Here is a 121896-nt window from a genome sequence, read left to right on the forward strand (position 1 = left end):
AAATTCACGAGGAGTTGCTCAACTACAGAAGTGCAGTGTCAGTAAGCTGGCTACTGTAAAGGAAACAAAGTAACAAGTGTTGGCAAGAAGCCGAGGAAGCTGGGACTCTTGTGCGTTGTTCCACTGATTCCCAGATGCTCCACTGATTCCCAGATGCTCCCACCACAGCAGCTCCTCAGTTGGTCTGGGGGAGCTGTCTCTGCTGTGTAGCTGACAGAAATGACAGTCGATGTTGGTACAGTGTGATCCTTGCTGTAAATAGCTAAAACGTGGAAACAGCTTTAGTGAGAAATGTTGGTTTCTTTAAAAAACCCAGTTATGTTATGTGATTATGTTTTTGTTTTAATCCTGGGTGCAGGATATGGGGCTGCTTCAGATTGTCTGCAGCAGCTGACTATGATTTGTCTCATGCTCTGGCAGGGGCGTGATTCTGCCAGCTGCGGATAGTTTACGTTTGGAATTCTGGGGACTCTTGAGAGGGTATAAAACATGCCAGAGTTCCAAGAGGTAGGGGAGGCTACTGCTCTCCCTGCTGCTGGTGGTTTCTATTGCTGTGGTTTGTCAAGTGGTTGTGAGCAAAGAGACAGGAAGAAATAGGATATTTTCATGAAGAAGATCAACACTGGCCCAAGGAATTCGACACTCTTGGTCAGCAGGAAATAGTCTAAAGAGATGGATACCTCTTTCTCCTCTAAACACCTCTTTCTCTCCTACCTAGTGTTAGGGGGTTGAATGGAATTGGGGTGGAGAAGGGTGGTAGGGAAAAGAATGGTTACAGGAAATGCCGCAAGCAACTACTGTTGAACGAACAGACAAAATGAACTGGCTACTCAGCCTTAAGAAGGAAATAGATTCTGCCACAGGCTAAAGCACACACAAACCTTGGCGCCATATACAATATTGTGCTATGGGAAATATAAGTCACAAAAAGTAGCTGCTCTGTGAGTCTCAATATTTGAGGCGCTTTACTGTTGTCCAAAGCTGAAAGTAAAGCGGTTGTTTCTGGGACTGGAGGAAGGAAAGGTGCGGAGTTTCCTACCGTGCAATAGGCACAGCACAGAGACAGAAAGATCTCTGGAGGTGGATGGTGGCGATGGTTGCCTATGATGAGTGTGCTAAGTAGCACTGGAGGATGCATACCAAATGTCTAACTAATGTGGTAACTTTCATTTTGTGTAATTTGCCACAATAAGACTAAAACGGAGAGGGGAGAGGAGATCTAGTTTGGCATTGGAATAAGCCACATCTGTGGATGGTACCCACTTGATGTATGCACCAGGCTGGTGCCGGAGGATACAGAATTTTGACGATAGCATGTCCATTTGGGGGGAGGAATGATACAATGGTCCTGTCTCTTGCCTTATACAACAATTAAACCCAGGTGGCATCTAATTCTAACTTTGAAAGGCAAAACAATGGGGTCTTTTAGAAAATAATGTAGACTATGTTTATGACCCAAGGCTAGGAAAATACATTTTAAGCAGGATGCAATAAACATTCCCCAATGGAAAACCCAAACTGAAAAGTTGAATGGTGTTTGAATGATGAGTCTCTTGTTTTTCAAAGACAGTGAAGGAGCATAAAAGTGAGGCCACAGAGTGGGGAAGGTGTCTGCCACCCACGTAACTGGCAGAGAACTGGCCTCTCCACTAAGCAAAACCACGACAAACTTTAAAAAAAAAATGCCAGGGGTTGGGAAGAAAATGGGCTAGTGACTTGAAAACAGCCCTTCCTAGTTTTTAGGGGCAGATCCTGAGAGGTGGGAAGTACAAAAGATTTCTTTTTTCCCCCTAAAATGTTTCTTAGGAATCAAGACTTTTGAACAAATGCAGGAGGAAGCATCTTTGACTGGGAAAGGAGTTGGACCCAGTGCAGACCTGGGCCAACTGGTGGGAAGCTCAGGTGTGAAGCCCACTGCCCTGTACTGACAGATGGGTGGGCCTGGAGCCCTCCCACCAAGTCAGAGCTGAGCCACCAGGAGGTGACCCTGAGTAAAATGTTCTATATGGGTCTAGAGAGATGGCTGGGCAGCTACGGAGGACTGGGGTTCAGCTCCCAGCACCTGTATCCGGTAGTCTACAATGCTATGTAACTCCAGTTTCAGGGGACCTGGTGCCCTCTTGTGGTCTCTGTGGACACTGCGCTCATGTGTACATATCCTCCCTACACATGTACACATAATTAAAAGTGAAACTCTTTGAAGTGGTTCTGTGTGGTGAAGGCAGCTTCCAAAGAGCCGTTTGCTGTCTGTAGCTGACCCCATGCTCCACCGCAGATGGGCAGCAGGTTCTTCCTTGATCTGGTCTTCTTTTCATGTCTACCACACTTCATAAAACCCAGCATCTTCATGGCCAATGAATCCCTGAAAAGCTATTGAGGCTCATTTTCTATTAAGGAAAGGAAAAGGGAAACACAGCAAAATACCACTGTGAACTCACCAGAATGGCTAAAATTGAAGAGGCTAATTGGATGCCAGGGCTTAGGGGGTGGGGGCTGTAACAACTGGAGATTGCTTGCTCCCCTGGAAGAAGCTAAACCCGCAAATCCCATTGTAGACAGACAGCCACAGCCGCTAAGTTGTAGTTGCACAGAGACAGTGACCTTGAAGTTGCATGTCTACATCTTTACCCAATAGAAATGTGTGCATGAAGGTCCCATAGACACAGGCAAGGATGCTTGCAGAAGTGCTTTGAGTGACAGCCCCAAACTAGAAGCAGGCTAAATGGTTATTGATCACAATAGATGATTAACCATATCGTTCTGTGTATAAAGGTTGCAGGAAGCAGCCTCCAAGGCAGTCCCCAGTACCTTCCTCCTCCTGGAACTCATTGAGTGTTCCCCTCCCATAGACAAGGTCTAGGCTCTGCGGTGAGTAATAGTGGTGGTCTGCAATAATGCTGTGACACTTTAAAGTCTGGGTTGGTTCTAGGTGACACCACAGCTCCCATCTTGGGAGCATGCTCTCTCACATGTGACACTGTCCCTTGGTTCATTGGCATTCAGGAATCCATCATGGCAGTCCTATGTGAAGACCCACTTGAGGAAGCCAAGTCTCCTCTGAGCAGCCATGGGAGCTAGTTCTGAAGAGGCTCCTCCAGCCCCAGCTAAATCCTGGAGATCACAGCCCAGGGCATAGCTTGGTGGCCACAGAGGGACTGCAGCCATGGCCTGGCTAAGCCACTCTTCATTCCTGACTGGAACAGATGTGACAAAATAAATGCTGATCCTGGCAGCTCTCCGTGGGTGATGCGTTCTGTAGTAACAGATTGCCATGCAGTGGGGTCTATAAGATGGCAGGTATGGATGACATGCAGTTACAGTGGCCCGCAGGAGTAAGTGTTACCAACACAACACCGAGCAAGAGAAGCGGTGTACCTGTATCTATCACTCCACTATCTGAAGTTTAAACACATGGGATGTGTGGTGAGATGGCAAATCAAGATAAGACCTGGGAATGATTGCCCCCGAGTCAGGCAGGTGGTGGCACAGTAGGGACAGTGGGGATTAGGAGGGACACAAGGGTGCTGGCCTCTTTTTTTTTTATTTTTAATATTTTTTATTATGTATTTTCCTCAATTACATTTCCAATGCTATCCCAAAAGTCCCCCATACCCTCCCCCCCCACTTCCCTACCCACCCATTCCCATTTTTTTTTTTGCCCTGGCGTTCCCCTGTACTGGAGCATATAAAGTTTGCAAGTCCAATGGGCCTCTCTTTCCAGTGATGGCCGACTAGGCCATCTTTCGATACATATGCAGCTAGAGTCAAGAGCTCTGGGGTACTGGTTAGTTCATATTGTTGTTCCACCTATAGGGTTGCAGATCCCTTTAGCTCCTTGGTTACTTTCTCTAGCTCCTCCATTGGGGGCCCTGTGATCCATCTAACAGCTGTCTGTGAGCATCTACTTCTGTGTTTGCCAGGCCCCGGCGTAGTCTCACAAGAGACAGCTATATCTGGGTCCTTTCAGCAAAATCTTGCTAGTGTATGCAATGGTGTCAGCGTTTGGAAGCTGATTATGGGGTGGATCCCTGGATATGGCAGTCTCTAGATGGTCCATCCTTTCGTCACAGCTCCAAACGTTGTCCCTGTAACTCCTTCCATGGGTGTTTTGTAACCAATTCTAAGAAGGGTGCTGGCCTCTTGAAGGTGTAATGGTTTCTGATTCCACTGGTGGAATTGCCAGAGTATTTTGGAGAAATCTCATTGTGCTATATGTTCCTCTTAAACCCATTCCCTATGATGCTCTCTCTCTCTCTCTCTCTCTCTCTCTCTCTCTCTCTCTCTCTCTCCCTCTGTCACACACACACACACACACACACACACACACACACACACACACACACACGAGACAAAACTTATTGGCTATAAACAGCTGTGCAGATGAGTTTCATTTAAAAACAAAATCACTTAATTCATTAAAAAGCCGAAACACTGGCATAGTTCTGGAGAAGAGAAGTGGGACCAAGGTGTGCTTTCTTCTTCTTTCCCTTCTCTTTTTCTTTTTTAAGAGAAGCAGCAGTATGTTCTCCAGAGGAAGAAGTCATCCAGTGACAAGACCATCGGAGGTCAGATTGATGGACGGATCTGGAACTGTCTGAAGAGGTGGATCTGGACTGAGCCAGACACCTGCAGACCTTAAGTTAGGGTTACTCAGCAGCGGAACCAATGGTGGGTACATCTAAATGTGTCTATTCAAATATGCACACATAATAGAATGTGTGTGTGTGCATACAAGGGTGTTTTACACATGTATGAGTTCATGTGTCTGTTGCATTACTTCTCACAGTGACCTGAACAGGATGCCTGTTTGTCCCCATGGGGCAACAGAAGACCAAAGAAATTATTCCATCTAAGTCTGGCTTTGCGAACCACTGAGTTTTTTTTTTGGGGGGGGGGGCACTTAGAGGAACATGCATGAAGGGTGACATACAGAAGCGAGGGCGACTTGGATGGTTGCATTTCCCTAAAAGCCCACCTGGTACAGGTGAGGACGAATGAAAGTTGTGTCCTTGGAGGATCCTGCACGACTTGTAGGCAGCTGTCTCCCCAAGAGCCCCCCACTATCTACTGCTTATGTAGCCTCAGTCCTGTGAGCCCCATACATTCCTTGAGTGTCCTAAACGTCCCCCCTCTCTCTAGGGGCGGAGGAATGTTTCAATTCACACAACAACCCCTCTCTTCCCCCCTCATATACGTCCGCGGGCAGAGGCTGGTTTAAAGCCTAGGCTCACAGCACTCCACATGTTCACCATGGCACATGTAAACTGCTTCAAGTCCAAGGCCTGCCTGGGTTACAGTGTGAGGCCATTTCTGAAAATAAAAACGGCAGGAATAGTGACACATGCCTTTGATCCCAGCACTTGGGCAGATCTCTGAGTTCAAAGCCAGACAGGGCTACACAGAGAAACCCTGTCTCAAAAACCCCCCAAAAGATCACAGATCCTATCATATACAACACACATGAAATACAGCTAGTCTGGAATATCCTTGATAGCCTGGCAGTCTGGAGCCCCAGGAAGGTGACTCTTCAGTCTGGAGTCAAAAGGCGTCTAAAGGCAGGATCCCGTCCTCAGGAAAGAATGAGCCGCCGCTTCCTTAAGGCGTTCACCTGATTGGATGAGGCCAGGAAGGTGGGTAATCTGCTTGACTTGATCTAGTGGTTTAAACATCATTGCCCTTAAAAACCAAAAAGAAAAAACAAACAAACAAAAAAAAAACCCAAAAAACCAAAAACAAACGAAAAGCCCCACCTCATAGCAACATCTCAGAAGCATTTGGGTAAAATCCAGACACCTAATCATAGCAAAATTGACGAAGAAAATCAGTCCCGTGAATACAGTGCTGGCTGCCTCCGCCCTTTAACAGCCTGGGGCACAGGAGGAGCTGAGGCAACTCTGGCTTCGCACTCAGGACACCTCCTACTGGAGGGCTGCTTGGTCTAGAGAATATCCCCAGGATTTATGGAAGGGCTGTGAGGCTGAAGCTGCTGACATCAACTGAGAGCGCAGGTTTCCGTCCTTTTGTTTTGAGTCAGCAAGCCGAGCTGGGAAGTGCTGCGCTCGGGGGCATGAGGAAGACATTCTCGGTGTACAGTCTTTTACTTGCACCTTAATTTTTTTTTTCACTTGATGTATATTTTTTTGCCTGTGAGATAGTGAGCCACGTGGTGTAGTGCCCACAGAGGCCAGAAGAGGGCGCTCTGGCCCGGCTCCACCTGGAATTGGAGTTACAGACAGTTGTGAGCTGCCTGTCGGGGCTGGGAACGGAACCGGATCCTCTGCAAGAGCAGTGAGTGCTCTTAACTGCTGAGCTGTCTCTCCCGTCCTGTTTGCACCTTTCTAACAAGCTCTATATTTGAGATGTCAATGACAGAAACCTCATGTGAGCTGAATATGCTTTACCACTGGCTACCTCCCCACCACTTAAGCCTATTTGAAGAGACAGAACCATCCTGTTCAGCCCAGGGGGTCATGTGGTGGGGTCTGAAGACACTAACCAGGCTGCCTTGACCTCACTAGAGCAGACTTCATTTGGCAAAGATGTCCTTACACAAGGTTGTAATCTCTCCTGGGACATCCAGCCAGAGGCTTCATTTGCAGCTGGAACTGAGGACAGGGCAGATGCCGTGAGCAACTTGCGGTGGTAGTCACTGTAAAGTGACACTGAAAGTGATGCTTTCAGATCAGTGGCCACTGAGGAAGCACTGCTCCCTGGGGACCCCCCGCCCCCTCCCTTGCTGGATTTTGGGATCAGGAACGCGTACATGCTTGACTAGCTATGGCCGCCAGGGGGCGCGAGGTAGCTGAGGAGGGTTGCTGGATGCTCAGGGTACCGGGGCCCATGCCCTGAGTCCCACAGTGCAGTCTTCTATTTCCGGGACTCCTCCCAGCTACGTTCCTGCGGCAGCCCCTCTCGAGTTCAAGGTGGCTTGACCCATCTAGTTTTACAGGGCTGGTTCTGACTATCTCCCACCCTAGAGCCCAGCTGCTTCTTCAAGGCTCTCTGGGAGCTGATGACAGTCGCTGTTCCTTCTCTTTTCAGCTTAAGTAGATAGTGCCAACCTTGGCCTCCTAAGGAGGGAGTGGACAGCTACCTTCATGGCTTCTGAAGAGCAAGGGCCTTGGGGCCCTGGAGAAGGACCAAAGGTCACCTGGCCATGCTGCAAATTCTATCCTTACAGGCATCCCATCACACCTATCTACAGCTCTGTCTAGAACTTACTTTGGGGCGCAGATTAAGGTTTTATAAAAGGATACTCAATTAAATGTGAATTTCAGATAAACAACAAATTAATTTTTGTCATGTATGTTCCATGAAGTATCTGAGACATATAATAATACAAAAAGAAATTCCTTATTTTTCTGATAAGCAAATTCAACTTTGAATCCACTGTTTTTTGTTGTTGTTTTGTTTGTTTGTTTTTGGTTTTTTTCTGGACAGGAATGAGTTTCTGTGGAGGCAGGCAGGGAAGGGTTGGGGCTGAGGCAAAGTAGGCATGAAGGCTTGTAAGTTTTCTTAAAAGCCTTCTCTGTTACAGGAAGCTGTGGTACAGCTCCGCCTGTGGCATTGGCTTCTCTCACATCGCCAACTCTTTCACTGATTAAAGGAAGAGAAAAGAAACGAACAATTTTAAGTATTTCAATCAGCAAAAATTGTGGCTCTTGATGCCTATGGGCTGTTTCCTTCTTGGGGACCTTAATAATTTGTATAATAACTTTTTAATTGTGCAAATCTGTGTTTTGCTATTTCAGGGCATTTGCTTCTGCACTTGGGCTGTGAGCCACACAGGAACTGTCCCATTGGGCAGGAATATGACTGTCCTCATTTCACCTCTACCAACCCTGAGCTAAGAGCCTTCTGGGAACTTCACATCTGGACACTGAGTTCACACCCAGTGAGTGGCGCACAGAACTCTGTGTCCATTACATGGCATTTGGGACAGATGCAGCCCAGTGTAATGGGGCAGATCTCTTCAAGGATCCCAGTAACACTGGTCGCCCTGTGTGTAGCTCCTCTCTCACCCCTCTGTAGGGTGAGATGAGACTGAGATGAGACTGGCTCCACCGTAGATGCTTGCTTCCGTGGTCACGACCTCCATGCAGGTTCGTTTCATGTCAACTTTATATAGGAAACGCTGGAATTCAGGGAGAGGAAACCTCAGGCGAGAAAGTAGACCTACCAGATTGGCCTGTGGGGAAGGCTGCGGCTCCTTTTTGTGTTTTTCTTTTGATAAATGATTGATGGGGGAGGGCCCCGCCCACTGTGGGTGGTACCACCCTTGGGCTGGTGGTCCTGGGTTCTATAAGAAAGCAAGTTGAGCAAGCCACAGGGAGCAAGCCAGTAAGCAGCATCCTGCCTCCAGGTTCCTGCCCTGATTTCCCTCAGAGATGGTCTGTGAGGTAGACCTATAAGCTGAAATAAACCCCTTCCTCCTCAAGTTGTTTGGAGTCATGGTGTTTCCCCCTGAACCTGGGCCTTGGCAGTCCGGAAGCTAGGTGTGCTAGTATGCGAGGCTGCTATAACAGGGTCTCTCAAATGATGTGTCCTTAAACAGCAGAGATTTAGAGTCCTGGAAGCTGTGTATCCCAAGGTAAAGCAGTGGGAAGCCTGGCTCTGTCTAGGGAAGATCTATGTCAGGTGACCCTCCTTGGACAGCCATCTTCTGCCTCTTCATGTCATCGGTGTGTGTGCCTGTCCCTGTGTCCAAATTTCTTTCTTTCACGGGATGCCTGTCCCATGGGACTAGGGCCCATACCCAAGACATCATTTCAACTCACCGAGGTCTCCATACAATACATTCTGAGATTTTAGGGACTAGGATCCTAACACAGCTTGTTTGAGGCTGTACACAAGTCAGTCCATAGCACCAAGGGAACCCTCGTGTGTGACCAGCTATTCAGTGGTGCAGAGATGACTCTGGAGTCCCCTCTGTGCCATAGTAGACAGCCCTGGGTGTCAGGAGGCTTGGTCAGGAAATGCTCACAACTGTAGCAGCACTGGCACTATAGAGAAGTAGTGCAGAGAGAATATCTTGTGTATTGTGTGGATGCATCAGTTGTCAATTAAAAAACCTATGGCCTAGGTAAAGAGATCTGCAACCCTGTAGGTGCAACAACATTATGATCTAACCAGTACCCCGGAGCTCTTGACTCTAGCTGCATATGTATCAAAAGATGGCCTAGTCGGCCATCCCTGGAAAGAGAGGCCCATTGGACACGCAAACTTTATATGCCCCAGTACAGGGGAACGCCAGGGCCAAAAAAGTGGGAATGGGTGGGTAGGGAAGTGTGGGGGGGGGAGGGTATGGGGGACTTTTGGGATAGCATTGGAAATGTAATTGAGGAAAATACGTAATAATAATAATAATAAAAACCTATGGCCTATAGGAGAGGTTAGAATAGAAGGTGGGATATCCAGGAGGCAGAAAGGATTCTGGGATAGAGTGAGGCACAGGAGGCTTTGGCCCTGGGGAACCCTACGGTGGATCAGATGCATGGAACCTTGAGCAAAGGTAACCTGCCACATGGCAGAACTTTGATTAAATGGGATATTAATTTATGAGCTAGCCAGAGAACAAGCCAAAACTTATGACCACAGTGTTTGTAAATATGCTTGAGTCTCAGAGTCATTATTCCAGGAGCAGGGGCTGGGAGGAAAAGCAAGGACATACAGACAACACACAGCCACAAAGTAGCATCACTACTGGGTGCCTCTGACGGTTCATTTTTGTTGCCAACTTGACTACCCGTAAAATCAACCAAAACCCAAGCTGATGGCATGCCTGTATATAAGGGTCCATTTTTCACTGAAGAATGATACCCTGGACTCAAATAGTATGCAAAAGCAAAGAGTGTTTTATCCTGCAGAAGTTCAGCATGCTGGGGTCTACCATCTACCAAGATGGAGGTGCCCAAGTCAGCTTGCAGGCCTGATTTAAAGCAAATTAGGGGAATTCTGGGAGGAGGTAGCTGTTTTCTTAATCTGTTGGGCTCTATCTCTAGGGACATTCCAGAACCACTGCTGGGACAATGGGGGGCTGAAAACTGTTGCTGGGGAAGTCTGGAAACTGTTGCTGACCCATTGCACTTGCCTCTGGCCAGGTGGTGGGGCAGCTTCTAATGGCAGGGCAGTTTCTGATTGGCTGCTTGAGGCCTGGAGTTTTTTTATAACTGACTTGCCTGGTTCTTGGAGACAGATGTAGGCCTAATCTCCTGAACTGTCTGTCCATTTGAAGCCTGTCATGGAGACTGCCTGTCTCATGTAGGGAATTTTCTTGATCAGATTATTTGAGACAGGGAAAAGGAAGCTTTTGGTTTTTGTCTGCTTGCTCTTGAAAGAACTTAGTGGGGAAACCCCCACTCAATTTCCATTCGGCGTGCACCCAAGAATCATGAACAGACGACCATCTTGATGTAAAAGCATGACGTAGTTTAATGATGGAGCTCTGGGCCAACACGTATCTCCCACAGGAGACAGTGGTTTCGACCCGAAGGCTTGGAAGCTAGGGGTTTTTATAGAAAAGGGGTGGGGCTCGGGGAGGAATTGGCACGGTTTCACATGATTGGTCCATTTAAACATCAACAGACTGTCAGAAGGGCGGGAGATAGGGAGGCACCAGGCCAATCAGGACATGTAACAACGGGCCTGCCCGGGCATGTCCTGGCCTGTTCAGCTATGTTCTCAGCCCCAGGTTTCAAAGCTCACAAACAACTCTTTGGGCTATTTGACATAAATTACATGCATCACAGGTCTTAAGTTTTATTTCCTTTCACTCTCATTTCAAGTTCATCTGTACTGTGCAGAGACATTCCTTTACTTTATAAAGCTAACTTCTTTGGGATTCCAGCACAGACAGAAGATCAGCAGCTTTCCAGGTATCCTTTAAGACATTAGCGCCACACTGGGACTTTTAAAAGTTGGAATGCTTTATATTGTCAAGGTAATAGTAACATGAAATCTTGGGGACAAGAAGTAAAGGTTATGGTTTAATAGGAACATGCCTGTGAGTCAGGTTGACAAGGGGTCAATTGTTCTAGTTAGTTGGTCAACTTGACACAAGCTAGAGTTATCTGGGAAGAGAAACCTCGGTTGAGAAAATGGCTCTCTCAGATTGCCTGTAGGGTCAATGACTGATGTGGGTGGGCCTGGCCAACATGGGGTGGTGCCACCTCAAACCCATGAATCTGTGGGGATCATTCTTATTCAAATTTCCAAAGTGCATGAATTGGATCTGTAGCCAGAAGGTATTCTCCTTATTTCCTTCTTTCTCTCTCATCCTATGGTTCTCCTCCAACCCTAAGTGCAGAAACTCCAAGCCCTGCCTATGTCTCTTCTGCCCAGATATTGGCTGTTGGCATCTTTATTTAACCATAGTTCTAAATTAAGGAGCAAGGTCACACTGTACATGTGGATTCTCTCATCCCTGAGAGCAACCAGGCTTCTGGGGCCAGCATTTAGTGTTACGATACATAGCAAACAGACCAAACCTCAACAGGGAAGACGACCTGGAGCAGAACTTTCTCCTCAGACTGCCCAACACATGGCACCCTGGAGTGCAGCGGTGGAGCAAGGAACTGGGTCAGCGAAGACAATCAAGGGCCCATCATTTGGCCGGTAAATGACCAGTAAGTAAATGTTGATAATAATTTGGGTCTCTAAGCTGCCCTCCCCATGCTGTACCTCTTCCTCAGACAATGAGCTCTAATGCAGTTGTATGTTTGCTCAGTGGAAAGCCCAGGACTTGGAAGAATCCACTTGCTTACTCAAATTCCTCTTGCAGTCTCCGGATGACTTGAATATTCTAAATCAGTACCGGACTGGTGCAGAGAAGTGAGAAAATTCTCTTTTCCCTTGCTTCACACAGACTGACTGAGGAATCCTACCAGCCATTCCACAGTCCCTGAGAACCACCACATTTCCAGCAGTTGTGACAGCCAGGCTGGGGAACTGCTAGTGCCCCACCTCTACCCCCACCCCTACACAGGCAAGCCCTAAGGATGCAACTTCTCTGCATTAGGACAGACATTTCTTTGACCCCAGGTTTTATTTCTGAGAGCCTCCAAGTCACCATGTTGGTATGGAGTTCTTAGTATACAGTATACAGTTACTGGTGGAGGCATGACATTGGGCATGTGGACAAATGAGACAACACTGACTGCAGTGAAGGAGAGCCGTTCTGTGGTTGCAATCTGGGGCTCCATAAGGAGATGTTTGGTGGGGTGGGGGTGGGGGACACTGAACCAAATCCTTCAAGATAGAGGATTAACAAAAGCAGGCACCTTGATGCAGCTGGGAGCCACAGGAGTGGCAGGGGATTGAATCTCCACAGCCACACCTCTCATTCAGCCAGAGGCTTCAGGAGACAATCTCCACAAACTAAGTTCTCATCAGCTTCCTCCACTGTGAGCATGTTGGGTTTTGTTGTCGTTTGATTTGGGATTTTCAGACAGTGTTGCTCTGTGTAGCCCTTGCTGTCCTGGAACTCAACTTTGTAGACCAGGCTGGTCTTAAACTCAGAGATCTGGCTGCCTCTGCCTCCAGGGTGCTGGGATTAAAGGTGTGATCCACCTTGACCAACACATTGGTTTTTGTTTTGTTTTGGCCTTCCTTTTTTTTTTTTTTTAATTTTTATTGATTCGTTGTAAATTTCATGTCATGCATCCCAGTCCCGCTCATCTTCCTGTCCCTTTGTATCTGCCCCCCTCCCTTGCAACTGTCCCCAAAATTAAAACAAGCTGGACAGTGGTGGCACACACCGTTAATCCCAGCACTTGGGAAGCAGAGGCAGATAGATTTCTGAGTTCAAGGCCAGCCTGGTCTACAGAGTTCCAGGACAGCCAGGACTGTACAGAGAAACCTTGTCTTAAAAACCAAAACCAACCAAACAATCAAAATCTCATCGTGGAATCTGTAGTATGCCCCACAGTGCACTCTTTTGTCTACACATCTTCCTTGCAAATGTGCATTGCCATGAGTCATTGGTCTGGCTCAAGGCCTCTGGCTTCTGCTATGCTTTCAATACTGGAATCTCACTGGGACTCCTTAGCTATTCTGTTGTTTCCCTGTGTCATGGAGACCCTGCAGTTTTGGATCTGTAGGAACAGCCCTTTTCACACGCTCCAGCAGTGCATAGATGAGGTAGATGTTGGGGTGAGCCCTGGATCTGAGCCTGGGTGATAGCTAAGTTGGTCAGCCCACCAGCTCTCCTGAAGCCACACACCAGAGTGAGCTTTCCAGCACTGGCCCTGGCTACTCATTCAATGCTGCAGCCAGCAAGGGGCAGAGCCAGCTCTCCCATGTTCACACCCTCTGGGCGGCTCACCCTTACCCCGGCAAAAGGGCCAAATCTACTGCACTACTCAGTCGAAATGCAGGGCCTTCGGGTCATAACCCCCCTTCACACTTCAGGAGCCTTTCTTGTATGTTTTCATTTTAATCAAGACACATGATTTTGGCATTCTTGCAACCATTTCCCTACCTGCTCTCCTCCTTGGCAGTCACCACTTCTGTCTATGAGAGATGCAGGTCAGCTGCGGGTGTACCCAGCTCAGGTGATTGTGGTTATAGCTGTGACTCCCACCCCGGGAGCCTGGAGCTTGGCTTGCTCCCCTCATGCTGGCTCGCTTTCCCTGCCCTACCGCCGAGGAAGGTCCCACAGTAGTCTGAGCTAGACTCTGCTACTCCCTAGCTATCCTTCATTTAATCCAAGTCCATCAAAGATGCCAAAGTGAGTTCTCGTCTCCATTTGAACATGAAAGCCAACCACATAAAACATTCTATAATTTTCTCTCAAGGTTGAGGTATTCGTTACTTTTCTACGGCTGTGCAACTTATAGAAGGGAGGTTTTATTCTATGTTTACAGTTTCTGGGGGTTAAAGTCCATAACGGTGGAGTGCAGGTGTGGCCACAGACAGAGATAATAGGGAACTGAGGGGCTGGGGGGTGGGGCTACAATGGGGCACTCACATCTCTAGCCACAAACAGGAAGCAGAGAGAACTGGGCATGGGGGTACCTGTTTGAGACCTCAGACAACTGATTTTGGCATTTAGTCATCGTGCCCCAATCTTCTGATCCCCTTTGTTTCCACTTCCTCAGCGGCAGGTGGGAGAGTTCAAGCCAATCCGCACAAGCTGGTGGCAAGCATTGGTTGCGGGAGGAGGCGTGGCTTAATCCCAGCCAATGAGATGATGGGGGTGTGGCTTAGGCTAGCTGCTGCCTTGCTCCTCTACAAAAGCTACTCCTAGGGGGTTTTTCTAGGAGTTTTATGTGCACATTCCTTTAGCTGCTTGGGAATGAGGAAGCAGCTGGCAGCCATGTTGTGGACATGAGGGTAGATAGGCACAGGATGATTCAGACCAGATATCTGGTAAGAACAATGAATTGTTGAGCAGCCTTAGCTGAAACTCTGAGATCCCACTTCCTTCCTTCCTTCCTTCCTTCCTTCCTTCCTTCCTTCCTTCCTTCCTTCCTTCCTTCCTTCCTTCCTTCCTCCTCCCCCTCCCTCCTTCTCTTTCTTCCTCCCTCTGTTCCTTTCCGTCCTCCTTTCTTCCTTCCATTCTTTTCTTCCTTCCTCCCCTCTCATCCCTCCTCCTCTCCTTCCCTCCTCTTCCCCTCTTCTTCCCAAGACCTGGTCTCTAGGTTCAGCTTCTACTGCATGTCAGCTCACTTAAGACACTTAAGTTGTTTGCCTGTAAGAGGAATTTATCAACCATTTGGCATTTATTCTCCAAACAGCTGCTTTTTATTAAAGAATATAAAAATTGCCAGATTAAATCAATCAAGTTCAGATTTAAGATGTTCCAAAGGTAAGCATGCTTGCTCACCTTTGGTATCGAAGGGGCCCATTCTTGAAGATCGCTCCTTAAATAAATAGGAATGGAATGTCAGCTCCTGTCAGTGACTTTATTGGCTTTCTGGTCCTCTTGCCTCTGTTTTCTGAGTGCTAGATTGTAAGCGAGCACCGCTGTGTCCAGTTTTATATGAGGCTGGAGATGAAGCCCGGGGTCTCATGCACGCTAGGCAAGCATTGTACCAACGGAGTGTACCCCGGCCTCTAAGCACTATTGTGTTTGAGACAGGGTCTCATGCACTGCAGACAGTCTTTGAACTACTTGTTAGAAGATGACCTTGTACTCCTGCTTCATCTACCTCCATCCCCCAAGTGCTGGGTTCATAGGCGTTTGCCATCACACCAGGAACCAAAAGACCATCTTCCATTTTCTAAATTAAATAAAATAAAAATAAATAAATAATGTCTTTGGTGTTGTTACAGGCCCCCAGGCTTTAACACAACTGACTCCATGATGGAAGGACCGTTCAGGCTGTAAAACTCAGGTCATAGACAGTACAACCAACCAAAATGAAAACAAGACCTGATCCATCAAAGTCCATAGTTGTGGGAAAGTCTGAATGTACTCACCTGGCTTTTTGGCTTCTGTAGTTCCACTTCTAGCTAACTGTTCTTGTTAACTGAAGAATGTCAACCCAGGACATGATTTTTGTGCTTAAAAGCTCACCCCGAGAAAGGCTCAGAGCTACACTGGGATCCCAAACACCCAGTGTAGTTGCTGACTAGCTAATAGAAAAGACTTTCTATTGACTTAAACCTCTGTCTGAGCAGTCTTCTCTGGTGGATACCCCACAATAGTGTGTCCTGCTCTCTTTTCTTTACTAATCTCTCCCCAACACCACACAAACACACACACACATACTCACATACACATACTCATATATACCGCATACTCCCACACCCCCATACCACACTACACACACACCACACTCACACATACATACATCATACTCATACACAGAGACATACACTGTCAGCCCACATCTGACCTGCCATAGGGCACGGCCACTGGGGAGGCAGAACAAGGGGAGTTTGACTGCACTTACCCCACACCATGGCTGCCTGGAGCTGGTGCTAGGCTGTAGAAAAGTGCTGAGATGTGGGAAACCCAAAGCTGATTTGGGGCCCCTGGCCTGCGACAAGACCTGGGCCACAGGGTTCTGCTCTTGGACATCCAGTCACCGCTGGGAGTCTCAGAAGAGTGGAGAATGGAGTTGGGGTATGTGGGGGGGGGAGCGTGGCTGAGGGCTGCATCTAGCCCAGATCGGGTGTGTGTTTGGGGAGAGGCAGAGAGAGGGGAGCTCTCATTTGTCCCATTGGGTGATTGTCCTTAGCTTGATGGCCACAGGCTTGGTGGAGGTTATGGCTGGGAGTGCAGGAAGGCTATTAGGGGAGGTTAGGCTGTGGCTCTGTAGGCGAAGGCCTTCATGGCTCCCCACAGCTAGACAGTCCATGGTTCTAAACAGTTTACTGTCATGGCAGAAAATGGACGCGTAACCAATGGACACGTAACCATACCCCACTTCTCAGGGTGGACCTGAGATTAAATGCCTTTTGCAGGGAGGAATATCTGGGAAGGAAAGCTTATTGGCTAAGCCCTCCGGGCCTCTAGGTACCTCATTAGCATGGAGAACTCTATTTTGAGTCCACGTTACCATAGGACACTGTTGTTTAATGTGAGAAGCATGGCAGCTGTTCCAAGTCAGGAGTCTGTCAGGGAGCTGGGAGTCGCCTAAGCATCAGGTTTGTGCTCACCAAGTGTCCGGGTCTTGACCTGCTCTACGTTACCAAACTTCCTGGCATGGTTTTACATCCCACAGTACCCCTCAAAAACAAAATCTCAAACTTTTGATAGGATCAGAGCCCACAGCAGCTGTCGGCAGCTACTGACTGCACACCTGCCTCCTTTATTTCAAGTCCCTTTGGGCAGCATAGACAGACATTAGGCTGACTCCCCACTTCAGCCATTGTCTCAGCAATCTAAAGTGTTTCTTACACTGAACGTGTGCAAAGGGGAACCCTAGGTAACTGTCAAAAATGCTTAGAGATCACCTGTAGAAATCATGTGTGTGTGTGTGTGTGTGTGTGTATAATGCATAAGATATATATATATATATCCTGCAACTCAAAGCAGTAGGACTTGCAAGGTCATAGCATTTTACAGATAAGGAGGTCTTTCAATTTCTACAAGAATAGTTTATATTTTCTGAAGGCAGATAGAGTCCAGAGAGGAGGGAGCCTCAATTGAGAAAATGTCTTGTAGGCAAGCCTGTAGGACTAATTTTTTTTAATTAGTGATAAATGTGGGATGCTATGGTGGTGCTGTACCTGGGCTGGTGGCCCTGTGTTCTGCCCTCACTGCTTTTGATGATGGAACTGTTAGCAAAATGAACTCTTTTCTCCCCCAAGTTGCTTTCGGTTATGGAGTATTATCATGGCAGTAGTAACCCTGACTAAGCCAGCAGATATCTAAATAAGTGATTTTGAGGGCTGAGGAGGACCCATGTCTGAAAGCCTGACCCTTGCCAAGGTTCACTCAGGCAGACCTCTTGGTGGTGTTCACTCATTCAGCAATAGTGACTTTTTGTTGTTGTTTTTCGAGACAGGGTTTCTCTGTGTAGTCCTGGCTGTCCTGGAACTCACTCTGTAGACCAGGCTGTCCTCGAACTCAGAAATCTGTCTGCCTCTGCCTCCGGAGTGCTGGGATTAAAGGTGTGTGCCACCACGCCTGGCTAATAATGACTTTTTGATTTCCACCTACACACCAGGGGCCGAATTACATGCTGGGGAACAGCTGTGTCTTAGCTAGGTTTGTTGTTGGTTTGTTGTTTTGTTTTGTTTTGCTGTGAAGAGACACCGAGACCCTAGCAACTCTCATAAAGGCAAACATTTAATTGGGGCTGGCTTACAGTTTAGAGGCTCAGTCCATTATCATCATGGTGAGAAGCATGGCAGCATGCAGGCAGACATGATGCTGGAGAAAGAGCTAAGAGTTCTATATCAGGATTTGAAGGCAGCAGGAAGAGAGAGTGACACTGGGCCTGGCTTGAATTTCTGGAATGTCAAATCCCAGAGACATACTTCCTCCAAAAAAGCCACACCTTCAATAATGCCACTCTTGTGAGTCTATGGGGGCCACACCTTCAATAATGCCACTCTTGTGAGTCTATGGGGGCCACACCTTCAATAATGCCACTCTTGTGAGTCTATGGGGGCCACACCTTCAATAATGCCACTCTTGTGAGTCTATGGGGGACATTTTCATCCAAACTAGCATAAGCTTAGAGTAGGACCTGTCCTTTAACACTTTGGAATTTATAGACTCATGACCAAAGTACAGTCCCGAAGTTGGTGTCCCTTACTTTATAACCCTTTACAAGCCAGATTGTGCCTCAAAAGGAGAGAGTCTGGGCTGTGAGTCCACCCAACTGTCAAACTTCAAGGTCAATGTTTCTGCTAAAATGATCCCTAATATCAGTCTGGTCTCAAGCTCAGAGCCACAGAGAGGAGGCCTGTCTGAAGGGGCCATATTTTGGGTCCAGCAGCATCTGAATGAACAATCCTTTCCTTAGATGGGACTTGTTTTCTCTTCACTTGATCATCAACTTTCTTTAGTACTTAACACCGGGTTTACCATCTTAGAATGATAATTCTCTCTGTATATTGCCTGTGCTGTGCCCCAGTCCTTCCAGGCCTCCAGGGTCTGCCTAAAGGGAATCCCAGAGCAGACAGCAACAGAATAGTCATCCGGTTAGCTTAGGCTGTTGTCCTATGTGCTCCACCTGGCAGAAAAAAAAATTGTTTTTATTTTAAGAGTGATTTATGAGTTCTTGGGGGGGGGTGTGGTGGTGCAAACCTTTAATGCAAACACTTGGGAGGAAGAGGCAGACAGAGCTCTAGGAGTTCCAAGCCATCCTGGTCTAAATCAATCGTTCCAGGCCAGCCAGGGATCCACAGTGAGACCCTGTCTCAGACAAAGCAAAACAAGATTTATGAGAAGTGTAAGTGCATTTCCTAACGTGACAAGCAACGATCCGGTTTCTGAAAATGGATGAGTCCACTCATGTCCCTGTTAGCACAAAACAAGTGGGGCAGCTTTGCAGAAAATACAAAAGAATAAAAGCATGAAAATTACTCACAATTTTACCACCAATAAATCATCACTACTAACATTTCTTCCACATTTTATAAATCATTCTTTTTTTTTCAAAATAAAATTCAATTCTGTATCTTACTTTCTCACGTGCAATTTTCTCAGCAAATGTGTATTATGAATCTCTTTACCTATTGTTCTACGCTCTATGACATACATTTTTAAAAAATAGGATAATATCTTTTATTTATTCTTTGGCCTGCAAACAGTGAATCTTGAGCACCGGGATTCCTCCTCCTAACTCTCCCAGAACCCCTCACACCATTCCCAGGGATTTCTCCAACGTGTGGCCACACTCTTTTATATCTTCTTTGTTTCTGTTAATAGCCCACTGGGCCCACCGCCTGCTGCCTGTTGGGACGCTGGCTGACCTTGTGCAGGTAACCATACTGGCAGCGCCTGTATGCCAGCATGTCACAGCACTCTTTGACCGGTGTCTCTTAGCTTTCTTTCAGCCCCTCTTCTGGAGCTGGTCATTGTTACTTTGTGGGTTCTTTTTTTCCCTACCCCAGTTTCACACCCTTACACTAGATAGGAGAAAAACAAGGGGAGAGGGGAGAGAGGAATTAGGAAAATCCTTGAATCTAATTTCTTTTGTATTTTCTTTGACAAGGCTACTGACAAAACACAACTAAACTCCCTAAAGGAACACTTTCACTCCCTGCCCCCATCCCCCACTGCCTCTCTGGGGCCCTAGCATTTGTAAACCCTCTGAAAAGTTTCCGGAATTCCAAACATAACACAATCGCAGGAATCAATCTGCATCCGGCCCAAGCATGCTTCTGCTAGAGCATGAGGCAAATCATGTCAGCTGCGTGGGCCGTTCAAAGCAGCCCCACATCCCTGCACCCTCCTCACCCTCTCCTTCTTCTTTATAAGTTCTTTAAATCTTCCTCCATGGGCATTGTGGTGCACACCTTTAATCTCAACACCTAGGAGGCAGAAGCAGGTAGCTTTCTGAGTTCAAGGTCAGCCTGGGTTACATAGGAAGATCCTGTCTGAAAAAGACAAAACAAAACTTCCTCGAGCTGTCAGATGGATATCTCCATTCATTAGGTCTTATTCTATGGGGAAGAACATGCTTTTCCTTTTGCAGTACTGGGCATCAGTCTCCAGGCCTGGCACGGACTCAGTGCATATGCTACCACCGAGCTACATCTCCTGCCTGAAAGAGAACGTTTTGCCTCTTGTTAATCACAACCACAGCCACAGTAAGCCACAAGTCCTTCAACCGAAAGCGCTGATCTACCAAGCCTGGTGGAGAGAGCAATTGATTTTTTAGGGTTGTAGAACGTTAGACCCATATGGGCTCACAAAGGCAGCATAGTGCCCAGTCTCATCTCCAGTGTAAAGCAAGGCAGTGATCTGACCAAGGTCACTAGGTTCCTAAAGGGCTGGAAGGACAGGCAGTGCCAGGAAGCTGTGTGATAGACCAATTAACTACTGTGTCAGAAGCAAATGCCTGGGCAAACTTCTGAGCCCTTGGGCAATTTGCCTAACATCCTCAAGGCTCATTTTTTCTGGTCTGTGGAGTGGGACCAATACCTATTGTCTAAGATTTCTGAGTGTTTTAGTTAGGGTGTTATGCTGTGAACAGACACCATGACCAAGGCAACTCTTATAAAGGACAACATTTAATTGGGACTGGCTTACAGGTTCAGAGGTTGAGTCCATTATCATCAAGGGAACATGGCAGTGTCCAGGCAGCAGGGTACTGGAGGAGCTGAGAGCTCCACCTCTTGTTCCAAAGGCATTTGATCAATAGATGGCAGTGAGGGAGCTGCTCTGCTACATATGAAACCCTGACCCAGAAGCATGACCTCTACGAATGGTTTAGTGCCAGGTTCCCACATGAACCTGCATTCAGCATGACGGGTGAGAGGACGGCCCCCTTTGCAGCAGCACCCTGTTTCTCAGGACGAATGGCTCTCCACACTGGACCCTGGTTCTGACACCCAGTGGGGAGACCCACCAGGTGGGGATGGACGGGAACCCGTCTATCCATGACCAACCGAGGCTCCTTCAGCTTTGCGGTATTGTTCCACCTGGGTGGGATTCTGACTTAGAGGCGTTCAGTCATAATCCCACAGATGGTAGCTTCCCCCCATTGGCTCCTCAGCCAAGCATACACACCAAATGCCCACGCCCACAGTGACATACTTCCTCCAACAAGGCCACACCTCCAAACAGTGCCACTCCCTGGGCCAAGTGTATTCAAACCACCACACTGGGGTTGGACTCTATGGAGAAATGGTCCTTCAGTAAGTGTCACATATGTCCTCAGAACTGCTGTGTGTGTAGGCCATAATGTAGACGCCTTGCCTGCAGCACAATCCTCTCAGCCTGAAGCTTGTGTCGGGAAACCCCATCTCTCCAGGCAAAGGTTGCTCTTGATATGGGTTAGTAGCCTCATGGCTACTAACAGAATGAAAGGGGTGAACCCCCCCCAGGGGAACCCTGCTCCCTTCATTACCTTTTGCCACTCACCAACCAAGTGGCATTTGTTTGGAATGTGCTGTCTGTGCTCTGAGAGAGGAATGTGACCACAGTTCAGAAAAGAGCAAGGTGGGCGGGGCCTGGAGAGATGGCTCAGTGGTTAAGGGTATATGCACTGCTCTTCCAAAGGTCTAGAGCTCAATTCCCAGCAACCATTGGCCCCTTACAACTGTTTGATGCTGTCTTCTGGTATGCAGATGTACATGCAGACAAAGTACCCATACATATAAATAAACAAATCTTTTTTGAAAAACAGCAAGGTGGAACACCCTAAGCAGTGTGTGTGTGTGTGTCTGTGTGTGTATGTATGTATGTGTGTGTGTGTATGTATGTGTGTGTGTCTGTGTGTGTGTGTCTGTGTGTGTTGGCACATATGTGTGCCCATATGTGTGAAGACCAGAGCAGAGGTTGGTTCCAGATATCTTCTTTGATCCCTCTACTTTATTTACAAGGGCAGAGTCTCAACGATAAGCCTGGAACTCTCTGACTCACCTAATCCAGTGAGCCAGTTTGTGCTAGGATCCTGTCTCTGCTTCTTGGTCATGACGGGATTGTGGACAGACCACACCACACCTGCCTGGCATTTTTGTGAGGGTTTGGGATCTGAACTCTGATACTTATGCAGCGTGCACACATTTTATCTGCAGAGCTATCTTCCCAGCCCAGCCTGAGCATTTTGGTGGTCATCCAGAGATACACAAGGTTAGAGCTATGATGGAAGAGGAGGAGGAGGAGGAGGAGGAGGAGGAAGAGGAGGAGGACACTTTGCCTTTTAAAAATCCTTTGGCTGATACTTTCCATCCCACAGATTTTTTTTTTAAATCTTACATGCTTAACTTAATTTTTTTTGGAATAAAAAAAACATTCAATATTTTTGTAAAATATTGGTAACTTAAGGCCTGTGGTGATGGCGAAGAAGAAAGGAATTTGAGTAACATTCTTACGTGCACATACCATTAATCTCAGTAATATATATTTAAATATTTCAGGTTGGCTTTAGTTAATTTTAAGGTCATGTGTGATTGCCAAGTTGACCCATTGAGTGTCGAAGCAACAACCCAGGCACACCTGGCTCAAGGACAAGCCACACAGACACAGTCTGCATGAAGATGGAGCATGCAGATCAGAGTGAGAGCCCCTCAGGATCTTCCTGGGAAAGAAAAACCAAAGGCCGTTGGAGTAAGAGTCTACCAAAGCCTTTTCTCTTTATAGGGTTTGATTCCTTAAGAAATGTTGATTTTATTTGTTGAAAGAGCCATATTCAATTGAACACTAGTTACCCAAGTTCATCTAAAATGCCCTTCAGTGGAACACTGTGTGAGACTATATGACCTTAGCTGTGGCTGGAACTTGGCGCAGACCACATTTAAACCATCCATCAGGCCCTAGTGCCCTCCTTCTCCCCCAGGGCCTTCCTCTATAGCTGAAGTTGCCCTGAGACTCCCCACATAGCCCAGGCTGGCCCATTTCTTTCTGCCTCAGGCTCCTGAATGATGATATCACAGTTTGTCGCCCACACCTGGCTGGCTTCTAATTTCTTTTCTCCTTCTCATCTTCTTCCTTAGGCTTCTTTCTTCTTTAAATGAACTAAATTATATGGAAGTACAGACACACCCCCTCCAAAACAAAACTTCCAAGACTGTATTTTCCTGAATGAACATCAAAACTCAACAGGTAAATAAAGGATGTGCGTTCCTTCTTTTCCTTGTCTTCATTTTTACTTTCCCCCTTAAGTTTTATAACATATTTATTTCCAAAGGAAAAAACCCTCAATAGTTTAAATACGAGTCCAAAAGGGTTGCTGTAGGTCAGTGGCGAACCATGATGCTGTCTTCAGCGGCTCACCACCTCCCCTGAGGCCTTTTCCCACAAGGAGAGAGCTCTGTCTCTTTCCATCTACGTTCCTTAACAGCGTGAGTCTGCACTTTGTTGTGAACATGTTACTTTTCCATGTCTATATCATGAATTTCAGTCCAAAGCCAGTCCCATAACCCTAATAATTTCTACTTGGGCCAAACTGTCTGTATCTTTCATAAAATAGAAATTTATTGAGAGCTTCTATGGGCCAATCTTGTTTTGCTAATCAGCCTTTTTGATTCCCTTGGATGTCAAATGGGACACATACTACACTGTTGGTACAAATTTTTGACTCTTATGGCACTTGGTAGGAATGGAGACTGCCATCCAAGCTGGGCCAGACCCCGGCCAGCCTGGGAACCACCTTGGGGCAGAGGAGTCAGGGGTGTGGCAGGCAGCAGACATAGGCAGAAAGGACACATGCCACCCAGGGAATTCCTTCTTTCTTAGTAAGGATAATGCTTTGACTTCAAAAAACATCAATTCCCTGAATCTATTTAATTTGAGGGGACAGATTTACTTCACACTACACATACATTCAAATTGTAGGTCCTTTTTAATTTTTCATACTCAGTAAATGGCTGAGCTGTGACCCAGACCTTCCAAATTAGTTTAGTTAATGGTCAGTCCTGGCTACAAGCATGCTGCCTGTCCCTAAAAGCAAACCCGGTAGACAGCCTGTATTTGTAAACCAGGTATCTTATAAGAGACACTTGAGACACATCCCATTTCCCCAGATGAGTCAAGTCAGCAGCAGGAAACCTCGACTCACTTTATAAAAAGAAGGGAGGAGAAGAGGCGCCTTCTCTGGTGTAAACTGGTTTAGTGGACAGGCAGTGGGTATGGAGGAGAGACAGCAGCCCTTCCCCAGTCAGGTCCCAAGAGTGTTTGGGCATGGAGAAACACTTCCAGATGTGCACACACAGATGTGGATTAAACGTAGGATAGGCAGCTTTAGAGCTAACAGGTACAGTCACAGTGTGTCATCAGTATAGGTACACACCTCTGACAACACACAGGCTTTCTGTTGGTATAGCATTGTTCTTTCTTTCTTCTTTTTTTTTCCCCCCCAAAGCCAAACATTAGCCTTGTCAGATCGTAACAGTCTTATAAGCCTGGTGTGGCCCTCACTGCTGCAAGACTGGGACAAAGAGATGATGTTACAGTCTGGTTTCTATGGCAACGGAGGAGGGGGTAATGAAAACTGAAATGCAGGAAACACCCATTCTGACTATTGTGACATAATTCAGTTTCTTACAAGGAAGTAACTATCTAAGAAGCAGAAGTATCATTACCTGGCAGCTGCTGTTCACAAAAAGCTGGGCTGTGTCTGTACAGAGGAAAGAAACACCACACACACACACACACACACACACACACACACACACACACACACACACAGAGTCCTCGCTTTCTGCATGTAAAATGTGTGTGTGTTCTTTAGAAGCCAGCGGTTGGCTGGTTTTCCGGACATGATGTGGTTGAAGCTGTCATCGTAATGGAAATTCACTGCTGTAGCTATGGTAAATCGAGTGTTCTGCCTGTACTGAATGCATTAGTCTAATGAGATGTTTGCAGCGGCGGCGAGCAGGGCTGCTGGCGACTAGCTGTGAGGCAGGCGTAGCACACGGGTGGAAGATAGCTTGTGCCATACTCGCAGTGTGTGTGCAGGAAGTCACCTGTCTTCTAAGCCACCACTCCAGACCTCAGCAAGCAACACCCTGGTCAGGGCTCTGTGACCAAGCTGTAGGTAAGGGAGACGCATGCTGGTGGGTGTGCTGTGGTACATTGTATGGCTCCTTCTCTTTGGGCTGGCAGCACAACAGGTTACCTGCTTTAGTTTATTTGGGAGGGTTTGCATGCCTGCCTCTCTGGCAATGCACGAGTGTCTGGTGCTAAAACTACTGAGCCCGGTGGGTAAACTTCAGATCCTAACATGCAAAATACAATGTTTGATTTTTTTTAACTATATCTCAAAGGGAGATGGAAGGTAAAAACACAGTTTATAACCATTTTTGACATGTATACACTTAACCTCTCTTTAAGTCTGCATGTAAATATGTGCAAATTTTTTTTATTTTTTTAAACATGAATGTGGTTTTTTCCTAATAATAATTTTGTCTTATTTTGTTTTATTAATTTAAAAATTGTAGTATGGATTAGGTTACAAATATTTACCTAAAATTGATTATTAAAATTAGCCGTGATATAAGCACTCATCAAAGTATTTGTTTTCAAGTTGAATTTTATTTACTTATGTTGAATGCTGCAGATGGGATATTTCATGTGTTTTTGTTGGTTGCTGATGTACCAGTCATAGATAAGGATAGTATTAATTGCTTGCAAGTTCCTGCTGTTCGTTTTTTTTTAGGAGGAAATAACTAACAGGTTAGTAGGGAATGTTTGGAGTTTTCCCAAGTTCAAAGACAAAGTCACCTCCTTCCCTCACACAGTCCTATGTGACCCCAACTAGCTTCCACTCATTCTGCCTGCAGCCCCGGGTGTCGTCTACAGGTTGCTCTGCGGATGGACAGGACCAGTGGGTAGGGCTGCTGAGTTAGCAGTTTTCACTCATCATTGAGGCGCTTGAGTCTAGTTATTTTCGACAATAAGCCAGAGGTGGCTTGCTGTGTTGTCTTTCTAGGGTCATGCCATTTCTCAAGAGGGCTAGGACCATCAGCAGCTCTCTGAGAAATGGGGCTTTGTAGCTGGGATGCTTGAAAAGTGACCCAGATGTGGTTGTTGTGTGTGCCATGTTTTTAATTCCTTTCTCAATTAAGGAACATTTTTTTTGGACCGGTAAGAGACATAGATGTCTTTCCCTCCTCAAGACTTTGTTCTCATTAAGAACAAAACAAAACGGAATATCTGGAGAACTTGTAGAAGTACGGAGATGGCTGTAGAGGAGAAGGTGCCTGATTTAGACAGTATTTTATGGAACATTTTGTGTGTGTGTTGCTTGGTAGAAGTGACTCAGTCGATCTGAGTAACAGCTACTGGGTGGTAATTACCTAGAAAACTAGCACTTCGTAGCATCAAAATGCAGCTAAAATGTAAACATTGATGCCCCGTGCAGAGAAGCTGCTTGGTGGCTTTACAGTCTACCTTTAAAATATAGCTGTCAACTACTTTTAAAACATGAATGTGTTTCTCTCTTAACATTGTGTGTGTGTGTGTGTGTGTGTGTGTGTAGAAACCTTCTCCAAATCTGCCTGTCTGACTTGTGTCATAAGAGGAAACACAGATCCAACAAAATCCCAAATCTTAGTTGTTTTACCACATTTAAATGTCTTACCCTTGTCACCAAAATTACTTTCGTTTCCTTAAAAGCTATATATGAGCAATAACGAGACAGGAAGAACGAGCGGGCAAGCTGGGCTTTCATCTGCACAGTTCTTCTGCGGCTGCTGTTCTCTGCTAGACCAACACTAGTTTCACTTTCGGCTTCTGGTTGTGGGGCTGAAGGTTGGAGGTCATAGGCGATCTAGGAAACAAGCCAAACTCAAATGTTGTCACCTCAGCTCCTCCGCTTTGATCTTGCCAACTGAAAAAAAAAAAAAACCCAAGGACTTTTAATATATTCAATACTGCTTGTGTGTGATAAAAATTTGAACAATACCCTGAAGGACAAAGACAGAAGTTTTAATTTTTTTTTTGACTAAATGGTTGGAAATCATGACCAGATTGCCTTAAACCTTTCATAACATAGTAGTTTTTATTTGTTTCTTTTTAATCTTAATGTTATATCTCAAATGCTTAACTGCAATAAGTTTAAGGAAATATAACAAGGACTGCTCACTGAAGAATAGCTTTTCTGTTGGAAAGCGGGGTGTGGAACACAAAATTCAGAGTGTTTCTTAGGTCTTACCTGCAGTTTTTCTGGAGCCAAGGGCATACCACACACACACACACACACACACACACACGTACACACCCCTTGTGCCGCACACTTTAGAACAAGCAGCTATCTCTGAAAGTTTCAGCCCCTCATGACCTCTGGGTAGCTGGGCTCGGTGCTCCTTAGAGATCAGGATTGTAGCTTCCTCCTGTTTCATATTCTTAGATTTGATTTGAGAATGGATTTGGGATTTTGGGATGAAGACAGATCCCTTCCCCACCAGGGAAGTGTAAAATCGTTTTCCTGTTTCAGGAGTGGTGTTTATGAGAACAGGTGCCTGAGAGCATAGACTTCCTTCTATTGATGGGCAAATTCAGTGTTTCTGAGAAAACTTAAAAAAAAAAAGTTAGTTTGGATATTTTATGTCTTAATCCCAAAGTCTCCCAAGAGACTTTGAGATTTACACGTTTCTCCTTTTAAAACGTTTTTGTGGCTTTCAGAGACAGGTGAGGAGAGTCGGGGGATCCAAATGGTCCCTAGGATGAGGAAAAATCAGGTGGTTTGGTACAAATATAAAGTTACAGAAGCCGCCAGGGTGTCTAGTAAATTACTCTAAATTTTAATTAATGAGACACAAAAGCCATACTACAAGCTTTAAAAATTACCCTTTTATCAATAAGGTGATAATTAACTTTCTCTAGAATTAGCGATTCTCCGAGCCCCGGGCAGTATGCCGCCTGCTAAGTTCGTTGGCATGCTGCCAATTTTTAACAATTGGTCTCTTGGCAAAGCTAGTGATTTTTAATTCAAATATCTATTGTGGCATTTTCAGTTGTGGCTCAAAGACCATTAAGATCACTCAAATCCTGGCGAAATCTCTGAGACCCAGAGTAGCTCGGAATATTTGGGTCGCATTAGAATTAGTTACTTTCTCTTTCTTCGTTTTCCTCCTTTCCCTTCGTTTCTTCCTTTCCCTCGGCAAACCCCAGTCTTCTGGCTGGACGCCATGGTGATGAATTATGGTTTGCGAGCCTATGCACAGCCCCCGGGCTTCATTCATGTTGAGCTTATCTCGGTTTCAGTTCTGGAGAGGTGGTGTGTTCCCCTACATTCCTGCAAGCTTGCGGGTAGACCAGCAGATGCAAAGACTTAGGTGGAGACTTGGGGAGGGGGTGGGAGGTGGGCAGGGGGACGCAGGTCGGAAACCTTTTTCGGTTGCGCCCAGGGTGTTGCAATTTGGCTGATTTACCCATAGTGATGCCTACTGGGTGTAGGAGTCAGCCCTCCACATCTCAGGGGAGCCCCCAGCAATACCGCACGCACCCACGCACGCATGCGCACGCATACGCACACTTTTATTTTGGTCAGGCTGGGATGCTAGTGTGTAGGTTTAGACAGTCAGTTCCCACGGAGACAAAAGTACCTTCAGGCAGGTGAACCTTTTGGAATAGATCAGCTCCCTGCATCCACGGGGAGCTCTTCAGCCACAGCTAAGGAGACAGCACTTTTCACGTTGTGGGGTGGTTACAGCTTGGGTTAATCTGAGAAGAAAGGCATTTATCACCCAGGGGCAGTCCTGAGTTTGTACTAAACTAAAAAAAGGTCATTCCACAGAGTCCTGGTGTCACCCTGAAGCCAGGGGAGGCAGGGCTCTCTGTTGTGCCTCTTCTTCTCCCTGGCTGCTGCAGTGTCACAGGAATCTGGTGCTGCAAACCTACGGCTACCTCTCAACTCCGCAGTTCCTCGGCCGCCATCTTTCAGAAAGTTTCCCTTATGAAGTACGTGAGTGAGGGTAATGTTTTGGCCGCTACATTTATAGATGAGGTAACTGGACTCTGTTGCGCTGTTGTGAGTTTTGGGAATCTGTGCATTCCTACTGCCAGAGGCAGAGAGAACGAGGACCAGCCTCGCTTTCTGCAGAAGTCACAACAGGGAGGCATGCAGCTGGCTATAAGTGAGAACACCAACATGCCAGGACAAGAGGCCTCAGTGTGCTCTGAGAGGTGGCAGTGCTGGCTGCCCCGACCCCTGACGGTGACTCAGCTTTTGAGAACTGAATATTTGGTGACAAAGCCTTTTCCCTTTCTCTCTCCCCGTGTTGATTGTTTTATGGTAGAGATCTCATTGGTTCAAAACAGATGGACATGGCTTGAAAGTCGTAAAGAAATTTTGTGAAGGCACTGATACAAGTGAGGCAGAGCAAATAATTATCCAAATAGGGTCCAAGGGAAGGGAAGAGAGGGGCACTATGGGTAAGTGACAAAGGGTGCTGGGAAAGATCCCCAGGGAAGGGGTCTAGAAAATGTTCGGCTGGAGAGAAATGGCCTATGGCTCTCAGCCGACAGAGTATAGATAGGAGGGAGGCTTCTCATTCTCCTTCCTCTTTTACTTACGTGCCATCCCAGGACATGGTGTCTATAATGAGAAAACCAGGACTAAACACACGATGTGCGTTTCCCTACTATCCAGAGCCACGCCCTTGGTCCATCCCCCAGCCACGTGTGTTCTCTGAGAGGCTGTATCTGATGCTCTGCCATGGCACTGCCCCTAAGCCAGCCTGGGGGTGGCCTCAGGATTTGAATCCTGTTTTGCCTGGCAGCCAATGCCTCTGTGGGCAAGACAAGGAAGAAATAGAGAAGAGATGCATGGTGGAAGTCAGCGGCAGGGATTCATGCTTTTGATTTTTGGAAATGAGATTAGAAGTTTGTGCAACGGAAGTATCCCTTCGGACCTAACTATCTTTGGGTTACTACCATATTGGATGTGAGACTTGTTCTTTGTGTGTTTAGGTATGTGCAAGTGCATACATGCATGTGTGTGTTTGTGTTTCAGGTGTCTTTCTCAATAGCTGTCTTGCTGTGTGAGACAGGGTCTCTCATGAACCTGGGTCTTGCTGATTGTCCAGACTGGCTGGCCAGTGGCTCCCAGAAGTCTCTCGGCTCTGCTTCCCCAGTGCTGGAATTCAGGGCTTATGTCACCATACCTGGCTTACTATGTGTGTGCAGGGTATCCAAACTTGGTTCTCAGGCTTGCTCAGTCAGTTCATCGACTTGGCTTTCCTGGAAAGAGGCTGCCTTCTTAACCCAACTGCTCTTTGGACTCCTCTCTTCCTGGTTGGGAACTTGTGTGTGTTGGTTTAATAGAAGCAAATGAAGATAAATTCTCTTGAGAAAGGAGAGTGAGGAATTAAGTTGGGCTGTGATGCGTAGAGAGCATGGCTGCTGGTGACAGTGACAGTGCACATGGAAGGCCCTTCCCTTCCTTGCCTTCCATCTGAGGTGGAAGTCATTTGCCACAAGTCCAGTAAAGGGTAAAACAACTGGACATGCTGTGAGAGCCAAGTGAGTAAAAGGTACATTCAGGAAGGTCTGCTTCAAGTGTGTGTGTGTGTGTGTGTGTGTGTACCTGTGCATGTGTATGTGCACCTGTGCATGAGTGTATGTGTGAATGTGTATGCATGTGTGTGAATATGTGTGCATGTATATATATGTGTGCTCACATGTATGTGAGTATGTGTATACCTGTGTGTGAGTGTGTGTATACCTGTGTGTATGTATGTGAGTGCATGTATGTGCATGTGAGAGTGTTTGTGGATGAGTAAGTATGTGTGGTATATATTGTATTATATGCCCTGCATGTTATGGTTAGTGTGGGTGTTGCCAAGTGTGCACGAAGGTACACATACTCTTATGTGTGTGTGAGTGTGTGTGCATGTGTGTATGTGCATGTAAGAGTGTTTGTGGGTAAATGTGTATACCTGTGTGTATGTTTGTGTGTGTATATATTGCGGCCTCTCTCAGTACTGCTGAGCCCTGTGGGCCTCGACCCTCTTCACTGTTGTTACTTCCTCCCTAAACATCTGACTGAGAGCACTTGCTGCTCTTGCTGAGGACTTGGGTTTGCTTCTCAGTGACCACATGGGCGTTCACATCTGCGCATCATTCCAGTTCCACCTGATCTGGTGCCCTCCTCCGGCCTCCTCAGAAGCCAGGCATGCCTATGATCTACGTAGACATACAGTCAGGCAAAACACTAAACATAGAAAAGAAAACATTTTAACTCTTTAAAAAAAATAAAAATCTCAGTTGATTCAAATGGTGATGTCTGCCAGCATCCAAGAACAGCTCAGGGGAGCCTGAGAAGCCCACAGAGGCTTTTTAGGGGAGGGCTGCAGAGAAGATGAGAAGGAACCTGCAGAGCCCGCAGTATCCCTGGAATAACATTTAAAAGGCAGCTCTTATGGGATACTTTCTAAAAGTGGTTTCATGGAACTGGAAAAAAAAAAGAGGGAAGGAGAGTGTGGGACCGCACTGTGCAGGGGACGTCAATGGTCAAGCCCAGGGAGCCAACAGGGCAGCAACAGGACATCCAAATTGAGTCTCAACTCTATTTGTGGTACTTCAGAAACCTTTACCCAACGCTTCTACCCTGCAGAATGTCACATAGCCTTAGTTAGATTACAGGTTCAACTTCCTTTCTCCTGATAAGAACCTGTTTAGCTACCACCTGAGACTCCTGAAAAGCTTCCCCATGCTAATGAGGCATTTCTGCACCGTAAGCCTTCAGCCAATGAATGACCTCTGCCCATCCTGGGTGTTCCTATCCCCAGTCCCCCCAATTATATAAGTCTTGAATCACCCCAAGTAAAGTTGATCTGCCTCCCTGCAGCTGGTCCTGGTGTGTCTTCTTCACAGGGTTTCCCAACCCCCATCATGGTTAACAATCACAGAGGGTGGGGATAACCGTAGTGAGAGATAACACCATGTGGGTGCCTGGAACTGAACCTGGATCTTCTGCAAGAGCAAAATGTGCTGCTGACTGCTGAGCCATCTCTCCAGGCCACCTTCTTTTCTTTTAAAGGCACCAGTTCTATTGGTTTAGGGCCCCACCCTTACGACCTCATTAACCCTTACTTGATTCTGTAAGAGAGCCCCCTCCAAATATGGTCCCGCTGCCAGTTAGGGCTTCAGCACAGGAAAGGAACACACATCAGCCGTGGCAGTGCTTACCTGAGTCTGGCTTGTTTTTATCCACATCCCTGTGAATGCCATGGTAATCGTGCCTCCTAGTGGCCTCTCCACTGAGCAGATGCCTACATTTCCTGGACATTTAAGCTTGTCTTGTTCCTGCTGTACTTGCTCCAGACATGCATGGGGTCCACAGAAGTTCCAGCTCTCCCCTGCAGCAGAAAAGGTGGCCTTCAAGTCCCCAAATCTCACTCCAGAGCTCACACTTGCCAAGTTAGGTTCAATGTCCTATCTGTTAGTGGAACAGGAGATCCCTTCCCAGAGGTCAGGATCCATCCTAAGATGCTTCAAATGCCAATTGGAGGGGAGTCTTGATGGTAAGAGGTCCAGGTAAGTGGAAATTATGAGTCACACTTTCAGACCAGGTTTTCTCCTCTTTATTTCTGTTCTGCTGGCTAGCCTCCCAGTGAGATTGCCTGAGTCTGAGATCCCTTGAATTCAACATCTCTATGTGGCATCACTGCTGGTGCCAGGGTCAGAACTGAAGTCCTGCATTCCCGAATCCTATGCCAAAACAGCTGTCAATGGGGGCCAGTTAATTTGAGGACATCTTAATTTGATGGTGAACAAGGTGGTGTCACTTGTGTAGCAGGCAATGTACGGAGAGCTATAGGAAGAAGACTGAGTGTAAGTAACCTTGGTTTTGGGTTCTTACTGATGGTGACAACCCCCAAGCCCCTGCCTGAGCCTCCAGGACAGTCAAGTGCCAGGCAGATGTCTGCCTCTGACCTGAGGAGAAACCCTGGCTAGCCACCCCTTCCACACCTTCCCTGGGAGCATTAGAGAGAGGCCACTATATTTTCTGGATGCATCAGTAGATCTGCAGACATGGGGAGGGAGGGGTCATTGGAAGCAGTTATGAGCCCGAAGACCCCTTGACTGGCCCCTCCCTGAGCTGGAGTATCAACTGTGCTAAAGGACATTCTTGCTTGCTTGTTGCACGGAAAACCTAACCTTAAAGCCATTCCAATCCCCTTGCTCCCACACCTCTTCCTCCTCTGCTCTGTCCTCATGAAAACTATCATGGCCTCCCTCCTCAACTACCTGAGATAACAGTTGTGAATTCCCAACTTTCCTCACCCCTTGACTTCAAGTCTGAAAACAAGACCTTACGGATGCTACTTGTAAGAGAGTTTCCTGCTTCCTCTGACCCCACCTGTTCCCCATTGCCCTTGCGCAGGCTCTATGGCACCCTCAGGAGACCACAGCTTGGCACCTTTACATCTGATACCTTCTTTAGCCAGTTTTGCACACTGCACTGATGATACCATCATAAGACACAAGATCTGGTTATCTTAGTCTGTTGGCGTATGGTAACAAAAGACCTTAAATTAGATAACATAGATAACAAGAGGTTTGTTTCTCACAGATCTGGAGTTGGGCAATCTAAGGTTAGAGTGGGAGTGATGTCAGTGGAGGACAACCTTGTATTTCCAAGATGGTGTCATGTCTTGTCCTTCAGACAAGACACAACATCATCGTGTAAGAAGGGAGAGAAGAGGCAGGGAGTGAGTGGTTCTTAAATCTTGAGTCTTTTTATGGGGTGGCTAATTCCATTCATGGGAAGAGAGCCTTCGTGGCTTAATTACTCCCCAAGGGCCACACATTTCAATATGGTGGCAATGGAGGTCTAATTTCAACATGAATTTTGTAAATCATACTGTCTTGGTCACTCAACATGTTTCCCCTCCACATTTATGTGTGTGTGTGTGTTTGGGTATGTATATGGAATGGTTGTGTGTGTGTGTTTAGGTATGTATATGGAATGGTTGTGTGTGTGTGTGTGTGTGTGTGTGTGTGTGTAAGTCCGAGGACAGCCTTCTGGAGTCAGTTTGCTCTTCTCTTCATGTGGGTCTCAGGAATTGAATTCAGGTCATCAGGTTTAGCGCAAGCTTCTCTACTCGCTAAGCCATGTCACCGGCCAACTCACCTGCTCACAGCCCCAGATCCCATTACTTACACTTGGTTGCCAAATACTCTTCTGTGTCTTCAACTATGTCATCACAGTATCTAAGTCTACTGCTTATAATTACCTAATTATAGATGATGCTTGGGTACATGCATGTGTAGTGATGGGGTGCTGTCTACCACTGTGTTAATGCAGTCACTCATTGTGGATATTATAAAGCACATGGGACAGAACAAATGAAGAAGAGCTGCTGAGCCTTTGCCCACCCTCCTCCCCCTCCTCCCCATCCCTCCTCCTCCACCCTACCTTCCTTCCCCCCTCCCCACCCTCCCTCTTCCTCCTTCCCACAAGACTGTCACCTTCCACGTTGTCTTTCTGTGCCCTGACATTCTCTTGTGTCACACCTTCATGCGATGACATTCTGTGTAAGACACAGACAGACAGACGGATGGACAGACAGGAGGAGGATGGGGAGTAATGGAGACTTAATTCCGACTATCATGCACTAATTAAGCTAAAGCAGTTTGGGATGTGATGGGTGAATAACGTTGGTGCTTATTTCCGCCTTGGACTGTAACTAGTTCTCAGAAGTGCTGTAAGTGGTTGAATTCTAGTAAACAGAAAATAGCGCTGCTCTCTGAATTCAAGCAGGAGCAAGAACCTAGACATTTTACAGTAGCAGGAATGGAGGATAGCCGTAGCTGGAGGGAGCCTGTCCCCATCTCGGGCAGCATTGCCAAGGCCTGTGCCCAGGAGAGCTGCGAGCCCAGACTGCACACCAAGTTTGGGAGCCACAAAGACACGGCCAAGCATCTCTCCTTGCCCAGCCCGCGGGGAGAGTGCTTAACTTGCTTTTTAGATAGTCTCGCCAGTGTCTGAATTGGGCTAATAAATATGACAACAAGAACGAAATGGGACAGGAAAGGCTGAGGCAGCGTTTCGCTAATCTGTGCGGAGTATTAGCCAAGGCATCATGAGCCCTCAGCAATGAAATGGCGCTTCGGCTTCAGGCATTTTAATTAGAAGCCCTGGGAATATCCAAGCTGTGGTCCTGAAGGAAGGCCTAGGCCTTGTAAGTGGACCCAAGGCAAGCCTTCATCCAGACCCTGTGCAGCAGTTAAGGAGTCTTGCTAGGGGTAGGGTTTGGTTTGGGGAGGAGAGCCAAGAGTGTCTGAGAGGAGGGGGTGGGGCTCCGTGGGCTTGTGTCCAACAGCAATTAGCCGTCCAGCTGTCAGCACCCCGGCCCTTGTTTTAACAAATGGTAGCAAAGATTGACAGAAAAGCTTCAATCCGTGATGGACACGAGGGCATTTTTAAAAAGGTTCTTTTCTTTCTTTCTTTCATCTTTTACCCTGTGATTTAAATACCACAGAAAGGATAAAGACATCATGAACGAAAGCGGCTAGCATACCTAGTCCCTGAAATTTATGGGTATTATGCAGAGAACACTTAGGCACATTTCACCAAAGAATTCCCCAGCTCTCAGAGTCCTCCTCCTCGTCTTCAGCGACTTCAGCACAGGAGGATCTGAGCCCATGGCAAGGGGGACAGCACCTCTGTCCCACAGGCTCAAGGGGAGGGCCCTGAGCTCTGCCACCTACAGACACAACTTGCACAAAGAGCCAAGAACCAAGGGAAACAGATGGCAGCCTCCTAGAGTCGTGGGGTCGTCACCAGCATTGGGTCTCCTAGCTTGGAGCTGGGACACAGTGCTTGACATGGTGGGATTAAAGGAGGGTGAAAGGTCTGTGCCAAGCCGCGATGAGAGTTTGGTACTCAAAGCCAACACTTCTGTGACAGCTCAGGGACACAAGTGCTAACACTGGACACTGAGTCCTGAAAGGCTCAATAGCAGTGGGCCCACCTGCTGTGAACAGGGTAAGCTACTCATAGACTCGCTTACTCTGGACATTTAGAGAACAGATGTCTACTAGATCAAGAGCTACAAAGTGCTGCCTTCTGCCAGTCATATGGTATCTCATGGGCATGCTCAGACCCACAGCTAGTACCCTGTTTCTGTAGGTTGGGGTTTAACTATCTCATGTGTGAGATTTTCCCAATGATGGTACACTCTGAGGACAGCTTCTTCCTTCCCTCCTATTGTACATAAAGTCCTAGGGTAGGCTGTTGGTGTTGTTTTTTAAAGATATATCATATCATATCATATCATATATCATATCATCATCATATCATATATCATATCATCTATATCTATCTGTATATATGGTATGTATGTATGTATGTGTGTGCCTGTATAAGTTTATGTGCATCATGCGTGTGTAGTGCCCAAGGAGGCCAAAATAAAGCATCAGATCTACTAGGGCTGGAGTTAGAGGTGGTTGTGAGCCACTATGTGGGTTCTGGGAACTGAATCTAAGTGTGAGCACCCTTAACCACTGAACCATCTTTCTAGCCCCAGCTATTGGTGTCTGGACAGCCCAGGATGGGAATTATAGCCCTGCCAATGTCCAGGTAGACACGTCGCCTCTCTTTGTGTCTCTGAGTCTTGGCATTGTCATGATTAGAGGAGAGATGATAACACCCAGATTAGCCAGTAGTCATACTGTGGCACATGAAGTGGGAAGTTTGGGGTGCATTGGCTGAGCCCGTGCTCAGTATTTCTTAGAGGCTGAGTTCCCTGTTTGTCCTGAATTGAAAAGAGAATCTATAACATCAGAGAGAGAGAGAGAGAGAGAGAGAGAGAAAGAAGAAGAAGAAGAAGAAGAAGAAGAAGAAGAAGAAGAAGAAGAAGAAGAAGAAGAAGAAGAAGAAGACAACGAAAAAGAAAGAGAAAGAGAAGGAGAAAAAGAAATAGAAAAAGAAAAAGAAAAAAAACACAGGGAAGACTGTAGGTTCAGGGCACACTCTGGTATCACTTCCATGATAGGCCCTGTTTTATTTAATGAGAAAAAATGGGGCATATCCTTAGGCAGTCCTCAGATGCTTACATTCAAACACAGTTGGAGAACTCATAGCCAGTCTGCTCTGTGTCACCTTGGTCCTTGGGTTCTCTGATTCCTCTCGTCCCAGTTTCCCTCCAGAGAGAAGTCAGACTTCAATGCTGTTGTCCCTATGGTCACTGGGAAGACACTGCTTCAGGGCCAAGCTGGTTTCTCATCAGCTCAGGTTGCCAGGGTTGCAGCTGCCCTGTGCTCCTCAATCCGAGGGCCTATAAAACAGTTCATCACATACGTGAAACTTGACATCACCCTCTGCTGAGCTGAGTTGGAAAACTTAGAGCTTAGGATACAGTTGATAGTGCAGCTTTGGCTGGGTGTGAGCACAGCCCGTTTTCAGATGTACGTAATGCCTTTCATCTAACAGGAACATTAGGGCCCACACGATCCACCAGGATTCGAGTTCCAGAGAGCTGCACTGAGCGATCCTGAGGTGCTCCTCTGCTTCTGTCAGAAGGGCAACAGCATGCTTTCGTCATCTTCATCTTTCTCAGAGTTCATGAGGACAAGCATGCGACCCTTATACCACGCACTTCATGGTCTTGCTAGTTGTCACCCTACAGATTATCATTACCAAATGGTCACTACTGCCTCTGGCCCAGTTCCCGCTCTCGGTCTATTCCCGTGGTTGTTCTTCTCAGGGACATGCTACAGCGTGGAAAAGGGAGAGACCTCAGGGTGCAGGACAAGTGCCCAGGTTATCATTTACAGTGTTGTGGGTCCTGGGAAACTCACACAGGGCTAAGTCTCTCCTGAGGGTGTTACAAAAACCCAACGAGGTGATCAATGCCTGTGCCAGGACCTGGCATGAGGCAAGCCCATTCAACAGGCTGTTGACTTTCTCTTCTGCACGCTGCTTAGTGTTGGGACTCTGTCTTTGAGACTCAGATGGTGGGAGACAAGGGCTGGTTGTTGTTTGTTTTTTGTTTGTTTGTTTTGTTTTTTAAATACTCGATTTAGTCACTCCCTTCCTCCTTGTTTCTTCTTTATTAAGATCTGGTAAAAATCAATGTGGCATACTGGTCGTGTAGAATGGGCAAGCTCACTTACTCATCCACCCACTCAATATAAGCCCCTTCCGCTTTAGCTCTGTGCTTATCCTTATGGATACAAAGGACATGACTTCACCCATGAGACACTTCTAGTCTAATTATGGTGCTGAGCAGGAGGGCTGGAAAGTCACAGGTGAGTCCCGTGCATGGCAAGGCAGGCTATGCAGGGCACCATGCAAGAGGGAGACTGAGATCATGCCTAGGATAGGCCCCTGAACCTTTGGAAGGACCCCTTTGCATATGCCAGGGCAGAGAAGTGGAGGGAGATATGAGGCTGCAGCAGCCTATGCAGGGGAGTCCTGCAGGGAGGGAAGCTGTGGAGCTGCCTTCAGCTGGGCCTCACCAGGATCCTTTTCTAAAGGCAGAATTCTGCTCTACTGAAGGGGAAATGGGCTCTCTGCAAATCTACAATACAGAGCTAGGTCAGGGGAGAGGAGTGGGAAGCAAGGCTCAGCAGAGGATTGGGAAGAATTCAATCACTTGTGCCCAGCAATGGAGAAGGGCCTGCCTTCCAAGAGGAACCCTCGAGGGTGTGGGTCTTGAACAAAAGGAAACCAGAAAGGAGAGGAGAGGAAAGGAGGAACATAACTCCCGAGTCTCCTGCCACCCCCAACTCCCACACTCAGATGGCTCCGCTTGGCTGTGTTGTCCATGGTCAGCTTTTACTCTAAGCTGGTGTGAACCAGAGAGGTGCATGCAGGCCTTCAACGCAGATAGGGACCATATTCTGTTGGCTCTAATCTGTCTTGGGGGCCCTAGTTTTAAAATGCTTTTCTTAAGAGATTAAAAAAAAAAGGATTGGCCAGGTAATATCTTGTGTTAGAAGAAACTGCAAGAGCTAAGTCAATTTAGGAAATTCACAGAGGTATGCATGGGTGCTCATATATGCACATATATAATTTTTGATAACTTAGAATAAACAATAAACAGCCCTACTGTGACTTGCATACTGTGGTTTTATCTAGCACTTTCTCTCTATACTCCCCTTTGGACACTGCATTGGACAAGGCAGACTTCAAACTGAAAAGCAGAGTTCTGGAGCCTGTCTTGACCTGGGGTCTAGCCTCAGGCAACTGTGGCCATTCTGTCTCCACTTAACTCGAGGATTGTATCACCATGCCTCCTCTGAATTGGTTAACATTATATTTCTTAGTTATCCAAGCTGAACACCATAGCTTTGTTTATATTTAAATGAAAATGAGTGTATCAGTATAGGCTATAGTTAATCCCAAAGATGAGAAAGAGAGAAGAAAGACCATTGGCCCAATCTTCATGGCTAAATTAATTGAAACAAACAATTAATTAAAGCAAGCTTTTAAATTCATGTACATGAACTGTCTCCCCCTAAGGTGGGTTTCAAGAGGTCAGCATTGGGTGTGAGGAAGACAAGGTTTTTATAGCCCAGGGGTAGGGCGTTTCCAAGTGGGAGGAAGGAGGTGAGGCTGCAGAAACGAACATAATTATAACAAGTCAGTCATGGTGACCTCCTGGGAGAAAAACACTGTTGCAAAGTGGGCACAACAAAGTGATCATAGTAACCTTTTCAAACGAAGATAGTGTTGTTAAATGATTATAAACAACCTCTTATAAACAAAAGCATGGCTGCTGTTTTCTGGATAGTACAGGTGGGACACAGCCCAATCCTTGAGAAACAGAGGCTTGATGAAAACAAACAGACAAACCAACCAACCTGGTTTGTCTTTACAGGACTGGTCAGATGAGTTTAGATGGTTTTTAAGCCCAAAATGGAGGCAGGCTGGTTCTTTACTATGTAGCTGTACAGTCAGAGCAAACCTTTTAAAACATGGCAAGGGCTGTAGTGTGGCTGAGTGTCGTAACACTTAGAAAACACACACACACACACACACACACACACACACACAGAGCGAGAGCGAGAGCGAGAGCGAGAGCGAGAGAGAGAGAGAGAGAGAGAGAGAGAGAGAGAGAGAGAGAGAGAGAGAACTCCAGTTGTATCTCTGCTCTGCTCAGAAATGCCCAGTGGCTCTTCATCCAGCTCAAAAAGAAAAGTGTTTTCAGTGACCAAAGAATAGCAATACGAGGTCCCCATTGTCTCCCCTACCTCACTCCCAAACGTGTTCCTTCATTTTGTACCTGGCTTGTTAGTTTTGACACACTAAGTCCACAGCTGCCCCAGGGATTTTTACCTGTTGTTTTGTTTCTCTAGGATGTCTTCACTACATGTCCTTAGGACTTTAAGTGTCTTGGAGTATGCTTGCGCATCCTTTAGGGAGACCCTCCCCAGCCCTCCCTGCATCAGGCTTTACTGCCATTTTTAAGCTGACCTTTATGGCATCTTTCAGCATGGCTGGATCTATGTCTGTTTTAATGGTTTGCGTCTTCCCACTGAGAGATAAGTTCCATGGGACCAGTAACACTGGTTATCATTTATACTATATCCTTGGTACCCAGAACACTGCCAGGGAGTGAGCACTTGTTTTTTTAGACAAACATTTGCTGAAGAAATGGGTGGATAGCTGAGTGAATCTATGTGGCAGGAAGACTCTCTTGCCCTGCACTCTCACGTGCTAATCCGTACTGTCTTAGGGTTTTACTGCTGTGAACAGACACCATGACCAAGGCAACTCAGATAAGGATTAGAGTGCTGCCGGTGGCCCCGGACTACCTATTGCCTGACCCTACTTGCCTTTGTGGTTTGGAGGTGTGGTGGCTCAGAACCAACAGCACAGACTCCAGGAGCAGGTGGGAAACACTGCAGCAAGCTCATCTGTCCAGTCTTGTAAGCTTCTTTAACATCCTCCCCATTGGTCCCAAGAAAGCACATCTTCTAAATAGCAGTTCCTGATTGGCTGGCATTGTCTGTGGCAGCAATCCTTGGTCTCTCAGGCAACCCTCAATTATATCCTTCTGCAGGAAATGCCTTTGTGGCTCAGAGGTGGTCATGCCATTTCTCCTACATCAGAGTTCAGTCCATTATCATCAAGGCAGGAGCATGGCAGTGTCCAGGCAGGCATGGTGCAGGAGGAGCTGAGAGTTCTACATCTTGTTCTGAAGGCAAATAGGAGAAGACTGGATTCCAAGCAGCTAGGATGAGGGTCCTAAAGGCCACACCCACAGTGATGCACTTCTTCCAACAAGGCCACACCTCTAAATAATGCCACTGCTTGGGCCAAGCATCTTCAAACCACAGCTCTACAGACAGTGTGCTGTTTTAGAAATGTTCGCCTGTGAGCAAGTGTACCAACAGACCCCTGCCTCCAGGTAGATATAGAATCACAGGAGTGACCTCTGCCCCTGGGAAGCAACAGGAAACATCTGGAAAATTGAACATCATATTTGTCAATGGGAAAAGTGGTGGAAACCTTATCAGACTGCATTCCAGAAAAAAAAACAAAAAACAGCTCTTCTACCATGTAAGGAAGAGCTACGTAGGAGTTCGGTTTTCACCCTGGGACTCAGATAAATATGGTGGGGATGGGGTGGGGGGTGGGGTGGGGGTGGGATAGAGGAGGTTTCAGCTGGTTAGAGGGATGCATGCTGAGCTCCCTGGAAAGACAGCTGAGTGTGCTTAGCCGTTTGAGGAGACGAGAAAGGGACCATGCGAATTGGTACTAGGGTGTCAGAGAGTGTCTAGAGACCACACAAGGAATGAGAGATGGACCTTCTCCAGGTAGAAGATTCTAAAAGGAGATTAATCTGGTTCTCATGAGAGGTTGCAGAGAGGGGCTGGAGTCTGTAAGACCCTGGGGTGCTGCCAGGAGACCAACTACAACAGGATTTTGGATAAGAAATATTTAATATAAAACACTATAAGGTAGTGACTGCAGAGCAAGGTGGTTTTCCTGAGAGTAGAAAGAAGGTAAGCAGCGATAAACTCAGAAGCTCAGACAAACCAGAAATAACAGAGCCCTTTGTCTGGGGAGAGCACTAGAGATCTGATGGTGAACCACCCCCTCTCCAGGACCCACTTGCCACCTTGTGAGAAAACAGTCCAGTGGAGAAGGTCCCTCCCTTCCTCCTCTCCAGCACTCTCTGTCTGTCACAGGACAGACATCAAAATGGGGCAGAGGGGTGAGTAGTGGCAGATACTTGTAATTCCAGAACTCAGGAGGGTCTGAGACTAAAAAACTTAATCAAAATTAAAAAGGTCTGGAGAGACATTTCAGCCAGATGTTTCCATTACAAACTTGAGGACCAAAGTTCAAACCCTGCTCCTGCATGACAAAGGCAGAGCTGAGCAGGCATCTGACACCACTAACCAGGTGCCTAAGTTATTTAATGAAGTTCAGACCAATGAAAGACCTCTGTCTAAAACAAAAGATAGCTACTGAGGAGTGACACCCTAAGGTTGTCCTCTGACCTTCACACACATGTATGTGCATATGCATACATGTACTCTCCCAGCACACATGCACAATGCACTAATAAGAGTAAAACAATAAAACTAATCAGGAGAGCGAAATAGATTTTTTTTCCTTTGAGAAGCAATCAATTTGTAAATATTAAGAATGCACGAAACAATTGTGTATTGAAAAGGCCTCAAGTTCCAGGGTAGAGCTTGTAGCTCAGTTGTGGAGCACTGGTCTAACACTCTCAACAACCCTGGGATTGGACTGGAGAGATGGCTCAATGGTTAGGAGCACTGACTGTTCTTCCAAGGGTCCTGAGTTCAATTCCCAGCAACCACAAGGTGGCTCACAACCATCTGTAATGGGGTCCAAAGCCCTCTTCTGGTGTGTCTGAAGACAGTGACAGGTACTTATATAAATAAAATAGATAAGTCTTTTTAAAAAAATTTTGTGATAAAGCACCACTGAAAAGGGACCAAGTAGTTAAGACAAATTATACAGTGCCGACAACTTCCCAGTTGTTGGACTCTCGAGTTCTGTGTGAGTTGAATTCAAAGATAAATCTAAAAAAATCGATGAAGCTGGTTGAGAGATAAGCAAGTGACAGGTACATGGGATTTAAATAACGCTGTGGTTCAGCCTGGCTCAGCTCAGTTTGTGTAGGGCACGTCTGTAACCTCAGCGCTCATATTGAAGAAGGGGAGGTGCAGGCAGAACCCCCTGACACTGGCAGGCCAGCTAGGCTGGTGTCCGCAGGGGAAGAGCAACAGAGAGAGTGTCTAAACCATGAGAGAAGAGGACTGTCACACAGGTTCTCCTCTGACCTTTGTTTGTGTGCCAGGGCATGCAGGCACATGCACACATACACACCACACACACACACACACACACACACTATACACACACCACATACACAACACACACACACACCACATACACATACACATCACATACACCACACACACATATACCACACACACATACCACATACACCCACACACCACACACACACCACACACACATATACCGCACACACACACACACACACCACATACACACAACACCCACACATAACACACATATATACCACACATACACACATCATATACACACCACATACACACACCACACACACACTGCACACACATACACATACCACACAGACACACCACACTTACATACCACACCACACACACACACACCAATAATTAAAACTTTTAAGGTGCCTGTATACATTAGTCCTAAGAGAGATGGGATGATTATTCAGTGTCTCACAGAGTGGACTTAAGGTGACAGACTTACTAGAAATAAAGACACTTACAATGATGAGTTGAACTTTCAAGGGGACACAAAGATCTTACACATCACTGAATTAGGTACAAAATACATGCATCTAAAGGTAGCAGAACCAAGGGACAGGGAGCAAGCCTGCAGTTTTAGCTGCAGATTTTGACACTGTGCTTTCCGTAGCTGCTGGACCAGGTCTGAAAAAATAGGCAAGGAGATTGATGGTCTGAGTAGCCCGTGGGCCTGTGTAAATGAGCACTTGCTCTGGACCCACAGAGCAGACATCCTGTTTATTTATTTATCTGATGCATTGATTCATTGCTATTTTAGACAAATCCTCCCCGTGCAGCCTCTCAGGCCTCAAACTCATGATTCCCCTGCCCATCCTCCTGAGACTTGGACTTATAGGCATGTCTCCCATGTCCAATATATTCTTTTTAAATCATGGAGTACTCATCAAAACCAGCCCCAAAACAAATCTCAATAAATTTCAATAAATCCCAACACATTTCAAAGGTCTGACTCCTATAGAATATGTAAAAGTCAATAACTAGCAGATTAGAAAAATTTCAGATATTTGAATTTTAAAATTTTGCATATATATAAGTACTTAAATATAAATATAATAAATAAAATAAAAATATATAAATAACACCATAAAAATTATAACATAAAATTACACATAATTTCAAAATTCACATATCTGGACATATATCTATCTCTATCTCTATCTCTATCTCTATCTCTATCTATCTATCTATCTATCTATCTATCTATCTATCTATCTATCTATCCATTCTTTGGTTTAAAGAAGAAATCACCAGCACAATTAGAGAATATTCTGTGTTTATGGACCATGAGAACAAGCCCCCAACCATCTGGCATTTTATGTGTTCAGCACAGTGCGTATAGGCAAGCTTCTGCTTGTAATCACTTGTATCAGAAAATAAACTACTGTATGCAGTGGCACATACCTTATCCCCAGCCTTTCACAGGTGGAAGCAAGAGGATCCAGAGTTTGAGCTACTTAGTAAGTCTAAGATCAGCCTTGGCTACATGAGACTCTGTCTTAAAACAAAAACAAAAACAAAAAACAAAAATAAAGGAAACATGGAAGAAGAAAAGAAGGGAGGAAAGGTTGGTGGGTCTGAACCTGGAGGTCTGAGACAAAGGAGCCACGCATAAACTCAAAGCCAGGCTGCACTCTAGAGCAAGACCCTCTTTAAAAAACCTGGAAGAAAGAAAAAAGACCTAAAACACTTATTTAGGTTTCCACTGTACAAAACCAGAAAAATTAGTTCAAATGAAATTCATACTGATTGGAAAAGAGCAATCCATCAAATTAAGAACAAAAAAATCTATGGAGTAAAAATCCCAGCAAGAGAGACGTATCAATAAAGCTGAAGTTGTTTGAATAGATGAATAAAATTATACTCTCCAAATTGATCAAGCAAAGCAATGAAAAGCATCTATACAGCAATGGGGGAGGGGTATCTACAGCGTACTTCAATAAGATAACGAGGAAGTCTGTCCACGAGAATGGGGGCTGGGTCATGAAGGGAGTCCTACAGAGCACCCATACAGACACCCTTTTTAAAATTTATTTAATTTTTAAATTTTTGTATTCACTTTACACCCGATCACAGCCTCCCTTCTCTCCTTCCAGTTCCAACCTTACAAATCTCCATTGCTCCCTCCCCTTCTCCTCAGAGGAGCCCCCTTGGGTACACCCCACCCTGGGGCGTCCAGTCCCAGCAGGACTAGGCACACCCTCTCCCACTGAGGCCCAACCAGGCAGTCCAGGTAGGGGAAAGGATCCAATGGCAGGTAACAGAGACCGAGACATGGCTCTCTCCACTTATTAGGGGAAGTCACATGAAGACCAAGCTGCACATTTGCTACAAATGTGTAGGGGGATCTAGGTCCAGCTCCTGCAAGCTCCCTGGTTGGTGGCTCAGGCTCTGTTGAGCCCCCATGGTCCCAGGTTAGTTGACAGTTTAAGTCTTCTCGTGGTGTGCCAACCCCTCTAAGTTGCTCACTTCAATTCCCCACTCTTCCATTAGTCTCCCGGGGCTCTGCTGTTTGGCAGTGGGCCTCTCTGCATCTGTCTCCATCCACTGCTGGATGAAGCCCTCAGGAGACAGTCATGCTAGGCTCCTGGCTGCAAGCATAGCAGAGTATCATTAACAGTGTCAGGGGTTGGCTCTTTCACATGGGCTGGGTCTCAAATGGGGGCAGTCCATTGGTTGGCCATTCCCTCAGTCTCTGCTCCATCTTTGTCCCTGCACATCCTGTAGGCAAAGCAAAGTTTGGATTGAAGGTTTTGTGAGTGGATTGATGTCCCTGTCCCTCCTCTGGAAATCCTGCCTGGCTGCACTTCAGTCTTTCAACCTCCCACGGGTAGGAATCTCAGCTGAGGTTACCCCGTAGAGTCCTTGTAGCCTCCATCCCAGACCTCTAGCTAGTTCCGGAGATTTCCATTCTCACGCCCAACCCTCTCCCCGCACCACCTGATCGATCGCCATTCTGTTCCTGCCCCACCTCCTCTCCTATCCAGTTCCCCTCTCTCCATCCAGACTGGCTGGAGGCTGCACAGGAAGCCTGCTCATATCACCCAGCCCCCGGCTTCACAGTTCTTTATCTTTTGGGGACAAAACCCATGCCCTGTGTTGGCATACTTCCGACGGCAGGAAGAGTTAGCAAGAAGTAGAACCACAGACGCCAAAAATCAAGGTTAGTTCATTTAGGACATTTTCCTGGAGCCTGGAACTATGGACCAAGTTTGCTGTTGTTATTTGTTTGCTTATTCATTTGTCTTTTTTTTTAAAAAAAAATTGATTCTTTGTGAGTTTTACATCACACACCCAATCTCACTCATCTCCCCATCCCTTTGTATCTGCCTTCTGCCCTTGCAACCTCCCTCCACAAAAATAAACTAAAAAACAAAATTAAAACAAATAAACAAACCAAAACAAAGCACAGAAAACATTCTCTTGTGGAAGCTGAAGCTTTGGATCTGCAGGCCCAGCCCTTTTACGAACTCCAGTAATTTATAGATGAGGTAGATGATGGACCGGACCTAGGAGGTAGCTGGATCGATCAGTCGGCCGGCCAGCGCTCCCGCATCTGCACCACAAGGCAAGCTCTCCGGCACTGCTGTAGTGAGCTCACCCAATGCTGCGTCCAGCAAAGAGCAGAGCCGGTTCTCCTGATCTCCAGCCCACCGGAGCCTCTGACACCAGGATCGGCTCTACTGTGCTGTCCAGGGGAAGTGTGGGGCCCACTCTCCCGAGTGTTGCACCCAGCGAGCGACTGGGCCAGTTCTGAACAGCCCTTGGACATTTACAAGGTCCCAGGGACATCTGTACGAACTTCAGTGATAATACGAGCTACAGACATCAATACAGATCCCCGATGCTGCATAGCCATGGACCCAGACATGACCCTCAGTGGCGACATGGACTGGGATTTCACCATGGCCACAGATGGCGGACACGCCACTCACAACAGGCCACTGCTCTCCTTCCTCGAGTCTCCAGTTCCGTCTCTCTTCATAACGCTCAAACTTCTCTTTCTCTGTCTACTACATAATTGTTCACTGTAGTGGTTCACTCTGTGGGTAGGCCACAGGCTGGCCGACTCCTGGGTATCTTCTGCCACCCATGTAGCGTGGCATGACTATGGGTGTGGGACCAAGTGTTTGTTGGATTAGGAATTTGTTTCTGTTTTGGCAGGTGTTGGGGCCTTTATGCTGGGTTTTAAGGTCAGAACGGTGCCTGTAACATGCAATCAGTTGTGCTAAGCTCTGGGGTCCTATTCCAGTAGAAGAGTGGCAAGTTCCAGGACTGTCTGGGCTACATAGTGAGGCTGTCTCAAACGACCAAGAACTGGGCTCAGCGGCAGAGCATTGCCTGGCATGCACAAGACCTGGGTTCCATCTGAGCACAGAACAGAAGAAACTTTATTCATCTGGTAAAAGGCATCTAACGCATTCCCGAATATAACCGCTCACTTAGAGATAAAATACTAAAGTTTCCCCTAGGAGCAGGAGCAAGCAAAAATGTCCTCTCTCAGTTACCTCAGCAATGTCCTGGAATTTTCAGTCACTCTAGCAAGACATGAAAGGGGTGGAGAGAAGAAAAGGAAAAAAAAATAAGAAAAGACAAAAGATCAGAAAGAAATGCAAGTTTGTCACGGATCAGTGTGTGGTATATGTTTGTGTATATGTATGCCTCTGTATATGTTGGAAGGGGGTATAAGAGCGTGTGCACATGCGTGAATGTGTGTGTATGTGTGTGCGAGAGTGTGTGTGCATGTGTTCGTGTGCATGTGCCTGTGAATGTGTATGTGTTCTTGTGTGTATGTGTGTGGTGCATGTATGTATACTCTGTATACATTGGGGGGTATATAAATTGTGTGTGTGTGTGTGTGTGTGTGCATGCACATGTGCCTTTAGTGGCCAGAGGCTGCTAACAGGCATCTTTCCCTGTTACTGCCCACAAGGATTTTTGAAGCAGTGTCTCTTTCTGACCTGGAGCTCAGTGATTTAACCTGTACACCAAGAGAAGCCCCTGGAGTCTCCTCTCTGCCTCCTGAAAGCTGGAGTTTCAGCTATGCCTTGCTGTACCCCATTTTGTAAGGTGTATTTGTTTTATTTTACATGTATGAGAGTGTCCCCTGCATATATGTATTTATAGTACATATGTGCCTGGTGTCCTCAAAAGTCAAACAGTGACGTCAATCCCCAGTAACTGGAGTTAGGCATGGTTGTGAGCCAGCAGGTAGATGCTTGGGGAACTGAGCCCAGGTCCTACGTGGAAGCCAAAAGCGCTCTTGTAATGTCTGAGCTCTCTTTCCATCCCCTGCATTTAAGTTTTTAAAATATGGGTGCAAGGGACCCAAACTCAGGCCCTCTGCTTGTGTGGCGAACAATAAATCGATTGAGCCATCTCCCCAGCTCTAGAAATATACTTTTAAAAAAGAAATACCACCTCAGGGCCTAGGGGCGACTCAGTGTCTGCTTTTCTCACACTGAATCGGGTTCCCAGCACTCCATGGTTACTCACAACCCTCTGCCACGTCAGTTCCAGGCGTGCTGACACCGTCTTCTGGTCTCCACAGGCATCAGGCATGCATGCGGTACACATACACACACAAAGCAAAACACATGAAATAAATATAAATATTTTAAAAATTAAAGAAAAAGAAATACAATTTTAAATCCACAGATGACATGATTGTGCATATAGAAAAATCCAAAGGAATATTTAAAACATGGTCCCAAACATGGTCAAACGATTAGTTTGCTAGTAGAATTGAGTGGCTGTATCAAGAATCAGTTATGGAGGAAGAATCTCTATTGGGCCTTGAGGGAAGAGCTCATGTTAGGCAGATGCCTCTCCTTCAGCGTGGGCAGTGGAGACCCCAACAAGCTGCGGGACACAGTGTCCTCTTCTGCCTTCACGCAGACCTGCTGGGAGGAGCACAGGAAAAAAATCCACAATTAATTTCTTTAATTTCTCATAGAAATGCCCCAGTGTGACACGTAGTGACAAAGCTGACGTGTCAGGGAGGTGAAGATTAAGTTCCTCACAAAGGTGAAAAGAAAGGAAAGAAAAAAAGACTTTCATGTTCCTAAACGACTTCTTCCTGCTTTGCTCTGAGCAGCAAGCACCCAAAGATCAAAAGTGAACACCCAGGTCTGTGTGGGGGAAAGAACGCATAGACGCTGGGTGAAATGGGGTCTGAGCAGTCGTCAGCCAAGGGTAAACAACCGAATAAGCACGCCACTAAACTACAGGAGAATAGAAGGGTGTGGCTGCCGACTGTGTCAGGGTGGGAAGCAGCAAAGAAGGGGCCTGCTAGGTCAGCCAGCTAGAAGAGGAATGAACCAGAAGAGGAGGAGGAGGGAGAAGGGGAGAAGAAGAGGAGGAGGAGGAAGAAGAGGGGGAGGGGAGGAGGAGGAGGAAGAAATGGCTGTCCTATAATGTGTGTGCTGCTAAAAACTCAAGTGCAGCTCAACATTAGCTTCAGCATAAAAAGTATAAAGAGTTTTGCATAGCTGATGAGACTCTTTGTAGAGAAAAAAAATTATTTTTTAAATGCAGTTTGGAGTTTTTGAGGGGCTACAATGTACAGTTAAGATTTAAAGCTTTTGATGTTGAGTGTTCTTAAATATCTGATGATCGGTTTCTTACATACAGTAATTTGGCAAACTTCCTAAGAATTCATATTACCAGTAAAATGTATGTATTTATTTATATATTGTTTATTAAAATTACAATAAAATAATGTATATTGAAAAATTCAATTGCATGTCTGTGTAAAAGACAGTTTCTGGGAGTTAGCATTTATTTACACCCATCAACAAAAGTATCAAAACCAGAATATACTTGATGAGGCATGCCACTGAAAATGGTAGTAGCACTAACTCATGGACAAACCACAGAGCCCCAAGGAAGCCGAACCCAGCAGTACATGTAAGAACTGTAAATCACATATTGTGAAATTTTCAGTCCATTTTAAATTACTCATAGATTTGAAGCATTTCCAATAAAAATTCGGTAGTTTTTAAAAAAAATTTGGGTGAAATTTTCAAAATAATTTTGTGATGCTGATGGAACACAGGGCCGTGGGCATGCCAACGCTGTCAGAAACTAGCTGTGAAAAGGGAAGACAGAGCTGAGAGTGCAGCCTGTCTCGTTTCAAGACTTACTACGAGTCGTGGTAACCTAGAGACTTGGGTGTCAGTACAAGGATACAAAGCTGTGTCAACAGAATAAAATCAAGAGTCTGAAAACAGCTGGCATGGTGTCTCAATGCTGTAACCCCAGCATTACTCTGGGATACCCAGTGAGTATCGCGTCATCCATGGCCCAACACATCTCAATAAAACCAAACAGATAACAACCAAAACAAATCAACAAGCCAGAGTCCAGAAATAGACGCCAGTTCACAGGCCTGGCAGACTTTGAGAGAGGAACCGCAGAACATCAACAGGAAGGGGAAGGTAGCCTTTTGAACCTGCTCTGGGTGACTCACAGCCACACAGTCATTAACTGAAGATGGGGTAAGCAGCAGCCTGCAAGAGGTGAGACAAGGTAGCAGGGGGAAGAAAGTAGACTGGTCATGGTCTTGGAATATGATAGGTTTCTTAGATGCAGAAGCCAATGACCAGAAAACAAAAACATCTAACACCTCTGTTTGATAAAGGACACTATTTAGAGGCTGGTGTGGTGTGGGGCACAGTGAGAGCGTGCTTGCCTAGCATGTACAGACCTTAGGTCCAGTCCTCAGCACTGAATTAAAAGGCACATAAATAAGACAGACAAGACACTATTTGGAAAGTGAATAGTAAGCCAAAGAGGGTAGTGAAGTTTATATATATATATATATATATATATGTGTGTGTGTGTGTGTGTGTGTGTGTGTGTGTGTGTGTATACACACACATATACATATATACATATATATGTGTGTATGTATATATATATATGTATGTATGTATGTGTGTGTATATATATGTATGCATATATATGTGTATGTGTATATATGTGTGTGTGTTTGAACAAAAGACATGTTTAAGACTATATAAAGAATTCTTATAGCTTAACAGTAACAATAGAAGCAATGAAAATATGTGCAAAAATCTAGAACAGGCACTTTAAACAGAAGATATATGAATGACAACCTATACATAAAAAGACACCCAACGTCTCCATGCATGAAGGAAAAGAGAATCGCTTTGCACCCGCTGGAATGGCTACCTTGAGAGCCCAGCAGCTCCCCAGCAGAGGCTGCGGAACCATTGCTCTGTTACTGTAACATTGCTGGGAAGGATCAAGGCTGTTCACACACAAAGTTCAACGGGAACCTAAACCATGGCCCAGCAATTCAGTCCCATCGTCAGCCCAAAGAAGAGCAAATGGACATCAGATACAAGATCACACATGCGTGTTGCTGGCAGAATTTTAAAAGCAGCTTAAAATTGCAAACAGCCTTAATAAACAGCTGGGTGGATGATGGGCAGGTTGTCCTTTCATCCTGCTGTGGGGTACAGTGTAAAGGACCATGGGATTGAAATGCCTGCTCCCCCAGCTGAGAAACCAGATGCAAGGGTGTGAAATCATTAAATCCCTATATGTATAGGTCGAATAGTCTAGTAGGTAGATAATCATTGCCACGGAAGCAATAGTGATCACTGGGGGAAGGCACAATAAACCTAATGAGATAATATAGATAATGTTTTGAGGTTCAGGAGATTAAACCCGAGGTCCTGGTCCATGCCAGGGAAATGCTCTACCACTGGGCTCTATATTCTCAGTCCCACAGACAGTTATTTTGCTTGGTGAATGGGTTACACTGGTATATGCTTTTGCTAAAAACTCAAATGTGTCTTTAAAATCTGTGAGCTTGAATGTATGAAAAAATTATCCCTCAACAATCCAATTATCTGTTTGGGAAAAAAAATCTTAAAAAGGGATAAAAGTAGTTCCCTAAATTTGTGAAAAATTAGGTGGCCTTACATGGTAGCATCAATCTATAGAACTTTGTGTTGGATTAGCACCTGGCGTGGTGGCCTTACTTTTGTAATCTGCGTAGGGATGAAGAGCAGTTAGAAGGGTCAGGGGTTCACGGGCAGCCTCGGTGACAGAAGATCTGTCTGGAAAAGAAGATGAAATAAGAAAGAACTGCTCATTGAGTTAATTAGTGGAGCCCATACCTGCTAAACTATGGGTAGTAGTGTTGCATGGAGTTGATTAATATAAACTCTTTGTGTGAGCTTGAGCAGTGCCCCTCTCAAAAGCTATAGACACAGACCTTCAGACTTCAAACGTATTAGAAATACAGTTTTTCAAATGTAATTAGCTAGCTAAGATGAGATGACATTGAGATTGGTGGCCATAAGTTCAATGGCTAGTGTCCTACTGTGACTCTGTGGAGATGGAGGAAGAGAAGACGCCTTGGAGCAACGGAGGAAGAAACTGGAGCAATGGAGGAAGAAACTGGACTGATGTGGCTACTCATCAAATCATGCCAGGACTGGTGGCAATCATGAGAGCCAGGAAAGGGGCAGAGTGGATGTCAGGCCCTCGGCCAGGTTCCAAGACTAAATCAGCAGAGTGGATTTCAGCCCCTCTGCCAAGACTAAAACCAGTGCAGCTGCTGCCTTGACCCCAGACTTTGGCCTCTGGTGTGAGGACCCACTTTAGCTGTTGCAAGCTATCGAGTGTGGGGTAATTAATGAGGCCTGTGTTAGGACACTAGTTCACGGATCAATCTGGCTATCAGAGGATACTTAAGAATTCCAGCATCTGTCTGATACTCACAGCTAGACTTGAATCAATACATTAATGAGCTACTCTAAAATTAGACATTATATTTAGGTGTACCATATAAATCAATGCATCTCCAAATATATATCCCTCTTTTATGCAGTTTGAATAGTATGCAAACAAGTTAACAGCACATAGCCATTGGCTACCTGTATTGTCATTTTTTAATGGATTTATAAATCCTAGAGAACCTGCCCTGTCAGCAACTGGGGAAGCCTGAATGGTCCCGGTGGACTGCTTTGGGACAGGGAGATTGTTGTCTCAGGAAATCAGCATGTCCCAGGATATGGATTGATGGTCATTTATTTTGCCAGTCTGGTTCGATCGACTAAGGTTTATTAAATACCTCATCCTGAGCCTCCCCACTGAAATCTACTCGGTTCAATCCAATCAAACCCGTGCCATCAGCGTCCCTTCTTTGAAAGTCACTCTGCAGTGAGCCCCTCACTTAGTCATGTCTTCAAGCACTGCCTCTGGCCCTTGGGTCTCACCACAAAGATACTTTTTGAAAATCTATTATGAGATGTAACGAGAGACCAGTAACAAGACCTCAGTAAGAGAGATTGATGGCTGGGATGGGACGGTAATTCTGTTTTCCTACACTGCCCTTCTCATTTTAATAGGCGTCAATATCCTTAGGAAATTGAGCTTCTTGGAGTTAGGGATTCGCCTCCAGGTGTCCTGTCTCCTTCCTCTCCTGCCAAGAACAGAATGGGACATTTGCTTCTGCGTGTTGTTGAAATACAGGACATTGATTCCCCCTTAGCTGCTTTTGAATGACTGGGCCACGGATAATGAGAATCCAGGGTTATTATTTGTTTAATTAGTGCTTTTTATTTTAAATATGTTTTGAAAGATTTTACTGTATAGCTTAGATCAGCTTGGAGCTCTTGATCATCCTGCCTCAGTGCCTGGAATGTAGGTGGCACAACGCGCAACTTTGATTTAAATGTGTGTGTGTGTGCGTGTGTGTGTGTGTGTGTGTTGAAATGTCACTGTATTTCTCAGGCCAGAGATGTAGCACAGTTGCTAGTGGTTGTCTCTCAGGCCTGACGCCCCAGCTTCCATTTCTAGCACCACATAACCAAGGTGGTGCCTGCCTCTTGGGTTGTGGGAGGCAGGTGGATGAGAAGTTCCAGGTCATTTTCTTCTATATAGCAAGTCTGAGACCAGCCTGGGTTACATGAGACCTGTCTCAGATAATTTTTCTTTGTTGTTTTGATTCAAGAGTGAAATTTTGTTTGCGTAAAGAAATACCTAGTTTTTGGACTGCATGCTTAAATAACTTTAAAATTTAAGATCATTAATATAAATACTCTGTCTTTGTGTCTCTGTCTCTCTATCTCTGTCTCTGTGTCTCTGCCTCTGTGTCTCTGTCTCTCTATCTCTGTCTTTGTGTCTCTGTCTCTCTATCTCTGTCTCTGTGTCACTGTCTCTCTATCTCTGTCTTTGTGTCTCTGCCTCTGTGCCTCTGTCTCTGTGTCTCTGCATCTCTGTCTCTATCTCTGTCTGTCTGTCTCTCTCTCCCCCCTTGCCCTTCAGCAGACTGGATTGCTTCTATTTTTTGCTTCCTCCTCTTTCTCTAAATTCTTAATGCGGTGTGGTGTGATGAGGTTGGCTCTCGGGACGGTTGTGATACATTGTTGCTAGTATTATGGATCCACCCCATGTTGCCACACAGAATAATTTCTCTCCTGGCTAGACGTCCTTACTTTTGACCATTACACAATGGAAAGCTCTATATGCCTTGCCCTTCCCTCCCATTAGAGTCAATCTTTATTTTTAATGCTGCCTGGGACACAGGTGTAGATTCCAGCTGTTCTGCGGACAATGGCAGTATTGTTTCTTTTAGCTGGACTCTGGTCTTAGTTCCAGAGGCTCCTCCATCAAACGGCCTAGGTCACAGTCAGAACTAGTTTTTGTTTTTTTTACTCTTAAATCTTTTTAAAAAAGATTTATTTATTTGTATTTATGTCTCTGGGTGTATTGACTGCATGTATGTCGGTATACCCCATGCATGCCTGTTATCTACAGAGGCCAGAAGAGGGTGTCAGATGTGCTAGGACTGAAGTTATGGTTGACTGTGAACCCCCATGGGGGGACTGGGGATTGAGCAAACCTAGGTACTCTTGAAGAGCAGCAAATGATCAAGAAGGCCCCTGAGCCATCTCTCCAGCCCCACTACATCTTCTTCACACTGGAAGCCTCTCCCGTCTTGGCTCTGTTGGATGTCTTGGGGCGGTAGGGTATCTTTCAGTTTCCCTCAGTTAATTTTGTCTCCACATATAAAACATTTTGAATCCCAGCTCTGTGATCTGTAGCCCTGGACACTTCTCCCAAGCTCATTATTTGGCACGTCTGCCTTCCACACCTTCATCCCTGTTCCCAGAAGCTGACAACTAAACCAGAAACCAGAAGCTTGTGGCTAGAGGCAACCTGTAGAGCTGAGATGTCACCCGAATTGGGTGTGGCTCATTAGTCATGAACTCTACCTGACTGCATCTTCCTCCTGCTCATATGCTACTTAATTAATATCTGTCTCGGAAACTTCTGAGGCAGCTTGTCAAATGCTGGGCAGCTGTCAACAGTCTGGGGTTAATTCATGCTTCCGACCTCCGTGTAACTACCCTGTTCTTTCTCTCAAGTAAATCTTAATCGGTTAACCCTTAAATTAGAAGGGGATTAGTCCTTCTGGAGCCAGTGACACATTATAAACAAAGGCATCATCTTTTAGAAGTGTTTGTCATGGATCTGTTGGTAGTTCTGAAACGATTAATTGTCACACACAGAGTCCAGCTTGCTTTGAAGTTGGGAGACAATGTGCTTTCCTTTTTCTTCTCCTGATTTCCCAGAAAACTCCCCAGACCTATTCACAGACTCTTGCTGTAGCCCAGAGCTCATTTTGCCTGAGGCTAGCAAAATCTGACTTCACAAGTCCCTGAGCCGTGATGACCGTCTCCACCTGGACCTAGGACCCTTCATACTGTCTCACCTCTTGTCCCCTCATGTCCGGTCCCCACTATTGTCCCCTCATGTCCGGTCCCCACTATAGTCCCCTCATGTCTGGTCCCCACTCTTGTCCCCTCATGTCCAGTACCCACTATTGTCCCCTCATGTCCGGTCCCCACTATAGTCCCCTCATGTCCGGTCCCTACCTTTTGTTTCCCATCCCATCCTGTGTCCTGCTCCTTCTCGTCTGTTTCTTACTAGAAAGAAACAAGACAGCTCTTGAGTAGTTCCAGTGCCTTCTGGTTGGCTAATTTCCCAGGCTCCTGAAGGAGCAGGCTAAGTCCATCTTTGTTTCTGGCTTCTGGCACCTTTTGCTCTTTCAGGCTGTCCTTCCAGCTCCTACTGGAGGGACACTGAGTCTCTTCCTTAAACAACCATGTGGATGTATCTTTCTGTCTGCAGGAAGGCTTGCCCAGTTGCCTCACACAACCTCAGAGTGCCCCACGAATGCCTAAGTGTCCAGTGACTATTCACATAGAGATGGGCTTTCAGAAGGTAAACTGACCACTCGTGAAGAACAGACTCAGTTGAGGCTTCCCTGAGACCTTTGAGAGAGGAGACCTGCACTCCTCCCAAGCCCTGCTTGTCGACTCCACCACCCTGGGGAACATGCTGGACAAAGGAGTCATTGTCTTGTCCTCTATTGACCTTTCCTTTGGCAACTAAGAGTGGAAGCCTGCAGCTGTGTCATGCTCTGCCACCCCCTCACCCCCACCGCTGCCTGCCAGACAGCCAGACCTGGAGAAGTCACATCATTTTCATCCAGCCCAGACATGACCCGTGAGGTGGTGGCAATTATATCCTCCAGTTGTCTTAAGCTGAGTTTGATGGTCCCAGAACAGGAGCCTTCTTAGCTCTGCTGTAAATGTTGGACAGGCTTGCTCCGTATGCTAGGGGGTTCTCATAGTGCTGGCCTCAGAGTCTCGCCGTGAGAACTGAATGGAGAAAGGTTAGCATGTGTGTGCTCATCCTCTCTCTGTTGCCTTGTTGGTGCTGTGGACTCAGTCCTGTATGTGACTGTTCACCAAGGACAGCCCCCACGCCACGAAGGTCATGGTCAAGGGCCGGGGGAGTAGATAGCCTACCAACAGCAGGGCGCTCTGAGGGAAGGAGTCGCTCCCAGAGAGTCTATGGCAGACGTAGTCCTCACTCATACTGTCATTTTGGTTACTGGCCACTATCCAGTGTCTCCTGAGGTCACGCAGGGTCTGTTTCTCTTCAGGTGACCTGTGGGTGTGATCCAGACTCACCACCACAGAGAGAAGCTGTGCTAGTGATGGGGTGGTCAAGCAGTGGGCTGTCCTGGGTTTGCACATCCAAATATGTCAGTAGGACTCACTGGACATGTAGGGGTGCTCTCCCTTCCTCAGGGGACCGCTGAGGGTCTCTGTGTTGTAATTATAAAAAGATAAATAAATATAAGAATTTGTTCTGTGGGGGTGTAGTGCGGTGTGGAGGAAGGGGGTGCCTCGGCAGGCCCATGCCAAGGCATCCCTTCCCCCTGAGGGACCAGCCACACAATAGTATAGTATAGAATAGAGTTTATTTAGGGCATGGGGAGGGGAGTTAAGAGAGTAGTAGAGGCAGAGAAAGGCAGAGAGGAGAGGAGAGGCTGGCCATGGCCACATGGAGAGAGCGGGGGGAGGGGGATGGGGAGAGGGGGGACAAGGGGGAAAGGAGCAAGGGAGAGAAGCAGGAATAAGACAGAGAGGAGGGGGGCAAGCAGCCCCTTTTATAGTGGACCAGGCCTACCTGGCTGTTGCCAGGTAACTGTGGGGATGGAGTCCAGACAGAATACCAACACTCTGGGTACATCTTCACCTCTTTAGTGCTCTGCACAGTGGGTGACACATAGGTGGTCGGGAGTGTGGTGGGATGGTTCAAAGGACACACAGACAAAGGACACACAGACAAAGACAATAGTGTTTCTGGCCAGCACATCCCCTTTGGCCTTGCGTGATCTTATACCTGTCAGGGTGGTGTTGGGGGACAGTAGGTTGTGACCAAGGAGAGAGTGACCCTCCCGACCTGTGCCCCCACTTGGGATGAGGGCAATTGTCCCCTGAAGCCTTTGTGACTGTTGGTGATCAGAAGTGAATTCAGCACAGTTTGCTTTCCTTCCTGTGAGATGTGGGATTCTGTGGCATGTGTCACTCCGGCCCCCTCACTTTACGTATTCCCTTCTCAGCCCCCACATGCCTGATGGTTGAAGAGTCTGGGTTCCTGGAGAAGTACCAGGGGACGGTGAACCAGTGAGTGCTGGCTTCCCATGTCCAGACAAGGCTTATGCCTTGCTGGCCACTCAGCACCCGCCTCTCTTCCCAGCCTCATGGCTTTCTAGACTGCCGAGCCCCTCTCTTCCCATGCAAGGGTTTCAGTAGCTTTACTTCTATGGCGCTGGTGCTCTGTGGACAGGGCACTACTGTGCCATACTGCAGGCAGAGCTGAGTATCACACCACTGTCTGGGTGTATTCTTCTTCTTGGAGAATAAATGAAATACTCTTGCCCGCCAGACATCTTTTGGGGGTGCTACAAAGTGATCAGGAAATATACTTCCTTCTACTCTGTTCTTTACAAAAAGAGAAGAAAGTTGTGTTGGAGGGGGTGGGAAGAGCAGTAATTCATATCTCATGGGACCTACTTATCATGCCAGGCTCCCTTGGGATCCTAGTGGTATACTGGTAGCACTGTCCTTGAGATAGCCACATACTCTGGAGACTGTTGAATATATCCCAGATTTGGAGAGTTATGACTGGTACTATTTGAATTTTGTCATTTTATCAGGGAAATCTTTACTATTCTTCCTAGCAAAGTATTTGAAAAGAAACTTGCTCGCTCTGTTCTCTGTGTCTGTCTCTGTCTGTCTCTGTCTCTCTCTGTCTCTCTGTCTCTCTGTCTCTGTCTCTGTCTCTGTCTCTGTCTCTGTCTCTGTCTCTCTCTCTCTCTCTGACCTTGAAGAGAAAGTTTTCTTTGTAGATCTTGAACGGGAAACAACCCAAAGCAGCCAAACCACAAGCACTTTCTCTAAATTAAACATAAAGTATAAACAGAGAACAAAACAGGAAGTGGTGGCTGGCTGAAAACAAGAACTCCCACAGCTGTCCTGGAAAGTGCGGTGCCCTGCCCTGCCCTGCCCTGCCCTGCCCTACAGCGAGCCTAGAGTCCCCTGGCAGACAAGTGTCTTCTACTGGCACTTCCTGCAATTGCTCTTCAGCAATCGCTCACAGTATCTGCATCAGCTCCAGCTACCCCAGGCGCTAAGTCACAGGGGCGTCCTGTGAATCATTGGGTTTTCTTCCACCCTTTCAGCTTTCAGAGATGGAAGAATGTGGCCAGAAGGGTCAGGATCCCTTCTTGTGTCCCACCTGCAATGTTGCCAGTCTGACAGGTTCCATCCAGGGCTGACCCGGTGTGTGTACAAAGCTTTGGGGTTAGATCTGAACTCTCTCATCAGTAAGCACAGATGGTGGCGGACTCATGGTATCTATGTAGGCATCGGAGCCTCTCCTCTAAGTCCGAGGGCAATGATGCTTGCCTCAGAACCGTGTAGAAACTAACAGAGACGAAGCAGGTAAACTGTGGCAGGCCTACTTTGGAAACTTGTAGTGCCATGTCTTGCTGGGGTAGTTTTCTTGTTTGGAAATGGCTTTTTTAAAAAAAAATTGTGCATGAATGTATATGTACATGAGTGTGTGTGCACGCCATGGGTGTGTGTACATGCAGTGAAGATGTGTTTGGAGGTCAGAGAACAACTTTATGAAGTTGGTTCTCTCCTTCCATCTTTTTATAGGTTCTGGGGGTATAGCTAAGTCAGGCTGTCATGATTGTGTTGTGAGTGTTTTTACACATAAGTCAAACGTAGTTGGCCCAAGACCATGATTATTGAAGACTCCTCAGGTGGAGTCCTGAGCACAGGGCCACTACTAACACTAATAAACGAATGGCCAGTCTGGAGCCAGCTGCCTCAGTGCTGGTCAGTGGAAGAGTCCTGGATGAGGGGCAGCTCACCAGACCACTCATTCAATTATTTGGTGAACGTTTGTTAAATCTCTGAGATGTTCAAATCTCTGGAGTTGGAGCCAGATGAGCACATCTGTAATACCAGCACCCAGAAGACAGTGGCAGAAAGATGATAGCAAATTCAAAGCCAGCCTGGTCTAGATAGCAAATGCTAGCTTAGTCAGGGATACATGGCAAGACCCTGTCTCAAAAGTCCAAATCAATTAAACCCGGACGCAGAGCTGCAACCATGGGCTTTCCCACCTGCACCCCAGTTCCTGTAATACAACTCTGAAACTTAATTCTATGTGAATAAAAGCCTAGGCCATAAGCTCGGGCTTGTTCCCACTAGCTTGTAACTCAGTTATCACGTTAAATCTAGTCTGAGGCTGTCGTAAGGCTAGCTACTGTCCTAAGTTTCATGCATCGGTCTCCTCAGAGCTCAGGGCGAATCTCTTCCCGCGCCTGACTCTATCCTAGAATTCCAAGCTCCCTCCCAGAACTCTCACCTCCTGTTTCTTGTCTCAGCTCATCGGCCAATCAGCTTTTTATTAACAGGTGATGCTTCCATGCATCACACAGCACACAAGAGATGGTCTTTACCCAGGTCTCAACTGTATCCAGAGAGATAGACATGATTGCACATTGCGTTATGAGAAAAAGCATTTAGTTACAGCACAGAGAAGGACTTGGAAATGGAAAATTTCAGTTGGACTAGCAACTTGCAGTCAGAGCTGTGGGAAAAGAGGTAAAACCCCCCTACTGCCATCACCCCACCCTCCTAAAACACCTCCCTGAGGTGGCTCCTTTTCATCCAGCCAAGGGTAAAATGAAGACTCTTGTGTCAGGAGTGGTAATAATTAACTAGGAGTTCTACCAGATAGAAGACACAACACTTTTATATTTATATGTAGCATTAGAGCCGGGCAGATAACCCTCTATGCTATTTCGCCCATTTCCCTGTCAGTAACTCTAAGATAGGACTTGCCATGGTCTGCCTGGGCCGCTCTTACTCCGACTGGCCAGCCCCGTTGGCCAGTTCTCATGATCCCTTAACCCATGGCATCTTCTCTCTTCACTGTCGCCTCTCTCTCCCCTCATGGTCTCTGCTTCAGACCACAAGCCCGGGAACTTAAGCCCCTCTGACCTCTCTTCTACCAACCTACAGGTTATAGGCATCTTTATTGACCAATCAGGAGTAACTTGGGGCAGGGGACAAGGTTACATATCATCACTTGGCATACATGAGAATCTCCTTTTCCCTGGGGGCAAGCAGATCTCGGGAGGTCAGTCTTTGGCAAGACAATATGTGGCAACAGAGCAAACCTCAACAGACATGATTCCTGTTGGAGAGCAGGGGACTGATTATCTGTTGTGTAAAGTTGAGCAAAGGTTAATTAATATTCTTTGACAAAACTGTGAGGGAGCCCCAGGGGACAGGCTCGGAGGCCCACTGTGGCTCAGTTCTAACCTTGGGCCCTTTCTGCCTTTGGTTCAATAGTGAGCAGGTCATGGAAGCCTCTGATTGAGGTAAGAGTAGGGGGCCGTGGGAGTCCAGGGATGGAGACTCGGGCTTCCAGCTTCCACATGCTACAGGGTTAAGGGTGTAAGGAGACCAAACTGTGGACATCCAGGAAGGGCAATCAGGAGAGGAGCAGGCTGTGAGCCAGGAGTGCTGCAGGCTGTGACTGTCCTGGACTCTTCAGTCTCATCTTTGAGGTCCAGTAGTCTCAGAGATGTTCTGCTATGCGGTACATGAGTGTATCTTCTCCCTTCTGAGTGTTCATCCTCTGAATGCAGGGCACAGGCTCCAGGAAGTTACTCCAGTGACCTCGAATGTCTCCACTAGACCACGTAGATGAGGCTTGGCTGTGGCTAACCCACTGTAAGAAAACTTTATGATACTCTCCCAACCTCCCTCCCCTCAGCTTAAGGCTGCAGGCTTGTGAGGAACTGCTCCACTATCCTAAGTTTCCCCCCGGGACTGTTCCTACACACCCGCTGCATGCAGAGGCCTTCTGCCTTGTCCTGTTTTAGGTTACAGCTAAGGCTGCAGAGTTGTTCAGCGGTATCATACATACTAAGTCGTTGTGGCCCCTCTGTTTTATTAATCCCGAGAATTGCCAGATAAACCAACTCCACTATTTTGAGCCAAATAAGGAGAGGAAAGTCTCTCTCCATCCCTTGGACCCTGGGTTTCCCTCCTTATCCCAGCAAGAGACAGTAGCTACCATTGTGAGAGCATTTCCAGAGACTTTTCATGCACCTGTCAGTCTACACAGTAACCCCTCCCCTCTGCCCCATCCACAAGGGACATCCAGGACCCCCAGCAAATGCCTGGAGCTTCAGATGGTACTATTTTTATAATGTTTTTTTTTCTTATATACATACCTATGACAAAGCTGAATTTATAAATTCGTCATGGTAAGAGAGCAACAAAGCTGGGCAGTGGTTGCACACGCCTTTAATCCCAGCACTCGGGAGGCAGAGGCAAGCGGATTTCTGAGTGTGAGGCCATCCTCGTTCTACAGAGTGAGTTCCAGGACAGCCAGGGCTACACAGAGAAACCCTGTCTTGAAAAACCAAAAAAATAAAAAAATAAAAAAAGAGCAACAAAAATAACTAACATGAAACATGATATAATATATGCTGTAAGAAAGGTGACTGTGATCTTTCTCTGAAAGTATCTTAGTCTCTCATTGTCTTATAGTGATATTTTCAGACCATGGGTAACTAATTTCCCTCAAAGCAAAAGCATAGGCAAGCAGGAAGTGGGTGTGCAGGGATGTGTGCACATTTATTCATACACCTTTCCTGCCCACCGTCTGGGAGCACACTACCGTACAATTATGCAAATGTCAACATTTATCCCTCCTTCTTACCCACAAGTCTGAGGAGCACAGATCAGATCGCCTCCATGTCAGGTTCCCTCTCAAGACCCATAAGCTTGCTCATGGGCACATCTCCAGCTAAGGCAAGAGAGAGGCACACCCAAGCCTTTGAGACAGCAGAGCCTTTGAAAGCGCATCCCAAAGGAGCCTTTCTTCCAAGGTTCCACTGGCCCTCATTGTCAAGGGCCTGCCTAAGGCAGGTACATGCTGTCAATCCACAGACATCTTCAGGGAAATCTCTTTTGTATTTAAGACAATGATCATTTAATGGGGTGGTATGGCCACAGGTGATAGAAAAGTCAAAATAAAAGCTGGGTCTTCAGCTACAATCTATGCTGCAAGCACTTCTTGGTCCAAGAGAGAGGATCTGTCACTCAGCGGAAGTTAGGATCCTGAAGCCAGACAGGAGGAAGTTTCAGGTATGGTGCTAGCAAGGCAGAGAGGGGGGCTTCTTCGTCTCCTGGCTCCCTCATCCCATGCTCACCTTCCAAGCTTAGGCAGTTCCCTCCCAGACAGCACACTTGGACAGCATCCCAGTGTCTCAGGAACCAGGGGGTGGCTTAGGCAGGCAGTTCCCTTCAGTAAGGAATGTGATAGAGAGCATCAGGTCCAGGCTAGTACGCAAGATCTGCAGTGTGTTGTCTTTTGTGCGGATGTCACTTGAAGTGTAAGACACTGTGGTGTTGCCATTAAAAGAAGTGAGCACCTGTGATGGTTTGTATATCCTTGGACCAGGGAGTGGCACCATCTGAAGGTGTGGCCTTGTTGGAATAGGTGTGACCTGGTTGGAATGGGTGTGTCACTGTGGGTGTGGGTATAAGATCCTCACCCTAGTTGCCTGGAAGTCAGTCTTCCACTAGCAGCCTTTAGATGAAGACATAGAACTCTCAGCTCCTCCTGCGCCATGCCTGCCTGGATACTGCCATGCTCCCACCTTGATGATAATGGACTGAACCTCTGAACCTGTAAGGCAGCCCCAGTTAAATGTTGTTTTTTATAAGACTTGCCTTGGTCATGGTGTCTGTTCACAGCAGTAAAACCCTAACTAAGACAGCACCCAACACCAGGAGGAGGCAAGGCTAGCCACCTTACACACCCAGCTTCTCTTACCTCAGATTCATCTTCTGAGAAGCAAGTCTAGACCAATGGACTCTGAGGGCAAAGCTAGCTATAAGGAAGTTCCTGGGCTGGCCAAGGTGACTGAAGAAGAGTTAGGCTACAGCTGAGCACTACCCAGCTAGTAATTTCTTCGTACCTGTGTGGCAATCTGTCTCCCATGTTCCCAGCTATTCTGGTGTTTCAAAATCCTGCAGGGTGTAAGACCTTCCTGCAAACATTTGCCCTTCTTGTGTTATGATGGCTTCCCTCCTTCCTCTGATGCAAATGACCTTTGGCTCTCTATCCCCCTGGCGGCTCTGCCATTCCTTGCTGGGGTGGGAGAGGTCATCAGGAAGGAGAGTAGGTGCAGTCGAAGGTAGCTGAGTTTGCTTGCTTCTGCAGTTCTCCCTCCCCAGCACATGGCTCAGCATAAGGACCCGGAGGATCTGCCATCCAGCCTCCCTGACATCATTGTGAGGATGCTACTTCTGTGGGCAAGGAGGCACCAAGGTCTCTGGTCATCTAGAAATTTCATGTCCCATGGACTCAAGCACAAGGCTGCACTCCCCAGTTCCTCTAAAGCTGTTGAAAGGTGCATCATGTTTAACTGTTGAGCCCTTTCTCCCTGGTTATGTTGTGGGGACCAGCGCTGACCAGTTCCTTCTGCTCTGGGTTCAATTCCTGTTTTTCCAGAATGCACTGGCATCTTCACAACATATTACATGGATCTTCTCTATGTAGATTCTAGAGACAAGGTCATATCAGAACTTAAGGGAATGAAAAGCTATAAATGAGTTCTCTCACATTAATGAGGCCAATTAAAACAAATTTTATTTTTTCCTGTTTACTTTTCAATTATATTAAAATAATTACAATTATAGCTGGGCTCAACTTCTCTAAGACTTCCATGCGTTGAAAAGAATGTATGGCTGCACACATAACACATCCTGGTTGCTATGATACTACTGTCACTGTGAGACACACGCCATTACATCGTTCTCCTTACCCTTTAGAAACCCTCTTCACACCTTTAACTCCACCCTTGCCCTACACTAACCAGAGTCAAGCTAATCCTGACCCTTCTTTGTCCTGCAAAATATGAAATCAGCTGTCTCAAAGAACTCTTGGTTTTATTTATGGGATAAATATTTCATTTATCCCATAAATAAAATACAGAGAACAATATCACAGAGTAAAATTTTAATGCTAGGAATGAATATATGTATTGATTTTGGCTTCAGTTAGCTAAATGTTGTCAGAACTGGGAAAAGCATGTATTAAAAAGAACTCATTTTCTCAATTTAACAGATTCTGTTATTGTCTTTAGTCCTTATTTTTAATAAAGCATTTATTCTGTTTTTAATTCTCTGCATGTGTGTGACTGTGTGCACATGAAAGGAGTATGTGTTCTGAACTGCTGAGCTATCTCTCCAGTCCTTATTGGGCCCATTCTTGTCATATTTAGTTTTGTTTTTGCAAAATATCAAATCCAGGGTGTTATATAGTCTATACAAGCATTCTTTCACTGAGCTACATCTTCATCCCAGTGTGTATAGGTTTTGTTGATCTTCAAAGTGCTCTTTTACATGGAACACACATCTATCCAAATTGATACGCTTTTGCCCACACATGGATACAATGTTGCTACCTCACAGGTGTCAGGTGCACTCTGCAAGTGCAAAACTGAGCCCGAAGCTGAAGGTCAGAGTAAGCAGTGGAACAAGGGCTCTGGCCTCCAGGAATGTACATCACTTACTTATGTGCATGAAGCAATAAGGAACTGTGAGAGCCATCATTAATCAGTACTTGAGAGTATTACTAGCCAGACAATGGGGGAGGATGTAGTTGAGAGTCCAGTATAGAGAAGAAAATCTCTCTGAAGCTTGAGCTCTTTGGCGATCATTGAGCGTGGCTGAATTCAGACAGGTGCCAAAGGAAACCTTTAGAAATCATTAGAAATCACCTCATGTATAGTCCCAAAGCCTGAGAGCTATTAGGGCCTTAGATGCCTGAAGGTTGCACATAAAAGACTCTGGGTCACAGTGAATTCAGCATGGAGCCGCAGAGCAAGATGAAATAGGATTACTGTAGACCATTACACTGGGGTCAGAAGCCCATTCCCTATATTAACAGAAGAGTCCAGGAGAGACTTGAGATCCTGTACCTGCTGCCTTTGGTACTTTGAGAAACAATAGAAAGCTATGGATAGTTCTCCTTGTCTAATTTATCCACCTTTCCTTCATATACCCCTCTAATGTCCCTGCCCAACCTAGCAGCCTGGGCACTTCTGCCTAGAAAGTCCTAAATCTGATGTCATGCTCTGATTCTCCTGTTTCTACCCCTTCCAGTTATCCCAGATGGTAGAACTGATTTTTTCCATCTCTGATACTCTAGCATTTCATTTTATTATTTGTTACATTATATATGTGTGCGTGTTTACAGATACATATATATAATCTTATATTGTCTTAATATTATTACATTGCTTTTATTGCCTGCTTTTCTATAGGTGGTGATTATCATAGAATCTTTCTGTCCCCTCTTCTGGAATGTTCACCCAGGTCTTGAAGGGGCTGAGATAGACACCTCATTTAGGACTGAATACTCAATTGTCTCTAATTCTCAGCACATTGACCAATTACAAGACTCTGCACTAACCATTACCCACTGCATAAAGAGGCTTCTTCGACCAAAGCTAAGGGTGGAAAGCCATTAACAGTCTTGTGAGTCCCAGCTGTGGATCCTGCTTGCTACAATATAGCCTTCTAGTTAAGATATGCCCAAAGCAATAGTGGTATGACTGTTAAATGGCAACCAATTATTTTCTGATTGGCTCTGAGGCCTGTTCCACAGGGGGAATATGTGTCTGCTACTGTAAAACTGGCTGAAAGCCTATGGCTTAGTGGATCACAAGCCCTACTGGGAAACCCACTACTAGTGTTTGCTAAATGAATACATATCGTCAAATTGTCTTCTGAGTAATGTTGACATCAAATGGACTAGTGCTGATCTCAGCCTTGTCAAAGCAACTTCTTTTTACTGCTTTTTTTCTGGAATATTAAAGCAGTGATCAGTGGTGTTCAGTGTCTTGGGTTGTAACATCATCAGAAATCAAAGAAAATGGAAGACTATTTAAAAAGAGTAAAGATATCTAAAACAGCTCCCAGAGAATGAGGCTCATTCATAAATTGTTTATTTTTCTCTCTGTATATTTGTCTCTGATTTAAAATTTCAAACCATGCAAAATGGCACACAAAACAGAGTAAAAACCACATTTCCGGTTCTTTTGCCCAAGGATGACCACCCATAATCTTTTGAGGTTTTCCTTTCCCAGACCCACACTAGTTAATAAAGCACTGTAGATTCCTACATGAAGCCATTCAAACACTGTAAGAAGTACCCCACATATGCTCTCTTACACACACACACACACACACACACACACACGCATGTGCATGTGCACGTGATTGCACGTACTCATGCATGCTTAAAATCAGTAAGTATTCTACCTTACAAATTTGAAATAATACATTAAATCAAGACTGTTTTGAGGGGTGTTTAATAGTTCACCATTATAAATATTTTTGTAAAGAGTGACCTTGATCACATATTTTTGGGTTTTCTTTAGATTTTTTTTCTTAATAATTTTTAAGTAAATTATTTTCATTAGAATTTGTTCATTCTACTTTTTCCTTCCTTCCTTTTTCTTTTTTTTATGTTTTTGGTTTGTTTCTTTGAGATAGGGCTTCGCTATGGCTCTCTGGCTGTCCTGGAACTCACTCTGTAGACCAGGTTAGCCCTGAACTCATAGAGATTTGCGTGCCTTTGCTCCCAAATGCTGAGATTAGAGGCATGCATCACTACATCTGGCTATCCTTATTTTTCTTAAGACACAGAGGGACTCTTCCTTCTGTATGACAATCTTTAATTACATATTTCAATATTTGCCTTTTCTATTACCACTGAACCGTATTTAAGCATGATAGAATTTTATGGTCTCTTACATAGTTCAATGTGTCTTGCGCTCAGTGCTCCCCAAAGCTGAGACACTTCCTTACTTTCCTATCATCATCATTCCTATTACTATTATTAATTCTTTTTTTCTTTTCTATCCATAGCATAGTTTTGGGAAGGAAGATTTTGGAAACCTGCATTCCCCCTCCCCGCTTTCCAAAGTGTCTGGACCTGTTATTGAAGGTAAATTGTGTTACTTGTGACTCTCCAAACTCTAAAATTATCCTACAGAGACATTTAGAGGATCCCTTATGGTTCTGATAAATTCATTTACTATCCTTGTTACTTAGCATTAAATTTGCCCATTGAAGTGAAGATTTCCGGTTTCTTTGGAGACTCAGTTGTATCATGTAATGTGTTTTCTGGAAACTGTCTCATGGGAGGATGTTTTGCTGAAGCAGACACATGGTGGTTTTTCTGGAAGCTGCCTGCGAGAAGGGCATGTGATGCTCTGCTAGAGTGGGTGCTTGGAAAGGTATAAATATAACCCAATAGACAATGGACGATGATGACAACGACGCTGTGTGGTATTGGTTCACCCTGCCACTCTTTCCTGGTCATCATTTGTCATGATGTCAGAGAGAGAAAATGCCACCAAAGAACTTCTGATGTGTTCTGGCAATTCCTTGCCACTTCCTCAGACGCAGGCCGATTGGCAGAGTCTCATGGTTTCCTCTGGATTGAACTGCTGTTGCTGATTCATGAGTGGTTTTTGTGAGTGGATCAAGCTGCCACTGCTGATTCGTGTGAGCCTAACTGCTGATACCCTGACAATGCAGATTGGATTTACTCCAAAGAACCATTTCTAAACAGGCCCACGTCCTCCTCTGCTCTATTAACCTTTTCTTTCCACTACCTCTGCTGGGAGGTGGGCTAGAAGGGAGGTTAGGAACCGTTATTAAAAGTCAGTTTCGAAAAATATAAGCCTACAACCCGTCTTGATTAGTAGGTAAAATGAGCAATCGCTAGGGCGTGGTAGGCTGGGAAAGCTTGGGTATTTCCTGCCTCTGGCTCTGTCTCCATCCCAGTAGTTCCTACCACTCCACTGACAATGGCTCCTTACTGGTCAATTAGCATAAATTATGTAACAGACAGGCTCTCACACTGCCTAAGACTGGTGCTTCTGTGGAAGGCAGAAAGTAGGAGGCAGCACGAGGCATGGGGATTTCCTCATTAAGAAAAAGGAGGTAAAAAGTCAGGGGAAAGGAAATGAGTTAAACAGATAGTTCTTCCTCCTCCTCTTCCTCCTCCTCTTCCTCCTCCTCTTCCTCCTCCTCCTCCTTCTTCTTCTTGGAAGGACTTTGTTATATGGAACAACTTAAGGAAAGTTAATTTCACTTGTTGGTTGTCAAAGTAAAGCTCTTTTTAGGTTTACTTATATTTGAAACTTCATTGCTAACTCATATTGTTCTAAACTTGATTTTCTTAAAAATGATTGCATTTTATTTATTATGTGTGTGCATGTGTGTGCACGCACAGGGACAGAATACACGCATATAGGTGAGTGTAAAGGGTAGCAATTATCTCCTATGTTGGTTCTTAGATGCTGTCCACCTTAGTTTTGAGACAAGGTCTGTCACTGGGACCTGGGGCTCACTGGTTAGGTTAGGCTGGCAGGCCATACACCAACCCAATAGATGTACCTGTTCCTGCCTCCCCAGTGCTAAGATCACAAGCACAGCTACTATGCCTGCCTTTTTTATATTGTGCTGAGTTTGGTGTCAGAGCCTCACCTTGCGAGATGAGCAGTATATCAGCTGGGCTTTCTGCTCAGCCCCTAACCCTAAGCTTTCTCTTGCTTCCCTTTTGACACTAATGCGATTAAATACATTGTTAATCTCCACACTAAAGGCAAAGTAAGACAGGCATGAGCAAACCTTGTATTCCCAGCACTCTGGAGACTGGAGCAGAGGAATATAATAAGCTGGAGGGTATCTTGGACTGCATAGCAAGACCTTGTCTCTCGAAACCAAAAATAAACAAAGCAAAATAAAATTTAAAGTAGAAAGATGCAGAAATGCACCCTACAATAAGAAAACCTTCTGTTTCTAAAATCTTAAACTCATAATAAAGAAGCAGAAATTCGATCACGATAGATCAAAATGAGACTGACTTTCACCCAACAAGACCTTTGTGATTTTTATTGATCTGTTTGCGCTTTTGACTTCTTTTGCACCAGTGAGTGTTTGGGGTATTTGTTGGTGTTGAGGTCCAGAAATAGATTTTTGTGTTATGAATTCCTACACAGTAATCATAATTTATTGACTCCAAGATGTATTTGATTACAGAATGCGTCGTTATCTTATGCTCTACTAAGCAGTCTCATCTGCTTGAAGCGATATAGGGCCATCTATATTCCAATAAGGTTAATATGTTTTTAAAAAATGCATCTTAGATTCAGTGAGATGGGATTTTTTTCAACACATAGAAAAACAGAAAATTGATATTTTTAGCAGGCTTCTTTTCATGTAAATTATCTTATTTTTATTTTATTTGCAACTATATGTACATATATGTGCCTGTCTGAGGATTTAAGTTTGTGTGTACAGTGCCTGCAGAAGCCAGAAGAGGCCTAGGGAGTTACAGACATTTGTGAACTGCCTGAGGTAGGTGTTGGGTCCTCTGGAAGAGCACCCGTTACTCTTAACCATAGAGCCAACTCTCTATGCCTAGCTTTTCTCTTTATCTGAAATTAAAACTCTACTTATAGAGTTGTGAAATAAAAAATTCCTCCTTTAAAATTGTAATTATGGAGTTGGAAGTGTGGCTCACTGGTGGGGTGCTTGCTTAGCACACACAAGGGCCATAGGTTCAATCCTCCAAGTTATTAAAAAAAAAGAAAAGAAAGAAAAAGAAAGAAACCTATCCACCAAATATGGTGTATCCAAAAATAAATCTTCCTCTAGTGTGTTTTAAAAGAATTTCTAGTGTTTTGCTTTTTCTTCCCTGAGTAAAGCTATGTAGTCTCTGCTTCCCTGCCCCCGACAAGGGACCCAGAGATTCCCTTCTAATACCTGCTGCTCCCCGCTCCCGACTCCCTCTGGGCCTCTGGCCAAGGAAACAGGAGCATCCCTAATAACACTAACACCTGCTTCAGGCTTCTCAGAAGCCTCTCATTTCAACGGAAGGTTTTGGCAGGTTTCTCTACTCTGCAGAAGTGGATTGCATCGCCTAACACCGTCCCTGAGTTAAAGCTCTGCCCAACTCGACACGTTCCTGCCCGTGCTGGATATCTGACCTCTGAGCGTCCACTTCCCCTGTTCTCTGGGTCATGGCTTTGTTAGTGGCCTCTTGCTTCCAGATTTATGGAATTCTACCAGAGCAGCTTATGATTAACATTGTCGGAGCTATGCTAAGGTCACGGTCGCGGGCAGGGGGGGCTGTGTACAAAGGACTGTGTGCTGTGAACATTGCCCACAGCCTGGCCATCTTTAGTGACCTTTTAGCAAGCTTTCCTCCATTTATTTTACCATATAATATATTGCATAGTTGGGATCATTTTTATGTGTCATTTGTGTGCATGATATTTCTTTTGCCCAGCATCATGTTATGCAAAATGTGTTGCTAAAGGCTTTAACTTATTTGCCAGTTTTAGTTTGTTGATGTATTAGCTGTTCCCTTATGCATTGTTATTTGGGCTGTATCTATTTTATTTCTGCAATTCTAAATAATGGCGAAGTGAACAATTTCTGTATGCAAACTCCTGTCCATGTTTGGATTGAAGGATGTCATGGCTTTAATGAAATTGACTTGTATTACTAAAAAGGGTGATGACAGTTCATAATTCAAGCAAAGAAACAAGAGTAAATATGGAGGAATGGGTGAACTTGTGTAATATATTATTAATATATGAATGTTACTTAGTAATATAATTATAATTATCATATAATTACATATTAACCATTAATATGATAATATATTGTTTGATATGAGATTATACTTCTATATTGTTGATATAATATAGTTTGTTTAGCATTAAACATTATTAATATAGAAAATCGTGCATAGTATTTAGATACGATTGTGATACTATTTTACTAGTCCAAAATTGAATTGAGACATGAAAGCATCCCGTCACTGGTGATGACCTCAGCTATCTCTAGATCCAGGAATCTATTGTCTTCTCCACCTAGCAGTACTGTAGCCTAGTTGTACCTGACTCACTTACATGGACCCCGTCTTCCTCCTGTAAGTGGTAGGTGTGCACAAATCACTATCAGATCTATGTGCTCTGAGACCAAGCGTACATTTCTAATTTTGTTTTTCTTTCTATCTGAACTAATTCCCAGGACCTCTCTTGCCTGTGTGTGGTTCGCCTCCTCACTCAGTAAGACTGGCACCAGCAGAGATGCAGACACAGAGGGTGCCAGGGAGGAAACGTGGCCGGCCTCCACTTCACTCCACACGGGTGCAGATGGCCGTCCATAACCTCTATTCTGCTTCTCCTGCCTCTGTGCCGGCAGTGACAATCCCGAAGAAGAGAGGACGGAAGCCCAGGTACAAGGTATGCCTCACCATCTCCTTATCCTGCATCGTGTTGGGCTGGGGCACTGGGGCTCGGGCACAGCTCTGCTGCAGAATGCCATGGAAGACAGGGGCCTGGGAAAACAGGCTGAGAAACACATCTCTCAATAGAGAATGTGATGGCAAGGTCTCATGGGGGCAACGAGGCAACAAGGCACACACAGCACACTGTTGTGTGCTTTTTTTTTTTTTTTAAACAAATGGAGAAACAAATCATAGCAGATGGGGAAGCTGTACATTGAGCAGATTTTAGGGCTGTTGCTAAACACATATTATTAAGCTTGCATCTAAATGAGAGTGTCGGGGGCTGAGCTGTCCCCTGACTATGATCAGCAGGGTGGCTCTTGAAGCTACTAGAATTTATCTGTGGTGAGGTTTTTGTTTTTGTTTTGTGGAAACAGTTGATATTCCTGACGCATTTAAAGTAATGTCATAAGTAGGCCAGGGTCAAAAGATGCAATGAAGCTTCCTGGACAGAGATTTAGCACAGGACTCCTGGGGTTTGGATTATAGTTTTCTGCTTATAAAAGATGCTGATGTCCAATTTGGCTGCCAAGAGGCAGATGCATAGCCATCAGAGTCCTGAGAGCATCGTAAGGACTAACAATATGGAGGGAGAAGCTATGGTGGGAAACAGATCTGATGATGTAACTCCAATCCTACAACCCCACCCAGGGGCCAGCCGCCATCTGTGACACTTTATGAAGGGAAAGCTAGAAGCTTGTTCTCTGCCAGCCTCTGGGCTCTAGAAGAAGAGCATCAATAGTTGTCTCCCACATAGTTTTCATGAAATGAAACTGGTGTCTCCATCTTGAGACCTGAATTCTGCAACCAAAATGCAAATTGGCAATTAACTCTCAAGTATTAGGAAAATGCCTGGAAATTATTTCAGGTCAGCAGAAAGAGCTTGTGAAAATCAGATAATGAATTCAACCTTTATCCTTCTCCTTCTTCGCAATCCTTTCAAATGCAAAAACACAGTCGTGGGGAAAAGGTTGTTGGTTATTCAAATTTACTTTAGTTTTCTTAACTTTTTTTGAGACGTCATTTTTTTTTTTATTTTATTGTATGAATGTTTGCTAGGTGTGTAGCATATGTGTACAATGCCTGAGGAGACCAGAAGAGGGCGTGGGATCCCCTAGGAGAGAAGTTACAGATGGTTGTGAACCACCACGATTGATCTTGGATCCTCTGTAAAAGCAACCAGTGCTCTTAATGGCTCAACCATCTTCCCAGCCCCTTATTTAATTTTTCAAAAAGTGTGTGTGTGTGTGTGTGTGTGTGTGTGTGTGTGTGTGTGTGCGCGTGCGCAAATGCTCACAGAGACCAGAGGCATTGGCGTCTCTTGAATTTGAGTTACAGCTGGTTGTGAGCCACCTCATGTGAGAGCTGGAAAGAGAATTTGGGTCCTTTGGGAAAGCAGTATGTGCTATGAACTGCTGAGCCTGTCTTTAGCACACAGTATTTTTTTTAAAAAGCTCTTCTTCATCAACTCTTCTATCAGGTCATTTTTCTGACAGGGAAACCTCTGTCAGGAAAGCTCATGGCAATATGGCTTTAGGATTGTGCATCTGGTCTCAGAAGCTAGCCTGGGTACTTGTGCCTGCTCAGCCGCCTACCTGTGCCATTGCTGGGGTCTGGGGATTGTGTTTGGGGGTGGGGGTGGGGGTGGGGGCTGGGGCAGAAGAGGCTTTGTGTTTCATAGACCCAAGGAGCAAGTTCAAGTTCCAAGAAAACATAGTAAAACTTCTCTGGCCTTCTTCCTGGTCCCCTGGGGTCTGTGACCCAAGAATGAAAATTACCAACAGACACAGTATTTCTTGGGCCAAGAGAAATAAATGGCAGCTCACCCACACGGAACAAACCTGACTTACTTTGCAAGTTTCCTACCTCCTTAAAGGGTTTTTTTTTTTTTTCAGTGTCCCTAACACTCAGGGACACCTCTCAGTGTCCCTGATATCAAGGACATCTCAGAGTAGAGCACAGCTTAGGTTTGCTGGCTGACACACAGACCCTGCACAAAGCTAACAATTCTGTTTCCACCTCTCGGTGAATTCCTTTCGTGGGAACAAGAGGCCACCTCTGGTTTTGAGCCTACTTCCTGAATAGCTAGGAAGATGCATGGACATTATCTCAGACCACGCCCCCCTGCAGACAACTCGGTAGGTCTTAAGCCTTGTGTCCTAGAAGAACAGTTCCTGTCTGTGTGACCCTGTCACCCATCAATGATGACAAAGGAAAAATAAGAACCACGTGAAAGTCTTTGTAAAGCTAAAATGATTTCCTCCAAAGAGTACCCTTTATTCTAAAATACATGCTGGTGAAAGGAAGTTTTTGAAGCACTGGTAATTTAAAAGGCTCTCAGTTGGCAAAAACAAAGTTGCTAACCAAACCTCGTCAGTTTTACTTCAGCGACACCCCATTTTACCATTAATGACAGGACTCTAATTGTAGAAATGCCAGCAAGTACATTGTACAGTCTCACTCCATTTACCAAATGGCCACCAATCTGGCAATTTTAACTCTCTGGGACACAGTCAGGGAGGCAGGAGTTGGTTTGGTTTTGCTTTGTTTTAAACTGACTAAGCACAGTAAGATCTTACGTGGTCTGGCCTTAATGATCGTGTATTTTATTACTAAAGAAAATGCTTCTTGGGCTTGGATACAGAGGTGCAGGTTCATATTCCTAGCTGTCTGGAGGCAGAAGGATTCTTGGAGTCTGAGAGTTTGAGATAAGTTTGGAATCAACAGTAGGAGATAGATAGATAGATAGATAGATAGATAGATAGATAGATAGATAGATAGATAAAATTGGAGTAGGGAGTGGATGTGTTAGAATGGGGAAGGGCTCCATGAGGAGGGGAGGGCAGAAGAGAAAGCAATTTGGGGCGAGCAGGATCCAAATGCATTAGACATGTATGAAATTGCTTAAGAATAAATAAAAAATTATTTGTCAAAGAAAGGAAGCTCTTCTATGCCCTGTACATTCACTGTAACCAGTCTTTGCAAGCTCAGTTCTGGCAGTGTCTACCCTTAGAGACAAAAAGGAAGGGATTTGCAGGGGGAAACACTGAAAAGGTAGCAATAACTTGATACAATCTGATAATATATTAACACAATGAACACAATGCAACAATATTACAAAATAGCAATATTGCTAATGGCATTGTAACAGTGATCAGCTGGTGATAATGAACAGTATGATTTTGAGTCTTTGTTGAGCTTTTATCTTAGAAATTCTGAGGATGTCTCTTCTGTGTCCTGGCCTGGGGCAGCTGATATCTCCCCAAGTGCCTCTGTTGGTCCCCTCTGTCCCTGCATAGGTAGCCGCTCTCTGAGAACCTACCTCACTTGCTTCTGGCCTTGAGCCTAGTTGGCAGTTGGATGTCTGAGTGCTTCTGAGACTGATGTTAACACGGGTCGGCTGTAGAAAAGGAAGGATCAAGCTGGAGGGCAGATGTCAGTCCCTTGGAGTTCACAGCCTCTGACCCATCCTGGACCATCTGGCTGAGTCTCTTATGGTATAGAGCCTGCTGCCATATTATTGAGGTCTACTCACCACTGAGCCTTGCTGTCCATTGTCACCTTGGGAAAGGACACAGATAATCTCTGAACCCATAGTTTCTAGAAAGAGCCATACTCTGTCATGTGACAGCATTCTTCGTTTCAAACGGAATATTTACCTCTTAGCATCTCAGTTGGGTCCTCAGCTCAGAAACCCTAGCAAGGGCAGCAGGCAAAGTCCCTTATATTCCATGACTAGGAAACACCTTGATCTCTGTAAGGATCCAGGAGGGGCTGCACTTCTGTCCTATAGATGCACTGACTTTACTATCTTCAAGTAGTGGGACCACCATCCTGTTTGTCAGGGCTATGACCTAAAAGCCAATTTGAAAACAAACAAACAACAACAGCATTATATTTCTTTGTGTGTCATCCACCACATAACGGCCATATTGCGACATGCTTGGAAGTTGAATCAGCATTTTGAAGTCTTTTCTCTTCATGTCCTTAAGTCTGTAAACCAATACAAGAAACCCGGTCAGAACTTGTAACATTTGCAAAGGTGCAGGTGACACTCTCCCTGTCCTGTCCACTCTGAGCCACCAACAAATGAACCAGAACATAGGGCAGGCAAAGTGAACCCATTTGAGAGTGATGGGTTTTAAGGACTTGTTACTTTTTAAGTATACTTAATTCAACCGTAAATCTATGCACTTCAAGCTTTAAACAGCAGCTGTGCTTAATTTCCATCTTAGTTTTCATTGCTATGACAAGACACAGTGACCACAGCAACTCTTATGAGGGAAAACATTTAACTGGGGCTGGCTTACAGTTTCAAAGGTTTAGACCATTATCATCATGGTGGCTCTCATGCAGGCAGACATGGTACTGCAGAGGTAGCTCAGAGTTCTACATCCGGAACCACAGGCAGAGCAAGAGAGGGAGAGACTGGGCCTGTACACAGCTATCAATTTACAGGCATTTCCGAAGACTGTATAGTCTCTTCCTGTGGACTAATATGAGCCAGTTCTTATGCTCTTCTTTCTGTGGAAGTGGCTAATTTTCCCTGTGAGTTTCATAGGATGTCATACAGCTGTAATCTCTCTAGTGCTTGCTCCACATATTAGACTGGATGTGAGAGGGGATCACAGAGGTAAGGTAGCATCCCCACTGAGCCACATCAGAAGCACCTAGCTACCTACTGTCAGTACCGCTGCTGCTGTTGATTTTGATCCTGTGACTGAGGTGGCTTGTGTCGAGTGCCCCACTGTAAACGGCACTGCCCCATTTCTACACTGCAGTACTTAGAAGGAATTCATTATGCACATCCTTAAAGACCTGGGCTCACCTTCTAGAGAAGATGTGGATGCTCTGCTCATGCAAGCTTTATCTGTTCCTCTTGCTTATTTACACTGCCAGACATTTACTTACAGTGGAAGGACTTGTGAGCATTTATTATGTATGTACTTAGTGCTATGATAAGTTACTACACTACCTCTCTGTTGCTCAGAGTGGTCCAGATCTGTGAGCTGGAAGCTCTTTCAGCCAGCACCTTGCTCCTTAAGATATGCCAATTGTTGGTTGTTTTTCTTAGTATCTTGTTATCGTATTTCCAGCTTATTCTGTACCTCCTCCCCATCTTAGTCTTGGGACCATCCGTTTTGGATAGAAGTCCCTACTCCTTTTCTTGAAGAATGACATGAGAAACCAACCTAGGAGCATTTTGTTTTATTTTGCCCATGAAAACAACCAAGATAACAAATTAATGTTAAAAATGCAAATCAAGAGTATCGAAAACAAACGGCCTGCAAGAGAAGAGTGTGTGCTGGTTTGAATGGATGCCCACATCCATTCAGACCACGGACAAGGTGCTCATATCTGTGTCCCGCTGTTTCTAGACTTTACTAAACTCACGGTGACTCCCTCTTAAATGTTAGATGTGCACTCGGACTGGCTGTTGCCCTCAGTCCTCATCCCTGCAAAGCAAGCACGTTGCTGCCTGAGCTCTCTCCAGCAGGCTATTTTTAGTTCTTTATATTAGACATTGAAACTTACATTTCTAGACACTAAGTAAATTTTGATCATATTTCATTCTCCTAAAAAAAGAAATCCCAAATTTAAAAGGGCATAGACTCCTTATGTGAGTCTAGTTTTGATTGCTGTAATAAAAGGTGGCAGCTGCATATAATTCATAAAGGAACGAGCTTTTGGTCTGGGGATATAGCTCAGTGGTAGAACATTTGTCTAGTGGGCATGATGCCCTGATTTCCATTCCTAATGTGTATATGAGCAGAGAGAGAGAGAGAGAGAGAGAGAGAGAGAGAGAGCTGGTTATAGACCTGGAAGCACAGGAACATGGTGGCTATGGTTTCCTGTGAGGCCTCCTGGTAGGAGATATCCCAGGAGCCTGTGCAGATGTGATCCGGAGCCATGAGTCACCTGGAGAAACAGAGGCTGGGATGGAGGCAGTCATACTTTCTTTGTTTTTGTTTGTTGTTGTTTTGAAACAGGGTCTCTCTATGTAGCCCTACCTGGTGCTGGATTAAAAATGCACGCTTCCATAACTGGCCAGTCACGCTACCTTTTAAAACAACCTGCCCTCGCAGAGATTAACTTACTTCATCAGCTAAAATCAATTCTTCCTCAAGGTGATACTCCCAAAGGCTTAACAACCGATTGAAGGTTCTTGTATCTCTTAATGTATTGAGAACTAGGATCGTAGCACATACACCTTTGGGAACAGACCCAGGCCACGGCACTGCCCAGTTTGTTTCAAAGTCCCAGCAGCTGTTGAGGTTGGTGTCTTAGACATGTGCTATTGCTATGAAGAGACACCACGACCACAACACTCCTATAGAAGAAAGCATTTAAAAACTGCTTACAGTTTCAGAGGGTTAGTCCATTATCAGCATGGTGGGAAGCATGGCAGCACACAGGCAGACATGGTGCTGGAGAAGGAGCTGGGACTTCTATATTCAAACCCTCAGGATGCACGAAGAGAGAGATTCTGGACTTGGAATTGGCCTTTTAAAACCTCAAAGCTCACCCCCAATGACACACTTCCTCCAACAAGGCCTGTCTTAGTTAGGGTTTACTGCTGTGAGCAAACACCATGACCAAGGCAACTCTTATAAGGGCAACGCTTAATTGGGGCTGGTTTACAGGTTCAGAGGTTCAGTCCATTATCATCAAGGTGGGAACATGGCAGTGTCCGGGCAGGCATGGTGCAGAAGGAGCTGAGAGTTCTACATCTTCATCTGAAGGCTGCTAGCAGAATACTGATTTCCAGGCAGCTAGGGTGATGCACCTACTCCAACAAGGCCACACCTCCTAATGCTTTCAGATAGCACCACTCACTAGTGACAAGCATTCAAATCTATGAGCCTGTGGGGGCCACTCTTGTGCAAACTACCACACAGGGTAAATAAGGAAGCTTTCCTCCCTCCCTCCCTCCCTCCCTCCCTCCCTCCCTCCCTCCCTCCCTCCCTCCCTCCTTCCCTCCCTCCCTCCTTCCTTCCTTCCTTCCTTCTGTTCTTTCTTTCTTCTTTTGGTTTTGGCTTTTTGAGACAGTGTTTCTCTGTGTAGCCATCCCTGGCCTCTCTGTCTTGGACTCACTCATAGATCTGCCTGCCTCTGGCTCCCGAGTGCCAGGATTAGCGGCGTGCACCACCACTGCCTGGCATAGGAAGCTTTTTCTTGTAACCAACTGCCAACTGACTCATCTGACCTCTGTGATTGCTCCACTTAGGCAGAAGTGGTGGGTGGAAATGGCAGCTATTATAATACTACTGCTTCTTTTGAAATGGGTTCAGTTGACAAATCTAACATTAATAAATAGATAAAATGAGCAAGCATGAGATGTTGGGGTTGTTATGTGGTTCACGGGTCTGAGATTTTCGTACTTATCATTATGGTCACCATCACCACCACCACCACCACCACCACCACCACCATCATCACCATCACCATCACCACCACCATCATCACCATCACCACCACCACCACCACCACCACCACCACCACCACCACCATCATCACCATCACCACCATCACCATCACCACCATCACCACCATCACCATCACCATCATCACCATCACCATCACCACCACCATCATCACCATCACCACCACCACCACCACCATCACCATCATCACCATCACCACCACCATCATCACCATCACCACCACCACCATCATCACCATTACCATCATCACCATCACCACCACCATCACCACCACCATCATCACCATCACCACCACCACCACCATCACCACCACCATCATCACCATCACCACCACCATCACCACCACCATCACCACCACCATCATCACCATCACCACCACCACCACCACCACCACCATCACCACCACCATCATCACCATCACCATCATCACCATCACCATCACCATCACCATCACCACCATCACCATCATCACCATCACCATCACCATCATCATCACCTGTAGCAGAATTTTCCCCAAATTAGTTTAAACAAGAAGCCTGTTATTGGACAGGGAAAAGGAAGGCAGAGCTAAGAGTTTTAGAGACAGAGACAGGGACAGGGAGGGAGAAGAAGGGAAGAAGAAGAGATAAGATCAAACCTATAGGAGAGGAAGAGGAGCCAGAACCACACAGTCTTGGGGGTCATAAATATTAGGGATTTCTTAGATGATTAAATAATAAGTAGGGTGTGTTTACCCCATCTAGGTGTGTAGCTTGTGCTTATATTAATTGAGTTTTGAGTTCATTGTGTGGGCGTTTTGTGGGTTGAGAATTTGCTAATATAAATCTGACTGATAAATTACAAGCCTCTAGAGTTTTGATTTTACTGGGGCTGGGAATGTGAGCAGAATCCGCAGAATCCGCAGCAAGAGAACCGTGAGATGGGCGGTGGCTGCATGGGGCTAACCATGGAGGTAACTAGGTTTCCGGGGCCAGAGAGTAGCCCACCATAGCGCGGAATGGTGCACTTTTAATATTTCCCCCGCAACAATCATCATCATCACCGTCATCGTTACATCACCATCATCATCAGTCATTCTAGGGAAGGAGCAAGGGAACTTCATGTAGATTTATTTGAAGACCACAAAGTAAATCGATTACAATTTGCCAATTCTGTTTTCTGATGGGTAGAATTGGATGTAGGTTGGGGGTTGTTGATGGAGAATTAGGAAAGCAGAACTGACTGGGTTTCTCCCAGAGCTTACTGCCCAAAGCCATTGGTCCCTCTCCCTCTGCCTCCCTCAAGCCAAGGAGAGTAGGAAAGCAATCTTAGAAAGGTCACCCGGGACTCTGAGTAATAAATAGGGCTGCTGCCTCATGAGAAGACAATTGAGGAAGCCAGAGTCACAGCAGTTTCCAGGGCTCTCATGTCCATCACCGAGGAGTCTTTGAAATTACTTTTCCGTCGTCATTCATTAGTGTGCTACTACATTCCGGGTCCTTTAAATGCTACACTCAGAATGTGATACCATCTCATCTGCTGAAAGTACGAGGCCCGGGCTTTGCTCCCACACAGCACCACTGGGCACCCACCATGCTTGCTGTGGTTGTGTTGGTCCTTTCAGATTTGTATCCACACCTTCCTCTGTCACCCCAGTGCCACATGCTGGACATGCTCCATCCCCCGACATCCCACTCCGGCTCATGAACATACAATCTCCTCCATCCTCCATGGTCCAGTGAGGAATTAGAAGTCTCAATCTAGTAAAGACGGTATGCAAGCGCCCACTCTCCCACGCCTGCACAGAGCCGTTAGGTGATGGCGGCTATCATCCAAGCCAGCACTGAGCACAACCTTGCCTCTGCAGCGCCTGTGCAGACCCCTGGAGGTTGCCGGTTATCATCCAGTTTATGTTTCTCTCTCGTGGTGCCTCAACATCAGCATTAAAACTTATCTTTCCCATCCCAAACCAAAAAAGAACAAAAGGAGTCTTTTAAACTGTTTTTAAGAATGCTTTAAATTGCTGGGTGTTGTTGTTGTTCATCCCAGCATTTGAGAGGCAGAGGCAGGAGATCTCTGAGTTGAAGACCAGCTAGGTCTACACAACAAGTTCCAAGACAGCCAGGGTGACACTGAGAAACCATATCTTGAAAAAAAATTTTTTTAAACGGTGATGAAAACTTTCGTATAACATGAAATTAAGTTGCAAGTATTTTCAAGCTCAAGTTAGAATCATATTGTGCAACTGAGCTCTAGAGATGTCAAAAGTGAAGCTCTGGCCTCTTTTCTCCCTCCAGCCACAGCCACTGCGACCCCTGTGCCCTTCTCTCTATGCATTTGACTTCTGACTACTGTAAATGGTGATCCTGTAAAGCTGGGTGCCCAGAAGTTCCTTTCAGAGCACCTTCAGTTCCTTCCTTCGAGTAGGTGATGTGTGGCTGGGCTGTATGGTGGTTCTAGTTTGGATTTTCAAAAGAACTAGCTTCCTAGTTTCCATGGTGACTATACAATCCTACCACCCATATACAAGCTTTCTGGTTTCCCCACAAACTTGCCAACATTCTATCTTTTGTTTTTTTCTTTTGACAGTGTCTGCCCCAAGCCTGTAAGGTGGCACCTAATTGTAGGGTAAATCTTTTCACTTCACAATTCCCCATTGCTGTGGATAGTTCTCTGTACCCTCCAAGACAAAACACCAATAAATAGCTGGTTTTGTTTTCTGATTCACATACCTTCCCCACCCCCTCATCAATTCATAAGTCTTTCCAATAGGAAAATTAAATTTTTCAGTGCATCTGAGGATGGTGGAGCACACCTATAACCCAAGCCTTCCTGAACTGACCCTCGGAGCCAGTTGGAACTTCTATTTACCCAGATACATTTCCACCTTCTAAACAAGTCCAGAAACCTCCATCAGTGCTCCCCCATCCCCACATCCTGTGTCCCCACCCCATCTCCCACCGCCCCATTTGCTCTAGGTTGGCATTCCTTCACCTCCTGCCTGGAAGCCCCTTTTCAGCATGGGGAACCAGAAAGAGTAAGTGTTACCTGCCTGTTTAAGGAGCTCAGGGTAATAGATAGCTGAGGCCTGTATGTCCTCCAAAGCTAAGCCCAAACTCACTTCTTCACCCTTCTAGCCTCTCTCTGGTCTCCTTTCTCCTGCCTCAGGACCTCGGCGCTTGATGCCCTCACTGCCAGGAGTATTCTTCCCCTAGACAACTGAATTGCTTGTTCAATCCAATCTTTATGAAAGTGACCCAAACCATTCTGTTTTAAAGTTTCACAAAGCACACCTCCTCAGCTATTTTTCAGACTCCTCTCCTCATTGCCAGTACTGGCTTGTCTCACTTCTAACATTCTATAGCATATATTTTATGCTCATTGCCTCTCCTGGCCTGTTACAGCACTACCTTCATGAGGGTAATTTTTTGTTTGTTCCTGGTTGTATCACAAACAGGTCTGGCTTGGAACAGGATAATACATATCTGTAGAATGACTAAGTGAGTAGATAGAGTATAAGGCTTATAATGATTTGAATAAGAATGACCCCCCCACACACAGGCCCATATGTTCAGTGCTTAGTCACCAGTGAGTGGAACTGTTTGGGAAGGATTAGGAGGTGTGGCCTTGTTGGAGTGGGTGTGGCTTATTGGCTGTCACTGAGAATGGACTTTAAGGTTTCAAAAGCCCAGGCTAGGCCCAGTGTCTCTGTCTGCTGCCTGCAGATGATACTGTAAAGCTCTCAACTACTGCTCCAGCAGCATGCCAGCCTGCATCCTGCCATGATGACAATGGACCCTCTAAAACTGTAAGCAGTCCTCAATGAAATGCTTTCCTTTATAGGAGTTGCCTTGGTCACGGTATCTTCTCACAGAAAGTCTTCTGAAACACCTGCTGCCTGGGGCCCCACTCTTATAAAGTGACTGAATTCTTCTGGGGTAGGCTCCCTGCATAAATCACTGGTGAAAAGGAGAAGCTAATGACTTATTCCACCTTCAAATGGTATCCAGCATCTGTCCCCACTTACCCTCCACTGTTGTCCGTTACTCTGATCTAACCTAGTGCCAGGTGCAGAGTGACTTATTGGCCCAATGTCTCTGCCTTGTCTTCACCAGTTCCATTATTGTAAACACCATCTTCTCACATGAAGTTTCGGGGAGACCCTCACAGTGGTGGCTACTCCTTCCGATTCCCATCTGCATTGTCTGATGGTTTGCTACAGGAAGTCACTGCTGAACAGGTAGTCTGAAATCTGGAGAGAGCTCATGCTGTGAGCTCATCAGAGAATGGGAACAGCACCATGGTCTATCTCCTGGTGGATACAGGGAGAGCCTACAGCTGGGATTCTACCTAGCACAGAGCTATGGGCTGAGCACTGCCCTGCAGTCTGTGTTCTAGTCTTGGGAGCTTGTGTGTCTTAACTGTTCATGCCTCTCTGTGTTCCTACACCCGTTGCCTGGTGCTGTCATTTCCTGGGTAGTGTCAATGTAAGGGTACAGAGCTCTCCTCTGAGGATAATCCAAATACAAATTTTGAACATGAACTTGAATCTGAAGCTCTGTTCCCAAAGCTAAGGAGTAGGAAGGTGCAGGAGTGTGAAGGTGTAGAGTTAGCAGGCAGCCAGGATGGTCAGGGTGGTATAGAGAGCATTTTTAGCCACTTGCTGATTGAACTGACTCTCCTGCAGATCAAGTCTCCAGTGCTTATGACTCCCTTGGCCCTGTCACCTCCACGGAGTACCCCGGAACCCGATCTCAGCTCCATCCCTCAGGATGCAGCCACCATTCCCAGCCTGGTGGTCCCAGAGGCTCTCACAGGTATGTCTGCCAGAGGACTTCTAGGTGGCAGTGATCCTAGAGTAACAGGGCGTCCTTTCATCTAATGGTTACTTTATGAATCTAAGAGTTTCTCTGAGGTACTTATTTCACTGGGTGTGATGACACATGCCTTTAATCCCAGGAGGCAAAGGCAGGCTGACATCTGAGTTTAGGGCCAGCCTGGTCTACAGAATGAGTTCCAGGATAGTCAGGGCTACAGAGAGAAACCCTGTTTCTGAAAAGAAAATATAAAGAGTGAAAGAAAGAAAAGAAAAGAAGAGAAGAGAAAAGGAAAGGAAAGAAAAGAAAGGAAAGGAAAAAGAAAAAGAAGAAGGAAAAGAAGAACAAAAATTTCCTGAGATAGCTCAAAGAAAGATATGACACAGTAGCAGATAGGCCAGCCCCCATTCTCTGAAAGCACACATTGCTTTGCCATGCAGTTCAGGTATTAAAACCTTTGTTTTCTGGCTGGTAAGGTGGCTCAGAGTTAAGAACACTGGCTGCTCCTTTAGAGGTCCTGAGTACAATTCCCAGCACCCTCATGGTGTCTCATGACCATCTCTAAAGGGATCTGATGTCCTCTTCTGGCATGCAGGTGGACATGCAGACAGAGCACTCCTACGTTAAAAAACAAAACAAAAGCAAAACAAACAAACAAACCCTTTGTTTTCTGTGGATGTTGTGAATGACAGGTTCAGCTGGTTATTGTGGTGTGTGCACATGAGAGCAGTGGCTAGGTCCGAGTGTACTCACTTGAGTGTGCACCAGAATGTGTCCATTCTGCACTTGTAATTCCAGTAGCTACCATATCCTCTAACCCAGTCGGTGTAACACATATCCCAATCCCCCGTCCCTGTCTCTCTCATGATGATGTATCAGCCAACCAACAACTTCATCTTGTAACAATAGTTAGATGGCTATAAAGGCGTGGGCGCACGCGTGTGCGCTCACACACACCCACCCACACACCACCCCTCATCATAACTTCAGTCCTTGCTCCCACCCACTACATCCTCTAGCCTTTTAGCCCCTCCCACTATAGTATAAAGACTAAACCCATTAGCAAGGCTGAGGAAGCACTTCCAGGTTCTGAGCCCCACCCCCAGCCCATGATTCCACTCTCCAGGGGCTGACCATGGCATCTTGGCTTGTTCTCTTCCTCTGTTTGGAACGAGCTTCCTGCTGCCTCACACTCAGCTCAGACATACTCTCCAGAAAGCTCAGCGACGCCTGCATGAGCAATCCTGCCTCTTGGATCTTTACCGCACGGTGGTCTCACCTCGGCATCTGAGAACTGAACATTGGAGATGAGGGGAAGAGCAGGCAGCCTTGGAGAAACACGCAGGAACTCTTGCGTTCAGGGGGCATTGTGTCCAGGTTCCACAGTGCAGCCCTGAGCCATTCTCCTAGCACTTCAGTTGCTTCTTGAGCAAAGCCATAACCACGCCCAGCTCGGGTTTGCTTGAGCGCATGGGAAGTGCCTGCCTGCTGTCACTGTCTAACTGTCCCAAAGCCTTGCTGGTGACCCCTAAAGTCCTTAGCACACACTCCCCTCCCGCCCCCTCCCCCCCGACAGTGACCTCTGAGGAGAAACTCTTAACGTGGAAGGACAAACACTTAAGAGAAGCCACTGAAGTAGGGAAGATAATATGATTCCTGTTATTAACATTCCGTTTTACTTTACTCTCATAGAACGTCTACTTCTCAAATCTATTTTACCCCATCAACAATCCTCGCGAGGCAGAGCCTTACTATGCCCCTGGAAGGGGAGAAAATAGCATTTCCACCTTACTTTGCAGATAGTTTTTCTCAGGAGACAAGCTAGGAAACTCTACATCTGCTAAGGATCTGGCATTGGGAACAGAGAAGAAATCGGGCTTTTTAAGTAGGTCACGATAACATTATTGTTACTTTTAAATCTTCAAGCAGCTGGCCTGACAGTAGAGGACAAGGCGCATTATGTCAGAACAGTCTGGAGTCAGGCTGACCTGTTGGGCAATTACTGTCAAATTACAGGTGAATAGTTGTGAGTGGGCACATACGCTGTGTTCTTGGAACACAAGTAAGTTGAACTTGTATCTGCTGACGTCTTGTATCAGAGTCCCTCGACCAACCGACTGTTATACTAATATTATTTATTATTATATACATAAATATATATACAATAAATATAATTATTATTTACATAATAACAATTAGTATTCCATTGGGCAATCTTCTCAGTAGAAATATTTTCTCTAAAAAGAACTTACGGTGATCCCTGAGATGGCTTAGTGGGCAAAGGTGCTTGCTGACAACATGACCCACAGAGAACATATCCCCTTAAGCTGTTTTCTGATGTCCACATGTGTGCACCATAGTGTGCCTGATATAAACACACACACACACACACACACACACACACACACGTAAGAAATGATGCGTGAGGTTTCCTCTTTTTATTGTAAAATTCATTACACTCCCCCCCCACCGTGGTCTTCTGAAAATTTATTGAACCCAGAAAATCAGTTTAGGACACAGGATTCCAGAATCACAGGATCACAGAGACAGCTTGACTCTGAGGAGTTCTGACTCAACCAGGATCACAGGAAGGACAAGCTACAGTCAGATATAGCCAGGGCAGGTAGCACAAGTGATAATCAGAGGATGAGAGGCAAAAATATAAGAACATAAGCAACAGAAGCCAAGGTTACTTGGCATCATCAGAACCCAATTCTCCCACTGTAGCAAGTCCTGGATATACCGGAAAAGCAAGATTCAGATCTAAAATCACTCCTCATGATGATGATAGAGGACTTTAAGAAGGACATAAATAACTCACTTAAAGAAATACAGGAGAACACAGGTAAACAGCTAGAAACCCTTAAAGAGGAAACACAAAAATCCCTTAAAGATTTACAGGAAAACACAATCAAACAGGTGAAGGGAATGAACAAAACCATCCAGGATCTAAAAATGGAATTAGAAGCAATAAAGAAATCATGAAGGGAGACAACCCTGGAGTTAGAAAACCTAGGAAAGAGATCAGGAGTCATAGATGTGAGCATCATCAACAGAATACAAGATATAGAAGAGAGGATCTCAGGTGCAGAAGATACCTTAGAAAACATTGACACAACAGTCAAAGAAAACACAAAAAGCAAAAAGCTCCTAACTCAAAACATCCAGGAAATCCAGGACACAATGAGAAGACCAAACCTAAGGATAATAGGTATAGAAGAGAGTGAAGATTCCCCACTTAAAGGGCCAGAAAATATCTTCAACAAAATTATAGAAGAAAACTTCCCTAACCTAGAGAAAGAGATGCCCATGAACATATAAGCTACAGAACTCCAAGTAGACTGGATCAGAAAAGAAATTCCTTCTGTCACATAATAATCAAAACACCAAATGCACAAAACAAAGAAAGAATTTTAAAAACAGTAAGGGGGAAAGGTCAAGTAACATATAAAGGCAGACCTATCAGAATTACACCAGACTTCTCACCAGAGACTATGAAAGCCAGAAGATCCTAGACAGATATCATATAGACCCCAAGAGAACACAAATGCCATCCCAGGCTACTATACCCAGCAAAACTTTCAATTACCACAGATGGAAAAAACAAGGTATTCCATGACAAAACCAAACTTATACAATATCTTTCCACAAATCCAGCCCTACAAAGGATAATAGCTGGAAAACACCAACACAAGGAGTGAAACTACACCCTAGAAAAAGCAAGAAAGTAAACTTTCAACAAACCCACACAAATGTAATTCCACCTCTAACAACAAAAATAACAGGAAGTAACAATCACTTTTCCTTAAGATTTCTTAATGTGAAAATTAATATTACCAACATCTCCTAACCGATTGAAATTCAAAAATATGAGGAATTAGAAATTTGTTGGCTGTCATCTAGTGGTCTCTCTAATTTGGCAATTGGAGAAATAGGTCCAACATTGTACAATTCATATACACTTTCTGCTTGTTTGTACATGACAGGGTCTTGCTGTGTACCACATAATGGTCTTGAAATCATGCTTCTCCTATCTCAGTCTCTCTATTAGTAGGATTGTTTATTTGATGTTTCTACACTATATTATGGTATTCAGAACAGCTTACATATTTCAAAATTATTTATACAGCCAAAAGAAACATAGACAATTAATTTGAGAGGTGACTTGTAAGAGAACAGCAAAGAGTGAGGCTGAAGGTTTTGCTTGATATTTATAATTATTGTATCAATTTTGAAGAAGAGGACCTTATAAGTTACTCTTTTTCTGAGATGAATGCTTTTCAAAGTCATCACAGCCAGTGAACTAGAATCTTACCCTCACCTAACGTCTGTGCCACCCTCCAAGCACAACCATTGTTCATTGAAACAGTTGATGAATGACTTCATGGAAAGACCATCTTAGCACACACACCATTTCTTAAATGAATGTAACCTGTTCCTTGTGGGCTGAGAATGACAACAATCACTCAAGGCAAATAGCTTTGACCATAGCAAGAAATCTGTACCCAAATAATCGTGCCTACAATTCATTCCTCGGCACAGCAGAACTGTCAACTCTTAGCTTAGCTACAATGGAGGTAAAATCCTTTGGTGATGTGAGGGACATTGAAGTACAGCCTTATTATAATGAACTCCAATGTCTAAAAATTGTTCTTATTTTGGGTTTGTACCACAGTAAGAGCCATAATTTTAAAACTCTACTAAAACCAAAACAAAACAAAACAAACAAACAAACGAAAAGACTTTATCTACTTATGTTCATTTAATAACATGTCCATCATTTTATGATTAGTATAAAAATATATATTGTGTTGAATATAATAAAAAAATTAGTTCTAAAAAAATAATTACAGTTCTAGTAACACTGTAGTTTTCTTCAATATGTTTTGCAAGCTGCATGGTTTATTATTAATTTTTGAACTGTCATTCTTTAATTTGAGTTGTCTTCAAATTAATTTTATGCATTTTTGTCAGTCTCCTGAACGCTGCTTGATGTTTAAGGATCTCTCTGTTGAACCAATGGTCAGAGTAATATATCGTTTATGAATTTTGATGTTTGGCATCAATAAACTTTCAAAATATATAAAAAAAGGAAAATCAGCTTAGAGGCATTCTGACACTTTTCTATAGATTTATGTTATATAAATGTAATACTTACCTATAAAATATACATAATACATTAACAGTTAAAATGTCAATGAACACAATTTATGTTCAAAATTTCACAATGAGATATATTATTTTATTAAATAGTTACAAGTGTGAGGAATTTGGGGCTCGAGAGGTGGCTCGGTGGTTAAGAGTTTGATGTTTTGTGCAGAGGAACTGGGTTCAGTTCCCCGCACCCACGTGGTGGCTTACAACAGTCTGTAATTCCAGTTCCAGAGGGACATAGACTGAATGCACATGGGACATAGACCTACACAGAGGCAAACACACGCATGCGCATACAGCGACAATAGGTCTGGAATTACTGATGGTTTTCGACCATTATTTTCTGGAATTATAAATAGCAGTCCCACTGGAACCTCATACTGCTCCTAGAGGGAGCAGTGTCACAACAGGCTTCTTATTGGTGCAAGTTCACAGAGAAATAGCCAGCTTTTCTTGGAGGAGGAAAGAGATGTTGTCTTGTACCTACTCAGATGTATATAAAGGTATTTTCTTTATATACATTGCCCATAAGGGCCATAGTAGTCATCTTCCGTTCAGTTTTACAGTTATGGGAGACTCAGCTCTCCCTCTGCCCACTGCCCGAGGTCGCCTCTAGAGCAAGCTCAGGCAGTTGGACCATGCAGCTTCATAGCCTTTTTCCAGTCTTACACGTAGGTGAGGATCAGTCACGTGTCTGCCCTTGGCGGCTTTCCCAAGGCCTGGGCCTACGTCGCCTGCAGACCTGATGTACGTGCAATGCATCTCACATCTGGTATCCTCTGTGCCCACAGTATGCCTCTACATAAACAAACAGGCCGATGCGGGGCCGTACCTGGAGAGAAGGAAGCTACAGCAGCTTCCGGAGTGCCTGGGACCCGAGCGGCCCGCCACCGTCCTGCAGCAGGCGGTGCAAGCATGCATCGATTGTGCACACCAGCCGAGGCTGGTCTTCTCCCTCGTCAAGCAGGGATACCGAGGCGAGCTGGTGTCAGGTAAGGTCGGGGGTTGTGGGAAGGATGCCAGGGGTCTCTCTGCAGCCATCCCCGAGTGGGGACAGTGGGTGTGTCCAGGGTTTGTCTTTTACCTGCTGGGCTCCAGGTACTCTGTGAACTTGTGAACAGAATGTAACCCTTAGGACCACTTGAGGGACAGCTACCAGGATTGACCTCCTGGGTCCTTACCCTTGACTCGTTTTTCCCGTCCTGTTTTCCAACACTGTTCCTCTGCCTTCAGACGTATCCACAACTCAGCCCGACCATAGTAGACGTTGGAATTAAATCACACGTGTCCTTTGCCCCTACGTCAAAGTGAAAGCCCACATGATTACAGGGCCCGTAGGCCTATGTGAGATGCTTCTAGTTCCCCTTCCAACTCTGGGTCGTTTCTCTCTCATCCTGTGTTTAGCTCAGGTTAGATGGCTCCTCTGCTGGTCTTCCTCATCTTTCAACTATTCTCACACCCAGGACCTTTGCGCTTGCTGTTCTCATCTTCTGGAATACCTTACCCTGGTGGGGTACCTTCCTGCATGCTCCTGGACACCCTTTAGGGTTCCTCCTCAAAGGTGGCCTTATCACAGTCCTTTCTTCTCCTGACCTTGGTCTGAATATCAGGTTTCCTTTATCACTTTTTCTCAGCCCTCCCTCACTACCATGGAGTGAAAAAGAAATCTTACAATTTCAACCTATGGGGGAGCAGGGACATACCTCTTGAAACAGGGTTTCCGCCCTGACCTGCCAGCTTCCAGAGGAACAACTTTGCCTGTGCAGTGGGAGGCGCAGGGTGCAGAGTCCTGACTCTAGAATTGTTTGCCTCTCTACCCCACACTATATAACTGTTGTCACTGCCCGGGTCACCAGGTTTTGCACTACTGAGGATATGTTGGAGAGTTAGGGTCATATTTTCTCTGGTTCAGCATTGTGGCTATGACCTTCCTTAACACCAGGAAAAAGGCAGATTTCCTGGCAATGGGCTGTAGGCTCAGCAAGGGGAAGCAGCCATGGAAATGCTTGCCTGGGATCCCAGAACTACAGAGGCAGAGACAGGAGTATCTTGAGTTTCAGGCCAGTGTGTCCTACACAGAGCATTCTAAGACATCTGTGCTACATTGTTACAAAAACAGAAGGAAAGAGATAAAAGGATGAGGGGAGGGGGGAAGGGAGGCAAATGGAGGGGGAGAGGAACCTTGGCTAAGTCCAAGTGGCTAAGTTTGGCTCAGGGGATATCTAAGGGTTTCAGCAGATAGGAGGACCGGAGGACATGTGATCAAGGGAGCGGGGAGAAGCAAGTCTAGGAGTTGTCCTGAAATTCCTCCTGGAGTTCCTCTGCTGCTCCACCTCTACCTTCCACGTGAGCCACCTTCTTTACCCCATCTCCTTTCCTTGCTGCACAGCACATCTCAAGGCAGATCTGGGGCTAAGGAAGGTCCCTTGTTCATTCTTCACATTGCCACCTGCCTATAGTCCCCGACCCTGAGCTGGAAGACTGGTCCTGAGCCTGGCTTTTCTGCTCTTCCCTCTCTGTGGCCTCAGGGCCTTGGCACTGAGAGAAGTGAGACCAGAATGGATGCCATTTGGTGTTCTGATTGGCTGAGGGTATTCCCAGGAAGCCAGAGTGGACTGTTTTCCCTGACATCTTGGAGATGTTATAGCATTGATCCAACACCTCTTGCCTCCACCCTGAGCCCATGGAGTGTGGGGCAGCTTCTCATGTTATAGTTGTCAATGGAGGTTCAACAAGGCCATAGGACAGCATCAACGTGGCCCCGAGAGAGGTGACTCAGGAGAGACAGTCAGGTGCCCACTCTGCACTTAGAAGCTGATCTTCAGGGCATCGCTCCCCGAACACTCCACAACACAGCACCCAGAATTTGTTCATATGGCTACTGGCAGAGTCAGGAGGAACCTAAAGGCTAGAAGAAGGTGCCTGGATCCTGATGCTCTTAAGAGATGAAGGGAGCAGCATCACAGAGCCCCACCATCCCTCCCAGAATTTATGAACTCCGTAGTTCTACAACCTCTCCAAAGAGGTGGGAGCCCCACCATGCCTGCAGTCCCATGAATATTCATAGAACAAATGCATGATGTAATGGATAGGCCCGGGGTCCTCAGATGCTCGGAGCAAGTTTCTGTATCACTAAGCCTTTTAAGGACAGAGAGGGCTTGCAGAGTTCTAGGATAGAATGATGACAGCCCTGCAGCTGGCCCCTGGATCGGAGCCATGTGGAGTTTTAAATAAAAGGCACATGGAAGCCACATGAACTGAGAAACCCAGCCCAGGTCTTTCCCCAGCCTTCCTTCCTGTCCTCACGGATGGTCAGGAGGCCTGAGAGAAAATGAGTGCTGAAGAAGGCCTTTCAGAACTGAAAAGCGCTACACGCAAGAACAGGCTCTTCTGATGTCTGGTTTTAATAAAAACTAGCTATGGTAGCCCTGCCATCTGCCAGCCTGAGGGGATATAACGCAAACCAGGAGGCTGCCTGCCTGCAGTTGCTCTGAGTGGGGGAAACCCAGGTCAAAGCAGGATGTCCTTTCTGAGGTGTCTTTGTCTGTCCCTCACCCTGGAGCTGGTGTGCAGTTCTAAGAGGGCTGTGAGCGAGAGCCAGGATGAAATCTTCTCAGTGCCTCAGGAAAGTGATGCTGCTTTCTATCCATAGCTGGGACCCAGCATTGCTATAGAGAGGTTGTTTTTAAGACCTGGGTTGCTGCTCTGTGTTACTTTGTGAGTTTTACTCCCTAACAGTAGAGAGGAGAGAGACAAGGATGGGGGGAGGGGGATTAGGAAAATCCCTGAATCTCACTTCTTTCCTTTTGCTTCATCTTTGACCATGGGTACTAACAAACTACAACCAACCTCCCTAAATGACCACCACCCACCAACGCTGCCATTCATGGCCCTCTAATTTATGTACCCTCTGAAAATTTCCCAGAATTCCAAATGTCACACAACTGCAGAAACTATCTGTGGCTGGCAAAGACACGCTTCTGCTAGAGCACGAGGAAAATCGTAGTCAGCTGCTGCAGACAGTGTGAAGCAGCCCCATATCCCTTACACCTGGATTAAAATTTAAGCACATTCTTATATTTTCTCGCTTTAAAAAGAAAACAGAATCTCATAATTCTCAAAATGTCACTTTAGACCCTTTTAAAGACTCTACTCTTCAGGGCTTCCCATGCAGCCCCTTGGGGGTCCTCTGGTAACAAGTGGGGTGTAGAACTGGAGTTTCGAGGGTGAACTCGGGTGTCTGTATCTGTCTCCTCCCTCAGACATGGATAAAGAGAGACCCTGGAATAATCACAAAGTGTTGAACTGAAGGGAGACTGGAGTCAACCCCAGCAGAGCTCTCAAAAACTGAAAGCCAGGACAGTCTGAGGGACAAAATAAATGCATAGTATCTGACAACCCAGGGCAAAAAGCCTGTGTCCAGGAATCACACTGAGTGTAATAAATGACAGGATAAAGAATAAATGTGGTGAGATGGGACAAAGATGGGGGAAAAGATGACTTTTTCTGGCCGAAGAATTGTATGTGATTTGTGGAATTTGCCCCTATTCCAGTCAGGAAGTATTGCCAAACACTCCCTCCACCCTTGGGTACAGGCAAACTCAGTGGCTGGGTCCAGGGACCAGAATATGGAGACCAGGGTTGAAGGGTGTGGAGCTCATTGGTTCCACCAAGCATGGAAGGTTCACACCCCCGAAGAGCCTGTGGGTTCACCATGGCTCCTGTCAGCTGTGCAGGGAAGTCTCTGTAGTCTAATGTCTTTCCTGTCCCCAGTCCTGTGTCTCCAGCCGTGAGAAAGAATATCAGACTAAAGCAAATGGAGGAGCAACAGGTCTCGCGATATCTGAGCAGACTTAGTCAGAGCTGCCATGGCCGTGAGAAGGGAGGAGAGGCTGACAGGTTATCACAGACCAAAGAGACAGGGGGATGTGGCAGCTGAGGCAGCTTGCTGTCCTGGGCGGGGCCTTAGACGGGAAATGGCGTGGGTGGGCGAGACTTCCAGTGTGATTCAGTACAGCCCACTTACAAATAAAAGAGAACGGACTGCCTTGCTCCCTCCCAGTGTCCAGCTGTCAGCTGCTATCTCTGCTTTTCCAGTCTCTGCTTCCTTCGATGGAAAGCAGCACTTGAGGAGTCTGCCTGTGGTGAACAGTGTGGGCTACGTCCTCCGCTTCCTGACCAAACTGTGCCGCAGCCTCCTGTGTGACAACCTCTTCAGCCACCTGCCTTTTCCCGGGAGCATCGGTGCCTCTGACAAGGCACAGGAGAGAGAGGATGGGAGGACTGAGTCAGGTAAGGCAGAGGGGTTTTGTCTGCTGCAGATGCTGTCTCCCAAGGTGGGCAGGTGAGATAGCTGCTGGGCAGTGCTGCCGTCCTAGAGAGGCCCAGGCCTGTCTCTCTAGGCTGTTTGGAACGTTGTGGTCCAGACTATTCCCATCCTATGCAGCCGAGAAATGTGGTCTCTCCAGCTCCTGAGAGCCGACAGTCTATCTCTGTGGCATGTGTGCATAGAATTTAGACTGTAAGAACACGTCACATCTGCTCTATCCTTGAGTGGGAGTGATTTTCTTCCACCTACTGTAAGGAAACGCTGGGTAATTAATTGTTCATTGTTGCAGAGTTGTTGAAGGTCTCTGAAACCATCTGCAGGTCTGTGCTCACAGACTTAGAGCAGAATAAAAATGACTACGGGTCAGAGCTGGTGTACTGGTAACGTATCACTCAGGGAGCGGAGGCAGGAGGATGGTGAATTGGAAGCAAACCTGGACTACACAGTGATGTTGTCTTTAAAACGAATGAATGAATGAATGAATGAATGGCTATATCTCAATTGCTAGAGGAGAATAAGAAGGACTCATTTAGACCCTTTGAGTAGGGTTTCTTGGATCCTATCAGGAAGGAGCCTTGCCTACAGCTTTGTTTTGATCCCATTTAGACCTTGGAAGATGGAAGAAATTTGGCCTTTCCTATAAAAACGTAGCCGACTATGCTTACTGTAGGCAGACGCCAAATACCTCTGTGCATTTCTTCATGTCTCTAGGTGAGCTACAAAAGGCCCTCTCAATCCTCTAGACCTGTACTTCCTACATTAAACAAGAAATCAGAGCTGTGGATAGAGTATCCTTTCTGTTACCTCCAAACCATAATGTACTCAGAAATGCATAGTTAATTTTCTACAAGATCTTGGCATGAGACTAGCAGAGATACATGGCTTCATTTCTCAAACCCTTGACTTGTTGCACTCATCAAACAGAGACTCAGAGGACATGGCTAGGAAGACACAATTCATGCTTCCTACTGCGCTGGAAGTCTGTTCTCTGGAGCCAGCTCTTCCCCAACTATGGATGAAATTTAGGACAAATCTTGGCACTTTTCCTAGTTCCTTTCATGTTACAAAATATTCTTATTTAACAACTAATGTGTTTGGATTGGTGAGATAGCTAACTCAGTTTCCCTATGATGTTGCCAGTTTCCAAGTCACTTGCCTGCAGTGGTGAAGGTGGGCGTGGCTGGCTTCTTTCATCAACCCTTGGCCCCTCCCATTGATTTCAGAACACTTCATAGCAGCTTGGGGGGTGAGGAAAGAAAAGAGTCCACTGGTCTTAACTTGACAGACCCTGCTATATACAGGGTGACATTGTGTTCTCTGTTTCTGGCAAGTGTTTGAAGCTGATTATCATCTGTGGGCTTTTGAATGGTCACCTTGCCATCTGTCACCCATGAGCTCCTTGATATGGACAAATATTTGCTGCTTTTTTTCTAGGTAGTTATGTATATTGCCTTTAAGGATCAACTCTAGTCAGTCTCTCTCTCTCTCTCTCTCTCTCTCTCTCTTTCTCTCTTCGATTCTGGGGCATCATGGCCATGACTTGAACATGTGGGTAAGTATTAAGCGCCCCCAGCTCAGCCCATGGCTTTTTGAGATAAGGTCTAGAACTGATGGTCCTCCTGACTCCTGTGTGGTGAGGTTTCAGGAGAGTGCCAGGCTCACACCTGTCCTCTGGCACGGACCTGTTTCTTGAGAAACACACATTCTTTGTTGGCCTCACCATCTCACCATGCAGGCTGAGCTCTGCAGGGTGGCCCTCTTTTCCTCTGCCAGCTGTCTGTAATCTTCCAGACTTTCCCAGGGACTCAGATAGTAATTGAATATATAACCCAAGCTCCAGGTGACAGATCCCAAACCATTCCCATGGCCATGTTAAAGCCATTGGGAACTTTGCTATTATTTTGTTTCCAGTCAGCCTTTTGGTCAGCCTCATCCTTCTTGCCCACACATTAGATGCTGGTAGTCATCTACTGGAGTAAAACTGGGCTCGCTCCCTGCCTCCCTCCCTGTGAGAGTAGGATGCAATATTTACTGATGAACATGATTAACAGGAGGATCAGTGAGAACCCTCCAGAGAACAGTGCCTGCCACTTATCTAAAGGATCTGTGATTAGGGATGTTTGTCCCCTCAACCTCCGTGAGCAAGTTGCTGGTAAAGCCATGTCTTTGAGAATTGGCTCTTGGGCATCCAGGAAACCTGAGGTTGCTCTTTCCCAGGACCACAGTGACATGTTCTTTTTCTGCAACGTGGTGCAGATAGACTTGAAGATTTGGCCATTGCGAACCATGCCTACTGGCCCTGGGGCTGCCCAAAAGCTGTCTGAAGCCTGCCAGCCCCAACACTGGACAGAAGTGACACTAAAGGGTGAAAGCTTTCTACATGAAAGCTATCCGTAAGATCGGCTGTAGGCAAGCCAGTTTCTTAATAGTGATTGATGGGAGAGGGCCCATCCCTGGGCTGGTGGCCCTAGGTTCTATAAGAAAGCAGGCTGAGCAAGTCATGAGGAGCAAGCCAGTAAGTAACATCCCTCCATGGCTTCTGCATCAGCTCCTGGCTTCAGGTTCCTGTCCTGATCTGGCTTTCTTCAATGATGGGCCACAATGTGGAGGTGTAAGCCAAATAAACTTCTTCTTTCCCAACTTGCTTTTTTGATTGTTGTTTGTTTTTCAAGACAGGGTTTCTCTGTATAGTCCTGGCTGTCCTGGAAGTCGCTTTGTAGACCAGGCTGACCTTGAATTCAGAAATCCACCTGCCTCTGCCTCCCAAATTCCTTTTGCTCATGATATTTCATTGCAGCAATAGAAACTGTAACTAAGCCAGGGAGTATATGTGTGCACACATGTGTGCATGTGTGTGCACGTGTGAGCACATGTGTGAAGGGCAAAGCTCCATACACAGAGTCTTTATCAGTTCCTCGACACCAGTTTTAAACTTTCTAGGGATTCCCTGTGAACTCCACAGCATGCACTCCAAGTCTATTCATCTTCTGGTCCCTTCACATCTGCTCTCCACCCCAGCAACCTCTCCCATCCCAAAAGATAACAACAACAACAACGAAAATAAACAAAACAAAAACTTGTCTGGGAAGCTGTCGCGTGTCCCACAGTGCACCCTTTGTCCATATATCTTCACTTGCAAATGTTCATTGCCATGAGTCATTGGTCTGGTTTGAGGTCTCTGGCTTCTAATACACTATCAATACTGGGGCCTCAGGGGGACTCCTCTCAGATATCCTGTTGTTGCTCTGTGTCATGGGGATCCTGCAGCTTTGGGTCTTCAGGACCAGCCCCTTACATGCTCCAGCAGTGCATAGATGGGATGGGTGTTGGGGTGAGCTGTCTCAAAGCCCTGGATCTGGGCCTGGGTTGTAGTTGAGTTGGTTAGCCTTCCAGCTCTCCTGTGCCCACACCACTAGGGTGAGCTCTCCAGCACTGCCCGGCTAAGCTCACCCAGTGCCACAGCTGGCAGGGGGCAGAGTCAGCTCTCCTGGAGTTGGTCACAGGAGGTTGTGCACTGCCTGATATGGGTGCCGAGGACATAACTGTGGCTCTTCAGCAGATCTGAGCTGCTCTTAGCCACCGAGGCTCTTCTCTAGCCAAGACACCCTGTTTTCTCAGACTCTTCTTGAACTTAGAGCTCAAGTTGTTTGCTTACTGACAAATGTGAGAGAGAGCATGTGCATGTGTGTGTGTTTGTGTGTCAGTGTATGTGTGTGTGTTTGTAATTTGTGTGAGAAAGTATGTGTGTTGGTATGAGTGTGTGTGTGAGTGTGTGTTTGTATGAGAGAGTGAGAGTGTTGTGCATGCATGTGTGTTTAGGTGTGTGTGAGTGTGTTGTGTTTGTAGGAATGTAAGTGTGTATGTGTGTATATATTTGTGTGTGAGTGTGCATGTATGTGTGTGTTTGTGTGTAATAGTATTTGTATGTGATAGCATGTGTGTTTGTGTGTGTGTGTATATATATATATATATATATATATATATATATATATATAATGTGTGTGCCTTTGTATGTGGAGAGAGTTGTGAGTGTAAATATAGGAGCTCTAGGATTCTGACTCACTTCCTCACACTTGTTGAGCAAAGCACTTTGCTGACTGAATCCAACTCTCCAGCCCCCAAATTTATAAAAGGACAAAGCACATGCCACTGTTGAGGAAGCAGAAGAGCCTGGGGACTGCCCCTCACCTCTCTCTGCTCACTCGCATTTCCCACACGCTTTGGGATAGAGGCTTGGCAGAACTGCCAGATCCCGGGAAGGTGGTCACAGAGCCTGCGGTCCTCTGGAGGCCCAACGGGGAGTCATTATTCTAAACAGCTGACTTCAGTCAAAACTATCTTTGGTCCAAGTTTCCAAGGGAGGAAAATCAACCCACAGCTTAGAACAAAGTCTCGGGCAAACCAGAAACATGCTGGAGAGAGAAAGAAATGCAGGTGTCAGGCATTAAAATGATGGCTGATTGTGAGCCTCTCGAGAGGGACAGGGAGATGTAAATGTAAATGCACTGAAATGGATCAGAGAGGAGCCAGAGTTGGTCCTCGGGCTGAGGGATTGAGCTGAGGGCAAGCTAAAAGGAAGAAAAATCTATACTGGCCAGAGACTAAGTTAATGGAAAATGTAATTGAAGCGAAGGAAATGCTCCACCCATAGGTGGTGTGGCCCGGTGCCCTTTGAACCACGAAGGCAAGGCCTGGGCCACTGAGGCCCTAAGGGAAAAGGAGGATTGCTTATCTGTAAGAACAAGGGCGGGACTGAGCCTGGGAACAGAAAAGCTGCACTAGAGCCTCCTCGAAAGCTACAGAGAAAGGTGACTATTTGCCACGTTAGAGTCCCTTAGAGGACACGGGGACCCACAGCAACTGGCACGTGTTGGGAGCTGCAGCCCCTGGGAGTGTGGGCTAAACTGTCAGGAGCACGGACTCTGCACCCAGGTAGGATGACAGGCACCTGAGTCTGGGCTGAGAGTCGAAGTGGGAGCCCCCAGCGCTTCCCTTCCTGCTTCCAGCTTCTCCGCTGGGCTCTCCGAGACTCCAGGCCCTTCTCTCCAGGCGCTGCTACCTGGCCAGACCTCCCTGGTAAGAACGCCACAGCTCTTGGAAGCTGTGCCTGGCAGGCTTCGCTCCAGCCTTTTCTTCCTTGGGCTTTGAGACTGAAGTGCTGCCAGCTCTATAGTGTAGCCAGACCAAGCTGTTCTTGCAGAATCCTTTTGAACCCTGCCGAAGAACTAGGCAGACCTGCAAAGGGCCAGACCATCCCTGAGAAAGGCCGTGGCTTTCAGCCTGGGGGAAGGTAGTATTAATGACTCTTTCAAGGGCTTATTCTGTACAGCAGAGTGTGTGTGTGTGTGTGTGTGTGTGTGTGTGTGTGTGAGAGAGAGAGAGAGAGAGAGAGAGAGAGAGAAGAGAGAGAGTGAGAGAGCGCTTGCACACGTGATATGGCGTGCATGTGTGGTGTGGTAGATTGGGGAGTGGAAATGGTGGAAGGCATGTTAGTTTCTCTGGACATCACCAGATAGAGGTATCGTGCGAGAAGGGTTTTGCAGGTGATTTTCTTGCTGCATCTCAAGCTTTCATTAGCGATTTCTAGTAAAGTATTGCTTTGATCCACGGAGTAAAACTCATGGTCCAAGCTCCCTTGGCTGTTTGCAGTAGAGCCCTGCCTTCCTTCTGCACAGAGGCTTGCTCTGCGTGTCTGTGTTTTGCACACAGGTCTCCCTTGCTTAGGGACTCTCTTCCTTTGTCTCTTGGCTCTCTCCTTCTTGTTCCTCTTTCTTCTGCTGCCAACCCCCTTTGGAGTTCTCCAGGACGGTGGGGTGAGTGGCTTGCCCAAAGGGGACCTGGAAGACTCCCCCCACCTCACTCCCACTGTAACCCCAGACCAGGGACAGGCAGAGGAAGGGAGGAACTTTTTTCCTCAAACGGAGAAACTTAGACAGGAGGCTCCTCCTGTTCTAGAGATGTCTTTGGTTTCAGGCTTTTATACCTAGCAGCGGAGGAAACCACAGTCCCCAAACAGATCCACAACGGTGAAAAAGAAACACAAAGCTATCCAGAAAGTTCCCCAGACCACCCCCCCTCGCTTCTTCCCCCACTCCCCGCCTCCCCGCCCCCATTTGTATGCATGTGCTGCGCACGCATGCGCTTGCTGCTAAGCTGGAGGGAGCTCTTGTGTATACACAGAAAGCAGTGTATTGTTTTCTCTGAAGGAGGCACGCAATGATTTACGAGTAGTTTTTTCTGGGGTCTATGGACACAAGGGACTCACAAGGTGTCTGAGGCCTGCCTTTGCCCAGCTGGCCCTTTCCACAGCCCCAGGCTGGATTCTCTCTCTGGGGGCAGACAGCTTATTTCCGATGAGCAGGGGTTTTGTGAGGGCCCAGGAGAGAATAGACACCAGCCCTGTTTCCTGCCAGGCCTGTAGCTTTCCGGGTCTATGTGGAAGGAAGGTGAAGTCTCTGAGGAGATTGGTTCTGGCTGATTCCAGGTCTGCTGGCCCCATCTGCTGTTCACACTAATGGTCTGCGCAAAACTGAAAGTAGTTCTCCCTGCCAGCAAAACGGTCTTCCTTTGTATGTCACAGTGCAGTCTAGTTTGTAGGGGCCTAGGAGTTCCGCATACCTGTAACCCATCTATCTGTCTGTTTAATGACATCATGGTTTTTAATAGAATAAAGAGCATCCATTAGCATGTTTTATATTAAAGCAAGAACAATTAGACTTAGGTATAAGAGAGAAATTTCAATCAATAGATTTGCAGCACAGTGGCCTAGCTTTGGGGTAGACTGTAAGATTCCTTGGTGAAGATTTTACTTTATTTTCTTTTTATTTTTATATGTTTGTGACTTTGCACATGTGGGTACAGTACCAATAGCAGCCAGAAGAGGGCATAAGATTTCCCCTGGAGCTAACATTGCAGATGGTTGGGTAAGGCTCCGTTCTAAACCCATCCAGGGTGGGTGCTGAGAACTGAACTCAGGACTTCTGCAAGAGCAATACAGATTCTTAAAGCACTGAGCCATCTCTCCAGGCTCCCGAGAATGCTTTTCAATAAGAGGCTCAGTTACTATAGAAGACAAAGATTGATTGATGCTAGCTGAGCATGTTCCCAGCGCTAGCATACCGTAACCTTGCCAATTTTTACTATCTCTGAACAATACCTATAGACCTGTTGACTTGAGATGTCCCTTTCAACTGACTCGCTCCTTCCTAGCAAGACTTTCATCAAGGATATAATTGTTTAATTTGCCAATTGTATTTTGTGGATGTATATTAGAATAAATGACTATTAAAAATTAACAGTCACGTGGGGTCACTTATACCTGTAATCTCAGCACTTATCAGAATTGATGTAAGTTCAGTGCCAACCTGGGCTACATTGTGAGTTCCAGGCTAGCCTGGGCTACTGAGTGAGATTCTGTCTGAGGACAGCACCAACCAAATCTGTTTACTCATCCTCAACCAAACCCTGTCCTCCTAAGCGCTGCATGTTTAATTCCTAGCCCTAGGTCCTGTGAATGGGTCCTTATCTAGAAATGCGGTCTTTGCTGAAAAAAATCTATTAATAGCTGACAAGATCCCTTTGGATCGGGGACGACTTCAAAGTAGAAGGAGACAGGGATACATTGACACTCAGGCACACGTTTTGTGTAGACAAATGTTTGCTTTGTGCACACTCCTAGGAGTACAATTCTGAGTCACGTGGCAGTTCTGCCTTACGCGTCTGTTTTCCGGAAGTGTCCGAGCCATCAGCAGAACACGAGGGCTCTGATTTCTCTGCAGCACCAGTTGAGCGTCTGTCGGGGGAGCCGTCTATTCACGGCTGAGTTGTTAGGTGCAGTCTGGATTCGGGTTCCTTGTTAGAGTAATCTCTCCTGGCTTGTGGCTTTGGTTTTTGTTTGTTTGTTTGTTTGTTTGTTTGTTTTGTTTTTGACAGTGTTGTTGAGAGTACAAGTCTTCAATTTTGATGAAGTCCAGAATTTGGTTGTTGTGGCTTTTGTGGCTCACACATCAAATTTGCTCGTTTATTTAGCAGATTCTCACTGTGTGGCACTGGCTGGCCCAGAACCTATATAGTAACCCACCTGCCTCTGTCTCCTGAGGTCCAGGATTAGAGAGGCACGTGCCACCTCACCGCTTACATTTCCTCTTAAAGGGATTTTAAAATTCATTTTAACTTTTCCTATAAGGTAAAGAAGGTCAGATTGCATTGTTTCTTGTGTGGTTGGTTTTCTAAGCCCTGTCTGTTGAAAGATTTCTTTCCTTCCTCACTAAAGGGTCTTAGCAGACAGACCATCGCATGTAGATAAATGGGCTTATTTGCAGGCTCTGAGTTCTGCCTCCCTCCTTCATCCAAGTGTCCATCCTCTGCAGAACTGTGCTGCTATGGTTGGTCACTATTTCTTAGCTGTTATGTTTGATGCTGTGACCTGTAGACTCTCTACTTTTTTGTTTTTTATTGTTATTTCTATTCCTCTGATCTTTTATAATTCCATGAGTTTTAGAACCATCTTGTTAATTACAATAAAGACACGAGCCAAGATTCTAGCAGAGATTGTGCTGATTTTGTTGAACAAGTTTAGTGTGTTGCCACCTTAGCGATTACACACACACACACACACACAAAAACTATTAAAAAATGGTGGTTTTACTATTCATTTATATCTTCTTTCAACAGTCCTGCATATTTTCTAGGATATAAATTGAGATTTCTTCTGGTCAACTTATTTCTAATTGTTTCACTGTTTTTAGTCTCACTGTATGGTGTCGCCTTCTTGATTTCATTTTAGGTTATTTGGTGTTCCTGTGTTGATTTTGCGCCTTGCAGTCTTGCTGGTAATTTATTGGTTCCGGTAATTCTAAAACTGAGTTCTCTAGGACTTCCCATGCACAGGGGCGACTTTACTTCCCTTTCCAATCTGGAAACCTGCCCTGGCTTTTCCTTATCAAATCACCAAGGCTGGAACCTCCAGCACAAAGCCAATGTGGCCACAGCAGTGCTGGCCACAGAGAGCAGCATCCAGTCTTTCCCCGTAGATCCTTCGTTGAGGAAATCCCCTTCTGTCCAGGCTGATTAACTGATCTATGTCATGAGATGGTGTAAGGTTTCGTCACATGCTCTTCTGCGCCTAGTGAGATGATCATGTAGTCTTTGGGTTTTTATATTCCACCAATATGGCATATTAGCTTATTTTGGGATGCTAAATTACCTCTCAATTTTTCCTTGGTTGTGGTAACCCTTCCCGAATCGCATCACTTTCAATCTCCTCAGTATTGAACGAAGGACTTCTGCTTCTGTATGACAGGAGACTATCACCTCTAATCCTCTTTTATCCTGTGGGATCTGTCTGGATTTGGTATCACAGTGACACCAGCTTCACAGAATGAGTTGAAAAGCATTCTCTCCTCTTTTATTATTTTTTGGGGGAAGAATTTGTGAAGAATCTGTATTTTTTTTTCTTGAAATTTTTGGTAGAGTTTGCCTACAAATCATTTATATCTTGTCTTTCTTTGTGGATATTTTTTAAGTGGCTTATTCAATCTCTTGCTGCAGGTCTATACTTCTCAGATTATCATTGAGTCAGCTCCAGTAATTTTCCCATTTCATTCAAAGTACCTAATTATTTACAGTCATTTGTAGCAAACTGTAAAAAGAATTATTCTAGCTTAGCCCATATAAAAGACACACAATCCAGGTATTTTATCTACAAGCTGTAAACCTAGATTAGGCAGGCTTGGAGCTCCTCTAACTCACATCCCAGCCATATGTCCCTTGTTCCTCGCCACTGGGCTTTCTATACATGGGAGAACCTAGCTCTTGGTTCCTCCCTGGCGAGGCAAGGTCCCCATCTGCTACCAGTGCTGCTCAGAGCTATTCTGTGTGTTCTGTCCTCTTTGCCCACACTTACTGGTAATAGTGACCATGTCAGAGCCAGCTTTGTCAAGATGGAGGCTCGGGGAGCTTCCTGGGCTTCTCTCATGTCTGTTCTCTGTGTCCCTTACTTTTTAGCCAAGGTAGCCACTGCTGAAGAGTGTCTGGCAAATGCAGTGGGCATGAACCGCTACGCCATGGACTTTAGCCACAGGGGCTCCGTAACCCACTCCTCCTCACTGTACAAGAGGCTGACCTGTGGAGACAGCCACCTTGCCGGAGGCCCTGCCACCACCACCAGTGGTTCCCGCACTAACCCTGTTCCCTCTGGAGGTTCATCGTCAGCTGGACTGAGGCTCCCGGCCTCCAGCCCCAAGAGGAATGGAACAGCCATCGAAGGAAACAGATGTGGTAATGCAATGCACACCCTAGAAACACTGCACAGGGGAGAGGTTAGAGTGATTTGAACATGACACCTCTGGGAAACTAGAATGTTCCACGACCCCCTTGAGTTTTTATTATTCGTTTAGGCAGCCAATCTGACTTCTGATCATAAGTGAACCAAAGGGCACATTAGGTTAGGAATAACCAGTAGATTCCAAAATGCCCACGGGCTCAAAGGTCAAAGACAGATTAGTTCAAGAGTCCAAAGTGGATGTCCTACCTCCATTCAGGGACCCTTGTTCTGTTCCTCTTGCGTCTCTACCATGCCTGTCTATCTTTACACCCCTGCATTTAGTGGACAGGATGGGGGTGGCACTATGATGCCTAGGAAGAGATGGGCATGGGCATCAGTCACAATTCATTGGCAAAACTGGATCATTAGACCTCACTTAACTGGGAAGGAGCCCAGCTATGTGGCCAGAAGAAAGCAGCAGTGAACATGGGCAAGTGTGTCTTTTGCACGGTGGGTGATTCATTTATCCATGACTCAAGTTCCCTGGAGAAAGCAGAAAAGACACAAAGTGTTTCCATGCTGGTCGGTCATTAGGTTCTCTTGTCTCCCTCACAAGGGAAACATACTTCACGAAAGTGTTCAGAGGGACATAGGATTCTAGGAATTAAATAGAGACCATTCTGATAGATGCTTTACAACAAGTGTGCCCAATCTGCAACCTGGACCATCTGTAACCCAGAGTGGTGTGAATTTAGTACAGCACATGGCATACGCCATCATATAGCATGTCGAAAGATCAGGCACCCCTGCTTCACGATGTCACTGACAAGCTATGCATTAGTGGATTAGCAGCTATAGAGTGGATACTTTGGTGGATGCCGCAGCCTGGAATTCTGACCCTTTCAAGTTCTGTTTTCTCTGTGCTTCTGTTTCCTTCCCTGAGAAATTGAAATCGTTAGTACCAGCCACCTTTTCCTCATAGAATCACGGGGAAGGTTCAATGGGGTTATATGTGTATTTAGTAGAAAACCTGTGTGTGTGTGTGTGTGTGTGTGTGTGTGTGTGTGTGTGTGTGTGTGATTCATGGCACAGTAAGTGGCTAATACGTGCTAATACCATAGATCCCATGAATACATCCCTCAGCAGACCATAGCCTATCTCACAGCTGGAAATGCTGATGGGACCCCAGGCCAAAGTCAGGAAATCCTCACCCCTCTGGCACTACTACCCACTGGGCTGGTTGTGTGCACTTTGGCAAGTCTTCTCTTCTCCAGGTGTGGAGCCCTCTTCCAGTGGCTTCCAAGAATCACTCCTGTGAGCTGCTTTGTATAATTCAACTCTCTCTCTCTCTCTCTCTCTCTCTCTCTCTCTCTCTCTCTCTCTCTCTCTCCCTCTCTCTCTCTCACACACACACACACACACACACACACTTCCCTCCAACAGATTTACCTATCCCAGAAGGGCCTCCGCTTACCAAGGGTGGAAAGATCAGCAGAGACCCCTTAAAGGAGACATAGCTCTGAAAGGCAGAAAAATGAAATTATTCATTCTTTATAGTTGCAGGAACTCTTCAGTATAAGTATTCCAATGACAGTGTCTCTGCAGGGTGCTAAAAGGGGAAAAATGCAAATTACATATACCTGAGCAAGCCGCTCAGAGGGTTGGGTCTCTCTCTGGTCTCTGCTTCCCATTTCTGCTACACCTCCTTTTCTAGAATCTAGTCACACGGCCACTAGCTGCAAGGGAAACTAGAAAGGTGGTTTTAGTTCCAAGTGGAAATCCTGTTATAAAGAAACGGGAGAAGAGATGTTCTGCAAGCAAGTGATGGTCTGTGCAACCCTTCCTTGTTAAGAATGTTTGCATTCTCCATTCCTCCACCCCCCAGCCCCACCCCAGCCCCACCTGGCACTTCATTCCTATCTAAGTATGACTCTGTCCTGCCACAGTATGGGGACCATGACTCCAATTTTGTGAGCGCATCATTTACATTTGAATCCCTGACAGTCAAGCAAAGGGGAGCTTGTGTCATTTAGCGAGAGCACCAACTATGAACCTCTTTCTTTCTTTCTTTCTTTCTTTCTTTCTTTCTTTCTTTCTTTCTTTCTCTCTCTCTCTCTCTCTCTCTCTCTCTCTCTCTCTCTCTCTCTCTCTCTCTCTCTCTCTCTTTCTTTCTTTCTTTCTTTCTTTTCCAAGATAGGGTTTCTCTGTATAGCCCTGGCTGTCCTGGAACTCACTCTGTAGACCAGGCTGGCCTCGAACTCAGAAATCCTCCTGCCTCTGCCTCCCAAGTGCTGGGATTAAAGGCGTGTGCCACCAAGGCCCGGCTTATGGACCACTTTCTACTGTTACTATTTATCATAAATTATAACATCTTGCTCATAAGACGTGTTATATTGCTTATATACGTGTTTCTAGCTAATGGTGGGTCAAGAGGCCTGTCAGTTGTCGAACCAAATTGACTTGGCTGACTCCAAAGTCTGGTCTGTCCAAACTGCTCCAGGATCTCTGGTCTGTGCTTGCAGGCTTTCTTAGGGTTCTTTGTGATATGGGAGGGGATGGAGAAGAGTGTGAGGTGGACAGGACTCCAGCCCTGCTGTGACTCATCAAGCATATTTGCATTCCTTGAAACAATCTGCCCAGCTACCAGTCCTTAGAACTCACGGTGGCTCAGAATGCTGAACTGAGTGGTATAATAAGAGCCTACTTGCCAGCCTGCAGCTCCCTGCTGTTGGGTCCTTCTCGCTCCCCCACCCCCGCCCCACCCAGGTCTCTATTAAAACCCTCCCTTTCTCAGAGGACTGCTTGGTGTGCCTCTAAAGTTATATCCCGGGTGAGAACCGCTGGCACCCAGAAACTTTCTCTTTAGTATGTTTGACCCAATTCATAAATTCTGGAAGAAACCTAGAACTGGATTTTCTCCCCATGTACTAACCACAATGGTTTAAAACCACAGAGCCTGGAAAGCTACACCAAGCCGTAGGCGGGGGGGGGGGGGGGGGGGGGGGGGGATGTGCAGAGTTCTCAGCTGCCTTTCCCTCCACTGTGAATCCTTCCCCCACCTTCCCGCTGCCCCAGCACGAGCTGGTGCCTGGGCTGCCAGCTCTCTGGGCTGCAGCAGGGGAAGAGGTTCCCTGGGGTTTGCTGATGTTCAGGTGAACATTTGGGAACGCCTGTTTCTCATCTGAGATACACTCAGCTATGAAAGGTTTCCGACAACAAAGCTTCCTGCACATGCTATAGAATTCCCAACCACAGGCATCTCCAAGAGGTAGAAGCAAAAGCAAGATACATTGTTGTTACAGCTCAAAAGTTTCCTGTGGGCTGCGGTTGGCTTCGTGGGCTGTGGTGTCAGTACGGGAGACAATTCTGCTAGAGAAAGCGTGAGGATGGGAGCCTCATATGAGGGCTGGGATCTGCAGAGGCGAGAAAGGGCTTCTTCATTGTGGGGAGATGGGAGAGGGGGCTGGGATGATGCAGGCAATCACAGTGAATGGTTTGGGGGGTCCATGTCAGGCTGGTGGGGCTTTGGTCATAGTGATTGTAAACCACACATTTCTGAGCCCTTAGGGGATGAGCCGCCTGCCAGCGGTGGGATTTAGGGAACTAAAACTACTGGATATTTATTGAACACCATAGAAGTATACTGCCTAGCTTTGGAGCTAACTCTGATCTTTACAACCTTGTCCTGTTTGATCCTTGCTGCTTTTACTAGTAGACAACTAGAAACTGGGGTGTTCTGGTCTGCAGATGTCCACTGAGTACTTCAGCAAGGCTTTTTCCTAAGCAGGGCTCTTCTCAGATCTGAGGGTGGAGCTGTGAACAAGGCAGAAGGATCCCATTCCAGAGAGACCTCAGTTACTGTGATTACTGTTAGAGGTGGAAAAGTGTGGCCTGTGTGACAGTGCTGGAAGGAAGGGGAGGGGCTGAGCGACCACCTCATCCCGGGAGTCAGAAAAGGCTCCAGTGTGATGGGATCCACTGACATGAGATTTGACATTTGAGCGCTTTGAAGGACAGGTGTTTAGAGGCTCCTGATGGAGATCACATTGCTTCATGGGAAGCGGGTCGGGGCTAACAGTGCCAGTTTCTGGCTGAGAAGGAATGCAGCCCAACCTGGCCTGCTGGCCCCTAGGGACATCTTCTGTCCTGTTGGCAGGTCAGCTTGTCTTGAAGGATTAATAAAACAAAACAAATAGACAAAAAAAAAATCTGATTAGAATCTAAGGAAGGATGAGGGTTTTCCTCTCTGGTCTCTGTCGCCTTGTAGTATCTTAAAAGCTGGAACTGAAAGAATGTAAAACAACTCCGTTTCAAACCAGATTCTGCTTAGACTGTGGGCTAGCCTGGGCACCTCACACTCTGCATAGCCTTGGACACACCTTCAGAAGTGTTACTTATTGTCAGCAGCCTGCTGTGCACTGGGTCACGTGGTGCCTGAGGTTGGAGGGAACACACACACACACCACACCCTGGAGAAGTGCACAGCTGTAGGAGGTAGGGATTTCTGACTCCTGGCTCATCCTGGCTTACCACTCCCTTGTTCCACTCTCCCACTCTGTTAGCTAAAGTTTCTCCTGAATTATGAATGAGCGAAAGGCAATTATGTGTGTGCTCGTGGGGATGCGTGAGAGGGAAAGAGATTTGCAGATGTGGTCTGAGCACCATGCTTCAGAAGGCGCCGGCGGGATTGCTTTTCAGCACGGAGTCAGTCAGTGGTCTCTTTTTCTGCTAACTGTGAATTCACCTTCAGGAGCAACGAGATTTAATTATGTACCCATTCACCACCGGGTCTCACTTTTCACAGTTTAACAGCCCACGGGGAGCAACATGACCAAGCACAGCTTCCCCAGTGCTGTGGACGGTGAGTGCTTTGCACGCTCCGTCCCCACAGGAGCAAGATTTGTTCAATACATCCAATCTTGTTCATCTGTCACATCTGCCTGCAGCCCCTCCCTGTATTGGACTGGCCCCATCTGTCTTCCTGACACCTTCCTCAGCAGCTGGCTGGAGCAGGGAGCCAGTGGTGTGTTGACTTTTCTCTGTGAGTACAGACCTGCACCAGCTTTGCAAACCCATCGCTGGAAAGCTCCATTGTCCTTCTCTGGAGCAAATGTATATGCTTTGGACCAGGAGCAACTGCCGGGGTGTGACTTAGCTTACCTGCTGCCCTGCCTAGTGTGACTGAAAGGCCCTTCAGAAACACCCATGAGCCAGTCTGGCTGTTCTTCCACCATCCTGTAAAAGGGGAAATGCCCACAGCTGGTACCAAGTCCCAAGCACAGATAGCACTTGCCTCAGTGCTCCAAGAGTCTTTACAGCCATCACTGAGGACACTCTCCTCAAAGATGACCAGGAGCCCTCTCTTCTGCTGTAGTCAGCGTCTGCTGTTCCTGACCTCGCTCTAAGGGCGGCCCGACCCTGGGCAGGATCTTATCAGTGGGCCGGACTTCCCCTCCTTCCTGCCAAGTATAGGAAATTAGATTTGACCTCCGCTCTCATCCCTGCAGACTCATTCTTGGACGAAAGACTTCCCGCCTTTGTAGTCCGGACATCTATTACCACCCTGATTAACAGCCATGCTCCCGTGGGCGGGGCCCGGAGACAGATGTGATTTCTGTGCTTCTTCAGCCCCACGTTGAGTGCAGATGTCTTTAAATGGACTAAAAATCATCTTTCACAAATGGGCATCCATGTTCCAAAAGCTCCAGTTTCTCAGTGAGATGCCTGGTGCCACACCACCTCATGGGACCCTTCCATGTCCAACAAGGAAAACAATCAGGGAAAAACAAAGCAAAACTCAAATGAAATCTCGTTCTCAACTAGGACAAATGCAGACATGAATCTTCTCAGGTATATCAAGAGCAGGAAGGGACGCACAGAAGAAAACTGTGTTGTCTTAAGACTTAGGGAAGGTTGACAGGCACCGGCTTCTTAGCTCCTAGAATTTTCCCATAGGGCAGTTGCTTTTTGCTCAGAATCTTGGCTTTTTTTTTTTTTTTTTTTTTCTAGCCTGAAAGTGGTGGCAAGGATCTCTCACACAAAGCTAGCCTTTTTTACAAAACATATCGATCCATCTCACAGTCATCAATATCAAGAATATTTATTCTCTGCTCAGATGTGGAGGGGGTCAATGTAATATATGACCCTGGTAATGAGAGGACTTGGGCTGTATTGTTCACCATGGAAAGAGCTTGATACATGATTGGAAAATAGACATCGGCGGATTCTTAGGGAGTTATAATCTAAAGCTCAGAACAGTATGCAGGTGATTGTACTACAAAGGATGTGGGACGCATTCAAGGAGAAGGATAGATAAAGGTCAGATGGAGAGGTAGGTGATAGCAAGAAGGATGGCCGTGGTGGTCATGAAGGGGTCTGATGGCCCCTGGCTGGCATGCGTGTGCGTTCATGTTCTCTCAAGATCTGGATCAAAGGCAAATTGTCTTCTTGCCTCAGGATCCGGATCACAGATGTGCCCTCCATTCCTGGATTGTACTTCATTCCACATACAGTCAAGTTGACAACTGAGAATAGCCATCGCAAGCAGTTTACCCTGAGGGATGTGCAGGGAGCCTCTTTCACTCTGTAGAGCACCTGTGGTAGGTTGACCAGAAGGCCCAGTGCTTGCCCACTTCAGTACCTATAGCGGCTTCTCGGGATGGAGAATGTTACCATGATCTAAGACACACTGCAGTCAAACAACAAGCAGGGGAAGCTCCCAAACTCCTTTCCTTCCATCTAAGAAGGAAAGGTATGGAACCACAGTACAGCTGTTGACTTGGAGGCACAGTGCATAGGCAAGGGGGACTCAGAGGGACCGTGAGTGCTAGAAACATACAGACAGAGCTTGGTCTCTGGGACAGCCTGAGGCAGTGACAGTCCCATGCTAGATAGAAAAGAGCTGAAGCAAGGAGACCCACAGAAAAATCATCGCAGGGTACATTGCAGGCACATTTCTGACTTCCCCCATTCTTAGTAGCAAATACTTGACAACAAGCAACTGAACGGGGAGGGGACAGTTTGGGGGTGACCACCCCTCATGACAAGGTGGCTGTGGAAGCAGAAGTTACTTGAATTGAGGCATTGAAGCTTGATCAGTGCCAGGTGTGCCAGAAAGCACAGAGAGGAGACCATGTGCTTACCTGGTTGTCTTGGTTACAGAGTCTTTGTGTGATAAAACACCATGACCACACGCAGCATAGGGAGAAAGGGCTTCATTCATCTCACTATCCCGCCATCCAGAAAAATCATGGCAGGAGCTCAAGGCATGACTGGCTTGTACCCGATGGCTTGCTCTGCTTGCTTGCTGGATTTCTTTCTTCCATTCTTCTTGCATTTCTTTTTCCTTCCTTCCTTCCTTCCTTCCTTCCTTCCTTCCTTCCTTCCTTCCTTCCTTCCTTCCTTCCTCCCTCCCTCCCTCCCTCCCTCCCTCCCTCCCTTCCTTCCTCCCTCCCTCCCTGTTTTCTTTCCTTCCTTCCCCCTTTCTTTCTCTCTCTCTCTCTCTCTCTCTCTCTCTTTCATTTTCTTTTTTCCTCTCACATAATACATCCTGACTGCTGTTTCCCTCCCTCCTCTCCTCCCAGTCCCTCTTCTACACCTCCCCTCTCCCCCAAATCCACTGCCCCTCTGTTTCTCTTCAGAAGAGAGCAGCCTCCCAGTGATGTCAGCCGAACAGGGCATAACAAGTTACAATAAGAATAGGCACAAGTCCTTACATCAAGGCTAGATGGAGCAACTCGGTAGGAAGAAAAGGGTCCCAAAAGCAGGCAAGAGAGTCAGAGAAACCCTGACTCCCACAAGAGCACCAAGCAACCATAACTTTAACATATGCATAACCTAGCCCAGATCCATGCAGGCTCCCTGATTATTGCTTCAGTCTCCGTGAGTCCCCTGAGCCCTGCCTGCTTAGTTGATTGGGTGAGTTGAGTTCTTGTTCTTGTTCCTTGGCCCCTCTGGTTCCTACAATCCTTCCTTCCCTTCTTCTGAGGGATTCCCTGAGGTCAGCCTAATGTTTCAGCCTGCTTCCTTTTAGCACCCACAACCATCAGCCCGGGGGTTGCAGTGCCCACAGTGACCCTCCCACACCAACCATCAGTCAAGCCAATGTAGCACAGGCTTGCCCACAGGCCAGTCGGGTGGGCTCATTATCTCAGTTGAGGTTCCTTCTTTCAGAATGATTCCAGCATTGACTGAATTCACATAACACCGGCCAGCACACTAACCTTTTCCCTCAGTGCCTCATCCAGTCTGAGACCCCATCCTCTGGGGTGACTGCCCACATTCAGGCTGGGTCATCCCTGAGGTGTGTCTCCTGGGTGATTCTAAGTCTAGCCACACTGACAGTACAAATTAGCTATATCATTAGTGGTATGCCTTTACCAAAGAGTCGGCAAGCATGGGGGAGGGGGGAGGGAGGGAGGGCAAACAGGAAAGCCAACCCCCTAAGGACTCCTATGAACCCAGGGCTGAGGACAAAGGACAGGTAGTGAAGTAACACCATCTTCTTCTAATAGCAGGTACAGATAGACCAGACATGAACAAACCCCACCCCACCCCCGTGCTGCTGGAGGTATAAATGGAAGATTAGCCAGTGTGCAAAGTCCAAAAGTGAAGACCCACCTCTGTTCTGCCACACTGCCATCTCCAGAGAACATAGGGAGGGCCCAGTATTGCTTGGCCCCACAGGCTACAGAAGCCCATTTTGTTTACCACTCGGCTCACCAGCCCCAGGCACCAATAGCTGTCTATAGCAGACCCTGGTCCACAAACAAGAAACTGAATCGAATGTCAGCTAGAATTTTGAACCAGAATTTCAGTTTGTCAAGGATGAGAGCTCTCCCGAGCCTTCTTCCATGGGCAGCACAGCACAGAGAGGCTGTTGCCCACTGTGCCTCACTGACCGGCCACTCACACAGCACAGAGAGGCTGTTGCCCACTGTGCCTCACTGACCAGCCACTCACAGCATCTACCTGTCACAGGGACACATGCAGTGGACTTCAGAGTACTAAGGACTCTGTCTGGGAAAGCTAGGGACTTGGGGGTGACCCAGTAGGCAGCACCAGATGGGCACTGAGTTTCACTGGCTCATGGTCCCCCTCCTCTGCTCACTCCCTCCAGCCCCGAGCCCCTCTCCAGAGGTACAGGATACCAGGCGACCAAGCAGCAGAAACCCTTCTACCTGGACCGTGGAGGACGTGGTCTGGTTTGTGAAAGATGCTGATCCTGAGGCTCTGGGACCTCATGTGGAGCTCTTCAGAAAGCACGTATGAAAGTAATGGGTCTGAGGGGAGGGCCAGGGAAGGAGAGGCATGGACCGAGGATCCTCCAGACACTGTCGATCTAGACTAAGCTCTAGCAGTGCCCTTAAATGAGTCAGAGATGAGAGAGACAAAGGCAACCATAGGCCTGTCAGAGGAGAGCCACTGATAGATTTGTGTTTTTAAGGGATATGTTTCTCTTCTATTCTCTCTTGGGCTTTCCCTGATTTTCTGCTAATCCACTCATCCATCATCCATCTATTCTGTCCATTCACCCACCCGTGCATCATCTATCCACCCATTCACCTACCAGTCTGTCTCTCCATCCATCCATCTGTCCACCTGTCCATCCAACCATTATCCACTCACCAACTCATCCATCTGTCCAGTCCATCCATCCATCCATCCATCCATCCATCCATCCATCCACCCACCAATCCACCTATCTATCCGCCCACTCATCTGTCCTTATCCATGTGTCTGTCCACCTGTTCATCAATCATCCATCTGTCCATCCATTCACCCACCCACCCATCTACCCATCCATCCATTCACCCACCCACCCATCTACCCATCCATCCATCCACCCATCCACCCACCTGTGCATTCAATAGTCATCTATAGCACCCTGCAATATGCCAGGCAAACTGTGATCCCGTGCTCTTACTGCTTAGACCAGTGGCTTTCAATCTTCCTAATGCTACAACCGCTTAATACAGTCCCTCATGTTGTGGTAACCCCCAACATATAATAAATAACCCCAATAAAAAAAATTATTTTTGTTGCTACTTTATAACTAATTTTGCTACTGTTATGAATCATGATGTAAACATCTGTGTTTTCTGATGGTGACCCCTGAGAAAGGATCAATCGACCACAAAGGGGTTGAGACCCACAAGTTGGAAACCACTGGCTTAGAGGGTTAAATGAGAAAACACACACAAATACATTACATAAGGCCTCACTCATATACAGAGCCTTCACATCAATGTTATAATCACTTAGGTACTTCTGAAATATACAAAGATAGTAAGTGGGGCGAACGGTAAGAATTAGTTACCTGCCCAGCTTACGATATTAATTCTGGATTGGTAGTATAGCGAATTGCTACAAATCCAGAGTCTTTAGACAAGAGACATCACTTACCTTTATTTCTGTGGGTCTGGAGCCTGCCTGGATCTCGGGCGTTGGCAGGGATACATTCGTGTCTTAGGTATTCTAAGGGCAATCTGCTTGCCTGCCTTTCCCAGCTTCACGACCCTCTTTAAAGCTAGGATCATCGACCCTGGTCCTCCTCAGGCTGACCTGTCTGTGGCTCTCCCTGTCTTTACCTGGATGGATGACATATACATGAGATAATAGGAATGCAAGCGAAACTTTGTCTGCTTCAATCAGAAAAGGGCAGGAATCTGAAAGGTGCAAGGTAGCAACTGAGTTTTGGGAGGGGATGGGAGGACGAGGGCCTCATAGTTGCTTTAATTGTTTCCAAGAGCTTTCCCAGAACAAGTAGTATGTGCACTCTAATCTACTCACCTGTCCTTAAGGTGCCCCTGGAGCACCTCCGGGGCCTTAGCCACCGTTTGGCTGCTCTGACTGTCCTTTGGCTTTCCCTTCTCTCCAGGAGATTGATGGCAATGCCTTGTTGCTGCTGAGGAGCGACATGATCATGAAGTACCTGGGACTGAAGCTGGGACCCGCACTGAAACTCTGCTATCACATTGACAAGCTAAAGCAAGCTAAGTTCTAAAGAGTTGGAAACAAAGCCCCACATCTCCAGGTTACTTCTGCCAAACCAGCATCCGGCCAACATCATGAGTAGACTGTCCTCTTAAACGTCGCAGTCACAAGGACTGTGTCTTCTTATAGAACGTGTGCATCCTTGCCTTTTCTAATATTCCTCGTGGCCACCTTTCAGACACTCAACCGTGTGCTAGACTTGTCAGAAAAATCACAAAAAGCCTATTACAGTGTTCCTGTCGTGTTGGTCACTCTTTACGGGTGCTATTTGTGGATAACTGAATGCTGTCACACAAGGAGAGCCCTGGAGGGGGCTCACAAAGTCCCTGCAGGGGCTGTGGGGACGCCCCCAGTGGCGGTGGCAACCGCTCCCTGTTCTTGGGAGCGATCAGCACGAGTTTCACTGGACTCAGCTCTGGAAATTGTCTTCTGATGACCACCGCGCCTTGCACTATCTGGAAAACTTGAATTTTTGTTGCTGGGTTTTTGTCCATTTGTTTGTTTTTGTTTTTTTCCAGCTCTCGAAGAGAAAAGGGAAAGGATGTTTTGGAGCCCTAGCTACTGAAGTCCTTCCTTGCTCCACTAGAGGGCAGACTGCTAACGAGGTTTCGGGATGCACAGACTGCGTGGCTGGGGTAGGGTTTTTTATAAGCAAGACCTCGCTTGCACAGGGACAGGGGATGAAGTCCACACTGAGCACCCCAGATTGCCACTTGGGAAGAAATCAGGCTATGTCGGGCCGGGTCCAGCTCATACCCATTACTTACTGACTTACTCGGTACAAATTCGGAAGCAACCATCTGCCTAAACAAAGACTGGTGTCCCTTCCCTCCCAGAGTCTCACTGAGGCTCAGATATGATGGCATGCTGAAGAATCTTGGTGACATTTAGCTATGGGTATTTCTTGAAAAAAAGGCGGGGGGCGGGAACTGTCTGGACAAAGTTTGAAATAGGATTGCTGATTTCTAGTTTCATGGCTGCGTTCTTAGCTGTGTGTCTGTGGCTAATTTTTCTAGTCTTCAACAAATACGCAGACGTGTTTTTATTGGGTTTAATTCAATTTACAAATAGGTTTTTATTCTTCACTGTGAAGTAATGGGAAAAAATTGATTTTCTACCCTTTGCAGCTGTGTCCAGAGAGGGGGGTGGAGCCAGGGTTTCCTAGGCAGAAGGGTGACCTCTGCTGCCTATTCTTTATGGAATCCCCTCCCTGCTTTGTTTATTCTCAATGAATAGAGAACTCATGGGCACAGCCTTTTCCTTAAAGACACATCTGGGGAAGGTGAGGGTCAAGGATAACCTAGGGTCTCCCTTGACAATAGTATGAATTTTAGAAAGGCATCTTCCCTCAGGCTGCAGTCTGAGCAAGGTCTCAGCTGGCAAGTGTAGCCAGACGTCCTGGACTGTAACAAGACAAATGTGGTCTCTCAGATGGATCTACCTATTGCACCAATCAGGTAGAATTTAGGTAAAGAGCACGGGACATATTCCATGCTGTGCTATAAGGGCCCACTTTGATGTCCCCTGTTTGTGGGAGTGTGACATGACCCTGCAAGATCTTTGTTACATATACACGGGTGGTGGACTTAAGTACGACAGAGAAGGAGAAAATTGTCCCAGAGCGTCCCACTGAATGGAACCTGATCAGGCTGTGGATGACCCGGATGTCTGTTATTGCTAGCATGAGGCAGAAATGACCTTGAATTAGACCTTGAAGAGACTCTTTAAGATGTTAAAGCAATGAGCCGAATGAGAAGATTTTTAACTCTGGGTGCTCGCTGCTGCTCTGAAGTTAGATCCTTGTCTCAGAAAGCGTCAGGCAGTTCCCACATACAGAACTGCGTGTGTGAAAGCGTTGAGATTAGACCGGTCACTTCACACAAACGCTTGCCCTTCCCTGGAGGTTCATGGTGCCTCTTCCAGGCACACGGGCTCCTTAGTGAGTGGTGGTATTAAGCTTGCCAAATGTCCTGCCTAAACTTACCCATGTCTCACTGGTGCCCCAAGTTAAAACAAGGCCAAACAAGTCAGGGGAGGCCACTAATAATTTTTGAAGAAGAGTTAGGACCCAGTTCAAGTCTGTGTAGGAATTGGAGCTGTGTCCCCAGACATGATGTCTTATTTCACACGAAGCCTTAAATTAGCTCAATTGTAGAATTCCAGATATTTAAGGTTTGGCCAAACAAAACAAAATAAAACAAAACACCAAGAAGCAATCTCATTAGTCTTGGAATGAGGGGCTGCCACATCACAGAAGGCCCAGCGGAACCAATTCTTCTTGCCTGTTTTTTCATAGAATCTAATTAGTTGACCAAATCAGCATTGCAATACTGCAAGTATAATTAATTTTCATCCCTCTCAAAAATCTTGTCAAACAGCGCAGCTAAATAGCTTCTCAAATGTAAAACATGCAAGGCCACTTCCTCTAAACAGACCTTCCAGTGTCAGACTGTAAGAGTTACCCTGGCCCAGATGAGCAGGACTTGAACTCACACCTGACAGTTCACAGGCTTGCTCTTCCAGCTGCACAGCATTGCTTCAGCTTGGAGTGGATAATGATCACATTTTGCATAATTCCAAATTAAAGAGTGTGGGTGCTCATGTGCCAAACATTTCCAATTACATTTGTCTGTTAAACACTTGGGGGAGGGGGGTTCCAAGAGAGTTCTGTTGCCTAAAGCATTTTAAATGTTTTATGAAACACATTATTCCCTTTGTGAAGATTTTAGGTAAAAGATGTGGCCTGTGTGTATGAGTCTGTCTATGTGTGTGTGTGTGTATTTGTGTATCTCTGTGTGTCTGTCTGTGCCTGTGTGTGTGTATGTGTCTGTTTATGGGGCTGGAGAGATGGCTCTGCAGTTAAGAGCACTGACTGCTCTTCTGAAGGTCCTAAGTTCAAATCCCAGCAACCACACCGTGACTCACAACCATCTGTAATGGGATCCAATGCCCTCTTCTGGTGTGTTTGAAAACAGCTTCAATGTACTTAAATATAATAATAAATAAATCTTAAGAAAAAAAAAAGAGTCGCCACTTTCTGAAACCAGATCACTGTGTTTATATATATATAAAAAAAGTATGTCTCTGTGTGTGTCTGTATGTCTTTCTGTGCCTGTCTATATACCTGTATGTGTATCTCTCTCTCTCTCTCTCTCTGTATGTGTGTGTGTGTGTGTCTATGCATCTCCAGATACTGGAGTTGAAAAATCTAAGAAGTGGTTGGGAGGATAGCAGCTATTGCATGTTCTCAAATATCTTTCCAGCTTTGTAGTGCGGAGGCGCGGCATGGTCTGTTACATGGAGGCGTTTCCTATTATTGTAGCAGGGCCTGTTCTGTGGACAGCTAGATGACCAGAACAATCCTGGTGCCTGGGCTTGTTCCTCTGAATCAGCTGAGTGAAAATGTCAGGACCTGAGGACCTGGATGCCGCAGGAAAGGTCTTACTGGGGAGGCCTCAGCCAGGAACAACTGCCTAAGTGTTTCAGTTATGTCCGCCAGGGAGGACATGGGCCTGTTATTTCTCTTCCACAGGATTGCCAATTTTTTTCCCCTTTCAGAAATAAAAGAGCAGAGAGAACGCCTCAGAAAAACCTGTGCTCAGAATTGATAACTTGGGAAGGGATGCTGGGCTGAGGGTTTGAGAATCAAACCAGACGAACAAAATTATACACTTCTTAGGAAAACCATACAATACCGTTTGTGCCCACCGCCCCTGCCCATGACGGCCAGAACCTGATGATGCCACAGAATACTTCTTTAAATTAAAATGGGTTTAAATTTAAAACAAAACTTTTTTTTTTTGTATATTCTTTTAGAAGGGTTTTGTTGAATCTCTGAAGAAAACTAGAAACACCCAATGTTCTGTTGAACACAGTCATCATTAGAAAGCCTTGGAAGACCTTCTGATCTCTCCCTGAGAACTATTCTGGAGAGAGAATACCCGGAGAGGTATCCCAGTGCACAAGCAACGGGATATGCACTCAAAAGATAACCTATCCCACGTTCCCCAGTGGAGGCAGGCTCGAGCTGTTTAGATCATGGATAAAGACATGCTTTGGTTTTGTTTTTTACATAAACACACTCAGAGCTGAGTCCCTGTTCTGCTTGTGTGTTGCCACATGATTTTGCTCTGTTCCATGAGAGGACCAGACTGAGAGCCCCTGGAGGGGGGTTAGGGGGATCCAGCAGATGTCCAGATGTCCAGAGGCACCAATGGTCCTGCTTCCTTCCATATTGTCAAGTTAGCACCAGCTGCCCAGGAGCCCAGTCTGGGCCCTGCAGAGTTAGGGATGGATGCTGGAGCCCCAGCCCCCTTGTGTCTCTCCTCCAAGGCTTAGCCTCATCCCACAGGATTCCTTCACGGACAATTGGAAGCTGGGTTTTTGGAAATCTAGTATTTACTTGAAAGAGGATCACTCTTATTTACTGCCACCAGTTAAAGATTAGGGCAGCATGTCTGCTAACAATTTGCTTTGTGTAATTTTGTTCTAATGCTAATAAGCAACAGCTGGGACACTTCCTGTGGTAACTTCCTCTGTGGTTACAGTACAGTCAGCACACAAGACTGTACCAAGCGCTGCACTTACGAGCACACACTGGCCTGGAGATGCTGTGCTACGCAGCCAGCTGTACATTTTCCTAAGCCGTGCCCCTGGCCAACCTGCTAGACTTCCTACCCAAGACCTTGGGCTTCTTGGCACACTTAGCAAGACACCGTTTCCCAGGCCAGCTGCCATTGGGACCAGGAGTTTGATAATGTGACACAGAATGGCAGAACAGGAAGATGACAAAGAAGAAGAGGATGGAGAACTGGCTCGGCGGTGATGGAATGGCGATTCTTGATACTGTGGGGACAGCAGCATCTTTCTCTCTAAACATAGCCATGAACCACTCAGACTTGCTCTGTCACCTACTTGACCACATAGCCCGCACCACGGTGCTGAGGCAGAAGAGCAGTCTACCAGCGGGTCCCGCACAGGAACGAACAACTTGCTTCTTTAAACCATGAAATGAGACACGGCATCATTTTCCTGCAGCCATGAACTATCAAAGGCTACTTTCACCACAAAACAAAGCAGCCTAAAATCGTGTGATGTCTCTGCCTCCCCACCCCACCCTTGGACCGCCTTCCCTACAGTCTAGCAAAGCATCTCTGCTTGGCTTCTTCCCATCATAGGGAGTTCCCTCCCTGAGCAGCTGGCTTATCACTCTGTTGCACAACTCTGGTTGTGAAAAAGGTTAGTTCTCAGGGAGACACAGATGT

At 46.1% G+C, this 121896-nt stretch overlaps 1 protein-coding gene across 3 annotated transcripts; it reads left to right on the forward strand.

Moving 5' to 3' along the window:
• Positions 1-24674: 24674 nt before the first annotated feature.
• Positions 24675-119602, forward strand: Scml4 (Scm polycomb group protein like 4). Of its 3 annotated transcripts, XM_021174730.3 has the most exons (9): positions 24675-25106; positions 68206-68284; positions 72391-72605; positions 84761-84890; positions 90836-91036; positions 95142-95336; positions 105379-105651; positions 114756-114901; positions 116517-119602. In XM_021174730.3, the coding sequence occupies exons 3-9, from the start codon at positions 72450-72452 to the stop codon at positions 116640-116642; spliced, it is 1227 nt and encodes a 408-aa protein (XP_021030389.1). In that variant the 5' UTR covers positions 24675-25106; positions 68206-68284; positions 72391-72449; the 3' UTR covers positions 116643-119602. The 3 variants fall into 3 exon arrangements, with proteins under 3 accessions (XP_021030389.1, XP_085698927.1, XP_029338130.1); XM_085842801.1 differs by lacking the exons at positions 24675-25106; positions 68206-68284; positions 72391-72605 and adding an exon at positions 82382-82496; XM_029482270.2 differs by lacking the exons at positions 24675-25106; positions 68206-68284; positions 72391-72605; ... (1 more) ...; positions 90836-91036; positions 95142-95336 and adding an exon at positions 100077-100181.
• Positions 119603-121896: the final 2294 nt, after the last annotated feature.

This window comes from Mus caroli, unplaced genomic scaffold (assembly GCF_978045245.1).
Source record: "Mus caroli unplaced genomic scaffold, Mus_caroli_1 scaffold_9, whole genome shotgun sequence".
In the NCBI taxonomy this organism is placed as follows: Eukaryota; Metazoa; Chordata; class Mammalia; order Rodentia; family Muridae; genus Mus; species Mus caroli.

Excerpts from the sequence above, each read along its gene's own strand:
- Scml4 (XM_021174730.3), top strand. The coding sequence starts at position 72,450 with ATGCAGACACAGAGGGTGCCAGGGAGGAAACGTGGCCGGCCTCCACTT. Across the intron at positions 72,606-84,760 it reads GACGGAAGCCCAGGTACAAG|ATCAAGTCTCCAGTGCTTAT; the intron begins GTATGCCTCACC and ends ACTCTCCTGCAG. Across the intron at positions 105,652-114,755 it reads CATCGAAGGAAACAGATGTG|CCCCGAGCCCCTCTCCAGAG; the intron begins GTAATGCAATGC and ends CACTCCCTCCAG.